Here is a 144,179-nt window from a genome sequence, read left to right on the forward strand (position 1 = left end):
ATAATTTATTTGACAGGTGTTAGTAAAATTATATGATTACAACTTTTCCATAGGTAGTAATATATATAGTTACGTAGTTATCATTATTTATTTACATGCGATATATAAATGGTTGTATTTTTCAGTGAAATACATTTTTACCAGTAGACATATATTTCTACTAGCGAATATATAATTTATCTGATAGGCGCTAGTGAAATTATATGATGTTCTAAAATGTCTATGAAACTCAATTTGACAGTTGCGAAACATAAATTTGCTGTTCAAACCCGGACCTAACCTACACAACAAATTACAATTTTAGAACTTTCATTAGGTCAATTTAAGTATTTCATCTGAATTTTCAGATCGACAATGAAAGTTCTAAAATAAATTATAGTTTTATTTAACTTTCATTAGGTCAAGTCAAAAATATAAACTAAGCCAACTGATCTTTCGTGTGGAAATAAAAGGAAGAAGAAGTACAGACATGCCACATCACACATATTTCTCCACAGTTTGTCCGCATTTCGATATTATACAATGTTTTAAAAATATGATAGCTATCCTTACTGAAATTACTATGGACTTCTAATATGAGAGTATTCAATCCGAATTTTGATAGAGGGCGCAAAAACAATTATTACTTCTGAGAAGGGATAATTGTTTTTTGCGCTCTCCTATTGGTCAAATATGCTTCAGCCTATTCTCAGTTATTGTAAGTCGTAATATTGCTATAGTCTTAATATGCTAGATAACCGAGCGTTTCCATTACGACAGCACGATTTTATTGTTTTTAATCTTGATTCTAAACAGGGATGTCATTTGGGTGGGCAGATAGAGGCATTTGCTCCTCCCTTGAATAGCCAGAAAAATGCTTATCATTTAATAAAATACTATGAATTTTATTCAAATCGAAATATTAAAAAAACGACCACTGACTGGCCAATTTTTGCCCACCTGGAAAAAGTTGAAATGCCATCCCCAATATAAGATTTCATTTGACATTGTATTTAATTTCTATTTTAGCCAAGCCGTAATGGTTGACAAGATTCGTTGAAGTTGGTGGACAGAGGCACAGCATCACAAATGAGAAAAGCCCTCAATAATTTAGGTTACGGAAATGTAGTAAAAACTACTATTATGCTGAAGAATATCGACAGTTTTCCTGATGTAAACTCAATTTATAAAGAGTGTAGTTGTAAATAAATTCATAAAACATTAATTATCAATGACGCAAATTATTTATTGCTTAATGTTGACAGTTTTCTTGAATAAATTTCCTGCACGATCAACATATCAAGTTGGAAAATTACCAATGATACTGAGGTAGAAGTCAAAACTATTGCTATAGTGGGACCAATACACGATATAGATAATTGAATATTTAAAATTTGAAATATAGTAATTATTTAAAAATAGTACTTGAATATTTTATTTAAAAAAACATTAACTTATATGAGTCGTTTCTGACGTGATACACAAAAAAAATCACAGGCTTGACCAGATTTCTTGGTTTTTAACATCGAAAAAATAATGACGAAAGCACTTTTGTTTTATCAGAACACACGTCTGTCAAACTTTCACTCACTGATATAAGTTCGAGTCACTTATGCATCCACAGTAAAAGTTTTACATCTAAGTATCTTCTCACGGAATTAAACCTCTTTCTTGATGTAGCTGTAAAAGTTGTTACTTTTTTAAGGTCAAGGGATGTAAACTCGAGAACTTTCAAAGCTTTACATAATTGTAAAGAGAAGATTAGTCTTCATTCTGCTATGCTCTTTCATGCAAGTCATTATCTGGCCATTCGATCTTAGTTCCAGATTCCAGGTTTTTTAAAATTCTATAATGTCTCAGACAAAATTTAAACTAAGTTTTAAAATAGATTTTTTGAGGTACTTTTTCAGACCTGTATTGCGAATCCAGTTAAATAAGATAACTTTGGGTAGCTAAATAATCAATCAAGAAAAAATTTAACTCAATTGAAATTTAAACCGATACTACTTTAAAAGTAAATTTACACAGCATAATAATCAATTTGTGTTGAAATTGAAAACAAATGTGTATATGCAGTTTCACACAAAGGAAAAAATTAAATATTAAACAATTATGATTAAAAAAATTATTTATTAATTACTTTATAATACAAAGATAATATTAAACATGATTTACATTATTATTATTAATAATTTTGCGATTTTTACAAAATACATTCATTTTATATATTTTAAATCTTCAGGGCGATAAACGCCCTTTTCAGTTATTATTCCAGTGATCAACGAAGCAGGAGTGACATCGAATGAAGGGTTCCAACATTTTATACCTATTAAATTTAATCATTTGTATAAGTTCACCGCATATGTTTTATTTATTATTACTATTTATGCAGACCTTCCGCAGCGATTCTGTAACCACCAATATGAGTCATCTCATTTTCGGGTCTTTCTTCAATTTTGATAGCGTTTCCTGATGGAATAGATAAATCAATGGAAGTGAACGGTGCAGCTATGTAAAACGGAACTGAATGATAGCGAGCCACTACCGCAATCTGATATGTACCGATTTTATTCGCCGTATCACCGTTGGAAGCAATCTAAAATTGAATATAATTGTATAAATATTTTAAGCTTTTAAAAGCCGTGCCATTATTCTCTCAGTACTGAAAATATCTAGGTGCAATTTAACAGGGACTTATTTTAAGAGATATGTGCATTTGAATAAATACTTTATTCCATAAAACGAATTGTTTGTGCGTTTATGTAATTTATTTTTTCTTTTGAAAATGATTTATTGCAGAGTTATTCACAAGGTATTCACTGCTCTGACTAATGTTCGCCCGCTCGTACCTAATCTGTCCAACGGTAATGCACAAACAATTCATTTTATGGAACAATTATTTTATATATTGCTCATTTTAATATTCCCAAAATACCTCACCCTATCTGCTCCTACTACCACAGCTGATATGTTTTGATGTTTCATCAAAGCCGCTACCATGCTATCGACTATTAAAGTTGCTGGAATGTTTTCATGCACCAGCTCGTAAGCTGTTAGTCGAGCTCCTTGGTTGTAAGGTCTTGTTTCAGTGCAATAACAGTGATCTAAAAATTAGCAGCAAACTTAACTGACAATGTTCATCTATTTAAATATAATAAATTAAATGTACAACTAAAATGTTCAAATTTTATGTTGTATTTTATAAATCACAGATGTTTGAATATGGATAATAAATCGATAAATTGGTAAAAGTCTTCAAAAGTTATTAATAGAATATAACTAAAATGCAAAATAATATATTTTTTGGTGTATAATTTGATAATGATTTATGATTGAAATTACGCTGTGAGATGTATCTAAATCTCTAGCCTACTGAATTTTTTTTTATAATGCAGCAAAATGTATAATAAAAACTGGAAGTAACACAAATCAAAATATTATTTTTTAACAATAACCTCAATTGTAGTTTCAAAAATGAAAGCAAATAAGATTTATTAGTTCTATTACCCATAGGCATCAAAACCCCCATGTCTTTTATCTAAATAAAACATATCTCTTGGGGCAATTAAGTCGATTTTGTTATTTTCTGACCGCTGTAAGAATGTTAATATAATGTGATAAAATGTAGGATTGGTTTACAGGGATAATTATTTATGAAGATTAAAAATTACAGATTACCTAGTCTATTTTCAGCATGTAATGATCTCACTACACCCAAAGCAGTTCCATATCCTGAAGTGGCCAGAGATCCAGTGTTACAATGAGTCAAAATTTTTACGTTTCGACCCGGAGAAGCGTTTAAAATTACTTCAGATCCAAATTTTCCAATCGCTTTATTGTCGTTCAAGTCTTTTGTGAGCATATTTTCTATTTTTTTAATAAATTCCTCTTTCATATCGTCTAATTTGGTTGACTCGTCAGAATTGAGGTTTTCCAGGAAAGACTTTAAATCGTCAGCGGCTTGTTTGAGGTTCACCGCAGTCGGTCTAGACGTAATTAGATAGTCCAATTTGGAGTTTACCTATGCGAATAATATAAATACATAAAGATCACATACTACACGATACATAAAAAATGTTGAAAATAATCTTAACCTCAATCGTCATATTGTTTTTATCGGTGATATTTCTATTGTGTAGTTCTACAGCCAACGAAAGACATCCGACTATCGCTATTGCAGGTGCACCTCTAACCTTTGAGATAAAAATGCAATATTATAAAAAAGTAGGTCATAGATATATTAAAAGTACTCTTATCAGAATACATACCTGCATTTTACTAATAGCATTCCAAGCTTCTTCTACATTGCATATTGACATATAAACGGTCTTTTCGGGCAATCTAAGCTGATCTAACATCGAAAGAGAGCCTCGAGAGTACTTTACAGCAGACAGCGTCATTTTTAAAGCCAAAATATGTCAGAACTGAGATGAGTAATAAGCTCGAGTAAATATTACTGATAAGAAACTAGGGATGTTTCTTTATAACTTTACAGAGCGTGGTTACTATTTATAAAAATATATCATTAAACTTGCAACAACTTAGTAAAATAAATTGTAAAATTATTTTAAGTTTTTTTAAGCTCCTTTAAAATTATACAGAAAAAGGTTTGTTTGTATTCTAATTTAATTTATATTGAAATATAACATACATTATTTGTCGATAATAACTTTTTAAATGGATAAACTGTACAACCAGACCTTACCGACCAGGCTTGCATATAACTAAAAAATTGTTTTGTAGGGGGCCTATTTATATATATTTTCATTTAGATTTTATTACGGCCAAAACTTGGCGGTACTCCGGTAACACTGGCGCAATGGACACACTTTTCTCTTGTCGACCCTGGTGGGCTTATTAGATATATTAAAAAAACTGCAGTGAGAAAACAACTTTTGGTGTAAAAATACACCTACCTATTATGTAGGTAAATAAATATGATTTTATTATACTAATGCTGGAAATATAAATTTTAAAAGTATGACGAATATTTCCAAAAAATCATTGGTAGTTTTAAAATTTTGTTTAATAGATTATTGATTCAAATATATTTCGAGGGGATGGGGGAGGGCGAAATTTTTTCTTTATTCATAATATTTTCAATGGAATGGATATTTTTTTGACTGGTTACAAGAGAAAATCCGATAATGAAGATATTGGTGCTGATACAAAATAGTGGGATTAGAACAAAAAATGTTATCATTAGGATTTAAAAATACAATAAGCGGTTTTGAAAACACAGAGCGTTTGCTTTGTACGAACGTTTTGACTGGAGGTATATTAAAACGGCACATTGCAACAATTCATTCGTAATACATTGGTAAATCCATAGAATTTTAAAAGAAAATTAGATGAGTATGTGTAAAAAATAATATCTGTTCTATTAATGCATTGCTACCACCGTACCTTGAGTTTAAGATGAAAGACCATATTATGAAATAATACTCGCTGATAAATAAAAATATATAATTTGCCTTAAAAAAATACAAATATTTTTACTAATTAAAAGTAGAACAACAATAATTGATAATATATTACTATATAAAATTAAGTACATCAAATAATATCATTTCCAAGAAAATAATCTCAACTCTTCTGAAAACATGTTTATAAAACACAACTATAAGATATAGAACCAAATAAGAGTATGTATATATACATCTGTATTTCATAGGTATAAAATCTATGTACTTTTTTGTAAAGTTTTAGATATAAAACATTAAGTATACATATATCTTTAGTATTTATTTATATTTCAATGGAGCAAAAATAAAAAAATAGTTTTTCACTCTCCTTTATAATTACCTTCATACAACTCCAAAATACCAATATATTTTAAATTATAACTTATTGCTATGATGAGTATGTACACTGTGAACACATTCTTTTTATATCTAAATGTAATAAAACTATTACTTTTTATGAAGAATAAAATCCCACGTATCTCTCCATCTCAAGTTCACAAGATCGTGTTCGCTTAAATCTATCGCTCCATAGTTTAAAACAGAAAACTTATAAAAAGTGTGAATTACAAAAGCTAACCAAGAGAGTACTCCCACAGTAAACAAGAAAGTCATCCACTTTTTACGAACTTTCATTTCCAACAATACGTATACATGGTCGATCGTAGCCGTAAGTAGAAGCGATTTAAACACAAACGCTGATAAATAATGATGAAGAAACAATGTTCTATCGACGAAGAAATAAGGCAAATAGTGTATGAGGTATCCAACGAAGAATATTTCACCAGTCGTCAAAAATTGCTCCCAGACGTGAGCGGGTAAATCCAAGCACAATCTTCTTCGTCGCAACAAGTAAAACGTCAACAGGCTAAGATAGAGAAATATTCCAAAGGAAGCTGTATACCAAATTACTAGATTACCTATCAGATGTACTTGAGCCTGAAAATAGAAAACATACAGTTAGACATAAAAATTAGGTTATAAATATATATATACACCGTATTTTAAAAGGACGATATACATTTGAATCGGCAGACACCCAATAAGCTATTCCTCTGGTGAGCAAAGGCCACTCCAACGGTTCACTCGAAAACATGTGATTTTGTACATATTCTTGACCGGTAAATAACATTTTATATTGTAGTTCTAAAAACTTTTCCATGAAAGTGAGACGAGTAGGTGTAGTCGGAATCATTTCAGCGTGAACGAGCTGCCTTTCTCGTTCTCTTTTATCATCAGCTAAAAAAATCTTATTAGTATCTAAGTTCTGTTTGAAGTTCGGGTGGTATAAAATATATTACTTTTAGTGTAACGGTGCTCTTCGACGTTCCATATCGTATCGTCTTGATTGATTACTTTGTCCGCGACTACTTCGTGTTGATTGAAACCCCAATCTGGCAACTGTCTACCGCTGAATTTTAAGGCTAGACCCGTCTGAACGTGTATGAGATGAACTAAGGACTGAATCGTGCTCCACATAGCGCCGTCTTGATCCCGGTTGATTATTTCGACTCGCCACAAGTTTTGAGCGGACATAGAGACATTGTAATCAATATAGCATGAAACTTCCTGACACTGCGGCGACATGGGAGCGGCTACGTCGTGCGAATTGAGAGCCCTACTCGTTATCCCGTGGACCAGTTGTACGACATCGCCGTGTTTGATCGGATCTATCGGGTATTCAACAGTAAGGTCGTTTTTATCGGGACGTTTTACAATCCACCAATTATTTACGTCCTTGAAACTGTAACAGGTGACTTGCTGCTGATGAGACGATCCTCTTTTATCAGTATAGCGTATCGGATATACGTGCGCGTGGGAATGTAACCAACAAGTGCGCCCATGAGTATGTCTATAAAAAATGATCGAATTGAACGCGTAAAAAATAAAGACAATAAATAAATTTTATACCTTAATGTTATTTGAGAACCATGCGCTACGTGTAAAGGTTGGCCTCGAGTGATGCTAGCAAGGCCGCCTTCCAGAGAAGCCTGAAAGGCGCTCGTCATTACGCTGTCGTGAGGACCGGCTTTATTGAGAAAACTAAGATGCACTCCAAATATCGATACGTACACGATCATCGGAATTAATGAAACTATAAAAATTAGAATGAAGAAATACACAATCAGCGTTCTAATGTTGATGGAACGGTTTCCCAAAGACGCCCAAAACTTCCTTCCGACTATGAAAAGTCCCAGTAAACAGGAATAAAAACCTGAGTATTTTACACTGCAAAAAAATAAACAATCAAGATTACTTAAAAATTATTTATTATAGCCAAATATTAGATACCTCATTGATGCAGTGAGAAATATGCATCCAAATATTAGATAACTCCATCCGAATAAAGAAGTGAAGTTCACCGATGCGAATTTAAATTTCAAAAGATAAAATATTCCAAGAAAGGCGTACATTAACAGTATAGATTCCATGAGCATGAATCTGGACTGCGTAAGTAGAGCATTATCTGTAGAAAAATCATCATTATAACACACATTAATTCTTGATAAAATTCAAGTACAGAACGTAGACAGGAACAGCATTTCAGATTTTAAGTTTCATTGTATTTCATTAAATGACATGCATTTTTCTGGCAAAATTCAAAAGGTAACAAACGCCCCCCCCCCTCAAATGACATCCCTGCTTGGAATCTGCATCAAAAGCAATAAAATCGTGCCGTCGCTATTGCAGTAGAATCACTCGGTTATCTAGTGTTCATAATAAGACTTTTTATAACAATATTACGACTTTTTAGTGTAGTCGCTCATTACCGAGCGTTTCCACTGCAACGGCGCCGACACGATTTTATTGCTTTTGAAGTGAATTTTTCACTTCTGAGAAGTGACAATTGTTTTTGCGCCCTCCTACTGACCAAAATTCAATTTGAATTAATTTTAATTCATACAAAAATGTATTCCGATATGATTTCACTGAAGTGACATATTTTATATTTTTTATAATTTCATTGAGGGATAACCCGATAAAATAATATTTCCGGTTTAGAATAGAGTATTAAAGGATCAGATGGAAAATATTACATTATTTAGTAAATAAATCACTCTCTTTAGGAGAAACTGTAGTACTTTAAGAGCTGATTGGTATGGGAAAAAGAATATGGCTAATGAAATAATGTGCGAATATAACATACCGCATATAATTAAAAGTCCAGCAATCGTTGCCGTCCATTCTGAATATTTTAAAATAATCATTATTTTATATATAAGCGGAACTAAAATACTTCCGCATAGAGCAGGCACTAATCTCATCGCAAATATAGGCACGGATTCGTCATATCGACTTCCGATCTTATCGAACGTGAAGTTTCCCGAGTATCCGGCTAAATGTGCAGCCGCAGAGAGCATTTGCTTGCCGAGAGGCGGATGGGAATCGAAGAAGAACACTCCTTTCATGTATAAAGAGATATATCTTCCGTAATGAAGTTCGTCAAATCTGTAATAATCAAAATATATACGTTTATATGTTATCAAATTCCACGATAGTTATTAACTCACACTATATTCTTCGGTTCTTGCAACTTATAAAATCTCGTAATTAAGGCAACTGTGAATAGTCCTAGAGCTAACGTGTCAATTTCGAATCGAACGACAAATCGTTTCCTATCGTCGAGAGCCCTAGAAGGCGGATCTTCATCGTCCTGTAATTTCGACAGATGTAGGTTAAATTATAGTATGACACAAATCAATAGTACGTATCAATATCATACTCACTCGTTTTACTGAATTTTCTTGGGTTTTGACGTCACTTTTTGTTTTCGTTTCAAGTGTTTGGATGTGCGATTTTTCTTTATTTTTCAATGCCGTCTTAGACGGAAGCTTCTCCATGTTATAACTTACGACCGATGCAAAATGTCCGTTTAAGTGTATATATAAAAAATAATCTGTCGGCTTTCTATCGGAAACATGTTGAACGTAAACAGACACAGGGGCGAAAGTACCTAACTGTACTTTCGTATCTGCCACATTTTACTTTTTCATAATGATGCGCTCTTAGGGCGCGTATTATCGACCATTACCAATATATATGGTTGCTTAAAAAAAATATTTTTTTATAACTGCTCTCCATTTCGTGATGACAAATAATTACGAGTAAATACATTTTTGTTTTTTTTTTGTATTTGCTAAAAAGTATTTATTTGCAATTTTAAAATCACTAATCAACAATGGTAAAAGTTTATTGACACAATCTGTAGAAGCAAACGATGATATGCAAAACATAGTTCTGATGCAAAACATTTTTTTTCTTATGAAGTGTCTAATTTTGTAAAAAACTTAATTTTAAACTTAATCTTAATTAATTTTATAATATTTTCATACCTACTTGGGTTGCAACGGACGATTAATGATTTTTACTATTTATGTAATCGTTTATGTTATTAATTCTACCGTGAATTATGCATATGCATTTGTTACAATGTTTACATAAAGCTTTAGTGATTTTTTCTTTTTATTATGAATGAAAATTGTTTAGTATATTTATCTAAGAAATAAAATTTTAATTTAGAGAAAAATTACAATTTTAGAGTTAAAATATAAAATTTATCAAAAAATCCAATTAAATATAACTGTTCAACTCACAACGACACGTCCGCGCGCAAAAAGTATCAACAACAATAAACTAAGAAACAAGTGGCAATGATGGGATAAGATGACTAGAAGACGGATAATTATAACTAACTCACTTACACGATGAGCGAATGAGATGATCCGCATGTGGGAATTCAGTATTTCTTAGCAAAGAGAGGTGTTATGATCAGTAAGCAGTTTTTTTTTGAAACCAGGATTTATGGTTGTCAATTTTGCGGCCTGATTTCATTCTTTAATTTTGGAGGCAAGAAGATTACATTTTTCGAAGATTATAGGCTGCATGAACAATGGATGGTATTTTTGTAATCTTGTCCCAATATTGCTTGCTTTTTATAATAATTTAAAAAAAATTGTATTCCTACTCATAGCGCAAACGTTGAAAGGTTTTTTTAAATGATAAACTATCAATAGACCAATAAATGGAATAGACTAAATTTTGAGTTACACATAATACAGTCTCAAAGAATATGGCATGAACGGATTTTCATAATTATTTATTGAGAAACGAAGAACTTTTGTCAAAAATATGTAGCTCTGAAAAGTATGTTTAAATTACTATTAGTATTATGGGGGCCTATTTAGATTTGTTATGGCCAAAACTGGTCGGCACTTGAGTAGCATTAGCGTGACAAATTCTCTACACTGGCAGCCTTCCTGGCGTTCGGACGCATCTTCTCGCGTCCGCCCTTTTAAAATGTTAACAAGTATAATTCAATAAAATACTACTGCAGCTACTCAATCTGTGTATAATTGTTATAAAAAGTATTTTAATGATGAAGTTATCGCTTTTCTTACAATAAAGGATTATATTTTGCCGACGGGAGGTGGCGGGTGGCAATTAGACACAGTTAGAGCCGCTGCAGTAGTATTTTATTGACGATTTACTGTTACAATAAATGAGAAAGCAGGTGAGACTCGTTGCGAGCCTGTCAAAGTTTGCCAGTTGAAAGATTCCGCCACGCCAGTGTTACCAGAGTGCCGCCAAGTTAAACCTAAGTAATTACATATAAATAGGCCCCCATAATATACTTAATAAACCTAAATAATTACATATAAATTGGCCCTCTACAATATCTTAAATTTAGTTTTATTTTGAAATGTCCTATTATCAAAGATAATGTCATCACTTATCACTTTACATATGGTAACACTATACATACATATACCGTATATGCTGTTTATGTAAATTAAGCAAAAATATGTTGAAGTTGTATATTACAACGGTGTATTGTGTGGGTTGTAATGGAGGTAAAAAGTTGGGTTTGGGTTAAATCGGAATTTTAGGCACTTACATTATAGTAGTTGAACCGGTAAACATAGACTTACCATAAATATGCAACTCAGCTAAAAACAGGGATAGCTAAAAAAATGTTCGGAAATTTTTGTTCATTTTGCGATGCTAATATGTGCTAAATTAAATGACGGGATGCTGGTGAGAGCTAAGAAATAGTCAACTCAGAAATTTTGTGAAACTGGGACCGATAGTATGAAATCGAGACATTCCTTATTAAACCGAGATCGATTACAATACGTGGCGTACGACTGCACATTCATTTGGTGGACGGAAAACAACGGCCGGTGCTGCCACATTAATCGTTTATTCGTATATATTTAAATAACATATTAACTATATCCTTTTAATAAAATAATACTGCAGCGGCTCAATCTGTGCGTAATTGCTACCCGTCACTATCCGGCCGCCAAAGTACATGCATGTATCAGGGGTTATTTTTTGTATGAATAAAACAATTTTTAATCATGTAGTTTTTACAAGAAATTTTACAAAGATACAAAAGTTTTTTGATCACATTATCATGGAATTGACGGAACTTAGCTTGTTGAAGTTGTGGGGGCCAAAAATTTGGCGACACTCTGGTAATACTGGCATCCTTCTCTTGGCGACTAATAAATAACACGTAACTTTAAATCGTCAATAAAATATTATTGCAGCTGCTTAATCTGTGTTTAATTGCCACCCATCACCCCCCGTCGCCAAAAGAGTCTTAGAAAAAAATGATTGTTAAGAATGTTTATTGATATATTTTCGATTGTTAATTATTTTTAAGAATCCACCTCGACGGTGTATTGTGATATTATATACCTTATAATTTTAGAGAATGGCGTTATACAATTAAGGTATAAAAAAATTCATCTCTTCTATCTTGAGTCGATAAGCTCTATTTATTAAAACGACGCTTTGTTTTGGTTCCTGTACAACCTGAATATTTTATGTGGTGACTTTAAATCTATAATTTAGAAATTTAGACAAATAATATTAAAATAATAGAAATTATAGGCGGCGCTTATGGCCCTGGCCCTGAGTAGAAAAAGTGGTTGAATTGAATAGCTGAAGAAAACATGCCGCCGAGATCAAAGGCAGCCTTTCGTGTGAAAATTAAGATAGGAATTGCAAGCAACAAACGGAAAACATGAGACAATTGTTGCTATAGCTTCACTATCTAAAATTAGTTGGAAAGCATTGTCATAAATGTTAGCTTTATATCTTGTTTATCTGGCTTTACGTTTAGATACTATAAATTGAACACATTAAAAGTAATTGCAGAGCGGCAACATCGGAGTCGAAGAAAAGTAGATGGCCGGCGATCCGCTCGATTTGGACGAGTGTTGTCAGTCGGTCGCTCGCGGCAGCGTTTGCGGTCGCCCGCTGCGAGTGTATCGTTGGTCGATTGCCGATTGCCTATTGCCGATCGACGATCGTTCTCCGTTCTTCGTCCGCCTCTCGCGAGTGAAGTGCGTCAGTCGGTGCGTGCGACAGTGCGATTGTAGTGCGCGCGCGTCAGCGCAGATGAGAAGGTGAAGCGCCGGCCTCAGGGGCTGGGCCCCGCCAGGATGCCCCCCGAGGCGCCCTACGTCGTCTTCCTGCTGCTGCTGCTGCCCTGCACCGAGAGCGGTGAGCGTCGAAATCTGTTTCGTTTCGCTTCGTGGCCTGATCCGTTTTATGGCAAGCGGACGTGAGAGTAAAGAGTGCGACGACGAGTAGGACGATCCGACCGTGCTCTCGCCCGCGTCTCAAAATGGGTCTCGCAGTATCGCAGTATCGCAGTCTCCCGATACTGTGTCGGTATGCCGAGAGACGCGCCCCGACGGAAACAAAGAAACGTCATCCGCGCGGGGTGGGACCGAAGCGAACGCTCGGTGCTTCGGTCCTCGGTTCGTCTTTCGATTCGAATCGAGTCATGGTCGTCACTTTTCGTCCCAAACCCAAACCCAAAATTAAAAACAACAATCGAACGGTCGAAACAAATTTGTTGTTTTTTTTCAAATTTTATTGTTTTTTAATTATTAATATTGAATAATAATATCACTTTTGCTTTGATTATTTTGATAATGTAATAATTTATTCTTTACGATCTGCGATCACAAAAATATTTATCAACATTTCAATTGCTGAAAATCGCTGGAACATTAAATAAGTTGCCGATTAAACGATCAAACATTGACTTATTATATACTTTCACTAGTGAGTGTGTGAACTCTCCTACGTGAGTTAGTTACATCGTGAACGAACAAGATGAAATATCTATTTATTCGATTATTAGATAAATTCGAGGTGGGTTTTATTATCGATGGCATTTTATAGAACAACTTTTTCAGTTGTTGATTGTTTGAAAACGAATCTATTTCAAAAGGATACTTATTAAGCAACATTTTATCTAATGTAAGGTAAATCTTGTTGCCAATTTGTATAGTCTTCTTTTTAAATTGATTCGCTCGTACTTAACTTTTCCAACAATTAGATGAAAATAATGTTATAGACGACATTCTTTATTGAACATATAATAGATATATTTATTTAATGCTTATTTTTTATTAAAACAATTACACGTGTTTAAAAATGATGTTTTTCTATTTTAGATTTTTCCATTAAAGATTTTGTGAACGTTAGGTGAACATTTTGAATACTTTGACCAACTAGTTACATGTTCATAAATTATTTTGTGTCTTCTGTAACTGAAGATTATCGAAATTAACCTGTTGTTGACGTGCTAAAGTATTTTAAATATATAATTATTCTACAGAGTAGTTGCGAATTATGGCGAGAGTTAAAAAACATATTTTTTGTATAATAATAATAAATAAATACTTTTATTTATTTATTAAACTTAGTTTATATAGTACAATATATCACTGTTCATTGATATATTTAGTTTAACAAATCAGCTGCTTTCATAATTAAAATTATCCATATGCTTTCGATTTTTAAATCAAAATTCCCACATTATTATTTAACCGCAAAAAATAGTGTATTAATATATTATTTCAATCAATTGATTTTTTTTCACTTTTCAAAATTATTATCTTGATATGTTTTCATTTTGTGTCTTGTTAATTTTGCGATCTATTTGTGACCAATTTTCGTGCGAGCAATGATCACCACCAAACCAAGCAATTTCAATCGCACGGTTTTTTACCTACGCGTTTTATTGTCACCAATCTTAAGACGTTTACTAAAGAGATGATAAAATCTCCCGAAATTAATTCCCAACTAGCAGTTATATGAATGTACATTTTGTATATAAGGCAAAGTTTTGTTTTTGAAGTGAACGTTCAATCTTGATTCACTTTGGTTCTCCGATGACCCAACAAGGTTCTTTCGTAACTGCTTCGTCGAATAATAAAATTAGTATTTAACACGCCCTGGAGTGTTTATGCTGTTTACAAATGGCTAAAAAAACGATCTATGTTATTCCTAAATGCAATTCTTGCTTCATCACTGTTTGGACCAAGTTCTAGAAATTCCTCTACAAATCCTCTTCAAATTATTTTTACCGCGGGTAGACAAAAAATAATTTAGAACGTACCCTTAAATGTGGTTGCATACGTTGTCAAATTTATCTAAAAGATTTGTGGTCAACTATTTTACGAGTATCCTAATGCATCGAGGCTGTCAATTTCTCGTTTAATTGTTATTTACGATAGATTTTACTCTTTCGCATTAAGTTTTGTTTGAAAATATGCAACTTCGGCTTTATTACCAATTTATTTTCTTTTTTCACCCATTTGGGGGTATTTTTTCCTGAACACTGATATAAATTATCTTAGAATCAGTAATTGCTTTAATGGATTTAATTTTTTTTAAATCCTAGTAATTTATAGTCTATAAATACTTAGTATGGGTGTAGTGACTACACCCATACCTCGATTTACGCGGCTTCGCTTTAACGCGGTAAAGAAAAAAACATTTTTTAATATATATTGTAATCGTGTGTATTTGAGTTTTAACCATGCGAGTTGATAATTCTGACAAACCAAATTAATTCACTTCGAAAAATATTGCCGAAGTTCTAAAATTGGCAAGTAAATTAGAAAATATGGTTTTAAATATCGACCGTGCTATTAAATTTCAGCGAGATTTAAAAATCATTTGCGGGCAGTATCAATAAATTTACAAGGAAAAAAATAAGAGCAAAAATTTGAACAAATTATTTAATAAGGGTAAATCCAAAAGAATCTGTCGCTATTTAGCACTATGAGACTGATAATAATGATTTTGAACCAATTCTAAGGAAACACCAGGTTAGATTGAGGTTTGAATACAGCGACGAAGAGGAATATTAAAATTATTATCCTGTTGTTAAGTAATATTTTTATTTTATTCATAGCCTTATTGGTCAGTATAAATATTATGTCAAAAATCGAATTAATTCAATGGAAGTACAAAAACTATAATTAGTTTTAGGACTTTTATTGTGTTAGGTTTGGGTTTTAACAGCAAATAGACGTTTCGCAACTGTAACAATGAACGTCGCTTTTTACGCGTATCACGCCAGTCAAATGACGGTTTAGAGCAGCATATAATTTAAAAACCAATCATTTATTGTAATTATCGATCAATTATATATTAAATGCTGATCGTTTTGTTTTAATTACTAGCTATTTATTTGTTGGTTGGTTGGCCCTAAAACACGTTGATAATGATCATATAATATAAATACCGGCTATTCTTTATAAATACTGACCAGATCAATTACGCGATTTATTGTGACCAATTTTGTATGGATTTCCAAGTCCCGATTTTTGCGGATTTTTATTTTTTGTAACTTATCTTCCAAATTAATACGTGTTCTATGCCTCGATGTATGCGAATTCAATTTACGCTAAATTTCGCGAATCCTATCAGAGGTATGACTATACATATATAAATATTGTTATAAACTCAGTTTATTTTATCAATACAGCCATTAGCTATGGTATTAGCTTGTTTAAGATTAAATAAATTACTCACGTTACCTAATGAGCTAAAATTAATTTCAATGCATACATATCACCCTTTATTACCTATAGTCGTTGACACTATTTCTGTTACCTATGTAGAGGCATTTTAAACGCTGCGATGAATGTATCATAAATGAGTCGCACACATGAGGCACTTGTGACAGGCATATCGGAATATACATGTCTGATTCAATATACAAAGTCCGATATATTTTTATTTTGTCACAAGTGGGCAGAATGCGGCTCGCTTTTGACACTAAATAGAACTACAGTTTTTGTATGTATTTGAGCAAATGACTAAATATTACAAATCTGACCATAATAGCTTGACAGGTTTCCCCAATGCGTCATGATGGTTTATGTTATATTCAATTAGCAGTGCGATATTTATACCAACACAGGCGACTGAAGTTGGCGAAACAATATTTTGCAAAACGTATGCAACAGCAACTCATTTTTTAAAGGGTGTAATTTAACAGGGAATTATTATAAAATATATGTGCATTTATGTGCTTTGTTCCATAAAATTAAGTGATTTTGCATTTAGTTAAGGTAAATCTTCGGAAGAGTAATGCTTGCTCGCACCTAATGTGTCCAGCAGTATTGCGCAAACAATTCGTTTTATGGAACGATTGTTTTATATATTGCTCATATAAATTGTACTTAAATTTATGAATTAATGGCCGTATGCTTCGAAAAAATATTTTAATACATATTATATACCAAAATAAAAAAGTAACCTTGCTGATCAATCCGCAACGAAATACGAAAGTGTTCTGAATACTGGATAATATTTTGATACATATCTAACATTCTCCCGATGATAACGATTTTCAGCTTTCTATACATATTTTATTCGTGGTATAAATCTTAGTAGAAAAGTTGCCAACCAATGTGTAGTCTGTCGTAAGCAGTCGTAAATGAACATCACCACTGCATATCTTTACAAGTTATTCTTTTATTTCTTTCGATCATAGTTATTGGATAAAATTTAGGAGTGTGTAAAACAGATGGTCGATTTAATCCATCATAGAAAATCTTTATTTATTCTATTATTATTTACATCTGCTATTCATATAAAATGCAAGTGTTTATTTCTTTAATTATATAAATGTACAGTTAGTTATTGTTACGTTTTTGAGTAAACTATATGACTGGCAAAAATCTCATATTTTGTACATTTAGTATATTTAAGAAGGTTAGAAATTTATCACGACAATGAAGATCCAATTAACAGCTGAATGTGCTTTTTTGTTTTCGATTTGTGACTTTCTTTTCAGTATTTTCAGTATTAAAATCCCTTTGTTTGATTTAATATGCTTTTACTATTTTATATTTATAGTTATCTTATTAAAATATATACAACAACGCAAGTTTTACTGTTATATATAATGGTAACTACCATCCAAAAATTCTTATTTCTCTTCTTTAAAAAAATGTTGAGAATGAAATTTTTACCAACCATCGAGCCACATCTGAGCATGAAACGTGATTTTCTTATATCTGCATACATATTTACCAGTGCTCTGATAAAATAATTTTAATTTATATTTTTGAAAGTAAATTTGATTTGTGACTAAAGTGAAGCAGTACTGATAACAGTTACAATAACCTTTCTGGAGTAAACGGAATTATAAAACTGTTTTTGTTGTTGACGTTTTCTTATTTTTAGATTTCTGATTATTTTAATTAAATTTACCCCAAATAAATATTATAAACAATTAATATTTTCCGTTGTTGTCAGGTGCGATAGATATATTTTGATGGGGCATCCACCCCTCTTCGGGGTCGTCGCTTCCAGTGCTTCGAAGCTCCCTTCCTTTGTGTGTCGTTAACCCTGCGGTTATGTACCGTCTGAGAAGCTGAGGTTGTCGGGAGACAAACCGCACGCCCGTCCGGGGATGATACGAGTTATCTCTACGGTTGTCGACGGGGACGTTTTGATTCCAGCAGCTTCCAAACTCGAAAAATTACGTAAAGCATCAGAAGAGTAGATACATTAACCTAAATTATTATTATCTTTAATGAAGGAACGATGAGGAAGAATGTGTGCTGTAAGAGGGTTAGCATGCTTTTTGCTTGTCTAATGATAATATCATATTTCCAAAGAAAGCTGAAACCCATCAAAAATGCTAACTGTGATCGCGTCATCGTATGTTACGAGCTGAAAACGATGCAATATCAATTACATGTGACATAATAACGATGTGAAAACGACGGCTAATCTCTTTCTAATTTAAGTTTTAACAAGTTAAAAATTAACCGACCGTCACGATCGTGCCGGTTATCACTGGAAAGAGGCTTGAAACGATCTCTTCTGCGCGTGTTTCGCTTTATATTTCGACTTACCGTGTGAACTAGGTTTAAATTGGCAATGACTTCATACAGTATACGCATTATTTCAATCTGCATCTTTGCTGCTATTTAAATATAATAGCGTCGTTTATAAACCCGTCGTCGAATGTGGCATAACTTCGCGGTCGTATGCGGGCTCATCGAAAAGAAAGTTTGCTCCGGTTTTCCACTAACGATGTCCACTCGTACTCGTTCCATCTTACTGAAGCTGCAAGGTTCGAAACGCTGGCAATTTCGCATATCATTCGTGTCCGTTGTCTCTTTTCTTAATTATCGGTTTGTGTTAGAACAATCGAGCTCTATTCGCTTTCAATTGACATACGCTCGGTTGTTTGTACAGTATGCGTTCGATTCCCGGAGCGAAAGCTGCACATCGACTCTCAAACGATCCGGAAACTTTTTAAATGTGTCACGGAGCGTAGCTAGCGATCTATCCGAGTTAAGAGATCTTAAAGTCAAATGCGAAAATATTAATATAATAATGATTTTCATAGTTAGCGAACCGATCTGAGACGAAGGTCGAAATTTATAGGTGAAGGATTGTTGTTTGCTTGTAAATAAAAATATGTAAACTGTTCCGATTCTAGCGGAATAAATTGCCATTTAGCAACAACGGATGAATCAGTCGAGTGTAATTTGTTACAATAGTTATGCGCGTCGTTTCCACTCTTTGTTGGATTTTAGCTGGTTTTTGTAATAATTAAGATTGTACATGTTTTATTTGTTTTCCTCAGACTTGAAGGTAGTCTGAGAAAATAACTAAACGATGACTCATTGTAGCGCATTGTATTGAAAATTAAAAAAAGAGTTAGTTTCCCATTTCCGTCTACACACGTCTTTAATTATTCTATACCGTAGATTTTTTTGTCACAATGATATGATAAAAAATACAAGCGTATTTATTTTTTCCTTGTACGCTTTCGATTTTAAATTTGTAAAATTTACACGTTTTTTTAGATTAAATATTGAAAATTAATTTATATTATAGATAGAATGGTTACATTAGGAATAAATAAAATTTGTTTTGAAAATACTACTTTTTAAATATTTTACATATAAATAAAGTTATTAAATCTCATGGCAAAAAAAATGAGTTCAATCCCAGCGAAATAATGCAAATTTGTACACAAAAGTTATATTTAAATACATACCAATTATTTCACTTTACGATATCAAAACCATAATTATAATGTATAAGTTAATTAAAATATATTATAACAATATTTAAACGCATCATTTTCAAAAGACGACCCTGTCTAATATTAATCTTATCTTTGACAAATATATTTTTGTAGTGTAACAATTTATGGAAATCAGGCATGTGGCAGATGGACTTTTTATTGCAGAACTGTTTTTTAATTAATTGATGTCTCAATTATTCTATTCATAAAATCTTATAAGAATAATAATAACATATTTTACATTTACAGACTAAATTTGCCTCATCGGTAACTATTGTATAATTTTCATTTACCTCGTATAGTTATTGTCGATTGTCTGTAGTCAGATTTGTTCCGATTTCCTGATTGCCAAATGAGACGATCCCATTGTTTCAGTCGAAGCTCGCAAATTATTCTATTATTTCAATCCCACACAATTATATTACCTATATACTATATAAAATACTGATATAATGTTTTATTACAAGTTCTTAAATATTTTATAATAAATTAACTTATAGAAGCTTATTTTGATTTAACCGATAATATACCTTATATTATTAACCCTTTGCACTCAAATGCCGTAGTAGTACTTGAGCGCCACTGCTACGGCGGCAAAACAAGTAAGTGTCTTTTTTTGATACTTGTAATACATTAAGTTATTCAGTTTAAAATATATTTTTTACTGCAAGTATTTAAAAATAAAAAAAACTAATGACCAATTAGTAGAAGATTTTTAGCAAAGTGTAAATTTCGAAGATATTCACACTTTGCTATTTTTTTTACAGTAGATCGCGTTATAATTAAGTTACATGTCCTTTGTTTTGAGACTGCAGTGTGTTCCAATAGAAAACTTCTGTGTAAAATAAATAAAACACGGCTATATTGCGAAACCTGCGACACTAAACCTGAATTTCACTTTGGGAGCTCTTGTATCATAAAATACCATATAATAAAAAACTTTTAGTATAATTTTTTCCATTGTCCATGTCCATTATATTCATTACATATCTATATTATCAAAACAAAAAAAGGCTTTTAAAAAAGAAATTTATTTCTTTTTATATATTCATTAAATTGTATTATAATGTAAATATATTTTTTTCTTGAAATATAACCGAGTTGGTGGTATACACATACAAAAAATGTCAAGAGCAATAGGTTAATAACTGATTTCAATATTTTACAATACATATGTTTGCGGCCCGTCGTAGTAGTAAAAATTGTAGTATATATTTATGTATTTAGCTAGAGCTGTTTTTATATTTTTATTTCACTATAATATATAAATTTACAAACATACGTTTAGATCAGACGTGTGGTACTGGTTTTTAAACTTTCGGGTTTTGAGGCCGAATGGGTGTGTATGACTTTGTAACTAAAATCTGTTGACATTTTATTGTTATTAAGTACAATTTACCACAGAGAAGTAGTGTCGAGTTGAATTTCGTGAGTGGTAATGTCTCTTTTGGTTTGCCTCGGATATCTGCTGTCTGAGCTCTTCTGGTTGTCTGCCTTCTCGAATCGTTTGATCGTCTCTCCCCTCGTGTCGGTTGATCCTCTGGCGATGTGACAATGTGTTTATTATTTGCCGAATCACAGATGCGGATCTTGGTGGGCCAGTTGCATATTCACACACAAACCAATTTTAATTATGATATTTTTATTACTAAATAATACAAATAATTGGAAATAATTAGCGGCTATAATTTAAGGGAAAATTTAAAAACTAATAATTTTAATGATTAAAAACTAATAGAGATATAAATCTGAAACCATTGAAAAGTGTGTTTCAATGGTTCCAGATCGTTATTGTGATATTTACATTAATTTGTATCGTTGTCTCCTAAACTTAAGGTTAGTAGGTTTGTGTGGTTATTTAAAATAAGTTTCTGGTTTAAAATAAGTTTAAAAACAATATTTTTAAAGTTTGCTAGTTTAAAATAAGTTTAAAAACAATATTTTTTAATCGTCGAAAAAGTGTTGATGTATTTATTTTGGGTAACTTATGTTGAACTAGGTTTGATTAGTTGTATGTACAGTTTTATTATTATTTAACGTTTTGTATTAAATATCGCTTTAAAATCCACGATGGCGGCAAGTTTAAGGCATTTAACGCTCCATTTCCATTTTATACTACTACTCTGTTCGCCTTGGAAAAGCGGTGGTAAACGTTGTCTTCGTTTCGTTAATATAATTGCCTTTGTTCTATTTTGGTTTCTTTTGCTTTTCCACTTCCCGAAATATTTGTTAAAATCTTAAAAAGTTATCTGTAGTTATCTTAATAGCGATAATTGGCTCAAGAGTGTTGTCCGCATATTTTTTTTAATATTTAGATATTATTATTAGTACATACTTATATAATGAAGCGTACCGACCTAAGAAAACTTCCCTGAAGCTGTGATTTAACCGCTGAAAAACAGTAACGAAAAATAGTACTTTTACACACGTATATCTAGAATATTATATCCATTTAAAATATTGTAATGGCGAGGTATTTGACACACTGTTTGAATTGTTGAATATATTTTCATAGAGATATTTTATGTTTGTAACAATTCATGCATAATTCGAATCATTATATCGTGTGATAGAAAAATAAATAACACCAGATGTAACACGCTGAATGGAGATTTTCTATGCGGAGCATAAAATATAGCTTATAGTTTTCATACAAATTGCATTATACAAATGGGATTTGGTCAGGCTCAACACATTACGAGAAAAACCTTCAGATTCCATAAATATAACGGCAGGGAATTAGGTACGTACCGACATATTATGCGGATCATTTAAATCGAATTAGGTAAAAAAAAATAACACAATAAATTATATTAATTGGGATGTTGATAATGTGGAATTTTAAATATCGTTTCTTACCGGAAAGTTAATCAAGGGCTAATGTAATACGAAAGTAATAAATGCACAAAGCGTTTTCTTATTCGTTCTTGCGATAATGATTCACCATTATTTCCAGTATCGAACGCTTCAATGTCCGCGTCTATTGCTTTTCCCAGAACCGTATTCAGCCGATAGTTTTGTTTTGATTCGTCATCGAAAATGACTTTATTGTGCGATCGTTATAGCGCCGTCTGAATTATAATAATAAGTTCCCCTCTCGGGTGGTGGCTCTCTCCGAGTGCGGAAACATCCGTTCATTACGACCGGATGCTGTTACGGTTTGCGGTGTTTGCTTCACAATCGCTTCAACGGACCCTCGTTGTAGCGATACTATTGATGATACTTGGAGGGGGGGGGGGGGGTGCACTGGTTGCAAGGCTGGTTAACCGAACCCAGGACGAAAATAACGTATTTTCGGTAATACAAAAATAAAATTATGATTAAGTCAGTGCATATGAACTGGCGTAAAACATAACGTTTATTATGAATAATAATATATACTTTTTACTTTACTGATTATTTACATGCTATACATAGTTTTCACTGTTATCGCTTCATGAAACTACGTGGCGCAAGTCGCCCACCAAGGGAGTCCGTTTTTAAACTTATGTATATAGTTATATTTAAAAAATATCTTGTAGCTTATCAAAGCACATGTTAAAGATTACCTAAATGCATCTACTAGCAAAGCTTACTAAAACAGCAAATAACAAACAATTAACGTAAATAAAAACAATTATATTATGGAATAATGCCATGCAATACATAGGGGAATTGGAACGTTTGCCTAAATTTATAGAAAATATTATAAATTTAATTATTTATTAAATGAAAAAAAAAATTTTAGTATGTCGCTATGGAGAGCCGCCACCACCGGAGCTTTACTGACAGTGTCAAAAAGTTAATGCCATTTATAATTATTAACCAAGGGTACTTATTTTTTCATCCAAACTTAAAAGTACGCATAAAAGTTATATATAATATGTTATAAATCTAAGTATACAGGCGGCCCTCGACTTTCGCACATAATTAGTTCCTGAAAATGTGTGCGAATGTTGAATGTTCGAAAGTAGAGTATCTTAAAATATTTATTTATCAAGTAAATATAAGATGTTTAAGAGGCGTTTAAGTGGGGTTTGCGGGTGTTACATTTGAAAAGTTATCAAGAGCTAACTGTTTTCCACTATTCTTTTTCTTTTCTTCATATAGTATTTTATAACATGCTATGTCTTTATTGATCGCCCTACGCACTATAGATATGCGTTCTTCATTGGGATCACAATCTTCCATAATATTTAAAAATTTGTTAAGATGCGTGAAGGCTTCATTCATATTTTTCATTGTTAAAGAGTTTTCCAAAATAAACCTGTCTCATCTACATTAAATATTTGGCTAGAGGAATATTCTCCATCTTCAATAATTTTGGATAACAAAGATTTTTCCATTTCATCCATGTTTTTTTTTCCGTATTGTTTTGGAAACATATCCTTAAAGATTGTGGAAATATATATTTAATTACAACAATTTTGAACGTATTCCTTCATTAAATTTTTATTTTGCAAAATTGAACATATCGTAGACCTGTTTGTGTCATACGAACGTCCGATTGAAGCAAAAGATTCACCGCTATCAGAACGTCTAATAATTTTCATCTTTGTCTCAAATCTTGTGAAGTTTATAAGTCCTTGATTTCTTTTTGTTCGTATCAACACTGAAGTTTTTCTGTTTCTCACTCATGTTTATAATTTTTTTTAAAAAAAATTTAATTAAAAAAAATGTTTTTTTTTTTAAATGTGCGAATTGTGCGAAAGTCGAGGTCCGCCTATATACCACAATAGTTATATAACTATCTGTGTTAAACTCTTGAACATGTATGTATATATGCTCCCACTATAATTATTTTATCCAGTTTCTACTTTACTTTTGAGATGTTGTAAAAAATATATCCTTTTAAAATTCTCCAGCCGTTTTTTACTTCCTAATTTTTTTTTGATTTATCGACGACTGATTTGTGTTCTTGGTGTAATTAAAGTTTTTACTATCGTCGATGAATATTCTGTTTTGTTATTTTCTTTCGAAATCATAAATGATTTCTCAATAGTTGGCATAGTGTATTTTAAATTTAAAAACTTACGGACCATGCTGCCGTATGTCGCTAATTTTTCTCATTATTGATTCTCATTTCGTTCTGATTGTAACTAAAAAGTATTTGGCAACTGTCGAATTAAAAAATCTTATCCAGAGGAATCTTGGTCCTCTTCGAAACATTTTGCTTAGATTAATATATTATGTCAGATTCAATAAATATAAAAACATGATTTTTGTTAACCTTAACCAATCTTCACTAATTAATTTACGAAAATTTTACGAAGGCACTGGTTAGTTACGCAACGAAAACCAAACTGAGGTTAAATGTGTGTGATTTTTTTTCTCGGAAAGAGGATGCTTTTTATTCACTTTATGCTGTGAATACGTTATCGCGCTTGTTCATGATCATGATCAAACAAACGGACAAAATATTGCGATTGCATTTAACATAATAGTTGCTATCGAAATTGAAAAACAAAGTTGATTAACTGATCAACATTTATTCAAAGGTTCGTCGTATACTTCAACGGTCTCTTCAAAAGACTTGAACGCAACCACCCGAAAGAAGTAAACAACTCTATTGATTTGCTATTGGATCGACAAAACAACATCACAAATAATTTTATTTGTCTGAAACGACGTGCGATTTGTGTCCGACCCCCTGTTAACTTTTCGCATCTTTATTTTATTTAGTCTTTGTGCGTGGATAGCTTCGAGTATATTGTGGATTTATGAATGTTATGTTGTATTGTTATTTTTGTTTTATGTTCAAGCAATATTGTTTTATAAAATATTTGTTGTTCTTCAGATCATGCTTGCTTTGTAAATTAAAATATCGAATTATCAACGTATTCGCCGCGTTTGCGGAAATATTATTCGAATCGCAGAATCTCGACAGTATTACGAACGTCTGAAGTTTCATCGTTAACAATAAGATAAAACGACAATGGCTCGCTAGCTTTGAACTGGTGGATTGTTAATTATTTGTATTGATTTAATTCTAATTTTAAAACCGTAACTGTACGAACTATCAGCGTAATCTGAGCACTAACTGTCACATTATTTACACTTTATCGAGTTTCGTCGAGGAGTATAGTACTGACAGCTGATTGTTGGAATCTTCTTTCACCTGATCATTGCGGGTTTCGGGTCGCGTGCCGAATAACGATCGAATCGTGCGGGTGACAGTTTGACGTTGCAGGCGAATTGGCGCACTAGATATAGGCCGATGAAATAGGTCAAGTGTAGAAAGGTAAATGTTCATGGCGCTGCTGAAAAACTGCTGAAAAAGCCGGTATGATAATGTAGAAAACCTTTCTAGTTTTGAGGAAATGCAAACTATGCGATTAACTTTAAGAATTTTTGTCACACTATACTTGCATCCATGTCTGAATGAAGAAAAAAAAAACAGTATCTGTTAAGTATGTTAGAGGTGACCGTTAGATTTACGAAGTCGATGTGAATCCAAATCAAGGAAACGTTGAGCGAATAATAAATACATACATAAATAAATTAATATTATATATCCACACTGAATCGACACGTGTAGCTTTTAGTAGATTGTGTATCTACATATATACATATGTATAACGCTTGGTACAGGCGGCCCCCGACTTTCGCACATAATTGGTTCCTGAAAATGTGTGCGAATGTTGAATGTTCGACAGTAGAGGGAAGTTAAAAAAAAATTTAAATTGTGTTTATTTTAAAATATTTATTTATCAAGTAAATATAAGATGTTTAAGAGACACGTTTAAGTTGGGTTTGCGGGTGTTTCCTTTGAAAAGTTATCAAGAGCTAACTATTGGCCACTATTCTTTTCTTTTCTTCAGATAGTATTTTATAACATGCTATGTCTTTATTGATCGCCCTACGCACTTGAGATACGCGTTCTCGATTGGGATCACAATCTATAATATTTAAAAATTTGTCAAGATGCGTGAAGGCTTCATTAATATTTTTCATTGTTAAAGAGTTTTCCAAAATAAACCTGTCTCATCTACATTAAATATTTGGCTAGATGAATATTCTCCTTCTTCAATAATTTTGGATAATTAGGAAATAAATTCTTTTGCAGCATCTTTATCCGCATCAACCGATTCTCCAGTAAATTTAATATTATGAAAAGAATACCTCATTTTAAAATTGTAAAACCAACCTTTACTTGCTTGAAAAATCGTGTTAAAATCTTTTTTTGAATCTATCCTTCCAACCTTTGTGCAAACTAAGAGCTTTTGCTTGAATAATTGAAATACTCAGAGGGACATATTTTTGATGTTTGTCATCGATCCATGATGACAAAGATTTTTCCATTTCATCCATGTTTTTTTTTCCGTGTTTTTTCGGAAACATATCTTTAAAGATTGCGGAAATATTTCTTTAATTTCCACAATTTTGAACGTATTCCTTAATTATATTTTTATTTTGCAAAATTGAACATATCGTAGACCTGTTTGAATCATACGAACGTCCGATTGAAGCAAAAGATTCACCGTTATCAGAACGTCTAATAATTTCTCGAATCGTGTGCAAGTTTATGAGTCCTTGATTTATTTTTGTTTGTATCAACACTGAAGTTTTTCCGTTTCTCACTCATGTTTAAATTTTTTTTTTAAATCAAATAAAAAAAAAAGTTTTTTTTTTAAATGTGCGAAATAGCGAATTGTGCGAAAGTCGAACGTTTGAAAGTCGAGGGCCGCCTGTATATTAGGGAACAAATCGATAAATACATGTTTCGTAATAATCGGCTTAAAAATCATTAATTGTTTGCGAATAAGGCTCAATTAAATACATAGGTCTAGTCACCGTCAAGGTACTGAGTGATGGATAGTCATTTTATTGAAAAATAAAAAAAACATTATTTATTTACTATTATACATTGGACAAAAACAAATACATTTTTATCATAAAAAACGCTGCCAGTGTAATTATGACATACTCTATTTGTGACAAATCGTACGTGTACAACAAATATAGTATCGGCCCTAGGACAGTTCCTTGTGGAACTTATTTATTATCCAACTCTTATTTCTTTTAATTTAGATTATTCTACATATTGCTTCGGTAATATAATGTTTAGTTTTTGAATTAAGCTGTACTTTATCAAAACTTTGAGCAACATCCAAGAAAATAGCTGAACAAATATATTTTTCTTCTAGTGATTTTTTCTATTAGATCAGTGATGCACCTGATCGATTGTAGAATGTGAAATTCGGAACCCAAACTGATTTCTTTTTTTAACAAGAGATTTTCAAACACTAGATATTATTGGTAGCAATGATATAGGTCTGTACCATTTTACTTATTACTTCTGATATTTTCCAGGCACTGGGCACACGTTTCAATCTAAACAATGCGTTAATTAAATATGTTAATTTGATTTTTATTGCCTTTTTTGGAAGCTTCTTCATAATTTAGGGTGTTTTATTTATTCATTTTCTTGGTTTTCTATTTCACTTCCTGTGTCGTTGTCCTGTATTTCAATTGCATTGGGTTTTGAAAACTTGCTCAAGATCTTGGTTAGTAAAAGTGTTGGATTTTTGTTTGTTATCTCTAGCCCAGACTCCGTTTATCGTATTGATTGGCGGCATATGTGTTATAGGTATTTTTAACCGTTTTTGGCTTTTCATAAAGAATATTCTGAATTTTTATCTGCTATTAAATTATTCAGATAATTTTTAATTGATTCTTCCTTTAGTTTCTGAATTTTTCGCTTTAATAGTTGCGTTTTATTATTTACAATATTTTTATCATTAGGGTTTTTGGTTTGATGCCATCTTCTCCTTGGCTATTGTACAATTATGTGCAATTATTACTTACTGCCTTATGGGTGAGTTCTTTAGTACTGTTCCAAGCTGCTTTTTATATGTCCTTAAAGTAGTAATCAGCTTCTTCCTCGAGTTATTTCTATGTTTTTAATTGTACCACTAGTGATCACAGTTTTTTGTGTTAAGTTTGCATTCTAAAACAAACTTTCAACTTCATTATGTTACTCTTTAATAATAATATATTACTATGAATATTATATTTATATTATTATGAGTTAAAAAATCTGTATTTAATATTCTCAACGCTTTATATATAACCAATATAATTAACGTTTTACCGTATTTCACAAAGTTTAACTCGATCATTTGTTTATAAATATATTTGCTTATTAAATTTTCAGTAAAGTATCTTCACACATAATTGACTTTTAAGAGATTGTCGATTTATAATCCATTTTTATATTTAGAAGCACTACATATAATTATAGTATATAGTCGCTGTATTTGTTACTATTTCATAATTACGAATTTCATACACTTTAAAAACACACATTACATATTTGAAACACTTTTTTATGCTCTTCTCAGTTATCGTGAGAGAGTACAGAAACAGATTATATTGTTACCCCGACGCCAGAAAAAAATATTTTGCATAATAGGCTTCCGTCGAGCCGGCTTAATTGAAGCTAATTACATCGGGTCGTTTCGAGGAACATTGCGATTTTCAATAAAAGCATAAAAATAAGAATACAAATCCTACGCGGAGGAAGTGTTCCACGTTTTGTATTATTTGTCGAGTAATCCCGGAGCTCTTCGGCGGCCAGTGCCCGCGACTGAAACTCAATTGTTGGCGACAGGGGTCATTGCTTTCTCCGTAGCCACTGGCGTATAATAGATAGTAACTTCCTTCGTGTGTGTAGGTAGCAGCAAGGCTTTTACGTTTTCACGTCGGATGCAACGGGATGATCGTTTGTTACGTAACCGCGATAAATCGCTCGCTGATCTAATTAGCGTGCACGCTGTCTACACTTTCGGTCTCGTCTCGTTTCAAAAACGTCATCTTCTTGCTTTGTAAAGAGCGAGAGTAGCTTGGCGCACGTCTCGCCGAAATTAATTTATTAAACCATCTCTTAGTCACTTTATGGGTGTATGTGTGTACACTCGCCGTTCTTCAGAAAATAGCATTGAAATAAAGGACTCAGTGGACGCGCATACGTTATGTAACGTTTCCAGAAATATTTAATCCATTGCTTTTCCCATTTTGATTCTTGATTTTCGCATCTATAAATTTCAAATAACTTAACAATTTCAATACATTTAAGACAAGTTCAACTCTTTCATAAATACGTTACTCACTAAACTATTTCTATGTGCCCAGCACTGAAAATGTAACATATCTTTACCCATCGAACTACTGTAAAAGGAAGTCATATAAGGAGCTGAAACAGAAACAAACCCGACTATGTTATTTTATGAAATATCATAATCTTTCGTGTAGTGGCATTTGCAGAGTTCAAAAAATTACAAGATGCTTGAACAATACTCTGTTGATTTGATGGTTAAGACTGTTTTGAATAACACTACAAAGGCAGCGTCCTATTTTATCGGTGGTTTCATCAATCGATATCACAATTATTGGATTGTGATATTGTCATTTTTTAACTTAATTTTTCAATTCAGCTCCACAGGCACAGGTACATACACTCTTCGTAAACGATCAGCACATGATAAATCACCGAACCCTTCCATATATTTAGTAAGGTACGCACTGTTCGTCCAATTTCTCCAGTGGAATGTTGGCTTTGAGGCACATTTCAGTTTCTTTAATGAATTCTGTCTTATCTATAGATTTCTTCGTTTTCGCTTTTATAATGCTTGGGATTGTAGGCTGGTACTTTTAGAAGCTTTGAAAATTGCTTTGTTATGATTTTCCGATTTCAGATGTTTTTCAATGTTGTCCTCTTTGGATCACTTCACTCGACGATTACAATGTCTACATATCATAAAATTTAAATCATTTATGTAAATTCCGTGAGATTATACGCGTTTGTTCTTGCAGAAATACAAATATTATTTCCCCCATTGTATTTTAGACTAAAAAAATATTAACGTATATTACATAAGCGGCCGCCAACTGGTGGTCCCTGGACCACTGATTTTGGTGGTCTGCGGAGAAATATTAATATATTTACAATTTTAGTGTTAGTCTAAATGTTTTTATTTTTTTTAATTTTCGCCTTATACAATAAAATAAATATAATGTTGTTAGCGATGCAATTATTATTTCAAGTTATTACTCCAGCTGCAAAATAATTTAACGTTTCAGAATCTATAATCTGACGATGATTACAGATACACATTTTTTAATTGTTAATTATATTTTAATCAAATTGTCGGGTACACAGTGATCACTAGTAAATATCTGTGTATAGTCCATTCAAGATGTTGACGCTCATCATTGTTGTGTTGGAAATAAAGGTGCGTGTACGCATGTATGCGTACATATACAGTTTTCAGTGAATTTTTTCACACCGATATGCGAACGTTACCAATACTAAATCAGGGCTGTTTTAAGAGTACGGTGACCATACGTTGGAAATTGAACTAAAAATTATATTTTTATTATACATTATTATCACGTTGTGTAATTTTGTGCTAATTTGTAATCAGTAAAACAATTCCTGTAATATTCTATTGGTATTTTTATTCAATGAAACATGATATCAAAACTGCTATCATGTTTTTGAGTTAAATATGTATATACATAAATAAACAAAATAAGTAAGGTCACCCTATTATATTTCTCATCAATACTGTGTCGATGAGCGTCCACGTCTTGGACGGACTGTACATCGGCAAATCTAAATTAGAGCAGTTTTAAAATATTTTATTGAAATTGACGCACTAATCCTAAAAATAAAAACTCATGCATTAAGAGCGCTATAAACCCATTTATCATTTTTTTTATGTCGGCCAGTGCGGACCGTATGTGTTATTATTATAAAATAAATTACAGCATTTACCTCCCTTAGGCTGGTTATGTGTATAAAATCAGATACACAGCGCTCAAATCAACAACTATCGTTTGAGGCCGTCAACACAGCAATAACTTCCTTATTGCTTATCTTAATTAATTTGTAGATATTATTTTATTTTAGAATATTTTTATATTGGATGTCCAGCGTGAATTTGAAATATTTAACAATTATTGTTTTCAATATTTAATTATAATGTTATTAAAAGTAAGGCGAGTTAATTATTTATGCCAATAAGTCTTGTTTAAATTTTATATAATGTTTTGTAGTATTTATCTGTTGCTAAATGTTAATATATATGTAAATTGTAAATGGATTTGCCATATTTTCTGTGTGTTGTATTATAAATTAAATTGTAATATTTATATATCTACTATTATACATTGCTTGGGGAAACTGCACAACATTGTGAATATAGATTAAAATGTACTTTAGACCAAAGTAGGACCATACTTACTGTTTGTTTTAGTTTGTGTTTCGTAAAATTGAATGCATCCGTTAGTTTGGATCGTCGGTTATTACTTTTATAGGGTCATAAACTGTGTTGATGGCATTAACTTTCAAATATCATACATTGTAAATATATGAACGACGAAATGAAGAATCTATAGTTTCAAGCGTTACAATAAACGTCTTGTAGAACGTAAAGGCCGTGTTTACTCTTATAATGATCCAAATTCGTTCGTTTGATACTTTCTCCTTAAACCAGCCACTCATGCGATGTATGAAAAGCTTCAGCGTTCTGTAGAACGCTTGAATATCACGCCTCGCTGGTAACGGATACGTACATACTACATAACATGTGCCTTCTGAGACCGGATCTTGTATACGTTTTCGTCCAAACCTCGCGTCGCCAAAAATCCTAATTAATTTTCGCCTTTGTGCGATGCGAAGGATCCCGCGAAAGCTAGCGCTTCTACAAAAACTAAAAACGCCCATTATCGCGTAATTAGATCTGTGCGCCGAGTGCGCTGCTATGCTGCGACACGGTATTAAGTTTTTTGCGTGAAAATTACCATTTAGACGCTATCTAAACTGCTGTTTTTCGCGCGTGTTTGCGTGTGTGTGAGGGCGGTACTGAGTCAGGGCTTCCATAATATTTTCAACACCACCGTTTGTTTACCTGACTCGAAACCCACGGTTTAAGCGGTGCCTACGATGCATTGACAATTCACACATTAGCTTCTTTGAACGATATTTTTATTTCTTAATCATTGTCTTATAATTTATTAAAATCAATGTAAAAAATGATAATATATAATTTGCAAATAATAATCATGTGTTGTATACACATTTATTGAATTCACAAATTAATCTATAATACATATGTTGCAAATTGTTACCCCAGCCGTAAAAGTTTTGGTGCAATATATATTGGATCGTTCGTGCTGCAGTTGAGCGTCGAGGAGTAACAAGGTTGTCTTGAGTCTTGAGATTACTTCTGGTACTACAGCTAAACTTTGTACCAATCCGACGATTGAAGTTGAGAGACTGGTGGTCTCCATGTCTGATCTGAAGTCCTAAGCCTCATACTGTCTTTCTGATCGTAGGAGAGAAAAACCCTGCATACCCTCTTCTCTCGTCGTCTAAGGACTAATTACGGCTGATCAATTGAAAATATTCTGTACATATATTGCATTTTATAAAAACTGTTCCAGTAAGTCCAGTTAAGCAATACAAACAGTATTATGCCAGCCAACGGATGGTTTCGCCAATGGATGATTTCTGACTTGACTTTTGCATTTGCTCGGCACCTATTTTAAAGGATGCCTTAGCTGACTAGATTTGCGATTTGAGATTTGCTAGTTAATTGCCCACTAAAAGCACCAGTGAATTTTTTTTTGTAATGATGAACTATGCCAGCGATCTTTTTAAAGTCGTACGCGATTGTGTTTCAAACATCTGGGCCATTCAACATAAACTTCTTTATATATATATACATAAATATTTTATTGATCTATTGAAAATATGCACACTGTAGTTTTCTCTACAACTGCTTATTAAAGAAAATATGTTTAAATCTTTTTCGGATTTTTAACAGCTCAAAACCGCTTCCGACTCCACAGCCCTGGTACCTGAGTTTCTGAGCGTACGAGCGACATGATTTAATAGTCTGTAACTTTCAGACAGTTTTTAACCCGACGACAGTTAAGTACTCCAGGGGAGCGACGCTGATGTTGAGGATGTAAACTATGCGCAATTTACATATTCTGATGTGTAATGCGTTCAAAGCGCAATTTTAAAATGGATCATTACTTAGCCTATTTTATATACATTTATTTTTTATTCAAGGTTGTAAGAAATATTTTAACGTACTCGTAAACGCTAACTTATGTTGTTAATTAGGTATTATTAAGGTTATTTTTATATTTAATTGCTAATACATGTTAGAAAAAAATAGGATTTATTATTAAATAATAAAAGTTAAATGCACATCACGTAATCGTTATGGTAGTCTATTTGGCCTTCAATTATACTGACTCTTAGAACAATTATAGCATACTATGTATATTTAATGCATTTTCAAAAGTATTTTATTGTATCGTATGAGGTTATTTTGGGTGAAACGATGTGATTAGTTACCAGATAAGAAAAGAGTCATGTACTTAAATTCCTTGGAAAGTATTGATTGTAGTTATCGCTACCAACAAAGTGGTGAAAAAAATATCTGTACCAAAGAGTTCAAATGCGGTTTTGTTAATTAACATGTTTATATAAATTTGCATCAAATACATTTCATAATAATATTGTATATTTTTTCGTGTGGTTACCATAACCGTTACGCTTCAGTTCATTGTTATTTTCTTAATCGTAAAATTACTCGATTTTATGATGATTAAGATTTCGACAAAACAAATTACTATTATGCAGTTTAAGTCGCAATATCATATTATCTCAACAAAACAATTATAATCTTAGTATCTTTTTACTTACCCCATAAGTAGGTATTGAATTCGATTAAACACATGACTATTTTATCGCTATAATACGACTTTTTGGTAATTGTGCTTTTTAGCACAACTCTCGGTTTGCGAAATCTTATAACACTTGTCGTTTTCATTTCTCAGCTCCAACTTTTACACGTATAACGTATCACAATACGAACATCGCCTGTCTTCGTTACTCAATTTAGTGTCACGGTTTGCTCGGTTTGTCGGCTGGCGGTTTCGCTGGAAATTACACCGAGAAAAAAATGGCGATTTACCTTCGTTGTCATTGGATAGACATGCGTGTGTTGTGCGAGATATTCGTCAAACATAAATTTAATGTAGAAAGTTCTGCAATTGGTCCGCGATTGTCGTTTCTGTAAATCGAAAGTTTTCCATGCCAAGATTATCTCGATATATTGAGTAACATGTCTGTGGACGATGATTGACATTCGAATTATAAGATATATGTATCATCGCAACTTCGATTTAAATAATAATATAATTTACTTTCTCATGTGAGTAACAACAGCTCTTCCGAGCGTATTTGAGGTTCAATACAATCGCATCGTGATCTGCTGTCGTGCTATACTCGATTGTAATATCTACAAGCACGCGTTTTATTTTATAATAAAAATAATCTACATATCGGATATGCGTCGTATACTGTGTGCGGGTCGTTGGTGCTTTAGGGGCCGAACCTCGTCAAAGTTCTACCCAAATGAGTCACAAACCACCCGAGCGGAAAGCCCCATGACATCTGCTCTGTTATAGTGAAATCACGCAAAGACCTTCGACTGAGCGAATCGCCCGAATCTTATCGCAAAGTTTGCACACTGCAGTGCCGTTTTTTCTGTACAACAATACAAATGGTTTGCGCAAACTTTAGTCGTACTACCATTACTGTGTAAAACACGCCACCGAGAATTTTTGCAAATTGTGAAAATCGCCAAACTGCCACGGGCGCTTTTCTCTTCGTTTCTCCCCTTATTTTTTATTTATTTTTGAAAACGGTCGCTTTTCTGCGAACGGCCACTAACCGACAACGCCCAGCCAACGACCCGTGGAATCAATTTAATCCTTTAGACGCGTCCCGAAACGTTCTACCTCTGAATAGTGTCTTAATATTTATTTGCTCGCTTTCGATCTTTAGTTGTTTGCATTTCAAATATAAGATTATTGAAACGTAACTAGCGAAAACTTACCGGAAGTATAAATATTTGTTTTAATTGCCAATCAAAACGATACTTATGTTTTGTTTTCAAGGATGATAACAATACAGATGCGGACTCTTTCAAAAAGAGCCGTGAACATTTACGTTCGATAACTACTTAATCAATTCAATATGCGACGCGAATAACGTTGTAAGTCTGATTTGAGATGTTGATTGAATAATGTTATATGAGTGATACTGCGATTTCAACCAAGTTCTTCAAAATATAAAAAAAATAGAGTTGGCAAAATATCTACCGGCAAATGAAATTTTTTTTATTGTTTTTAAATATTTTTGTCAATTTTTTTTATTAAATCATTTTAAAAGACCACTATTATATTTAATTTAAAAAATATGTATTAGTAGACGAGTTTTCGACAAAGGTATTTGCTGTCATACAGTGGAACAACGTTATATCATAACTTACGTTATTCCACAATTGAAAATGTTAATTCTTGACAAAATCCAATACTGTGTTATTTGTGTTACTTTCTGATAATCCATTTAACATGTTGTCATAAGTTTCATCGCAGTTCATTATTGTTTCTTTTTTTCAATTTTATTTGCTCAACTAAATTCGAAGCATGATAAAACGCCCCTCTGAGTAAACGACAGTCACACTTCAGTGCACTTTTGATATAATATTAATGTAACTTTATACTACGTATATACTTTCTAACGTACAATTATTATTGTAAAAACACAAATCTATTTACTCGTATATACAGCACACACGCTACGCCCCCCACACCGTCGGATTTTTATCTCCCGCTTTCAGGCAGATGCATATGCTTTTATTTTTAAACTATATTCCTACAGCATCCCGCTATTGCGATTGATTCGTCCGAATCGTCCGCCATTCACAATCGACTTTTGCCCCCAACATAATCACGATCACTATTATTACTCTTAACCCTTTGAGTAGTAGTTAATTTATATACATTTGTTAATTTGTTAGTATACACATGGGAGTGAGTTAATTATATGTATTTTTCGATAATTGTTATATAGTTAATATTATTTTTATTGCATTTATAGCTAGTTATAGAAAATAAACAGTGTTTATTTTACATTTTTTTTTATATTAGTATGTTTTAATAAATTATTTTAAATTTCAATTTATTTTACATATTTTTTATATAATATTCGGTATCAGTATTTTTTTTATAAAATTAATTTAAAATATGTTTATTTATTTCGTACTCTTTAATTTACTGTTATTATTTACTATATAAATCATATACAAATTTAAAAGAATATTATATAAATATAATGTTTTTTATTTATTATTTCCTCGGTTATATATGGACTTCGTTATAGAAATACTACGTTATAGGGGGGACTAGGCGCCCATACAAAATTTGAGGTTAGGTTCCTTCAATTGTATTACGTGAATTTAACGAAATCAGCAAATCAAACTTTTTTCCATTTTTATGTTATAAATAAAATTGTATTTAGTTTGTAAACAAGAGCACGTGCCCTATGTTCTTATTGCGACACGCGTGCGAAGAATGTCCTTGATAATTATGCATTTAATTACTGTCAGTGTCATCTAATAGCACATTCCATCGAGACATTTTTAATACCTTAATTTCATCACCACTTTCATTAATAACAGGATAATTTTCTTTATTATCTTCTGTCTGCATTTCTTCTCGAATTTTATAATATGGTGCTTGACATTTTTCTAATTGTTTTTTTAATTCAGCAGAAAAAAAAACCTGCCGCATAGGAAACTTCGCTATTGAGGGGCTTACATTTAATATGTTTTTTATTAGTAAATATATAACTATTTGGGGTACCTCAAAACTGAATGATCGACCACCGTATATGTACGGCGATATCGCGATATAGGGTTAATAGTGAACATGTCTAATAAATTTAGGGTCATCTGAGCGCAATAATTGAGGATGCAACAACTGGCTATAATACATTATTTTCGCCAATCGGATAGAACATATTTTTTGTCTTATAGGATTATTTTTCTGTAAATCATTTATACTTGTTTGAAAATCTTGTGTTTTCGTATCCAACACGGTAAACCAATGGTATACGTCCCAAAATATTAGAGATTGAATATCATTTTTGATTTTCCTAGATTTTCCTAATCTCACGGATAATTTTTTTTTGATAATTAATTGAAATAAAATCGCGCTATGTCTTGCATAATAACATATATTCATTGTTAGCTGTATTAATAGTTTATAATCACTGATTTACATACTTTGATTTCAGTCTGGTTATTCACTACTTAGTACACAGTTCATTGTTTTTATCCCATTGTAACGCGAACGCCGTTCGTGTTGTAACTGAAGATTATTTTATTTTTATTCCAAATCTGACAATCATGACTTGACAGATTTCCCAATGCTTTCAGTTTTTACGTCCAATTTATACAATAAGTCGAAACAGTAAGCATATTTTCTTATATTTGTGCGACGTTTTTTCAATTTTTCACAATTTTTTTCATCATTATGGAATATTGAAAAATGTAATATTTATTTTAATTTAATCACTGCTGGTAATCCGCAGCTGTCCCTTGGTACTCAATTATAAGATATACACACAACATTTTACAAAATAATATAATACATGTTAAATATAGATATAGTATATAGTATAACACATGTTAAGTATAGATATTATAATAAAATACAGTAGTCTCGTTATCCGAGGGGGTTAAATTTCGCCAAAATACCGCAGACTAAAAGAGACGAACCTAATAGACAATATTAGTAAAAGGAGACGACGGATCTGTCGCAAAGCATCGATTGAATTATATGTGTAACAAATTAAATACTGATTAAGGTTACTGTTTATAATTCAATACTGATATCATTGTACAGTGGCGTAGCGAAGAGGGGGGGGGTCTGGACCCCCCCTTGGCGGAGCGCAGCCGGTGATTTTATGTTAATTAAATATAAATTTCAAAAATTATCTTTTTATTAGCCCTTTTTCTTGACACAACCCCGCCCTTACAAAATCCTGGCTACGCCACTGTTATTGTACATAACTGTCAATAACATATAACGCATACCACTGTTTGATAATAACTAGCTTAAAAATATGACAAATATGGAGCACAAACATGATTATTGTTTTTTTTTATTATTAGTGACTAAAATATAATATATGTATGTATATATTAAAAGTATAAAAACATTTTGAATGAGAAGAATTTGAGCTAATTGGATTTTATGAAAAAAAATACAATTAGTAGTATCAAATACTCTGATAGATTTGGCAATGGAATGTATTGAAGGGTATTGAAATCATTTACGAATATCGGAAGTGAGCAATATGGTTAATACTGGTTAACCGATAATATTGATGGTATTATTATTCGATTAAAGTATAAGACAAGAAATGCTATTTATTAAGAACAAAAATTTATTACACAAAAACTTTTTAATTAATTCTCTTTCAGAAAAATAATTAAAGCAAGTCTAGGGACTTGAAACATAACATGTTTAACGTGTCATCATTAGGGCTGTGTAATTTGAGTGCAGATCACTTGTTGAAGAGAATGCTCTCTGATTCTACACTAGTAGGCTGACTTTTTACAAATACTTAAATGCTAACTGTAAATATTTAATTTATTTTTGTATTAAAGTATCATTTCTCTTCCTACTTTTCCAAATAGATTGTTATGTTTTTAGTGGCTTTTTGTTTATAATTTGAAATTAACAATTTTTTTGTCAGACTTATTTGTTAAAGTAGTTATTGATATCGAAATTAAAAGTATCTGTTTTTAGCTGGAGAAAAGTCTACGAATTACTAGGTAAAAATAAGATCTTGTCCCCTTCAAATATCGTTACATAATATCGAAATAATAATTCAAAATAAAATCACACTAAAAATATTTTTTAATTTACCGAAATACAGCTGTTTAGAAATACAATTTTCGGTAAATCGGTAATGAAATTTAGCCGCATTTACAGATAATATCAGTAATGTATGCTCTAGTCGGAAAAATAATTTGAAGAATTGATAATAAAAATAAAATAAATAAAATTACAGATAGGCTTAAGATATTTGGCAACAGGAGGTTTACTTTATTTGTTTTTTAAGACGATAATGGCTTTGGTTTCCGTAAACTGAAACATCGTTTCCTCTAAAACTTTTTGATTGAAGAAGCCATACTGTCAACAACACGACAGCGAATTAAATAATCGCATTCAAGTCGAAGCAGGTTTTGCATACGCGTCGATCTGGTGTCGATTGAATGATGACTCATGATTGAATCGACCAAAGTAGAAAGGATCTCAAATTCATTCAATTCAACTTATATATTGATCAATATTGTTGAATAATTGTTTCCACTTATCATTTTTGATTAAACAAGCAGTTGATCAACTGTGGGAGCTCAATAGTTATAGATCAATATGTTTTTTTAGAGCCTCAGTGTTATTTTTCGCTTTACTCTAACCTATTTTTTAATTTAGCACATGTGTGGCAAATGAATACAAAAATTCATCACTTGACGAGATGGTTACCCATACTACACAAGGCTTTACATTTGATTGTGTAAAGCGAGAACAGCCTAGTAATTTGTCATGTTATCTAAAACTAAGGTACACAGATGACTTTTACGACGTGTTGGTATGAGGGCATGTGCGTCATACAACAAACCTGTGTTGCGGAAGTACACATGAACGTACGTATACACACTCGGTAGCAGCAGTGTGGTCTAGGTGCAAAAGCTATACCAGTCGTGCTTTGTCATTAGTGCTTATTTGACCCGGTTTCTCCGGCGACCGCGGGGCGGTAAGCAGCGCGAATCTTGCTAAAAACCTCTTTAGAAGAGAGGTACGCCTTACTGTAGCACCCTACACCTACACGTGCGCGTGTAGGTTGCTACAGTACAGACTCTATTCTTTATCCCTGTTTATCGGATCGGAAGTGAAAAATGCTCGTAAGGTTCTGATAGTTTTTTTTATTGCAAAGCTTCAAAGAACAGCTGGAAATGTAGAAACACTGCTCGGGTGTTAACTCGCGAGGTTTTCACGTCGGATTCTTTATTTACGGTGGCCGAGATCCGTTTGGCTATAAATCGTCGACAGGAAACTTTTCGCATTTGAACTGCGATTAATTTGCGCCTTCGACTAGACAACGGCATTTCTGGTTTCGTGGTATACCTCACTACGAACTAAATATCGACACTGTTATCTCTGACCTGATATTTACATTTAAGCTAATATTTTGTTAAAACGAGAGTGGCTAATATGCATCCTAGTTACTAGTATCTCATGCACGGCGTTGTTTTTAAATAGCGTATATACACAACAGTGCCCTCTTGACCTAATTTAGCGCCTCGCCAAGTCTCGTATTCCCTCAGCAGCTTGCACGTCCACTTTCATCCTTATCGTTGTAGCAAATTAATGCACTTTTTTATCTCTGAGCGGAAAAAAGTATTGTGCCAGTGTCTCGTATAAACAAAATATCAAGATATAACATCCGTCGACTTCTACTTGTATTTGATTCCTAATAAAAGTATCCTAGCGAAAGCCTTCTCGTTGACTGAGCGTGCTATACTGCTACTGCTGCCGTGCGACGACGGCGTATTTATCGAGATGTGTTTTGGGTCACTAGGTCACCCGCTTCGCTAAAGGTTCACTCTTACTTTGACCTCTGCTCTTGTATTGAAAAATAAAGAATAAAACTTATTCGTTATTTGTATACCTATGACGCCACGAGCAATATTTACTTTCTTTGATTGTTAACGATTCGAATAAAATATTATGAAGAATTAATTGATCATTTTTTTGTCTTAAAAATCTACAAAATGTTATGATTTTTGTTCCCATTCATATTAATTAATCTAGATTTGCTAGTTTTATTTTTAATAACAACGTTGACATGCATTTCCCTCCCTTGAATTTGGTTAGAAAAATGCATGACATTTAATGAAATACAGGCGGCCCTCGACTTTCGCACATAATTGGTTCCTGAAAATGTGTGCGAATGTTGAACGTACGAAAGTCGAGGGAAGTAAAAAAAAATTAAAATTGTGTGTATTTTAAAATATTTATTTATCAAGTAAATATAAGATGTTTAAGAGGCGTTTAAGAGACACGTTTAAGTGGGGTTTGCGGGTGTTTCCTTTGAAGAGTTATCAAGAGTTAACGGTTTTCCACTATTCTTTTTCTTTTCTTCTTATAGTATTTTAACGCACTTGAGATATGCGTTCTCTATTGGGATCACAATCTTCCATAATATTTAAAAATTTGTTAAAATGCGTGAAGGCTTCATTCATATTTTTCATTGTTTTCCAAAGAGTTTTCCAAAATAAACTTGTCTCATCTACATTAAATATTTGGCTAGAGGAATATTATACATCTTCAATAATTTTGGATAATTAGGAAATAAATTCTTTTGCAGCATCTTTATACGCATCAGCCGATTCTCTAGTAAATTTAATATTATGAAGAGAATACCTCATTTTAAAATTGTAAAACCAACCGTTACTTGCTTGAAAAACCGTGTTAAAATATTTTTTTAATCTATCCTTCCAATCTTTGTGCAAACTAAGAGCTTTTGCTTGAATAATTGAAATACTCAGAGAGACATCTGTTTGATGTTGATCATCGATCTACGATGACAAAGATTTTCCATTTCATCTATGTTTTTTTTTGCTGTGTTTTTTTGGAAACATATCATTAAAGATTGTGGAAATATATCTTTATTTTCCACAATTTTGAACGTATTCGTAAATTTTATTTTTCTTTTGAAAAATTGCACATATCGTAGACCTGTTTGTATCATACGAATGTCCGATTGAAGCAAAAAATTCACCGCTATCAGAACGTTTTTTTTTTAAAAAAAAAATTAAAAAAAAGTTTTTTTTTTAAATGTGCGAAATAGCGAATTGTGCGAAAGTCGAGGGCCGCCTGTACTATGAATCATAATGAAATCGGAATAATTAAAAAAAACGACCACTGACTGATGAACATTTACCCCCCCCCCCCATAGAAAAAGCTGAAATTACGTCCTTGATTCTAAACCAGAAAATCTCTGGTTATTATTTTGATATGATAGTATTGGTCAAAGTGTATTCAAACCGAATTTTAGTCAATAGGGGGGCGCAAAAACAATCATCGCAAAAGTAAAATATTTGCGTCAAAAGCAATAAAATCGCAATGGCGCTGACACGATTTCATTGCTTTTGACGTGAATTTTTGACTTCTGAGAAGAGATAATTATTTTATGCGCTTTCCCATTAGTCAAAATTCGGTTTAGTTATACTTAATTAAATTCTGACTTACTGTAAGTAAGTTAGAATTATTAAGTTATAAAAAGTTTTAATATGAATTATTGTTATTGTTATAAAAAGTTTTAATATGAATTTCCACTGCGACTGTACGTTTTTATTGCTTTGACGTGGATTTTAAATAGGACCTCTTTGAATTTGGCCAGAAAAATGCATGCCATTTAATGGAATATTATGAATCAATGAAATGGAAATATTAATTAAAAACGACCATTAACTGGCCAACTTTTACCCCCCCCACCCCTTGTAAAAAACTGAACTTGTTAAAACTGTAAAAGTTAAAAAACGATAGTTTCGACGAATGAAGCTGTAGTATAGACTTCCTTAGTCGTATGGGATACACTAACAACAGCAACAGGTTTTTATTTGTCGTATCCATGATAGCTATCAAAATGAATTTAGATTTTAATTCGTTGATATATTAGGAATTTATGTTGGACGCTTGATTGAAATCAAACGCATCGATCGATCGGGTTCGCGTGAGAGCGGTTTTAGTGCATGCATGACCTTCCTTATAGTTTAGTTACCGCTCTCTTAAAAATCGTAGGTATGCGATGTATTCGGTTGTCCTCAAATCGCAGCCTTTGAAATAAAAATCCATTCGCTTATGTTGACAAATGCGTTTTAGCAAACATTCGACTTCTGGGCAGCGTCTTGCTTCCTAGCTCGCGAAATAAAGTTCCGCCGTTTTTTAAATAACTCTTTTGGAGTCGCTTCATTACGTTCGCGTCGCTGCGGTCACAGCAGTGACTAACCACCGTTTTCCTGTTGGCAGGTCACCGAACCAAAAGTATAATATAAACGCACGAAAGAGTTAGCAACGGCAGCGCGTCACTCGTACTCGCATTCGAGACAATCATAAACGCTTCTTTCCGCCGAAGCGCTAATTTGCAGAATGTCTTAACGCCTTTGCTGATAATCGACGCACCACCGAGTAAAACAAATTAATTAGCCTAATATCCACCGACATAGCATAGTTTCGTTTATGGCCATGTTTGCGCTGCGATGCGACAGCTGCTCTCTGTCCACCCTGTGTTGGTGCGGGCAATTATCCAAAGTGCTTTATGTCGTTTCAACCTATTTCGTCGCCTCTAGAAAACCACCCGCTGCCTCCCGACCTTGCACTTAGTCCCCCAGGGTCTTCGGAAATAAGCCCACCGACGTTAAATCGGAGCCGGTTGCATTATTACCCAGTTAAAAATACGAGTCAAGGCTTCCACGCTCTGGTGCCTGCGGATTGGAGGTTTTTATTGAGGGACGAAAAAACGAACACTGCCACTAACTATTAAAAATCGTAATTGAACGCGTCAAACGCGATGGAGGTTTTTCTTCTATGATAATCGTCGCGGTTTCTCACCATCATCGCCTTACTGTTAAACAATTATTATAAAAAGGGGTCCATTCTGCACTCTGGTTGTAAATTGAATTATACTTTTATGTAGTTATGTCATTTAAATGCTTTGCCACTATAAAGATATAATACGTACAGTAGCGTCCTCATAATCATAATTTTTCGTACGCAGTTTTAAATGCTAAGGGGAGTGCAACAAAATAATATTTTTCGAAATTACTGTTGATTAGTGGTAATGTACGGTTTTAAAATAATTTTCAACCACGTGTTTTAAAATTTAACTATAATTTTTTTATATTGACCAAATTACTTAAACTTATTTGTATATTGTAGGATTTTATTTAATTAATAAATGTGTAATACTTATGTAAACATTAAAAGGAAGAAATATAAATTTATTATAAATATAACATATCATATGTTATATTTTTAATAAATTTATACCTTTTTCTTTTGATGTTTAATGAAGTATTACACATTTATCAATTAAATAAAAACCCACAATTTACAAATAAGTTTAAATAAACAATAAAAAATTAAAGCTTTGTCAAAATTATTATTTTGGTGCACCTCTTTAGCCTTAACTGCTAAATCACAGAAAAGCATTGAATTAATCAACGATTTAACAAGTTCGTGGTCTACCTCGTCGTGGCAAACTATTTTGATCACTTCTAAAAGCTTTTGTTTTCTCTTCGAGTTCAATCGAATTTATCTGTTATGACTCAAACATATTATATCGGTATAATAAGGGACTATTCCAGGCCGGCCCAAGATTCAGTTCTGAGCTTTAAAATAATACAACAAATTAAAGGATATTTTCGGATTTTTTTATTAATCGAATATATGTTGTATTTTATTAATTATGGAAAATAATATAAATTAAATGGCCGCCTCTGCACCTTTTGCAGCAGCTGATAACTTTTTCGTACATTTCTGGCGGTATCTCGGCTATAACTTGGCGGATGTTGGTTTTTAGGTGCTCAAAAGTTACGGGTTTGTTGGCGTCGACATGGATTTTGAGTAACCCTGTATAAAAATCCAACGGCGTTAAATCGCATGGTCTCGGCGGCCAGGAAAAACGTAGAATAATGCGACCTGGAAACTTTTCATGTAGCACTCGATGTGTGGCAAGTAGCGCACTCGTCGTTACACATAGTTACACTCGTCGTTTTCAAAAAATTAAGGCCCAATGACGCCGCCTGACCACAATGCACACCAAACAGTCACTTTTTTAGCATGTAACGTGAATTTCATGAGGATTTCTTCGCCCCATATTTGGCAATTTTGCTTATTAACATACGCAAGGAGGTGGGAATGTGCCTCATAATAGAAGAAGATTTTCATTTAAAAATCAGCATCAACCTCCTGCTGCTCTAACACCCAACTTTCATAAATTCATCGCTGTCACTGGGCTTCAATTATTTTTATAACTGAATTTTATAGATACACAAGTTTATATATTTTATATATTTGTAGATACACAAGTCCAGATGCAAAATGCACCAAAGGGAGCCATAAGAAAGCCCTACACTATCTCCAACGCTTCCAGTCTCTTAATTTTTTTTCACTATGTTGCGCTCAGTAGGACAATGAAATTTACCATAATTTTCTCACAAATTTCGAAACACTCGTACAGAATTGTTATTTCTGTATAACAATTGAATAATTTTAATGCGTTGAACAGTAGTTTAGCGATCTATTTCGTAAATATGTTGTTGCAAACTAACATTTGACACTTTGAACCCGTGATTATTGACATCTGTCTGATTTACAGTGCCGCGAACAGGAAATTCGAATTGTTTTCACTGTTTAAATTTGCGTCTGCCCGCTTTTAAAGAAGGGTTGAAAAAATAATCCAGGTCAGTTTTATAATCAATCGTATTTTCTATACCGTCGATGTGGTTTCCTTCCATTCCGGAATAAAATAAGGTCCCCCAAATTATTTGGCTCTCTGGATTTCGCACAGTTGCCTGGAGACATTTTTCGTGTCACCTTGACGACAAACGTAATGCCACCCCATCTAACCCGTAAAAAAATATCTAATTGATACGTCACTTTTATTCAATTTAAAACAATTCAGCTTGTCAATTGGCCCGTTTCATGTGTGTAGATTTATTCGATTAAAAACGTCTTTTTGGCAGGTATACGACTGCATACATCACTTTACTAATAAGCATATTTCGAGATTTGTCAAACTTATGTTTGTTTATAACTGACATATATTGTAACTTTAGTCTTGTCGATAACCTAATTGATGAATATACAATAATATCGATTTTTACTGTAACTAAATTGTAGACGATTTAGCATTATAATTTTTGTAAACATTCTAACCACGAAAGATATAAATTTGCTAGGTAACCACTTAAAAGGATATGTATGTACATATCCCTAAATGAGTGATAAAAAATCCTAGAAATCCAACAAATGATTATTGTATTATTTTTTCTGCGAAATACAGCAATAATCGCAATCGGTTTTAATATAAATCGGATCAGTGTTTATATGCCGTTTTTATCTTAGCTTAGCGGACGAATGGTGACGAGTGGCAATTAGGCACAGATTGGGCCGTTGCAGTAGTATTTATTGAAGTTTATAGGTAGTTACATGTTATTACAAACGATATGAACGATCTGCGCACAAGGTCGTCGTACTCCCGCCGCGCCGTCGTGATCGCCAGAGGAATCATGTTGCTCTCGTCGCGCCACGTCAGTGTTTCCAGTGTGCCAAACAAATCGGCCTTCCACATTAGTCATTTAAAAATACCTAATTTGTAGATTAAAACGTATTGTGAGACAAACTATATACGGCAAAGTCTTTTTAAACACTACATATGCGTATGTAATATACATATATAATACTCGAATAAAATGTTTGACGACTTTTTGGATAATAAACTTAAAATCTGCAAACAATATATTTCAACAAAATAACAGGTTGTGAGAAAGGCAATATAAAATGTCTCGATGAGCGGCTAAATAAACCGGATTATTTTATTTAAGTAAAGTGAAATTATTAATAATAAAACAGACCTTTTAAAAATTAATACTATATACATATATAAATAATACTATTATATATAATTTTTTTTAATTAATTCAGAACAAAACTATCGCAATTGACCATTGACGTTTTCGGTTAATGCGAAAGGGGTTTAACGTCTAAGACGTGTTGGTTACTCCATAATTATTGCTAAAATACGACGCGCTAAACTCTCGAGTTGAAAGTTAGTCTTGACTGGGTCGCCGTTCGTTCGCGGGAAATTTCTCGGTAATAGCGCGATCCTTCAAAGTTACATCGTTCGCCGGTTATCTGTTAACTTTCGTCCTTTATCTGCGACAAAATCATACACCAGACACGCATAATTTACCCCGCATAATTTTCTTCTCTCGGCGAAAGTACATTTCGTCGCTTCAGGACCAAGCCAGTACCAAATAGGAATTCTATCCCGGGGTTTGTCGATCCAGATTTTCCCGGAAATCAAAAAAAATCATGTTCATTTTTAAAGTATTGTTTCGAATTAATCGCGCTCTGCCGGGTTCGCTTGGCTGCTTTAATTTATTGTTTTTATTTCGGGAAAACGTGGTTCTTCTGAAATTAAAAATGTATAAAATCGCTTCCATGAATTTGTTTTATATAAAACACAATATGAAGCAATTCGGTCGAAAAGTATACAGTATAACATGAACTAGGTATGTTTCAATCACGTAATTCACATAGCTGTCATTGATACTGATGACTGATGATAATTAATGGCCAATTAATATTAGATTATTGGATTTTTTGATATTCGTAATGTTGATAATAAGTGTAAAATATGTAGCAGCGAAATACATCATTAAGAAGCATAAATACTATTGGTTCGATTCAACGTCGTTTCATATTTTTTTATATTAAAGTATACGGAAATCCCGTTACTAATGATTTATTAAGGACATTATGATCAATTCTTCACGTGGACGCGAAATATGATTGGTAACTTGTTGGATGACGCGCACCTTTTTTGAACGAAATGATGTCTCTATTGTTAAACCCTTTTGATTTGAACTCGTGTGAACTGGGCTCGAATTGTTCGTCTGATAGTTAGTATTGCGTTATCAATTTTTTGTTGATTGAAAATCGCTAGTTTTACGACGGACACGGACAAATGGACCATGGTCTTCATGCATGCATACATATATAGTTTTCCGCGAATTTGTTTACATCGATAGGAGAACGTTACAAATGCTAAATCAGTGCTGTTTTAAAGGTAGGGTGATCATACGTTGGAAATTGAATTAAAAATTATAATGTGTTATATTTTTATTATAAACTATTGTTATGTTGTGGTATTTTGTAATCAATAAAACAATTCCTGTAATATTCTATTGGTATTTTAAAAAATATTATATTGAACAGATATTTAACCTGAAGAGTGATGACAAAACTGCTCTCATGTTTTTGTGTTAAATATGTATATAAATAAACAAAAAAAGTAAGAAAGTGATATTTTACACTTTCGTCAACAAATTAAATTAAAAAAGTAAAAATGAATTGCACTTGTATTTTCACATGGTCACCCTATTATATTCTCTCACCAATACTATGACGATGAGCGTTCATATCTTGGGCGGACTAGTCATTTTGTCCAGTTTTATCTACCTACTGCTCTTCAGTCATTATGATTTTCTTGTGCTCCAGTATGATTCAAATGATTTTTTGCAAGAAAATAACGCTTTTCGCTCGCCAGATCCGTATAACCTGCTTGTGTGCTCACTTCTTGGCTTAACTCGGTCAGTGTGTGTGTCCATTTGTATGGCTCGAATCCTTACTTGTGTTAGCACGTCTGCGTGCGAGACAACACCGCATTTTATTATTATAAAGACCCATTGTTCGGGATTCTCAATTTTTTATTTTTACACTTTGGACTCGCTTACGATCGGAGCTCCAAAAGAGCTTCCGACTATCGAAATTTGTGATTAAGATTGCAATTCTGTACAATAACGTAACTGTATTTGATACATTCATTAATTGGACGCAAACTGGCGTAATTTAACTTTTAATATTGCGGTTCACGACAGTGATGTATGTAACCACAAGTAGACGTGATTTGTATATATTTTTTATATTGTATTGAATGTAGAAGACGCGTCGTTTTTAAATCATTATGTTATTTCTGGAAGTAAAATATAATATTTAATTTGTATGTTGCAGTTACTCGGCGGAGGCTGAACGAGTACATCGAGCATTACGAACCTCTGCACTACGAACTCCAGCCAATTCGGGATGCCCACGTTCGTGCCAAGCGCTCTCTTCCGATAGAACCTCACCATCCGGTCAACTTGCACTTCAGGGCTCACGGACATCACTTTCATTTGAGGCTTAAGAGGGATGCGTCGTCGCTCAGCGATAACCTCAAGGTTTTATATATTATTTTCTAATCAAACGCCTCTGATTTTCATACCTAAATTTAAATATAATACATATCACATTGCCTGCTGTTCAATTTAGACAAATGGTAAATTAATTGGTTCTCATAGTGTACATTATAACGATGACGAGTGTATTTTCGAACGAATAGGTTGTGGGCGCGGGTGGCGAGACTCACAATGTCGACACTTCGCACATATACCAAGGCGAATTGCTGGGCAAGTATTTAAAACGTCGTTTATTTAACGATTTACTCTGAACGCTGTTATTATTTCGTTGTTTTTCCTTAGGCGACCGCAGCAGCAACGTGTTCGGTTCCATCATGGACGGAGTTTTCGAAGGCAAGATAATGTCTCGCCACGGTTCCTATTACGTAGAGAGGACGAAGCACTATTTCCCGCGAGACACCAACGTCACCTTCCATTCCGTTATATACAAGGAACAACACGTGAACGATCCGTACGAACATCGCAGGGAAGGTGCGTGCTTTGATTGATTTCATTTATTTATTTTTAGTTTTAGAGATTATTCAAAGAATATCTATAGAGTGAGACTCGTCGCCATAAAGGGTTTGTTCGGATCGGTAATCGGGATCGGGTCAGTTAACTCCCTCGGTTATCGGACATCGGTCGTTGAACACAATTAGAGGCACCAAAGCCTGCTTTGATCTCGGCTGTTGTGTACATGCCCAGCTACATGTGTACGTATAATATAGGGCGATGGCAAAATCTCTTTATGCTAGTTATTCGTGAGCCTCGAACAGTTGATTAATCGCTATGGTTCACGCACGATCGCACAGGGGACGATGTCGTGCGATCGAATTCTAGGCGAGAGAAGTATTATTGTTGATTTTTACATTTCGCTGACGGAAAGCATATAACGTTTTATTGTCTATTCGCGCGTCTACTTTATGCAAATTGACACGAACAGTTAAAAGACAGCCAGGGGCAGGCAGTACAGGCGATCGCCTGGGGCGCTTGACTTGTGTATAATATTGTTAACCCTTTGGATGCCGGGCATTTTTGGAAAAATGTTCCAGAACTGCCGGGACTTTTTATTAAATAATTAAAAAGTCAAAATGTGTATTTTAGTTTGTAAACATACGGTCGCACGTGCGACGCTGTCTGCAGCGAACTTGACCTAATTAATGATGAATATGCGATTGTGTGTTATTTTAGTTCGTATTTACGCTGTAATAAGAGTCATTATCGCATGACGTATTAAAAATTACGAGATGTGAGCGGCGGCGCTCCGACAGGAATCGATAACAATGGTATATAATATGTTATTTATTTTTAAAATGTAAATAAAACTTTTCGTAAATTAATAAAATATGATATTTTTAAATAATGGTTCAAGTAAAAATACCCTACAGACGGTTAAATTTATATATATATATATATATATATATATATATATATATATATATATATATATATATATATATATTATATACATATATATATATAAATATATATATATATATATATATATATACATATACATCTATATATATATACATACATATATATATATATATATTTATATATATATACATATATACATATATATATATATATATATATATATATATATATATATACTTAAATATATATTTATATATATATATATATATACTTAAATATATATTTATATATATATATATATATATATATATATATATATATATATATACACATAAATATATATATATACATAAATATATATATATACACATAAATATATATATATACATAAATATATATATATACACATAAATATATATATATATATATATATATATATATACATAAATATATATTTATATATATATATATATATATATATATATATATATATATATATATATATATATATATATATATATACATAAATATATATATATATATATATATATATATATATATATATACACATAAATATATATATAAATATATATATATATATATATATATATATATATATATATATATATATATATATACATAAATATATATATATATATATATATATATATATATATATATACATAAATATATATATATATATATATATATATACATAAATATATATATATATATATATATATATATATATATATATATATATATATACATACATACATACATACATACATATACACATAAACATATACATATATATATATATATATATATATATATATATATATATATATATATATATATATATATATATAAATAAAAATAATAATGAAAAAAAAAAAATAATGATTATAATATATTTATAACATTTATTTGAAAAAATGTTATATACCCCTGAAGCAATTACCCTACAGACGGTTGAAAATGTATTGGATACTTCGATTTCGGAGCCGTCGGATCCGGCAGTTCTCGCTAGTGTAGCCAAAGCCGATATATCGGATTTCGGTAGCCAAAGGGTTAAATAATATAATCTGATATTATTTGTCGCGCTGAATCGCTGTAAAGCAATAAAAACATGCATATATTATTTTTATTTGATGCGAATTCAAGAGGGTGGGAGCCGCGAAGTCTGGATGTTGAAAGATTAACAATATGGAGAGGAGAACACCGACGGCGAATATACGACTAAACTTCATATATACCGGTCATTGATTGGCTAGGTATACTGTTCTATATTTTTTAACTTAATATGAATCGAGCATCATCAACCGTTCGCCAGTTCAAAATTCCTTTAAAATTGATTTTTTAGGGTTTACTGTATAAAATTATTTAAGGATATTAAAGCTGCTGATTTGTCACTAATTTCACTAATTATTTTATCTTAGACATTTTTAGAATCTTCTAAATTTAGTGTTTGCCTGGGGGGCCAAATAGCCTAGGGCCGGCCCTGAAGACAGCGAATATTAAAAATAAAATTCCGAATTTATGGGACTGTTGTAATTTGTTGGTTTTATAAGATCTGTTTTTTTTTCGCGAAATTTTAAAACCGGTTTTAGTTTAAAATTACGGTTTTAAACACTAAAATTAATTAATTTATCAACACAAATCAACATTATTACTTAAAACCGCTTCAGGTATTTGATATAAGACGAATTTAAGTCATGAGCGAATATTTTATAGTATTGGACCGGCGAATGTTTGACATGAAAACCCTCGTACATATTATGATTTGGTGATTATTGCTACACAGATGCACTTGATCATAAAAAAATACAATAGTACAAGTTTTAAGGAAATAATAGATTTTAATAATAGAATTCGTGATATATTGCCTATGAAACTTTCAATTGACCACATCTTGGTCAATTGAATTATACACAATTTATTTGGTTTTACAAGAAAAATATCGTGGTAATTAGGTATTTTGATTTAAAAATCGAAAGCATATGAATAATTTTAATTATGAAAACGTTATTAAAGCTGTTAATTTGTTAAGCTAAATATATCAATGAACGGTGATAGATATAAACATAATTATGTATATACTAGCTGATCGTTTAAAAAATAAATAAAAGCAAATTAATGTAATGTATTTAACCCTTTCCGGTCCACAAAAAAAAATTAAATTTTCTACCAGGTCCACAAAAGATTTAGAGAATTACAGGGTAAAACAATACATCTAGTTTTTTTTTTTTTAATAAAACTATATTTATGTTTACAATTTTTTTTTTTGAAGGTAAGTATAATGCTCTAATTATTACATTTTATACACATCCAAAGTATGATATCGGTGAAAACATTCACCGATGCAAAGGCCGGGCTTTCTCTCACAAGTTACACAAATGTATTGCGTTTCTTTCCTACTCCCAGGATTTTTTTTGTTGGAGCATACCAGGCAATCTTTATGCTTCCCTTGAAGGTTGAGGTATAAGAAATGACCCTTTTTGTCCAGTCTTTGCTCCCTATCGCCTAAATATAAAAACAGGAAGTAATAATTTTGATCGAAATTCGGAATCGTTATCACTGCTGCTCAAGGCTCTGTAGACTCGTGGTATTGTACGACTATTTATTTCTTTACTAGAATTAGAACTCTAAGCACTCGGGGGGAACAGATGGTCCAGGATCAGTTATAGATAATCTTCTTCTTCGGTTTTGTTTGTTTTATTACCACAGAAACGTCTTCATTTTCACTTTCAACAAATAGTTCAGTCACTGTTCACTTCATTCATATATTCTTCATCACTTCTTTCAAACTCGATGTTATCGCGTATTTTTTTGTAATTCTAGGCATTTTTGAGGGGTTCGAACTATTAGAATAATAGTACAATTATAAGTATCGGTAATAATAATTATCAAATTGTTTTCACGTGGATGGGTCGAGCGTAACTGATCCGAGTTACAAGTATAATCTAGCCACTAAAACAAACCTTTTGTATCCTTCTCAGGTAGAAAGTTATACATTCAAATGCTCATAAAAACCATTCAATCCTCATCCCAGTATACCGCTACACTAAATACAAGTGAGAAAAAAATATGTGCTTGTATTTTGACAATAAACTGATGAAGAAAAAATGTCGAATGACATTTTTTCACTGGAATAAAGTCGATGTCGAATGACATTCGACATAGGACCGGAAAGGGTTAATTAATATACAGAAAATATGTTTTTTTAACTCTCGCCATAATTCGCTATTCTGAAAAGAGTCTTGTGAGCATTCGATTTGTGCTCAATTTCGTACGAGCAAGTTGCTTTGTGACCAATATTCGTGTGAGCAATAATCCATTTACCATGTATTATAATAAGCTATTCTAAACCCATTTAGAAAATTAAATGTTTGTTCCTAAGAAGAATATATCGGAGAAATTATTAATCAGGACCATAAAAAAATCAATTAATAGGTTGCTCAAGAAATTTTAAGTGCCACAAATAAATATTTGTCTTCAACATTTTACAATATTATTCCTGGTAATATAAATAGGTCATGTTGGTGGTTGTGGTATCAACGATGATGTGATTCAATGGATGGAGAAAATACAAAATTCTGCAGTTGAAGACAAACCAGATGGACAGAGCCATAATCGAGAAAAGCACACGTCTTCCAAATACAATAGTGTCAAAGATGATGCATCACACTGGAAATCAAATTTGCACAATCATAAGTAATATATCATATTTTCATAGCTTTAGTATACTTATAAAAACAGTTTGAGTCATGCTAATTTGCACGTTTTAGGATGGATTCGTCGTCTGATTATGCAAACCTTCATGGTAAATACAAGTATTCCAGAGAGGCAAATGAGGGAAGTATCCGTTCGGAACGTCGACAGAAACGAGCGACAAGGCCCAAAGAAGACAACCGCAACACTTGCTCTTTGTACATTCAAACGGATCCGTTGATTTGGCGACACATCAGGGAAGGGTTTCCAGACGTGAGTTTTAACCGCACGCAACAATGCAATTTGGATAATGTGACGTTAATATTACGCTCTCGTTGACAGCATCGCGACTATAAAAAAAATGAAATCGACGAGAAAACGCGAGAGGAAATCCTTTCGTTGATTGCGCATCATGTCACTGCTGTGAATTACATTTACAGAGATACCAAATTCGACGGGAGGACCGAACATCGTAATATAAAATTTGAAGTTCAAAGAATCAAGGTATCGAACGACGATAACTTTTTGATTACATCTATTAGTATATACTACATTTATGCTTTATATTTAGATCGATGACGATTCAGCGTGTAATTCGCATCACTTTGCCGGTGAACTCAATCAATTCTGTTTGGAAAACATAGACGTGTCCAACTTTTTAAATCTTCATTCTCTAGGAAACCACGAAGATTTTTGTCTTGCATATGTTTTTACATATCGAGATTTCACCGGTGGCACTTTAGGTCGGAGTCGTATTTATCTTGTGGGTTTTTTATTTTTAACTTTATCGTATAATGTGATTTTATTTATAGGCTTAGCATGGGTCGCTTCGGCAAGCGGTGCTTCTGGAGGCATATGCGAAAAATATAAGACTTATACTGAAACAATCGGCGGGATGTATCAAAGCACAAAACGGTCTTTAAACACTGGTATTATAACGTTCGTTAATTATAATAGTCGAGTACCTCCGAAAGTCAGTCAGTTGACACTGGCTCACGAAATCGGGCATAATTTTGGTTCACCGGTAATTAATAATTTATTTTCTGTATTATATTTAATACTCGAATGATATAACATATATTTTTAAATATTTCAGCATGATTATCCGAATGAATGTCGACCCGGTGGACCCGGCGGCAATTTCATTATGTTTGCGTCTGCGACCAGCGGAGATAGACCCAACAACAGCAAATTTTCTTCCTGTTCTGTTGGCAACATATCGAACGTTTTAGATGCGATGGTCGACAACAAAAAGAGAAATTGCTTCACTGCTAGCGAAGGAGCTTTCTGCGGCAATAAGATCGTCGAAGCTGGAGAAGAATGCGATTGTGGATATGACGACGAAGAATGTACGGATAGGTGCTGCTACCCCAGAGTAGTTAACGAGTTAGACAAATTGAAAAACGAATCTGCTAAAGGTTGCCATAGAAGATATGGAACTCAATGCAGGTCAGTTGTGCTATAAATATATGTATTTAATTTATTATTACGGTGAACATTGATTGATATACTTTTTTATTTCAGCCCTTCGCAAGGACCTTGTTGTCAATCGGATACGTGTCGTTTTGTACCGTCGACTACGAAAACAGTTTGCCGTGCAGAAAGCGACTGCGCTTTGTCCTCTATTTGCGGCGGGCACAGTCCTGAGTGTCCAAATCCGAAACCAATGTCAGATAAAACTAGATGCAATAATGGTAATTTATTTTTTGATAGTACATACGTGTATATTCTCTGTTGATTTTTTATTTATTAGTTATTAAATAAATGTGATCATTTTCAGGCACTCAATTATGCATTAACGGTGAATGTTCTGGATCGATATGCTTAGAGTGGAATCTAAATGAATGTTTCCTCACCTCGCACATTATACCTAATATCAATAAAAGAAAATTATGCGAACTGGCATGTCAAAATGGCACAGATGCCTCTACGTGCAGAAGCACGAGTGAATTTGCGCAGGCAGTGGGACTTCCGCCAGGCGGTATTAGTCTACGTCCCGGTTCACCCTGCGACAATTTTCAAGTGAGTATATTGTAAAAAATCATTTAGAAGTTGAGAGTTACTATATTAATATAATTTAACGTTTTAAGGGTTATTGCGATGTGTTCCTCAAGTGCCGAGCTGTTGATGCAGAGGGTCCTCTAGTTCGACTGAAAAACCTCCTGCTAAACAGACAAACTCTCCAATCAGTCGCTCAATGGGTTACCGAGCATTGGTGGGCGGTTTTACTTTTAGGAGTGGCATTTGTCATTTGTATGGGGTTATTTATAAAATGCTGTGCTGTACACACGCCCAGCAGTAACCCAAAACAACCGCCGGCGAGGTAACTATTAACTAATATGGTCTCTGGCCTACTCGATAATCGATTAATATACTTTTTCTTTTATTAGACGGTTGTCGGAAACATTACGTAGACCCATGAATACGCTGAGACGTATGCGAAGAACGCAATATAGTCACCCAGGTCCCAACGCAAACGCGTCTCGAGAGCCACAAAGGCCGAGGCAACCTCCGCCTGCTTCGCGGCGTTCGCAAAACGTTCCCCGCGGGTATCAAGAAGGGCGAGGTCGTTATCAACCACCAAAAGGTTCTTCGTATTCCAATTGAAATTATGGTTTCGAAAATTACATTATTTATAAATTTTAAATTATCAAATATCGTCACTGAAGGTATGGTCAGTTCTTATTATTGGAAAAGTGAAGTGAAGTGATTTGTAAGTTAAGTCTTTGCGATGACGGTACTAGCTTTTGTTCAGGTGGAAGAATAATATTGCTGGCGGTTTGAAGAAACTTTACTTTCTAAACCTATTGAGAGCTTGCTATATTTCTTTCTTAGTTTTTATATAGAATATATTAAAATCAATTCAGAAATAACTATCAAAATGAAACAATTCGTCTCGATGGTAACTAATGTAATTAATGAAATCGTAGGTTCAATTGTAATAACGACGACGCATAAATAGGTTACTAACGAGATAATTATTGTTTTTAGCTTCAGCTCCTGTTCCGAGCAGCGGTAGAGGCAGTAGCAGCGCTCGAGGAGAGCTGTACGCGGGGGCGTATTCCGGGCCACCCAATAGCTACGAATTACGTTCCAATAAAGTCTGACAGTGTTGCTCGCAGCACGATTCGCAGTCGTATTTGCTGCGATCCTACCAGGGTGCCCCCGTCGTCGTTCATCAGCCTCCCGATCGTTATCAAAACGCTCCCTGTGCACCGAACGATTATCCCAATCGACAATTGCAAGTTAACGACGAGTACTCATCTGAGAGATTTTATTCCAGAGAAAATCAGCAAAATTATAACGCTTACATGAGAATGAATGGCCAGAGAGAAGGGTTTTTGTTACAGAGAAGAGTGCAAAATGGCGGTATTCCCGTAAGCGACAGTCCGAAAGAAACGGCTTCGAGTTCGTCGAACGTGACGGTTTACGCCAGAGAAGAAATGCTGTATCAGTTGAGCGACGAGTCGATTCATTGGCAGTTTCCGAAGATCATCGTCGGCTATCAACCGATGAGACCGTACAACAGCGGAGTTCACGGCGTCATGTTGCAACCGACGATGGTTTATCAAGCTGACAATATGATTTACCACTTAAGGAACGAAGATCTGACTAAACCGGCAGTGCCTCGACAGTCTTCTTCGGATACAGTACCCGAGGAAAAGAACAATCTCGTCAAAGTGCAAAATAGCACCGGCAATCGAAAAGACAACTTCGACGAAACGAACTTTGTGAAAAACGTTATTGATTTTAAAGTGAAACAGTCGTCGCAGAAATACGATTGCGCCAAATCGAATTTGTATACAAAAAGTTTAGAGTCGTTATCGCACGACACTTCCAGTGACAAAAACGAGTTTTCAGAAGACGAAGTGTCAAAGCCGCAGTTGAAAATGCTAGTAGTGAAGACGGTCGCATCGCAAACCAACATTACCCTCCAATCTCCCGATTCTCTCAGTGTTAAGAAATCCAGTGAACCGCCACCATCTGACGCGTCCTCTCAACAATCTACAAAATCTATGTCCGAAACTGTTATTTAAATTTTTATCGTTAAGCGTTGTCTATAGTCGTTTTCCGTCACATTACGAATTTATTATTTTGTTATATAGATTGACTGAATATTATGTATATATTGCATTCCAAGCTCTTTTATATTATTGATCTTTCAAAAATGATTAAAGTCTGATGTCATGTGTTTTATAATAAATTGTGAAAGTTTACATTTTATTTCATTTAAGACGTTGATCTCATTTTCTACAAAATTCGAATATTTTTACCAATCTACTTTGAATCTTCCAATATATACAAGTTGTTTAGTGTTACAGGTTTATATCGACGTTGAACAGTTATGCCATTTTGATTTCGATTAAAGCTTAGCTATAAACATAGTTTAAGGAATAATTTTACTACGGTCGCTCTCTCGTATCGTATCGAAGAATATGTTCACAGATCATTTATGTATTGTTGCTTGCTTTTATTTTAATATACAATCTAGCCTGATTACTTTGCCAAAGAAGTATTAAAAAGTAATCCAATAAACGGTAATTATAGACATATATATTTTTAAACGATTAATTATTTTCTTTGAACTAACATTATAATTTTTTCATATTATTTTGAACAGTTAATATCGTGATATAGTTGTGTATAATATAGGTATGTAACGTTTAAATTGTACAGGGATTGAGAAATTTCATAATGTGTAAATAAAAAAAGTACATATGTGACGAATCTGAGGTGTGCAATATAATATATATTTAATCATTAAATCAAATTGAAGAATATTATTAGCGAATCGCCAATGAAGATATCATTTTCATATTAAATATATTCGTTACTGACAATGTCATACCAAAATATGTATAATGTATAATTAACAATAAAATAAGATGACAGAATCATACGTTTAATTGTATAATTTTTAGAATACTCATAAGACCGGTGGACTGATCGAGATGCGAATAAAATCAATAAATTAATAAAGCGTGGCAACAGTCGACTAATTTAAAATTGTAAAAATATTTGTAATCAATCAAACCGTTATCGTCGGGTATTGTATACTTATATATGAATTTCGTCTCACCGTTGTTTTATTTTATCGGTTCTTAACGACAGATAGCGACTTGTTTAGTTTAGTGTTATTGGAATAACGTTTTTAACAATAAATATATAACCTTCAGAGTAAATATTTTTCAAAAAAAATTTATAAGAGAATTCTTCCTATATTTATTGACTGTCCAAATTTTTTAAATATTTTCAAATAAGTCATCTGTTCCGTTAGAAACGAGTGAAAGTTTTACAATCGAAAGGTTTTGCGTGTATGAATGAAAAACAACATAAATTCTTACATAAAACGCATACCTTTTATTAATAACGTACGTTAGATGCTCTGTAAATGTAAACATGTAGATCATACGAAAGGAAATATTATCATTTATGCTCTTGTGCTGCTAGACAATAAGGCAATGTGTTGATTTGTGCTTGAAAATTATTTTCTCACAAATGTATCGATAACGTCGCGTATATGAAAATTCCGTTCTTCTTGTATATTGTTTATATGTAATATTGAATAAGCTTTGTACACATACTTATGTAAGTATATATGTCTGTGGAAATATTTTTAAGCATGATAAATATATATATATATATATTCACTGCCGCCGCGTTCGTACGTCGGAGTTTTACATACACATACATGTCTTCCTGAGTTTGAAATACCAGATTTGCATTTAGTGAAACTGTGATGCAGCATAGTTGGTAATATTTTCTTATTAAAATGACCAATCGGTGTTGTACGGATTAAACGGAGCCTCCGAATAGTAGGGGGCGTTTATTTCTCAACAATTATGGAAAAGAAAAAACATATGTATATTACGTATAAAAATGTGATTATTTTAATTATATAATGAATGTTGATAAAATAATCAATGTGATTTCAAAAATGTAAAAAGCAAATAAATTTTACATTTAAACTAGTTTTGTTATTATTTTCGAATTCTCGAGTTTACGATTTCATCGACAGTGTCGCCCCTCGCTCTCGCTAACTTCGATTCGTATATCTGATTTAGATTTTAAAAATGAAAGACGGGCGTAATGTTCATAATTTATTTCTCAACGTATGATGCGAACAAGTTTTGTAGACAAGAATATAGATTAGGTCTAAAAATAAATACAGGTTACAAAAAACGATAGATCAGCCTTGATTATATTCACTATCGTCCTAAAATACGGCTGCGAATTAATACGCCTACAACATAATTTATACCATAAATATGTACATAATTTATATCATATATATACATTGTTTTAAATAAGATTAAAAATTGAAGACCTTATATGAAAAAGTGCCAATGTCCACATTTACGAAATTGATAGTGCTGGGCATTCTCTACTAAAAATCTTAAAACCACTTGTCACAAGAAAATGAAGGCAAGTCCAAACATTTTGTATGAAGAACTACCAAAGTAAACATTGGTGGTTCTTCACATTAAACCGAATAAACAATGTATGTTTAAATTTAAAACTTTGAATATAGGCATGTCTTTTTCCAAAAAATTTAAAAAGGTTAAAATAATCAATAAAATATTTTTCTAAAATAATATTTGTTAAATGCGAGTTAGGCACATACACGAATGGAATTAAGAAGAAAATAAAATGTGATGATATATGTATGTATAATTCTAGAAACTCGACCCTTTTTTACAAAGGAGGATTGAGCAGCTAATATTACAAAAACGCCACAAAAACACAAGAGCAACATCACGTGCATATACAGTAAAGATATTCTCTAGTCTGTGCGTGCATATTTCTGTTACATAAACAAAATTTTGTTTCCTTAAATGTCGAAGGAATACTAATATATTAAATTACATACTCAAAAAATGTGCAACATGTACAAATAATCTCTGACCAGATGAATTTTAAATTTGAAAAATACATCAATTGCAGTTCGTCATTTGAGTAATTCGATTGTGATTTTTAAGCACCTTACATTTTATAATGGAAAGTTATATTTATTATTAAATACAATTATTTATTTTTACAACTAAAAGTCAAAGAACCTACAGGACAGTTCATAGATCAGGAATGATCACGGTGAAACCAATAGCTAGAAGTCGGATCTTGAAAAAAATGAGCATTAAATAACTTCTATGCATAATGCAACTTTTAAATATAACGTATGTATTTATTTTATTAAATGTACTTTCTAATATCACTTTGACTTAACGAAGGTAGATCATTACAAATTTGTATGAAGGCATTCCTTTCTATATTTGCTATCAATAATGTGAGACGGATTCAGCAACGAATAGCGTCATCAGGTGTAGTTTCAGAAGATAAACGTAGAATTGATTTTAATCGACCCAATGCAATAGATTAATTCATGATCATATATCATCATTTAAGGCACGGGAAAGCCATTATTTGTTTTAAAAAAATGCAAATGTAAGATAACTTCTTCCAATTTAAATGTTTAAGAAATGCATTGCAAATTTTAAAATCAATATCATATACGGGTTTCTTGAAAAATATTTATTACCAAACATAATCTTTATTTTGTGCACCACCTCGAAGTGGCATATGCTCGTACTGCGATAATGTATCAACTAAATTGAAACTCTCCAAATTCCAAAAATGAAAGAAGTAAATCGAGCATTGAACACAATTACATCTTCTTAAAGCTAGAAAATTTACAGCAATTAAAAGGAAGTGAAAATATACAGCTACTACTTCTACAGATTTTACATTTCATTTGACTTTATACACAAGTTTTATGGGCCTTGGAATGGATTTAAAATTACTAAAAATATTAACCTTCCAATTGAAATAAAATTTTTGCGAGCATACGACGAAAGCGCAAAAAATCGGAATTATTTGGGTTTACAAAATATTTTCAAGATCCTGCCAATCCATTTTTTTATGAAAATTTACCATCAGACAATAATACTAAATATATAGTGAATTTATAAAATTGTTATTGTATTATTTTTTTTTATTATTTTTAATGTATGCATATATTTAATAATGTTATGCTTAAGCTGTAAATATGAGCAAATAGTATATAAAAATATTATAAAAAGTTTTATCGAAAAAAACAGCCAATATAAAAAATGTCCGAAAAACCACTAATGTTCAAGTTGGTTTTTATTTTTTATCTTTTTTATGTCTATTATTTTATTTCTAATATAAATTTATTGTTTCAATATTAAAAACGTATTAAATATTGTATAATAAATAAAGTAATACGTTTTAAATATTGTAATCAAAGAAGAAAATTAGTGTTTACTCTCTCCTGTAAAAAATTATTTTTGTGACAATGGTTGTTCTTCAAATAAGGTCTTCGATTGAGTTCGCTCGAATCTTTATATAATAAAAATTCATTTTCATTGCAAGTATAAAAGTATAAATTTACTTTTTCGTAGATATGTAATACAAAGAAAACTTGGAATCGAATCGATTAAAAATATTCATTAATATCCACTAGCATAATTTAACAAAATAACAATAGAAATAGCAAATATAATCTATATATTATACGTTTGGTTTATATCAGTCAAAATAAAGCGTTATTTTTATGTTCATAAATAACTTGCAGTTTTTAAATTGAACCTCTTAGAAATGTCAAGGAATGTTTTTATAATAATATAAACGTATCGTAAAATCCATTATTGACGATTTGTACTTAAATTATATCGATATAAAAAAAACAAATACATATAACGTTATTAAACACTATATAATAAAAATATGCAATAAATATTATCGTGATTACGGATGAACTAATGCATGTTCTTGTTTGTAAACAGTGTTGTACGCGTTTCTAATCAACGCGTAAGGGAAGCACGACTCCAACAGGTCCATAGTGAGGAACGGAGACTCTTGAACGATTAAATCTAGAAGCAAATAAACGGATTCGCGATTCTTGATGGCCTCTTTATCTGCCTCCTGTCCTAACCTCAACAAAGAAGACGAAGTCAGCGCCAAGAATTCCTTCATCCTATCCTCTATGTCTCCTTGCTCGCATATCGTAAACAAAGCACCGAATATATTATTAATCGCCAACGCCATGCAGTGACTGTTGTTCGCGTGGCCTTCCAGCGAAGCTTTATAGAAAGACGTGTCTATTCTGGCTAATCTCGGAATGGAAACGGCGACGAACACCATTAAAAGGCACACTAAGAGATGTTCCTCTTCGTCGGATTCGGCTTTATGCTGACGCAGAGCCGTAGCGAGCGTCGGGTCTACTTTGCATGGCAATCCGGCGGCGGATGACATTTCCGAGACGACTTCGGACGGATCGCCGCTAGGGAAATGATGTTGAAAGTCTTTGATGGAGCTTATCAAAAACGGAATACGCTGCTCTAAAACGTCCAGCAGAGCTTCTTGTGCGACTTCGCGGAAACTCAAAATGACACCGACGATGGTCATCCTTTGCAATACGTTATCAACAAACTGCAGTCTCTTGAATTGCTCTTTCATCACTTCGGGCTTGTCGAAGCTGGTTCTCAACATCTGAAGCACGTCTTTGTTGCTCGTGACCAATTTCTTCAACTCTAAAACTTGATTCGCAATGTGCCACATCAGAGTTTCGTTCAAGTGCTTCATTCCGTACGGGCCGATCAGTTCAGCCAAAGCTCGCAGCTCGTTGAGGTCCGAAAACTCTTCGGCGTTGAAAGGAATAGCTCCCTCGGCCGTCAGACTCACGAATGCCTTTTGATTCATCGAGAAACATATATTTCCGGCGCTGACTCTCCTCAGCAATATTTCAGAATACCAAGTCGTGTATAATGCGGTGATGGTCTTTTCGCCGTGGCTGTCTACGCTCTGCGTCTGTTGGAGTAGCGAATTATTGAACACTCTGGTTATGTCGATGTGCACGTAGTTCTCCACCGTTTGCAAGACGTTCATATACGCTCGCACGCTGACTAACAGTTCGGTCGGTTTGGCTATTTCGCTGGTGTCTTGCTTGAACATGACCATGCCGACTAGAGCTTTCAGAAACCGAGACTCTAAATGCAGATGTAGATACTCTCGAGGCGCGAACGTGTACTCCCAGACGCTCACCGTCGTGCAGTAGTTGATGGCGAAGCACAGTTCCGTGAGAGCCATGTGCAGTTTGTCCATCGTAGTTAGTTCTTCGCGGGTCTTTCTATAGCTCTCGGAGCCCGGTTTCATTATTTCTATGGTGTTTTTCTTATTTTTCTCCTTTTTCTTTCGCTTGACGTGTTCGACGATAGTTTGCGCACAATGCTTCGGAAGTAATTTATCGCTCATGGTGCATTGCCCTTCGCATATGGTCGTGATTATGTTCTTCGCTTCCTTTGCCATCTCTTCCAAGAACATGTTGACTACGGACAGACTGCGCTCTCTGATGTGGTGTCGCTCTTCGGGACACAGTTCGTGCGTGCAATTTTGGAAGTGGCTGCATATGAGCGGAAAAGCAATTATGTACCGATTCTGAGCCGGAAATTCCAAGCACATGTGGAATTGATCCTCAAAGATCTTGCTGTAAAAGCAAAATATGGACAGATCGGACGTCTCCACCATGATCTCGTCGAGATTATCGACCATTTTGGTATGGAACACCATTTTATCGATCAGTTGCGCCATTTCCCGATGGTTAGCGACGCTCATGGGAGTTTTAGCGATAGACATGTACGCTTGCAGTCTGAACCAGTCGAGTCTGAAAGCTCTGAAGTCGAATATTTCGCCTTCTTCGATCTGTTTGACGCTGAGCGTCGCCGCCGTGTTGCACAGCGACGATAAAATCACGCTCTCGTCTTCTGGACACACTTGGAAATTTTGAATGGAAAGATTCAAAGCGATGGCGTCGAATCCCGCTAAGTATTGAACGTAGTATCGCTGGATGACTTGACTGTATTTTCTGACTAGCGCTCTCAGTTCCTCCATGTGAAACAGCAACTCGGGCAGTTGCCTGTCGACTAGGTCTTCGGTGGTTTTGCCTTTAGTTTTCTGCAGCGGCGGATTATCGTTATGCCTCAAAAGCCAGAACACTTCGTCTCTCGCGTAGCACAGACCGATGAATATCAACAAAGCTTTAGGGCCCAAAAGACCGGGTTGATCGGTGAGGATGAGTCCGAGTTCTTTGAGCGCAGTGCGGAGGAATTTCCTACGCTCCCTGTGCTTATATCCGGCTTCTTGGTTAGCTCGATTGTAGCAATCTTTGACTTCGGATATTCTCTTACTGTATCCTTTGATGCTGTCGAAGAATCCTTGTATGTAAGAATGTATGTATATGACTTCGTCGCGAAACAGCGCCACCACCCACAGCGACTCGAGAGCGCCGACCCACATCTTGTTGGCCTGCTCCGTCTGCAGTTTTTGGTGGCACAGCACGAAGCCGAATATTATCCATCTCTCCATGGATTCTAGCGAAAGATATTCGCAAGACATGGTGTTAGTTTCGGTGGCTTTTAATATCATAGCGGGATTCCCGACCAAGCCGAGTTTCTGCTCCGATCTCCAATTGTCGGCGGTCAGATTTCTAGAAGGAAAGACGTGATAGAGAGACATCAAAGCGTTGACCAATAAACCTTGGTGGACTGCAAACTCCTCAGAGAGCTTCTTCAAAGGCACGTCGTAATCCATGATCAACTGACCGAGCCTGACGAAACTGGGATCGCTCTGACTGTGCACCATCTCGTGCGCGGCGTTGAACAGACCCAGCACGGGCTTGCGGTCCTCCACCCTCGACAGCAAAATCATGAGGGACACATACGTGGTGACTAAATCTAGATAATTCTTGGTCAGCTCGAAGTTGAGCGTTATATCCAAGTGTACGTGACACGCGTCCATTATACTGAGCAATTCGCAAACGTTATCTTTGAAATCGAGCAAGTCTACGAAAGTATAATAATATAAAGAGAGAGATTTTATAATTTCGTTCTTTATATTGGTTATAGCTTGTAAGCCTTTGACGTCGATGTTGGGAAACCTTCTGATGATGAACTTGATGGAAGACTCGAGCGTCTTGTCGGACAGGAACGCGGGCTTCGACTTGGCGTCGCCGCAGGCCTTCTTGATGTTGTATATCCTGGTGAGCATTCCGACGCCCCGGTCGTTCAGGATCACCAACTTCTCCGCCAGCTTCTGCTGGGCGGGACTCATCGGCCGGGCCATTTCGAATTAGCGAATTAGCCTACCGGCCGACTGAAACCAAAGGGGACATTTCGATTAGGGACACGCAACACGATAATAAATGCGCAATTATCTACTAAATAGGATGCGACTGACCGATTTATATTCGCGTCGTGCGTCGTTGTTGTGTCGTTCCAATTAGAACGACTGACAGCGGTCTGCGGGTGACAAGATATAATGCCTCGCCCCGGCCGGCCCAGTGCACGCTTCGGTGTTACCATACCCTAAAATATCTAAAACTAGGTACTCGCTAAAACCGTTAAAATAAAATACTCAGTCTCTCCTCTGAACAATATTGCGATATACGTATTCACGTATTCACTGACCTCGACTCCAAATTTAAAAATATACATATTGAAATGTTGTCGAGTTCTGATTTTTTATGACATAATGTGAATTAGGTGTGAAAGTAATTAGTAAATACATACTATTTCTAATATGTAATATGTAAAGATGACCAGTGAAAAACATGACACTCGATGTCATTCGCTTGGATTAGTGCCGACCACGACGGGTTGTTGACAATTTAATTAAGTGCATAATAACTTTTGCTTACTTCATATTATGTACTGACTTAAAACGCATGCCGCACGACGAACTGCTCCTAATTCGTCATCTACCTATCGCCCCCTTGGAAATCTACCTTCTTTAATTTTTAATCGAGCGTAGAACGAGACCACGCTATACCTTTTTGTCATTGTTTATACACGCGCACAAACACGTTTCCTACTTAGAGACGATGACGTCAAGCACGTCTTAAACGTTCGCAACAATACACAATATATTTTTTCCATACAAATAATAATATACAAAAATAAATTAAGTAACTTAAAATAAAACATATGTACATCTATAAACATATAATATACAAAAAATAATAAATTAAAAATTATAAATGCCTAGCCATCGAGCCGTTTTATTGCTTTATGCATTTGACACACAGCTATGTGACAAAAAAATATGCGGCAAACTTGCTTAATATTTATGCTCACATTCAGAGAGGTGAGAATCTGCCTCATTAGAAAATATTTTCTTTCAAAAATCAGAATTAAGTTTATGCTGCTCTAACACACAACCTGAGAAAATTCTTCGCTGTTCATGGTCTCTGAGCTTCTTTTCTTGTATTATTCGAATTTTATAGGTATGTGGGTGGGTCACTTATATATGTATAGGTTTTATTATTAACAAAACTTGGCAGCACTCTGGTAGCACCAACGTGACGGGGGGCACATTTTGTGGGTGGACTTTGAAAGATAGGCAGCGGTCTCGTTCATCGTTCATTCATTACAATATTAATAGCATATAAACTAAATTTTAATCCTTAACAAAATGCAACTGTAGTGGCTCAATTTATTACCACCCGTCCGCCAAAAGTACAAGTCCAGATGCGAAATGCGCCAAAGGGAGCCATAAGAAAAGCCCGGAAGCTACTTTAGCGGTGTGTTGGTGACGGGTGGCAATGAGACACAGATTGAGCCGCTGCAGTAATATTTATTTAAGGTTACAGTGATTACATTACAAAAATGGGGCGGAAGCGTGACGGCACGCGTCCGAACCCTTACAAGCTTGCCGGTCGAGAGAGCGAAAACCGTCACAACAATGCTACTTCTGCGCCGACCAGTTTTGGCCATAACAAATCTATATTGGCCCCCATACTACGAACGCCGACGAATCGGCAATTCCTGGTCTTTATTTAGATTCTTATTTACAGTATATTCTCGGCTAAACGGGCGCCACGATGGTGCACAGATGCACCACGATGTTTTTCTAAATTTGTTCACTACGTTGCGAATTGTTAACTCTGTAAGACGATGAAATTGGCCATAATCTTCACATACATTTTGATAGACAGTTCGTACAGAATTGTTATTTCTGTAGAACTATTAAACAATTTTAACGCGTTGAGCGCTGGTTAAGCAATCCATTTCGTAAATGTGTCGTTGAAACTAACATTTGACACTTTAAACACGCGTGTTTATTAACAACTGTCTGATTTACAATGCTGCCAACATAGGAAACTCAAATTGGATCAGTCTGTACAAGAAAACTGCGAGTCATTTAATAATATATTTTTGATGTCCCCTAAATGTATGGGGAGGGGGAGAGAGAGAGGACGCCGCAACAATAAGCACTGAGACCCGATTTTTCTCTTGCAGCCCTGCGTTATTGTATTTGCAGATAGCTACAATTTAATTTTAGTAGTATGATTAATTATTATATATGCTGAGAGTTTGATAAAAATATTATATGAGATATATACAAATGATATAATGAAATAATTGTATTTATTTTTTATAAATACAAATACATGAAAAACTTGTAGCAATATTGCGAGGTAGTCGCAACGATATTAATATATTTATAGTTTATCGTAATTAATTAATAATAATACTTTATATTTAATTATATGTGAAATTTTTTTATCCTATTAAGATAATTTAATTTTTATTTTTGTTGTAAGGACAATATTTAAGGTGTTAAGACATCTGTCTAAGAGGCGGCTTCTGCGTTTAGGATCTCGCGTGGGGCTCAGCCTCAAAGTCGGCCTCGCCATGCCGCGTATTATGATTAAAGGGGGCGTTTGGCGCAACACGGAGGTACGTCAGCTATATATCTACAAAATTGGGATCTACTTGCCGTTGAAATTCGCCTCTAAAAAAGTTGTAACTGTTTACAGGATGAGATACTTAAAGCGGCTGTTATGAAATATGGTAAAAACCAATGGTCTCGAATCGCGTCTCTCCTTCATAGGAAATCGGCGAAACAGTGCAAAGCGCGTTGGTACGAGTGGTTAGATCCGAGCATAAAAAAGACAGAATGGTCGCGCGAAGAGGACGAAAAACTGCTGCATCTAGCCAAGCTTATGCCGACGCAATGGAGGACCATCGCTCCTATAATCGGAAGGACAGCCGCACAATGTTTGGAGCGCTACGAATATTTATTGTACGTATATTCATTTACTTTACTATAGAAAAGTATGTTGTATTTTTTATACGAGCTTTGCAATTAATATAGAGATCAAGCTCAGAAAAAGGAAGAAGGCGACGACATGAACGATGATCCTCGGAAGCTAAAACCGGGTGAAATTGATCCAAATCCTGAAACTAAACCGGCGAGACCGGATCCTAAGGATATGGACGAAGACGGTAATATATTACTCATTTAGTGGATGATTCGTTTTATTTATATCTGGGGTGCATTTTTTTAGAATTGGAAATGTTGTCCGAGGCTCGCGCTAGGCTTGCCAACACTCAAGGTAAAAAAGCCAAACGTAAAGCTCGAGAAAAGCAATTGGAAGAGGCGAGACGTCTAGCTGCGTTACAAAAGAGACGAGAACTCAGCGCAGCCGGTATACGGGTCTCCATGAGGTTTGTATTGTTATGTATACAGTTATCCTCCAAAGTTAACTTGTTTGTTGTTATATATAAATTCATAAAATTCTTGTGAGCTGTAGATAGAAATTGTAAGTAACATTATTTAAACAGACACATGATAAAAGTTTAAGCAGTGTAGTTGTTTATCTATGCAGAATTTAAATCAAGAGGCTTCAAAGAAAATTTTTAATACTTATTTATTTTATGTACTTATAAAATTTTTAATTCAAAGCTAATGAGTCATGTACAAGCCTGCTTCTCTTTTCAAACTATTGCCAACCATTTATTATAGTTTATACATATTTTTTGATAATATACAATATAATATTACATATTATATATTCTATTTGAATTTATTTCTGTTCTTATCAGTTGGCCAATCATTAAATTATAATCTACCAAATAATTGGGTCAGATCTTTAAAATTACTGGCAAAAAATTAAATTATCAGAATTTAAATCGACTTTGGGTCAGAATAAAATTCAAATCTGTAAATAAAAATAGCATACGGTCAAAATAAAAATATAGTATTGTCTGCACTTTGATATTGCACAATGTTTAAAAAATATGATAGCTATCCTTATCGATATTACTACAGACTTCTGATATGAGAGTATTGGTTAAAGTATATTCAAACCGAATTTTGGTCAATAGTAGGGAGCAAAAACAATTATCCCTTCTCAGAAGTCAAAAATCCATGTCAAAAGCAATAAAATCGTGTCGGCGCCGTCGCAGTGGGATCGCTTGTTTTCGAACATTTTTTGTGTTATATTTTATTTTATAATAATGGCAGAAGCACAGAGGAGCTACAAATCTTGTTCATGTTTTAATTGCTATATTTCACTAATAATAATATAACAATTTTTTGCATAAACTTATTTTAATTGAGTCATGAGAACGAGTTATAAAAAAAAAACAAAGAATATTACCATTATAAAAATTCCACTAAAAACTGCTAATTTTCCATTATGGGCAACGTTCCCTCTAATTTTTCTATTGTGTGTGCGGATCTTCGATGCATCTGTGCAGTGGCGGTGCGATAAATTTACACCCCCCCCCCCCCCCATAAATACATACAATTTTTCATTAAAATGTATATTTATTAGTTACAGTGATTTTATATAATAACAACACTAACAAAGATAATTTTTGAAATAAATAAAAAAGAAAAAAAAATATTTGTTGATATAATATAATAAATACTAAACTTTTAGAATTTTTTTTTTATTTATATTGAATCTATATATTTGTATGTTGTGTTTTTTTTTCAAAATAAACATTTATAAAAATGTAGTTTTTTCACTTTTATTCAAAATTATTCTTATTAAATTTTCAACTACGTAAAAAAATCTTTCTCCGAATTTTGTCGATTTCTATTGTACCTACTTTTTTAAACGGAATAAATATACTAATGGACCGACCCTAGGAGATTCAATGCTCCAAAGCAAAAACACTAGAAAGTAGGTAATTAATTTTATGAAAATTGCATAATATTCTTACCCAATCGCTTGGCACTATATCACATTGGGGTTCAGCCACTCAACCAATTTGTTGCACAATTTAGAACACAATATATATTTTATGAATTAGTGTATTGAAAAGATTATATTATTATTACAAGTGTTTATTATTAATATTATTATTAGTGTATTGAAAATATTATATTATTATACAATGAACATATAAATTATTTATTATTTTTTTTCAATAATTATTTTTTCTCTCTTCTGTCCGTTCTATCGACCCAATATTTATAAACCACATTTAAATCAACATTTTCCCCGGATGAAATGTATGACTTTATTCGTAGTAAACATTCTAAATGTTCTACTTCCATTCTATTTCTTGATCTTGATTTAATTGCATTCATTAAACTAAATCCTCGTTCACATTCAGCGCTTGATGCCTGAAAGGTTCCACAAATATCTAGTAAAACTGATATACAATCAAATTGATCTGGATCACTATGTGCAAAGGTTAATAAATCGGCAAATGTTTGAATCGAACCAGTCTTCACTTTCTCGGCAACTATAAATTTAAGATTACAATATTGTTTATGCATATTTTCGATTGTATCTTTGTCAGTAATTTGTAATAATTGAGTATATTTAAATATAAGTCTGTCTAATTGATACTTTCCGTATTCAAACTCTTTAGCTCTTCCTATTGCGGCCTGATCGAAAGCACGCCACTCCAATAATTCTTCTTCTGGAAATCGCATTTCTAGATGTTCACAGAGCAATTGGATGAATCTCAAAATCGCGGTTAAATTTATATCGCTGCTATTTAATGATAATATATTTTTCACATCTTTGCTCCAATGAACTACTTCACTTAAATATTGAGCTCTTAGTTGATTAATTTTAGCTTTTGCAAATTGAGTGGCCTCTATACTTGTTATATTGCTCCTTTGAAAATATTTGCACATTGATGATAGTTCACCCAAAACATCGTTCAAAATCATTATCGAGACGTGAATTTGAGGATCTTTCAGCATTTTCAAGCAATATTTGTTGATTGGGTCATTATACTTGTCCACTTGTTCTATGCAATAATCTATTAAGACATTATAATTACGCACAAAAGCACTAACTGCGAAATGCCTCGATAGACACCTAACTTCATTAATTGGTCGAAATGAAACAACATCACTTTCCATAAATTTAGATAATTCTTCAAATTGGCCTTTTTTAACAGATGACCTGCTGAACATTGTATAGGTTGTTTTTAATAAAGTTTCAATATCCTGCATTATTGAAACTTGTTTCCAGGCATCATCGATTCCTAAATCCTCTCTGTGAGCTACGCAATGTTGTTCTGTTAAGTGGTTTATTTCCCGCTTCAACATAGCTGCTACTCCATTCTTTTTTCCAAGCATTACTGCAGCTCCGTCTGATGTAAACATAACCATATTTTGTATATTTATTTCATTGTCACTATAAAATTTCTTTAGGGCTGTAAAAATGCTATTGCTATCACAAGAACACAATTTTATTATTCCCGCAAAAATAGTCTTGTAATTCATCCCATATCGATATTTGACGTACAAAATTAGTATTTTTTGTACAGATATATCCGTACTTTCACCAACAATTAATGTATGAAACCGAGACTTTCGAAATTCGTCAAAATATTCCTTTTTAATGACTGCATTAATGCATTCGACAAATTCAAACCCATAAGTTTTACTTCGCCAGCTTTCGGGAATATCTGTGTATTTAGATACATGATTATGAATGTCTTGTACAGAGCACATAGAAGCGTTTATTTTTATTGCCAAAAGAACATTATCGATTAAAACTTTGACTAGATCGCAACTAGATTTTTTGCGCTCAGTGATCTCAATCCTATTCTTCCGTTCTTCAGGTGTTTCAGTCATTATTTTCAAAAGTCCACCTGTTTTCAAATTGTTCAATTTTGTAATAGCATCCCGGTGTGCTTTATGACTTAGATGTCTTTTTAAAAGAAACAGCCTCCATTCAGTCCACTTCTTTCCAGACGTGAATTCTCCTGGCATATTGGCTTCGGAACATATGATGCATTTGACACAATCATACGTCTCGGAATAAACAAATATTTCACCAATTCTTACTTTTTGTAAATGCATTGAAGATGGCATTTTTGTTTCGACGATTTCAGAGAGCCATTCCAGTTTAAATTTATCGCAGGATTTCTTCTTAATGGTCGTATTAGAAATATCACATCCACTCCTTTTCGACATTTTAAGGGGATAAGTTTTATATAATTAATAGGTAAAATTGTACTGTAACTCTGTAAGTAATTTTTCACTTGAATTGTTTGTTACGTAAACTGAACACACCTGTTGTTGTTTATTACAAAAGTTGATTATTAGTTTTGTATTATTTATAATTTAAGTAAAAAATCACTACTTTTTAGCACGGACACTTTTACCGTTTAATTAAAAAAATATTAAAAGAATTGCGTTGTTTTCACAATAAGGACTGCTATGAGACTTAACTCATTACCGAGTGTAATGTTTCTTGCAAGTTTAAGCATGTCAAAGACTATGAAATGTAGAGGACCTAAACACTAAAATACGATCTTCTTTTCCTATACTTTGGCATGCGATAGAACGGGATGGAATAGTGATCCCGCTCGACTTAAAATTTTGCTTGACCCTCGCAATCCTTCTGAGAAATGATTCGACTCATTTCTCCGAAAGCGTGCGAAAGAATTGTGCCTGTATTGTTTCATGCATTCGAACAAAACTAAAATCTGGCAAAGGAAACTTTCTTTTATAATATTGACTGTGCGGAGGGTAAAACATGTGTGCGGAGACATTTCAGTAGGTGTGCGCGCGCACACGCGCACACCTTACAGGGAACATTGATTATGGGCTGTCACTATTCTACTTAGAACTAATTTTTCTAAGAGGAATCTTTTAGTATAATTGAGACGGTAACTAGATTATAGCGCAAAGGAAAGTTACGCACACGAAAATTTCTCACAGCGAAAATTCTGAACATAGATGATTGTTTGATTATCAAATATATTTTATTTTTGATTCCAATTGCTTTATATTTTACTCTATTTTTTAAGTCGATATTTGTGTAATTATAGGAAATATAAGTGTATCATACCAATGTAAATTACTATAATTGTAAAATATTATTAAATTAAAATCATATTGACATCTTTGATATATACAGACATTATTTTTTGTATATATTGCCGTATTTTTAAATATACATATGTGTGAATATCGATTATTTATGATCGGAATTTTCACTGTACGTTGTATTCGTTTGCGCAATTATCACAAAACCAACTATGACAGCCTCACCTGCCAAAAGAAACTGAAAGATCTGCCTTGGTCTAGTACTTGGAACTTTAGAGTTCTCAGTTCAGAAAAAAACAGAAGTGGCTTAAATTTGGAATAACTGGTTACTTCAAAATCTTTTACCGCTTTTATTAAAAACTAATACATAAACTATACATGATCTTCTAGACATCTATTTCTAAAACAGTCCCAATTTATCAGCATAAAAAATGATCTTGATTCATCTTCTGTAAGTCTCCATTTCAAAAGAACATTTTATACCTCTGGGAAAATTTGCCCTTTTGATAATAGCTTGAACAAGGTTAATTTTCATACCCATATAGCAAGCTTTTAATTGGCCAATTTTAATTTAAAACAATTAATAACAAAGTAATAATTTAAACTTCAACAGATAACATAAGTCAGGGGATTACTGTACTTATATAAAAATTATAACTCATTGCATAGTTTCAAAATTATCATTATACATTTATTATAGACATAAGAGAAAAAGAGGATTGGACTATAATTCAGAGATTCCTTTTGAAAAACGCCCAGCTTTGGGTTTTTACGATACAACCGATGAAATCGTCGATCCCATGTCCGCTGATTTTTCAAAATTGCGACAACAGCATCTCGATGGAGAATTGAAGTCAGAAAAAGAAGAGGTATAATTAAATTCTTACGATTTAACGGCATAAAATTAATGTTAAAAAAACAAATTTCAGAGAGAACGGCGGAAAGACAAATTGAAACTAAAGCAACGCAAAGAAAACGATATTCCGGAGTCTATGTTGGCTGGTGATCAACCGGCTAAAAAAAGAAGTAAGCTAGTTCTCCCCGAACCGCAGATATCCGATCAAGTAAGTGTTTTAATGCGACATATAATAAGAGGTGTTTCTAAATATATTTTTTACAAAATAGGAATTACAACAAGTCGTAAAGTTGGGACGCGCTAGCGAAGTTGCTAGAGAAGTTGCCGCCGAAGGCGCCGGTAGTGATAATGCTGCGACGGATAGTTTGTTAGCTGATTACGCTATCACTCCTCAACACGCCACAGCAGCAAGGACGCCGGCACCCCAGACCGATAGGTTTGTTATTCATCATTCTATTGCCTATGCTTATTAAAATAAATATGCACATTTAACTCTCAGGGTACTGCAAGAAGCTCAAAATATGATGGCATTGACGCACGTTGATACGCCTTTGAAAGGCGGATTGAACACTCCCTTATATAACCCAGATTTTGGCGGCTCTTTGCCGCAAACTCAAACAGTTGCAACTCCGAACACTGTACTCGCAACACCGTTTCGGTAAGAAATTTAAGTTTTTACAATATATAAAATTTGATGCAACGTACTAATATATAGTAAAATTTTAGTTCAGCGAGGAGTGAAATTTCAACTCCTGGAAGTTTCGGTACACCGGGACAAGGCCAAGCGGGAGCCGTAAGTTTGATTTATATTCTTTTGTCAGTACCCTATTTTGTATTAATTTTTAATTAAATTTTAGGGCGCAACTCCCAGTTTGAGGGATAAACTCAATATCAATCCGGAAGAAAGATTGTCTTTGGGAGACACTCCTCAGCAAGTGCATCATTATCAAAAACAAGTAAGAGTATTAATTTAATATTTTATTCATAAATTGTTTCTTATCGATTGCGTTTTATAGTTAAAAGCATCTTTGAGAGCCGGATTGATGTCTCTACCCACTCCACGCAACGATTATGAAATTGTAGTTCCCGATAACGAAACTGAAGAAGTTGTGGATGAAAACAAGACGAATACGATTGAAGATCAGGCCGATTTGGATACTAAAAGGGAGAAAGAATTGGAAGAGAAACGTAAATAAATAAATTATATTTTATCATAATATTCTTGGTAAAATATGTAATAATTATATTTTTTCAAGGTGCCGCTGCTTTCGCCTTAAGATCTAAAGTTGTACAACGATCTCTTCCTAGACCCGCAGATATTAATATGTCTGTATTACGATCCAGAGCAGATACTGGTCCTTTAACCGATTTACAAAGAGCCGAAGAACTCATAAAACGTGAAATGATCACTATGCTACACTATGATTCATCGAAGAATCCACTGCCGAGTAAATATTTTATTTTAAGCTCAAAGACAAGCTATTCAAACAAATTAAATAATTCATTACCTATTTTAAGCATATTTCGATAGAAATGCTCTTAGAGAAAATCTCGTGTCGTAACAGTTTTTTCTTTAACTAAACCATTGTCAGTCAGTGTTTATCAATGTATCTATATTAGATCTAACGGTTTTTGAAAGCACAATAACTACCCATAGTATTAAATTATTCTTAAGAATTGCCACTGTAAATAAAAACCAAGTTTTCAGTCTTTGAGCTTATCATATGTTGTATTGTATATTTTATAACCGTATTTTTTATTTAGATATTGATAAGAAAAGACAAACAGCGCAGCAAAATTTGCATTTACAATATTTAGAACAGAACACATATGAAGAATACAATCCGGAACAATTACGGGAAGCTGAAAATCTTTTAAATAAAGAAATGGAGGTCGTCAGGCAAGGAATGGCTCACGGTGAATTGAGCATTGACGCTTATTCGCAAGTGTGGGAAGAATGTTTGGCACAGGTTCGTTCATTTGCTATATGTTAAATGATTTCAGTTTTGATTGGACGTGTTTTTCCAGGTATTGTTTCTACCGAATCAAAATCGGTATACAAGAGCAAATTTAGCTAGTAAAAAGGACAGGTTAGAGTCTGCCGAAAAAAGATTGGAGCAAAATCGCAGTCATATGGCGAAGGAAGCTAAGCGATGTTCGAAAATGGAAAAGAAGTTGCGCGTTTTGACCGGAGGATATCAGAGCAGGGTGCAGGCTTTAATAAAACAATTCCAGGAGCTCAACGATCAGCACGAATCATCATTTTTGGAGTTGAGTACGTTTAAATTTTTAGACGAACAAGAGAAAGCTGCCATTCCGAGAAGAATAGAGGTAGATTTTTTTTTTAGTTAATGAATTAATTAATTAAACTATGAGCTATAACTGTAATTTATTTCAGTCTCTCACTGAGGACGTAGCGAGACAAACGGAACGCGAAAAACAACTTCAGAAACGATATGCTGAACTTCAGGCGGAACTAGAAATTTTTAAAAAAAAATAATAAAATCCAATTCGTGTATTGTAGCAGTTCATTAAAATATCTCGCTTGTAAATTTCTTCTTTGAAATAAATCTTGACGTATCATATTGTAAAGAGTTTTTTTTATATATATATATATATATATATATATATATATATATATGTAACTTATTCATTTCTAATCAAATAATACTTTGATAACTAAGTTTGATTTTATATAATATTAATTTACAAAAATACATATACGCTTTTAATTTTTTTTTTATAAATAGGTAACAAATTTATATACAATTTCATCAAATTCATAATAAATAGTTATATGAATTCATCCGAACTAGATCCACTACCGATTCTCAAACAAACTCTTCTTTTCTTGGTAGCTATTGGACTGCTATCGTCACTCGTTCTTTCTTGGACCAATTTATTCTTTTCTTCACTCTTCGTTTTTGCTTTATTTGATTTATTTTTATTACGCTTTGTACTTCTTCGCTGCTTCAGAATCTGTTCGGCAATCTCTAACTTTGACATACCGGGATGCTGTGTCAAACCGTGATCGTCGTCAACACAAAACGAATCCTGAAAAAAATAAGCGACTAAATAACGCTACAATCACTACATAACGCAAAAGAAAGACTTACTAGTTCGTAAGACGTATCTTGTTCGACACACGCTTGAGAAAAAACATTCGTAGTCCTCTTGGGCTGTATAGGTATTTTAAATTTACCAGCATTTCTAATTGGGCTCCTTTAAAATGTTTCAATTGTAATTATTTAGTTATAATATTTTAATTAAACATGAATAATTACTTGACTGATTGTAAATATTTTGCTTCCATGTCGACAGATTGATCGGCTTCTTCGCTGTGTTCGTCACATATAAAACTACCTAAATTGGCATTTGAATCATTTTCCACGTCTTCATCGCTGGATGCTTCATAAGAATCTTCAGATAAAATCGCTTCGTAATCGATGAATTCGCAAAATGGTTTAGCTTTTTTCTATAACAAGTTTTTTTATATTATTATTGAAGTTTAAGAGATGAAATAATAAGACGATTAAGTAAGAATGAAGTGAGAAATCTTACAACTAGTTACGAAACTATGAAGATTTTTAAGGAACATAATCCCGAATAATTCAGATGGAACGTTCAAGAGACTCGATACATCTGAGATTTGTATATATAGGAATCGAATACGAAAATAAATTCTAAGCTAAATTAATTTACATCCTTCAATGTTTTTTAGTTACGAGCAAATTGATTACCTTTTCTTTTTTCTCTCGTTTTCTCGCTGGGAACGTAATTCGTTTCAAAGGTTTTCTGTTGAAATCTTCATCACTATCGGAATTACTATTGACATGCACGTTATCCAATTTCAATCGTTTCGTCGTCTTCTGACATGAAAACATTTGATTAAATTGATTGATTGAAATATTTTCTTGATTCACTTCCTCAAACTTGTTTAACTCTACTAAATCTTTATCTGATTCTATCGTAGAATCAAAAAACGATATTACTTTTTTAGAACTAGAAGCTGGACGATTCACATTATTCAACGAAGTTCTTAATTTATCTGTTAGAGATAGTTTATTGTTTTTATTTCCTTTTAACAACGTTGGACTTTCTGTTCTTGCTATTTTATGAAAAAATGGCGAACTCTCATCGCTTGAGCTCAATCTTCGTTTTTCAACAGCGGTTTCGCTGATTTTATTAGTTGAGTTGTCAAGTTTCGTTTTATACAGATCCATAATATCATCCGATTGATCATAATCTGTATCACTTTCAGAACTAGCGGCAATTACGACGTTGTGTCTCGGAGGATTATTATTTTTTAAGCGATACTTAGTTTTGTTAGTAATCTTCTTCGGTCTTTGCGAACACAAAATGATTGACTTTTCACTGTCGTCGCTGTGATCAGCCTCATTTAAAAAATCTAGACAAATACTGTCATTATTAATCGGCTGTTCGACGACACTTTTTTCTTTTTGAAACATATCAAGTAATTGTGTCACTGAAAATAAAGTACAATTTGCATCAGTAGGTGGTGTTTTATCACCCTTTAACTCCACTTTATCTTTCACTGATGAATTCAATTTATTTTTGGCTTTAAACTGCATTGATAATATAGGCGAAGTAGATTTTTCATTCGCGTTTTCTATGTCAGTGCTGATTTGAGAATTACTTATCACGGCGTCCGGTAATTTGGATATCGACTCATCGAAAAAATCGTCGGCAAATATGTCTTCGATGCTATTCAAACCGAAGAAATTTGTTAGTTGCTTTGAAACTTCTTGAGATGTCTCATTTTTATCTCGATTATTACATACTTCTGATTCTTTTTCTGAATTCTGAGTATTTGATGAAAGACTGTCTTCAAATATTGTATCAAGATCGATCAAATCTAAATTATTGACTCGAGCATCACACTTTTCCTTCTCATTTACATATTCCACATTCTCATTCATTACTTTATCATTAGCAAATTGAATTGGGGATATATCAATCTTTTCCGTACGTAATCTGTTCATCTGATTTAAAAATGGAAGCGTAAGACTTTCAATGCAAGATTCGTCAGGTATTTGGGGATCAGTTAACACGTTATTATTAAATAATATTTTATCACAGATTGAATGTGTGTTACATTGATTTTCTTTTTCCTCATTTATTAAAATATTCTGCTCTTCTATATTGAGCTTTACGGTCAAATCGAGCAAAGATGAAGCAACGTTTAATTTGTTTAGTTGAGTTTCGATAATATCCTGATTTGAAATATCAATTCCAGATTTAAATAAAAATTCTTTATATTTATCTTCAAATAGACATAACTCTTTATTTTTCATTCTATTTAATTTATTGAATAAATCTCGGATATTATTTTTTCCTTTAGTTTGATCGTTTATAGACTTTTTCTCAGTTTTTTTATTGTTTATAGGTTTAGCCAATTGTGGTAAGACAATCTTAACATCGGGAACACTTTGCGGTATAACTAAAACAATATTAACTAGTTAAAACAGTATAAGATTTGATTATAATTCTAATAAAAATAATATTTACTATCATGTTGAGTTAGGCACGCTTTTAAATCTGCATACTTTAATAAATCAACGAGCATTTGAGTATCTGTGGAATGTGCGACTACACTATTGTATTGCAAATTTCTTTGCCATTCGAGCCATCTAAATAAATTTACTTTTTCTGTATCGTCTTCAGTATGGCATGTGTTGAGAAACTCTTCTATAAAAATAAAATAAAAATAATACAACAGAAACATTTAATCCCATTCATATAAATTTACTTTTAGAAAGTGTACACTGCATCGGAGTTTCGACGAAAAAATCAGTTCTTTGAGTAGACTTTGAGAAACACGAAACATATTCTTCTTTACTCAAATGTGGAGATGTACTAGATTTTTCAGCGCATTTTGCAAACAAATCTTTTAACTTGGTTTGACCCTGAAATTTGTATATATATATATTGAACATATATATCGTTATAGCATTAAATGATTTATAACCTTAGAAGTGCTCGGGTTTTCAGTCTGATTTTTTTTTACTGTAATGAACATTTTCTGGCATTGCGGTTTTATATTTTGAGGAATCATTCTCGGATTAGCCGTATACAAGTTGTTCTTCAACTGTTTACTACCTTGGAGACGTTTGTTTAAATTATCCCTTTGAAAAATACATTCTCGGAGAATCTATAGCAACACATAACATGTATTTTGTTTATTTATTTGTAAATTTGATATAAAAACCATCTATCGTCACCTGATGTTCTCTTCCTTCCGTTACAAGAATAACGACACGACCGCCTCTCTCTCGTCCGGTTCTACCACATCTATACAACGCAACGATTACTTAAGCAAATAAAGAAATATTTCATGTAATCATACTATTGAAAATTACCTTTGAACTAATCTAATCGGCGATTTGTTTGATATGTCGAAGCATATAATTAAATCTACATTTCCGACGTCCAAGCCCTCCTCACCTACACATGTTGAAACCAAAACATTGCATTCCCCGTCTCTGAAAGCCTTCATCACTCGAAGCTGTTGTTTCTGAGAAAACGCCTTCATATTTAATCCAGATCCTAAAGCATATATTCAATAGATATTTTATATAATTACGTAATATATTATCCTCAATATTAAAAGAATGATGAATTACCCGAACCCTGACCGATGAACATCTGAGGCTTAACTAAAGGTCTGCATTGTAAAAGTAAACAGTGGACTAAATTTACGCTCTCTCTATATTCACAAAATACTGGATAAAAGCAAATTTTAATAAAAAAACAAAATGCGTATGTTATTATAATGAAGTATATTTTACCGATCGCTTTGGTTTCATTTCCGATATATACAGCGTTTTGAAAGTGTTGTAGTATGATCTTTTTGAGATGATCGAATTTCGGATGTCCGTATCTCAAATCTTCTTTAATCTATAATACATAAATCGTAATAAAATAAAACGATTATTATAATTAAAGCATTAAAAAAATACATACCGCTGGAATCGAGCCATCTGGCAGTGTACTTCTATCGATCATCAAGGGATTGGTTCCTAAATCGTCTCTCAATCTTTCTAACAAACACGTCAGTTTATCATCTTTTCCGACCCACGTTTTCTCATTGTGTTCGTCGAAAAAATTTAAAAACACTCTAGTGCCGTGTTTCGTTAACAGCTCCATGGCATGATATAGTGTGATAACCATTGTGAAATCTTTCATGATTTGGTTATGTTGAGGATGTCTAAAGTTTATAAAAAATGTTAAGGTATTTATAACGTAAAATATTATATTAGTATGTATAATGGGTTTATAATACTGATAATACCGATATTGGGGCAAAAATCGACCTTCGATACTACCAGTATTATAAAATGAAATACCGGTAGTACCCAGAAAAATCTTTTTATCAAATCCATATATTTTATTTGTAAAAAATGGTATCTTCTTGTATATATATAAAAGGTCAGAAATTTCTACAGATTATGCTGGATTTAAACATTAAAAAGAATAATGATATAATTAAAATATTTAATACATCGAAACAGTAATTTCCGGGGTATTTAAATGCATTGGTTTTGCTAATTAATAAACATGGAAAAATATGTGAGCAATACTTAAATTACTTTTTCGGTTTTTTTATTACTAAATAATTAAAATAATGTCAATATCGGTATTGACTGTTTTTTTATCTCGGTAATACCAGTATTAAAAAACTCTAGTAAGTACCTTGCCGATCCTTGTTTCGCTTGATATTCTTTAAAGAGCAACACAATCCTGCCTTTGGAAAGAGTACCGACGTTACCGGTTAAGATTTTATATTGTACCAATCGACGAGTGTATACGTCCAGAATCTAAGACAAAACGAATATAAAAAAGCAAACGCAACAACAGTAAATAAATATATAACACATACCCGAATAAATTGATCCATAACAGCGGTGAGTTCTACGCCTAGTTGTATTACAATAGTTTGAATACTCCTGGAGTGACTATATTGCGCAACGTCCATACATTCTTCGCTACGCAGTTCTAGATGCGCAATTTTTAGATTTTTTACAACCTACAATGTCATTAATATTTAAAAAATTATATTGACTTTTGTTTGAATTGTTTTAGATTCTCAGACATTTAGTTTTGACTTAAAAAATATGCTTTCAGTATGAGTAATACTTATTGTTATTGTTTACAGAAACAATGGTAACAAATCATTTGCTATTTTATTTTGTGTAATACACATAGTATTACATTATTCAACTTTATTATTTAATGGAACACTGGAGTTTTTAACAGATTAACGATATGTTAAATGCTTTGAAAATTTGCGAAAATAACTGAGGAGCTCAATATGTACTTTAGTTAAAAAAGAAAGAAATCAGAATTAACAACTTACACTTATAACGTCTTCGACTTTACTACCGGGAGTGGCAGATAAAGCCAAAATTCTAAATAAAGTATGGCCTTTCAATATCAGACATTCTATCAATTGACAATACGAGTGGCGTCCGCGAGCCCGATGAGCTTCGTCAATGACAAGACATCTCACAAGGTGTCCCGGACAAGTTCCGGATTCTAAGTCGTTTTGTACAACTTGGGGCGTTGCAAAAAACACTCGCTTTTGTTGCCATGCTAATTTTCTCGATGCGATTGGAGTGTTTCCTGAATAATATAACAATATGTATTACATTATTGAGAAATAAATATAAAAAAAATTATACCTGTCATTTCAATGGTGTCTTCGGGCGGAATAGCCGTGATATTATAGCAAGCGTCGATCTGTTGAGCTACCAACGGTCGCGTAGGAGCTACGAATATAATTTTACCCATCGGATACCATCGATAAAAGTTATACATCACGACCGCTGCTATAAACGTCTTCCCGAGGCCGGTAGGTAAGCTGACCTTAGATAAAATAATTCACATTTCAACTAAATAAAAATTTCTAAAATAAATATTTGTAAAATAAAGATACCAAAGTATTTTTGAACAGAGCTGATTGGACAATGTTAAATTGGTAATCTCGCACTGAGTAGTTAGTAGGGTAAATCCATGTGGTTCCGCTGTTTTTATCGTAGCCTAATAAATCTTCGTCGCAGCATAAAGCACTAAAACAATAACAAATCTCAACAATGACTTCAAGACAGCAAAGTAATGTAAATTCTTTAAACCTCAGTTCTAATACGGATAAGTCTTCAAAAAATGAGTTAGGAAATTGAAAATCCTCATCCAGGGCGGAGCTTCCAGCTCCGCCCTCGTGAAAGTTCTCTTCGTCGGCCATCCATTCGCCGCCTAAGCGTATGAAAGTATTTGACGTTATTGGCCTAAAGCTTAGTATTTTCGAGTAGTAAAAAATAAACATGTGGGCAAAAATAAACAAATCAGATTTTATAACTAAAAATAAATAAATATAAATATATTTAAAAATAACCGACTCACAGTAACAAAAAAATAAACAAATCAGATGTTTTTAAATTTTATTTAATATTTTATTGATATTTATATAACCTATGGTTAATATTATATATTTATCAATAATACCTATCGGCGTTCGATTTTTAAAGTTAACTACAATATATTTTCCGTGCAATCATTCCTTAGACTTATAAATTAGTTAAATAGTTATATTAATATTAACAGACCTCACATCTCATCATATGTTATATATAACATGATTCAATAATGGCTCTCGATTTTTTTCTAGCGAGCTACAATCAACCAAATAATAACATTCCCAGTTTATAGGTATGAAATCAATCTACAGCTTCAAGATGCCACTATAACCCTTATCAGTTGCAAAAATATTGTCTTTATTTATTGAAAAATTTGATCTTCTCCGTCGTAATGGGGCCCATGTTTTCTCTCGGCGGCCCTGTGACTGAAGATAAAACGGAACTGAAATGGAGGTAGAGGATTATGACATTTGTTGCCTGCACATACGGAGCTCGTATCAGTATATGTAATGTTTTGACAACAAAGTTGTCAATAACGATTGAGGAACTTTCCAATTAGTGGATTGGAAGATTCGACAAGCTCAAAAATGTATAATATTGACCTAGATACTAGATTGTAGAGATATCATAGAATAATCAAATAAGCATGTAAGTGTTTTTTTGGTGAATTAGCTTAAACTATTATTTATAATTTTAAAAGTAGTTAACAATTACTTTTACATATATGCGTATTAATAAATTATATAGTTAGTTTATGTAATTTATTATTAAATTAATTTTATATGAATACTTTAAAAATACATTGTGGGGTACCTATTTACTCACTAAGGGCAAAATTAGGCGGCACTCTATTGGCACTGATGTGACGGCGGCGTAGGGCACTTCTTGGCGGATCTTGACGAGAAGATGACGACCGGTGGCGCCTCATCCGCCGATCTCTAGTATCTTATAATTTCGAACATGTATCTAAATCTATAATATAAAACTTCAATAAAATACTACTGAAGCGGCCTATTCTGTGTCTAATTGCCACCTTACACCACGCGTCCGCCAAAACATGATACAAAAAACGAAGATTTTTCAATAATTTGATTATTATAACATCTTTTATTAAAAAAATAATTAAATAAATATATAATAACGATATATAATATTTTTTTCACTTAATTAAATTAGATTTTTTAATTTATAGTATATATGTAAAATATTAGACAAAGGATTTATGTACAAGTTAGTATTTTATTTTATTTTATTTATAGCCTAGTATAGATTAAAAAAATGCTGCTTGTAAAATATCGCTTTATGGCCAAAAATGTCAAACAGCAGATTGCTCTGCAGATTATTTGTATAGAAATGGACGACGAATTTGATGAACTTTTTGCTACTATAGATGAATCAGGTTTTCAAGATGCCGTCGAAAATTCCAAGGTACCGCCGTTATCAGTAAGCGAATCCTCAGATGCGGCAGGTAGGCTTTACCATTTTTAATGTAAAATATTGCCCTAAATAATTTATTAAATGAGTCGAATTCGTTCATCTGCAGCCCAGACAAATTCAAAACTCAAAGCATCAAATCCTTATGCAGTTCGTGTGAATCAAAAACAGGTATTATTTTGTAGATTTGTTGAATTATTGATATAATAGTAATCATATATTAATGAATTATTAGAAAGGCAATCCCTTATTAAAATCCATAACGAATGTTCCATGGGAATTTGACGATATAGTCCCCGACTACGTAATGGGAGCGACGACTTGCGCTTTGTTTTTATCGTTGCGTTATCACAATATGAACCCGGACTATATACACGAAAGAATAAAGGCATTGGGTAAAGCTTATGTACTGAGAGTGCTGCTAGTGCAAGTAAGTAGTTAACTAATTTTATATAATTTATTCTTTCGAGATATAATATTTGTTTGTACAGATCGATCTGAGCGATCCACACGTCCCTTTAAAAGAATTGACTAAAATATGTCTATTAGCGGATTTAACAATAATGCTGGCTTGGAATTCCGATGAAGCTGGAAAGACGATTGAAACTTATAAAATTTACGAAAATAAGCCGCCGGATAAAATAATGAAAAAAATAGAGAATGATCCACATCAAAAGGTATTATTTGATGTAATATTTCATTATCGAAATAAAATTAATCATGTTTTATTTTATATCTAGCTGGTAAATGCATTATCCTCAATTAAGCCTGTCAATAAAACTGACGCAATGACTTTAATATCGACTTTTGGCACTCTAAAAAATATTATCGAGGCACCTGAGAAGAAATTGAGAGACTGTCCTGGTTTTGGTGCTCGGAAAGCCTCTAAATTGTATCAAGTATTGCACCAACCATTTCTAAGAAGCAGTGGGATTATTGAAAAAGACTGATATTTAATTTATTTTGTATATTTTTATGTATTTTGTTACTATATTATAACTTATCTTCATATCCATTAATATTTTGTTTTATTTAATTGTGGAATATTTTGATAAAAGTAAAAATTTAATATTTCAAAATAATAAAAAAACAACCTCTCAATATTAAATAACTTATTTTGTTTTAAATATGATTTTACGTTACTGCTAAAAACGTTGAAACATGTATGTATGTAATACACCTCATTAAAAACTTATACAAGAACAATTCTAACTGATTGAAATTTAAGTCCAAAATAGTGAATGAAATGCACAACTGATATTAACTAACATTATTATGGTTAAGAATATTAAATTATTTAATACAAATGCTTAAATTTATCATAAATTGCTTAAAAAGTTTATTTTGTATGTTGAGAAATCATTGGAGAGTATTATTAATATATGTATATACTGATAGTCTTAACAATTATATTAATTAAAAAGTTTATAATATTTGATTATTATTGTTATATTTAGTAATAATAATAATGAATATAAGAACAATGCTCCCATAAACTTGATTCACCTTTCTGAATGATCTAAAGAACGGCAGTTGATGTTGATGCAGTTAAAACATTTATCAAAAAGTAAGGTATTTTTCATAAAATTAAATTCCATTTATAATACTAATATTAAATTATATAAATTGGATCAGCTATTCAGAGCTGATTTTGACTGAAGCAATTGAATAAAACACTGATTGGACAACTTTTACCCTCCTCTCGAAAAGGCTGAAATGCCGTCCCTGATTCCAAACCAGATATTCTCGGGTTATCCCTCAAAGAAATCTAAAAAAACCAGTCTCGAATCTATCCCGAAAATATTTTTAAAAATATATCAATTCAGTGAAATCACATCGTTATACATTTTTACCAGTTGATATGTATTTTTACTAGTAAAAATATAGTTTATCTGGCAGGTGCTAATAAAGTTATAAGATTTAAATTTTTCTATACATAGTAATATAAACATTTACATACTTATTATTATTTATTTACATGCGATGTATAAATGGATGTATTTTTCAGTGAAGTTATATTTTCACTAGTGAAGTCCAAATACATTTTAACCAGTATATATATTTCTACTAGCGAAAATATAATTCAACTGATAGGCGCTAGTGAAATTATATGCTTTTCTAAAATGTCTCTAAAACTTAATTTGATAGTTGCGAAACGTAAATGTACTGTACAAATTCAAACTTAGCGTCTACGAATTAGCCAAACTCAACTTGGCCTAATGAAAGTTCTAAAACTAATAAAATTTAAAAAAAATCATTAGGTCAAGTCTAAAATACAAACTTAGCCAACTCAACTCTTAGGGGGAAATAGGCGGAAGAAGAAGTACAGACTGACGTTGCATCTCACATATTGCATTATTGGTCGAAGTGATTCAAACCTAATTTTTATCAATAGGAGGGCGCAAAAACAATTATCACTTCTCAGAAGTCAAAAATCCACATCAAAAGCAATAAAATCGTGCCGGCGCCGTCGTAGTGGGAATGCTCGGTAACGAGCGTCGTCTACGTCATCGTCGTTAACGAGTTTTCTATCGTCGTTTCTTTTATTATTTTGGAATTTTTTTAGTGGAACCGGCGGTTGAGAAGTAACTGGAAATTTTGTTCATTTTTAATCTTTTACACTAAAAAATAAAGAAAATGAACATAATTTAGTAACAATGACGTCATATTTTAGTAAGAATAAAGAAATAAAATGTTCCATACATTGTCAATCGCTACGCACATTCATTCAGTAACAAATGATTTTGAAACATTAAATATACCGTAAAAAAAGGTGCCGGAACGCCGTTCCACCGCGTTACATAACAAAAAACCCTGTGTATATGACTATTAAAATATTTCACCACTTTTTATATGTAACTAAGGCGGTTTCAAATCAAAATATTTAGCGTTTAATTAAAGTATTAATTCTAATATTAAAAATCGAGTTACAAATTTTAAAAATTCGGTTTTCAAATTATGCAAATTTAAAGAAAAAAATGTTTTTTCAGACCCGGTTTTATAAAACCGCCATGCCCTAATTATATATATTTATGCTTGTATTATATATAAATATGTTTTTTTTAGAGGTATAGAACATTAAAATAAAATAAAACACATAAAGCCATGGTTTTATTGGAAAGATAATTTTTTGCCATTTGTGTTTAAATATGATTTAAGTTCAATTTTCGAGCAGCTGAGGCCGTATATCGGCAATAACGCGGCGAATCTTGGCTTGCAAATCGTCCATCGTCTCTGGTTTATCGACGTAGACTAGCGACTTCACATATACCTACAGAAAATAATCCGAAGGTGTTAAATCACACGATTTTGGAGGTCAATTCACAAGTCCATTACGCGAAATTATGCGTTTATCAAATGTTTCCTTAAATAGAGTGATTGTGGCGCGCGCTGAGTGGCATGTTCCACATTAATGCCATTCAATTGAGGAACGAAAAAGTCAGTAATCATGGATCTATAGCGCTCTCCATTGACTAACGTTCTGTCCTATCATTTTTGAAGAAATATGGACCAATGATTCCACCAGCTCATAAGTGACTTTTTGTAGATGTAACGGCGTCTCAATAATGGCTTGTGGATTTTCTTCACTCCAATTTTGCTTGTTGACGTAGCCATTCAACCAAAAATGAGGCTCAACGAGGAACAAAATTTTTTGGTGAAAATGAGGATCAAGAGCAATTTAGTTTTCGGCCCATTCACCGAACGTACGACACATGCGATGGTCAAACGACTTCAATTCTGGATCTTGTAAGCTCGTAAACCAAAATCTTTCTATAAAATCTTCCATAAAGTGGATGGACACAGCTCCAATTGCTATGCACGATGGCGAATCGACTCATTCAGGTCCTCCTCAATACTACGCTCCACAGAAACAACTTTTTCGGTGCCCAGTGTACGACGTCTCTACGGATGCGTATTATCAATTAGGGTATGCGTGGCTATTCAAATTAATTGCTCGGATGGATGCTTATGTCGACCGTAAAATAGACATAGCGCACGGTAAATATCGCGAATAGAACCATGATTTTCGAAATAAAATTGCACAATTTGCAAGCGTTATTCTGGCGTAAGTCTATTCATGGTGAAATGGCAAACCAAACTGAGCGCAAATCAGCTGTCAATTTGACTATCGCTGGAAAAAGAGTTGCCAATTTGAAAAACAAACCTTTAAAAAACGCCCTTTACATATATATTTATGCATGTACATAAATATATAGATTAACATTTTGACTGAGGGTGGTTTTGGGGTTGTCTTCTGATAGTCGATGATACTGCATTGAATTTTCCCGTCCGATCCCGCTATTACGCTCTCTGCAATAGGTATATTTATTAAAAAATATACCTAATATTTTTTATGAAATCTAACTAAAACCGACAAACAAATATATAATAAAAATTTAAATAATTAGACATACATAGCAACCTACTATTATATATGCTGTTGCTATGTCTTTTGTTTTTTTATTTTCTTTCTTCACAGTAATACATTTATATTCAAGATGTCACCACGCATTAGATTCTTATTAGATTATTCGGGTCCCTAGTAGTTTCCAGCCTCTCGACGCGTAGAAATCGAGGCGGGAAGAAGCCGTGGAAACCGAAGAGCGAGGAGCGAGAACCGGCCGCGCGCCTATTCGTCTTCGAGCTCGTTCGCGCGACGGTCGTGCGTCTCGTCGCGCCTTCGTCTGCGTTGACACCGAATATCTACCGCGACGTTCTCGTGCGAAAGTGCAACGAATCCCGCATCCCGGAACCGGTAAAAACCGGTGCGTGCACGCGTTCCACCGTCTCTCTCGCCTCGGACTGTCACCAAATTTAGAAAGCCATTTCGCCTAAAGAACAATGCCCCTAAAGAACATATGCGAAACTTTCTAAATTAATATCGCGCGTGCATGTGTGTTTGTGTGCTATTTTATTGACAGTGATAAAAAACAACGCTCCGGTTCATATTGGATTCCGACTGGATGCAAGGTAATGTTTATATTATGTACCTAGTATATATAAACGTGAAAAACACGCCGACGTAGCAAAACAACACGTGCGATTGACGATTGACCGACCGACTAACAAAACACTCCAATGTTAACGCACCCTTTTTGAAATACAATACGAATCTTATTGCCATTGCTGACATAATTCAAAAGGTAGTAAATAAAAGAGGCTTCCTGTTTTTTCATGTTTTATAAACTCAAAAAAATATTTTGATGTTGTATATATTATATACGTAAATGTCACATGTTGTACATACATACATATATATGATTCCATTACTCTGCGTTTTTTAAGGTGCGCTTTAAATGCGTTAAAAATTAAAACGTGTCATACTTTTACTTAATTATATAGTCTCCATCTTTTTCTACAATTATTATTCATATGTTAGTCAATTTTTTAATATTTGATTCGAAAAATAATGTATTTTTTGAATCAATAAATTCAATAATGTCATTTTTTATATCCATTTTTGTAAAATATTTTTTTAACCTAAAAACTGTTGCAGTGATCCAAATATATTATAGTCGTTTGAAGCAATGTTTGAAGAATACGGTGGTTGAGAAAGGAGTTTCCAATAAAATCCATTCTTCTTGGACACGTGAAGGAGAGCGCTATCTTGGTGTAAAATTACCCTTCTTTAATTTATAAAGCAGTCTTTTTTTATGCTCCGAGTCGATTTTAAACGAATTACCTGAGCACACTATATGTCTGTCGTAATTTTCTGCCTATAATCCAATAACTCATAATGAATTATACCGTTCATATCCCACCAAATGCATTACATTATCTTATTGGGGCGTTGAAACTGGGGGTTGATTGTCATTCAACCGCTGCTTTTTACGTCGCGTGTTAAAGTAAAAGATCCACTTCTCATTTTCATTAATTATTGGCATATTGAAATTCGTGACGCGACGTTTTCCTCAGACAATTTATGAGATATCTATATTCTGCAAATTAACATATTTTCTAATTTTCAAATGTCTGTGAACTGATGTAGGCGACACATAGAGCTTTTGTGATAGCTTCTGTAACATTAATCTCGTACCTGCTTTAATGGTAGCCCTAATATCCTCACTAACAACCCTCCATTGCGTAGATATTCTATGGAAAAATTACCGCAACGAAATTCTAAATTTAATGCATCATTACAGATATTTTTAACCGCTATTTGTCACATTATGAGCGAGTTGAAACTCTTATAGTTCAATATAGTTTAATTGATATTACATCGAAACAAAAATATACCATTATTAAATAGCATAATTGATACGAATACTATTAACAAACACCGATAGAATAATGAAATTATCGTTAATTTATAAAAAAATATAATTTTCGTATATGTACAAAATAAAACGCGAAGACGGGACAGCATGATGGTTCTACACCGTTTCATATGGACTATTTTTTATTATATTTTATTTCATACGTTAACGTGTTAACGTTATTTTAGCAACAAAACTGTGCTAAAGACGAATATGTTTTCATTCCTCTCACTCCGTCAATACATATCGACCTGTCTTTTAACTTTAAAATATTGAAATTAAAAGCTGGAGTAAATTAAAAATCATTTTGCTTTTCCCATGATCAGCTATGTATGGATACCGAAGGATTATTCATTTTTACGATACACAACAAAGCTAAAAATGTTGTTTATGTTAAAGCATAAATTATGGAATGGACTAATATATACAATAAAAGCTTTATATGTATTAATTAAAAATCACACTTATCATAATCGTGTTAGATTTTTCGAATAACTAATATCTCGTATAACTTCTCTGGTTCATCACCGTTAAGTTTTTACGTAAATTATTATTGACTTTTGTGTATAATCATTAGGTACAAGATAGTAGCATTAGATAATTGATTTACCTGAAATATCTCTAATTCGAGTTTGAATTTGTCAAAATTGTTAATTGTTAATCTTTCAGCGTCTATGAAAGATTGTCATTAACTAATCACATGAAACATAATTGCTTTAGCTATACAAAAGTAGATTCAGATACACATTGGGCAACAATTTATGTACAATTATTTTTGTAGGTTTTGTGAACTAGCAATGGTGTTTGCAAAATTTTACTTTTTTTTAAAGCAATATAAAATATTTTTTATTATGTTCATTTATTTCTTACTCTTCAAATTATTGGTATTATTTTCTTTAATAATAATTTACATTCAATCAAATTTAAAAAAATATTATATAAATAAAATGTTTTTTATTTATTATTTATCTCAAAACAGCGAAAGTTCGACCACCGTACATGTACGGCGAAACCGCTCAGAGGGCTAGGAAAAAATGTTTCTTATATAATAAACCATTTTTTGTAATTAAAAATGAACGCAATAATCTTTTCTATAAGGAAAGTTATTAATCAAATTTAAGAACAATGTCCATTACCATTATTATAATATTGCTTGTTAAACAAGTATAGACTTTTGATAGTTTTCTCTATGTAATTTGCTCTTTTACATATTTAAGCTACAATTTAAATAAAAAAGAGAATTATATAATAATATAAGAATAAGTCACATTGCACAATATATATTTTTTTTGATATAAGATTATTATTTTTAATCAAATTATACGTTGTAAATATAGTAACGTGAGCATTTGTGCAAAAATTGTATTGTAATCGTAATTTCGGTCACGGGCGTTCGAATGCCTATTTATAGGGAACTAAAAGTCACGTTTCTTATATCGTTATTATACGTTTTCGAATCGCCATAATTTTTAATTCGATGTCCAATTATCTTTGCTTGGTGTTTACGTAAAAAAATAATAAAAACCTGGCGCTGCTAAGACTATAAAATTATCTAAGAAATAACCATTTCAAACGCTTTGATCGTATTGATAGTAGACGTAGTGATAATGTGTTGCTTTTCTCAAAACATATTCTCGATCTCATTCGTCTCCAATTAATGCACAATACACAATTTAGTCTGAATACAAGTTACGTTGAACTCAATTATGTTAATAGTGCACGTTGTAATTATAGCAAAGTTTCTCACGGAGGTAATTAAAACGAAGCAAATTTGAGATAAAAAAAGATACTAAATATATTCTAAGAAAATCAAGTGCTTCGATTCGAATTTTAGAGATTAGAATCGGTCTTTGAAATGTCCTCTGAATTGGTAGCTTGGGATTATCTTTCGTTTCTGTAGTATTATATTTATTCTCGTAGCAGTAGCTTTTAATAAAATAAGCAAAAGTCCAATTGACCTGTCAGATTTTACGTCTCCTGTGTTCTTTCCTAGTTTTGGAATAAGGCTAACCTGTACCATCTTCCATTGTGTTGGAATGGCTATGTGACACAATTTTTATGCCAAAAATATTCAACGATCTTAATGCAGGACCACCAAACCCGGGCCCTGGGAAAACAATGATTCCGGGCCTCATGACAAAAATGACATTTTATTTGTATTTATAAATGGCATTCAATAAATAATAATAGGTACGAGTTAACCTTTTCTATGCTACAAATAAATATAAAAATTAGCCGGCGTTGCGATTTATTTACTGAAATCATATTTTATGCGTATTATTTTAATTAGACATTAAAAATATCTGCTCATAATGATTATTGGATAATTAGTCTCGTTTTCTTTGCTGCTCAGCGATAAAATCGCGCCATCGCGGTGAAAACGCTCGATTATCAAGCGTACTTTTATAACAATATTATGAGTGCGCATCAAATAAAGTACATATAAACCGAATTTTGACCAATAGGAGAGCGCAAAAAACAATTATCGCTTCTCAGAAGGCAAAAATTCACGTCAAAAGCAATAAAATCATGTCAGCGCCGTCGCAGTGGGAACGCTCGTTACCGAGCGTTCCCACTGCGACGGCGCCAACACGATTTTATTACTTTTGACGTGAATTTTTGCCTTCTGAGAAGTGATAATTGTTTTTACGCTCCCCTATTGACCAAAGTTCGGTTTGAATATACTTTAATCAACCCTCTTATATTAGAAGTTCATAGTAAAATTGGTAAGGATAGCTATGATGTTCTTAAAACATAGTGTAATGTCGAAATGCACATAAACTATGCAGCAATATGTGAGGTGCGATGTATGTCTGTATTATTATTATTCTTATTCTTCCACTTATTAATAAAAGTTCTAAATCTTTAATAAGTTTTAGAACTTTCATTGGGTTAGGTTTGGGTTTGAACAGAAAATGGACGTTTCGCAACTATCAAACTGAGCTTTATAGACATTTTAGAGCAGCATATTAGCGCCTATCAGTTAAATTATATTTTCGCTAGTAGAAATATATATCTATGGTGAAAATGTATTAGGACTTAACTAGTGAAAATATAACTTTACCAAAAAATACACATTCACTGTAACATTTATACATCGGATGCAAATTAATAATATATGTATATATATTATTAATAAATATATGTATATATTACTACATATAGAAAAGTTGAAATCATATAATTTTACTAGTACCTGCCAAATAATTTATATGTTCACTGGTAAAAATATTTATCTACTAGAGAAAATATGTTCCGTTATGATTTTACTGAAATTACATATTTAAAAAAATATTTTCGTGATAGATTCGAGACTATTTTTTCTAGATTTTTTCTAGAAATAACCACATGAAACTGAATGTATTATTTATTTATTTTGCTGCAATAAATCTAGTTGACAAATTATCGATAATACAATCTATAAAACATTAAATTTATGTAATTCAGCTGGTGCTGTTGTTGATTTTTTATTTCTTTGCTTCTTTCTTAGGTATTCGATCTGAAAATTCAGATCAAATACCTAAATTTACTGCTACTAATTTATATTCGTTGAATATTTTCTCTCAGGTATAATATTTTTTAAACGTTCAAAAAGCAGTAGAGTCAACAGTTATTTGCAAACAAATTTTAACACAAACGGAGCCGCGTCATAAAACTACAATCTGTCCCTTAGAATAATAATGATTATTCTGAAAGTACTACCTAGAAAGTGGGTGCTTTTGAAGGCAATGTTCCGCTTCTTATATTTCTTGTATGTATAAAGAGAGCTGAAGGAACTTATACCTTAAATAAATCAGTACATATATATCTCAAACAAGTTTAGTTCAGACTCATTATTTGTGGTCGATTTTTACTTTTTTAATACATATATTCATGCTATGATTTCGGGCCCCTCAAAAGCGGGCTCCGGGAATTTGTCCCCTCTCCCCCCTCTCGACAGGCCTGATTACGAGGAAAGACACGAAATGCTTTTGTAATTCGAACGTAACAATAGGGCTTTTTAGAGGTTGTGTAATTTTAAGACACATTGTGTATGCATGCGCATAGCTATATCTAGTTATGATAATTGTGCGTTCCATCGTAAATTACATCCAGTAGCACTTTTGTTAGTTGGACCGATTGATTCTTAGACGACGCAATTTAGATTAGATTACTTGGGAATATATCACTATTTTAACGACCTACACCTCAGGAATTTGTATCCACGCGCAGTGAAGATAATTTTAATTACATCAGATAATGAAGGGCTAGTCCGCTCAAGGCGACAGTGCTCCTTTTGGTCCGAAAAAAGTTATTCCATATTTGTAGCCTTCAAACTATCTTCATATGGCTCTTCCGTCCAACTTCTTTGGAGTTTTTTCTACGTAACAAATGTGATGGTTGACGTCATTTTAACCGTTACACCTCGAGTGTTTATACCACAATGCGACTAATTACATAAAAGTGTCGGTGTAAATTTACAATATTGTTTTTAAGTTTAAAGCCAATGTCATGTATGTAAATATGTTAATATGTGTCTTTATAACATTGGTTAAATCAAATACAATATCGATCAAAATTATACTGTTGGATAGAAATATATTTAAGAATAAGATGAGCAAAACTTCTATATTATTGTTACAAAGTTATTTCCAAAGTATCAGTTGTGAAATTGAGGCAGTTTCGCTCGATTTGCTTCTTTTCGTTTCTTTTATTTTTAGCATGGGAACAATCGCGTAAAAAAATAGTGTATTGAAATGTGAAAGTGCATGAAATAGACGCTCAGTTCCCATGAGATTGGAGCTAACGAATGTGGACATTGTAACAAAAGGAACGGCTTTTTTTCGTAATTATCTCATTACTTCGATCGCTGTTTTTAGTCCGATTCTAGATTCGATCCGAAAAACGCATTCTAATCACACTGACACCCTAAATGTAATATTCATGTCACAATTTGTAAATTCTTTCTGTACGAGGAGTGAATGCTTAATAGTGTTTATTTTTATTACATATTTATTGATGGGCTTTATTTCAAGTCAACGCATGTCTTAAAATTTGTGTATGTTATGCTTTTTGAATACTGATTTTGTATGAGAAATAATCTTTAACTATATTGTAGTTTACACAAAAATTATTATACACGTGTTTGTAATATGTGTAATAGTAACCTCCCTGTAGTAAAAAGACGTCAACTCACGTACACATCACAAAAATCACGTGAAAAACCGGTTTTAGGTCGGGAAGAAACATCGTATTTTGACCGATAAGGTTTCTTTAATGTTTTCTATGTGTTCGTGTCAGAATGCTTAAAAATACTATTATATAATATTATTTGCTTTTTCAATGTACAGTTAATTTACGAAATGTTTAGTTATTGCCCCAAAACATAGTTGTATAATTTAGATTTATGTAGATAATTTAAATAAATATAAAATAATAATAATATTCCTCAACACAAACTTTAGAAAGCAACTACAAATATTTTACATAATAATATCATTACTATGGAATATTTTTATACTTTTGCCGGATTTTTTTGGGCGTTGTACTGCATATTTTACATTTTAAATATGTAATTACCCATGCAACGTTAATATTTGAGAATTTTAAATCAAAAACTACTATTTTCAACAGTAATAAAAAAATCTGTAATTGTCGCAAAGCTGTTTTGTCATAAATGCGCTTTTTTATTTTCAATTAAAAAAGTATTATAAGTCATGGGAAATAAATCAATATTAAGGTTTTTTCTGTCAGATCAATTCGGATTCAATTGCTCCTTTGGGTGCAACTGATTTCTGCACTATTAAATTCATAAGTGACACAAAATCCTTATATTATGCCTGCTTCATTGTTGGAGCGAAGTGCAAAATGGTCAAAAAAAATATAAACTTAATAATTGTTTCGCTTTTTTATATTATTTTTGTGCAATGTTTTTAGAGCCTTTATTACTCCCATGCATTTTCATTATAACCTGTTTTTATCTAGCAATTTACTATAATTCCTTCGTCTCTTGTATAGAAAATCCATAAAAGCTTCGTCGACAATTAAGCTTGTATCAAATATATACATACATGCACAAATACAATTAAAGTTTAATAAGTAAAAGTAATTAATAAAGAAATTATTAATATATACATACATATGTATATGTATGTACATACATATAGACAATACGAACGTGTGTAGTTAATTTTTATTAATGTACATAAAAACAATTCTACTTGCTAACAAACGTCATGATTTATTATTATGTAGTGTTTCCCATTTCTTGATGTTTTTCATTTCCCGGAAAATAAAAAATTGCTCCAATTTTCTCAAGAATTCTCGATAAATTTCGACATATGAAAAATATACATATATATATATAATATACGGCTTGTATTTATATTATTGCAGCATATACATTTGTATATAAAAAATATTTTGACTGATTTCATTTACAACGATTTGGGTCAATATATATGCATGTAAATTATATTAGAATTAATATTTAACTTATTATTAATAATTAACATATTGAATACATACAATATATTTTTTATGAGCTAAAGTAACTCATTGTTAGAGAATTTTACATATCTGATATGTACGACCCAGCTCAATTTTAATTTATCATCACGATCATCAGATTAGTAAAATCTAGGTAAACCTTATCTGTGATCATCGATCAGAATTATAATTATATAACAATCACTAATTCCAATCTCCCAGGAAAGTCAGAAATTAAAAAAACACCCATATTGGATTTGAGCTCAGATCTTATACCACTCGTCTATCGTGTTGGATTATATTCTTATATGATATATTATTATAATAGTGACTAAAATATTTAATGCGTGTTTAATTAACTGTGACTTTTAAAAATGCCAATAACTTAACGTATGATTTATTGACACAATAGCGTAGTCCGTAACGTCTCAGACTAGTAACTCTGAGGTTGCGGATTCGAATTTTTATTTATAAAAATGCGCCATTATTAAAAAAACAGTGACATCTATTGATTAAAAATTGTAAAGCACTTAATAATTTATAATTAATAATATAGATGTCACCGATTCCCATACTTTCAGTCTGGTGGTTAATACTTACTTGTAGGTATTCATTATGTCTGATTGGCTTTCTCAGTTGGTACAGATTTACCGGTTGTAACGCATTGTTGTCAGTTTACAACGGAAGATTTAATAAAAATAAATAGACAAATATAACATTTACATAAAACCACTGAGTTTAATTTAGCCAGCGTACGAATCCTTACCATATACTTGATAATATAATTATTTTTGCATTCTTAATGTTTTTTTGATTGGCAAATGTTTGAGGAAAGCGGAACGAAATGACTATAGTCGGACATAAAACATATTGTCAATGTTTTCGAAATTCGTGTTCCTTTTTTCACTACCTGCTGTGAATGCAGCTGTGAATTTAACATGTTTCAATCACTACTTGTTCTTAAAATTGCAGCAGATAAAAATTTTATGAGAATTTTCGTAAAATGAAGTCTCAAGTTACTGCCAGTATTTTAGACAGTCAATTTAATAAATTACATGTAGTGCAAAATAACTGAATCTTTATTTTAATTTTTTTTTTTGTATAACTTAAGATTGCATTAGAATCAATTCCATCAGCAAAATAACCCCAGTTACCATAGTTTTTATTATTTTTTTAAATTTTATCTCATTAAAAAGTGGCATATTTATGCAATAAGCGTTAACGCTACATGCAAAATATTTATACGAATTCGTAAAGCGCGTGCTGGCATTTAATCAGTTGTCATGCACGAGCGGCGAATACTGATTTTATGTTTAGAAATTTGCCATACAGCATTATTGCACTTTTTATGTACCGAAAATATAAAACGTTAATTGGATAGCTATAATAAATTATTTTATTGCGAGTTATCATTAAACCGAGTAATAAAAAAAATTATATGGCAAAATATTATTTGTTTCGACGTACACGATCGTTAACAAGTTAAGATTGATTGCGAGCAGTACCTTTTTGATTCTAAAAAATTATGTTCAGGATTTAATAGTCTTGTACGAATAAAAGAAAAACTAAAGCATATGTATATGTATGATAGTTATATTGTTTGCAAATTTTAACCATACGTAGTCTGCCATATTTCGTGTCCTGGGTTCAGATAGGTAGATGATCAGGATCATATATGTATGTATGTAATAAAATATTTAGTAAAAAAAATCCTATATGTATGAATTTATACAAAAAATGCATGTGAATAGCAAATAATATGTATGACGTGCTATAAATTTAAAATAAAATAAAAAAATCCTGATATTTTATTTTCTTTATAAATAAGTGCAGTACCAAAATTTTAGTTACGCAGAAAAATCTATTTTTTTAATAGCCAGGAAACTTTGAACCGCGTTTGTGTTTTGTAGTTTTAAGTAAAATGGCAAACTATGAGTGAACTTAAAGAAAAGATTTATTTTATTATATGTTTATGTATATTTAGATTATAATTATTTTTGTATGAAGATACCGATTATTGCATATTATTTATAATTATTTTATTAAATTGATTCGTTTGTGTAGGAATATACTTACTTTTTTATTTATATTAGTAAATGACTTATACCACTGATCTAGTGGTTATCTTATAATATTAAAAATATATTCAAAAATCATTTTAAATTTAATTTGTATGATAAATTATAATCATTTATAAACATTTATTTCAAAGCTTGTGCATAACTTGATGGCGTACGCGATAAAAGGTTTTCCCTGGGTCGTATCAGTCGATTCGGCGTAGCTCTGCTAGGCGACACACGTTGCATTATGAATTTACTTGAAGATATACATAATCTAGTAATATCATATGGTAGGTGACTTATTTTTGTCATAGTAATAGTCACAATTTTTTTCTTTGAAACATTGAATCGACTCCTTTCGAAGGCCTCATTCGGCGACATGTCGCGGATAATCGATTATCCACTAAGACGGAGCAATAAATTTACCGCTTATCCGCCGAATAAAGTACTCGTATCATTAGTTACACAATAGGCTGAAATGACAGCAGTAGTAGTAAAACCCACGGCTGGTCCATTGTCTGCTGATTACATTTACGACACGACACAATTATTTCGTTGTTGTTCCGCTCGAAACCTCCGAGACGTTGCGACCACGTGTGGCCAGGTTTACAGTTACCTACCAGACTTTATATAACCGATTTAGATCTAGTTTACCAGACGCGCGTTTTGCGTAATTCGTAAGTTCAACTTTGTTTGCTATTACGGTCGTGATCTGAAAGCTGTCAAGAGCCGCCGCAAAACGGGCGCCCGTCTAGTCTGGCCGTTAACGTGGGCAAAAGTCGTGACCCGACTCGTATTACACGAGCCGTATTCTTTTCCCTAAGAGTTTGTATATTCATATTTCTATGGCTAAAGTCAATCGCCTCGTAAATATTGACAAAAAGCTTCTGCGAATTGCCAAAATCGAATAGGCAATTATCACCGACGAGAACCAGTCTTTCCATAATATTAACGCTTATTTATGATCTGAGAGCTCACGCATATTTTTCGTACAATATGCTTATCTCCTCGGAATCGAACCGATTTTAATAAATTTACATGTGAACTTGCTACGTGTAACACATGTTGAGAGATCGTGATTGACCGCCGAGAAACGTGAGCGGTTTAACAACGAATTAATTCTAAATTTAATTGGAAAATTTAGTACTTTATTTTTAGGTACATCGCGCATGACACAAGTTGAATTATAAAAAATAGAATATTATAAAAAATATATTAACTAAAATACAAATCGTTGACTTAGTGCAATATTATCGCAAACTAGGCGGTCGTCTAATTTACCTTATTTAAAAGGCGCTTATGCTAATAGAACATATTTTATTATATATTAAATGTATGTAATAGACACATTGTCTATATTTTCACAATTTTTACAGTCGCAATTAATCCATAAAATATTTTATCAACTGAAAATAATAAGTATTTTAAATGACGCGATGTAATCTAATCTAACCCACCTAGTTTATTGTCGTTTTATGATTAAGACTTTATTGCTCTAAACTACTTATATTTAAATTAAAAGAATGAGCTTATGAAATACTTGCTTCGAAATTTTTAATAACTTTATCGGAATATATAATAAAATATATTTTATGATTTATTTTGTGCTACTTAATTACGTCCGGTATCCGCACACTCGCTAGCTTCGGTACCTCACTGTCGTGAGGTACCGAAGCTCAAAAAATTATGAATTTTAAAAATCTTAATATTTAATCTAGACTATAGTAAAAAAATAATGATACAGAATTTACACATCTTTGTTTCGAAAATGTTGTTGAATTGAAAAAATAATATTTTAAAAAGATGCGCTGTGACATATAATGTCGATGACAAGGCATCATCTATGCTGAATTTAAAAATAAACACCAGATTAAATATATATGATATTTATAATTTTACTGTAGGTTTTACTAATGTAGTTTAGTTGCTGTGTGCGTGTATAATACGTAATTATTTGGTAAGTTTATTTTAGTCAAGGCCGAAGACCTCGTGTGTTGTGTTCCAGCGATCGCTGGCCTCGAGTACAATGTTTGCGAGCTTTTATTTTTCGTCAAGAACTGAACCAGTTCCATTACTTCTGCACGACCAGAAACGCGTTATGTGTGTATGTGCAGTTTGCTTACATTTCTTGCACATATTACTGGCGCCGCGCCGGCACAAAGAAATGGATAAACTTTCTCTTGTAGATTAAATTCTGAGTTCGATATCACTGTTTCAGTGGAATATTTCAGTCATTAATAAAAAACACTATCGATATTTAATCTATGGAAAATAATTGCGTTTGTCAATATTGACAATGACTTCATTACAAACTAGCCAGTAGTATTAGCATTTGAAGAAAAGTTAAATATAAATATTTTTGCGACCCGCGAGTAGCAAATCTCTGGCGAAATCAGTCGGCCCAAACAAAGAATCGCAGCACGCGCCAAGCCTCGGGCTACTCGGGTCGACTGTTCATTTCTGCTTTTTGTTATTATTACTTTGGTTTGTTTACAATTATAGACCGGTTTTGTAAACATTCAATAAAACAAATCTAGATCAAATTTAAACTTAAACCGTAAACCATTCTGTGTTTACATGGAACGGAAAAATTTCGTAAACCACTTGAAATTTTAGGGGATTTTTTTCTACGTTTATCTGTTTAATGCGATTCATCTGCGAGCTCACACGTAGGATTCTGTGTGAATGTGGGGTTTTATCTAGAATTTGAAACGTGCATGATACCGTTTTCAATAGAGTGTATCGCGTTTCGGGCACGATTGACACGAAACACGTTGCCATTAGTAGAAAAAATGCTTTGAAGCGTGACTATAAATGGGCAGATGAAAAACATATCGATATGACTAATTCACATGTGGTTCATATTTTATTTTCTAAGGTGATTCTTATATTAAATATTATATCTACTTAAGTTTGAACTCTCTCGCGGTTTTTAAAGTTTAATTTATCGAAGTGTTCAAGTAAGGTATCTATTTTTAAATCACAGTGTAATAGGGACACGGTCAATTGGGCGACGGTGATTGGGCGACGGTCAAATGGGCGATTTAAAATGGGCGACGGACAAATGGGCGATGGTCTTTTGGGCGACGGTCTTTTGGGAGATAGAATAATAATGCATTACAAATAAATGTGATGTAAATCATGATCTTATAATTAATTAAATAATTAACATAATTTAATACATATTAAATACATAATTTACGTACATACGAAAATATAAGTAATATTTTTTAGAATAGAATTAAAAGATGAAAACATTATTTGGTCTAAACAAAATATAATATACCTACATAAGATATAGTATGTATATATTTACTTATCATTTGTGCTTATTTAATCATAAAAAATTAAACAGTGATTTTTTTTATTCAAGAATTTTAGAGAGTTATCCGATATCATAAAACACTTAAAACACACGGCTTAAGTCGGTAATTTTATTATAAGTATACTACCTGATAAATGTTTATAGTGGGCCCTTACGCGACTTTTTTTTTATGTTTTGAGCCTTGGAAACTACTCTGAGAACAAACCTTTGGAATTTCCAAAAATCGCATATTTTACAGTTATCTATTTTAAATTAGATAGGATAGTTATATATAAATATAATAACACAGAACTAACGCTGATAAGTGTTTATCGTGGATTTTGCCCTTTACGCGATTTTTTTATGTTTTGAGACTTATAGATTACTGTGAGAACAATCTTTTTGAATTTCCAAAAATCGCATATTTTACCGTTATCTATTTTAAACTGAATAGGGTAGTTATATATATAAATATAATAACCTAGAACTAGCGATGATAAATGTTTATCGTGGGTTTTGCCCTTAACGTGAATTTTTTTTATGTTTTGCGCCTTGGAAATTAGTGTGAGAATAAACTTTGCGAATTCACAAAAATCGCATATTTTACAGTTATCTATTTAAAACTAGATAGGGTAGTTATATATATAAATATAAAAACCCATAACTAGCGCTCAGTATACTTTTGAATTTTGACTGAAAATGTTCGCAAAAAGTTTCGTTACGTCTTTGAAAATTATTTTTGTCGTGGTTTTAAAACACTTTGTCACAGTGTCATTGTGTTTTTGGTAAAAAATTCAGTACAGCAAGAAAATAATGTGTCTTTTTATTCACATGTGGGTTATATTTTATGTGCTATTTATAGATAATTGGTTTTTATAGATCATTGTCGAGAACGACTAATTTGAGTTACCACAGTTTATATTCTTCATAAATGGATAATTCAGGCATATTAAGTCAAAAAGACAAGGAAAAATATGTTTGGAATGGATATCTTTATAAAAAGAACAGACCAAAGAATTTTTATAAAAGTTTTGAGGTACAATAGAAAAAATATCATAGAATATTTACATGGTATTGTATATAATTATAATATGAGTTAATAATTTGAAAATAAAATTGTTTTTAGCATTTAATATACTTTTTCATTTTAATGTATGTTTTATTAATATTTACAATAAAGCAAAGCGTGCAATTTTTTTCTGTCGCCCATATGACCGTCGCCCAAATAACCATCGCCCAATTGACCGTCGCCCAATTGACCGGAATCGCCCATTTGTCCGTCGCCCAATTGTCGCGTGTAATATGGAGTTGCGGACAAACCATGGAACATTTGATGCGATTCTTTACGAAGTATTTTGTTGTGATTGAAGTTTTATTGGGCACTATTATGTTTCCTCAACCCGTACAAAATTGCAGATCTTAATATAGATTTAAAGATAGGTAATAGTTTTTGATATTTTATCTACTTTTGCGGCAAAAGAGTGGGTATAGTTTTTTAGAATTAGTTTACTATATGAAATTTCTAGGTAAGTTTATAATTTAAGCCGAGACTAAAAAAATGTTATACATTTTAATTCGCAGTGACTAGCCATTTGTCGAACCATTTTTATTATGTTTTGAAGCTTATTTACTGCTAGATAAGAACATAAAATGGCGGTGTCGTCATCGAATCAAGCGGTGATATCATTTCTGTGAGGTTTAGTTCGATAATCGCTCGTAAATATTGTGAATAGGAAAGGTCTTAAAATTTAACCTTGAGGGTCTGAAAGTTGACATATAATTTTTAATTTAAAGTTAATCTTATTAATTTAACTAAAGATTGTGAAAAAAATAATTCAGTTAGTTTATATACAGTGCCTGCTTGTCAAACGCGATCGAAAGTTTTTTTAAAGAATATACAAAAACACCGCTCTTGTAGTAATTTTTCTGTCAAAGCCCTTTTGGATATAATTTACGGCTCAATGTAATTGATCCATGGCGAAATAAATATATACGTAGATGTATTTGGAGCTTCTAAGTTTATATTATCTTTTATTATAAATTCGCGTAAGTTTCTACCAATTTAATTGTCGCTCTTCAGTCGCCATCGCGGTGTTTTGAGTTAAAGTCTCCCGCCGCGAAAATACATGTTCATTATTTTGTATATATTTTATTTTATTGGATCAAGATTGGATTATATGTTAAACGTTATAGGCATAAACTTGTTTTATTCGTACCCTAAGATAAGATTCTCGTACACATGAACGTTTTTAATCCAATTAATCTGTATCTTATCGACACTCATTTACATGGAGGCAATCTACAAAAAATCATTTTTAAATTACCCGAACAAAACCGGTCTAATTGCTACTTGGTATCAATTGTATATTATCTGCGTATTTACTGGGCCGATATATGCTTCAATATATAATATAAATGATTTTATTGCGATCGCATTTAAGTTCCATTGAAATACACAGTGAGCAATTACTATTACACATTCGCTCTACTTTTACAGTAGTGAAGCGTGAGTGAAGCCCAAGCACGTGACTCGAGAAATTCGGACAAAATGCCAGACTTAACTGTCAATATGGCCGGAAGCTTTACAGCCGAGAAGAACACGTTTGTTATAATTGAAAGTCGGCTTCTTGGCCAGCCGAGGCGTGATTGAAAAATAAGACTCCGTGGGAGATTCGAGAGAAGAACGAATCTTGGTCACTCGGATCGAAGGCGGATTAACCACCTTATGTCCCTACATTCGATACAAATGCTTTTTAGTTGGTCACGTTTTCTATTTCTTTCATAAGCAAGCTTCACGCAATGCCTGAATTTTAAAATCAATAAAGAAAATATCATAGAAACGGATCAACTATCAACGTTCCTAAGGAAACGGTAATAATATTGAAATTAACCACCCTAAGAAACACACATCAACTAGACCCAAACTTACCAATCTCTCTTTGATTTATTTATTTATATTAAATTAAGATCATCGAAATATAATCTGTTACTCCAATGCGTCACGATGGTTGATATATACGATTTAAAAAAAATACTATGATAAATGATCCGTTGTACTAAATAATATTTTACATATTCGAGTATTTGCGATCGGCTTCTATTAATTTAGGCCGTGTAGCGAAAATTTTAGCAGATGCTTATCTATATTTTGATAATATAAAACAAATAATAATTGCGCAAATAATATACTATATAATGAAATATTTGTATCATTGTTTTTTGTACGATTATATCAAATATTTCCCAAATTGAGTAATATATGTATAGAAAAATTGCAGTATGAGATATTTTAATTTGTGTTAGTGTTTTTAAATATGGCAATGGATTTACTGTCATTAACGAAAATACTAAAATTAATTAGTGTAATTTCTTCCTTCTGCAATTTTTGCTCTGTAATTTTGTAGCTTGTGATTTTTCCTTGTGTAATTCTTGCCATTTGTATTTTTTTTCTATATTTTTATCACATGGTTTTTTGACTGACTTTTTGTCTTAGCTTGTTAGCTCCGGGAAACGCATATATGTGTCGTTTGTTGTTCTGAACCTTGATTGAAAATGTGATATTTATCGATTTAGTTTATTTAAATAAAACATTTTGACTGTTCTCAAATTATGTTTCTCATATTGCTATTGCAAAAATGTTTTTTTACAATAATGGTTATAACATTCAAACTAGTGAGAATTTCACGTATAGTTTTTTTCCTGTGTATTTTAATTCTAACACCGTTGAGAACAGTTTTTTTTATTATTGATTTTTCATCTTAACTCGTTAGCACCTGGAAACGCATATATGTGTCATTTGTTGTTTTGAACTTTGATTAAAAAATGTGTTATTTTCCAATTTAGTTTATTTAAATAAAACATTTTGATGGATCTTAAACTATGTTTCTCATATTGCTGTTGCAAAAATGTTGAATTTTGAAATAAATTATTGAGGTAGTGTATCTTTTTAATTTAATTTATATAAATAATTTATCTTTTCAACGATTCTGTTTTAACTATGTAAACTCATGCAGTAGTGTTACTACTATTTATACCCATAGCTTAAGTGTTAATTATTAAAAAATACATTTTAGTTTTATTTTTATTAATATTGCATATAATCAATAATTACTATTTTGCCATGTTTTTTATTGCCTTTTATTCAATTAAGGAAAGTGAAAAATAAATATATACTTTTTTTTAAATGTGATGTCTTTATATGTAGAAATTTAAATTATATTTATTAGTGTTTTTTAATAAAAGTTTCCATTGATCCCAGAATTGACACATTGTTTAGATGAATAGATTATTTATTAAATATTTTTATATCAGAAAATATATTATTTATTAGTAGAGAATAGGAATTATACTTGTATTTGATTTTTGAGTGTTCAAAAGAATTGGCCAACGTGATATAATATTTTCTTGTTGTGTCTTTTAGACAGCTATTTCTTTACAATTAACTATTCGTCCTACTCGAATATTTTTTTTTTAATTCATAAGATTATTAATATATTGCACGATGACCGACTATAAGTTCTTGAAAAACACGTTTAGAACATTGCTGTGTATTAATATACAATGCAAAAATATTGCTTTAGGCGTTTTAAATATGCTAATTTGTATGGACAGTGATCGAACCATAAATTGCATGTGCTGCTGGATGAAAACTTGTATTTTGATGACTCAAAAATAGCTTGCAGAATAGCTACGAGTTTGAATTAGATAGAATAAGTCCAAAAAACATTTTTTTAGCATTATATTTAAAATTAATTTTTTTTTTAGAAAAGCAGTAGTTGGCGGCTTGGATTATTGACCTTAGATCGAAACTTTGCGTTGGATATTATTTTTTGGACATCCAGGTTCAAGTGAGTTTGTTGGCGTAGGTTGGTCTGTTCCGGTCTGACGGTGTCCATCCGCCGACCTTGGTAGCCTCTGCCTGATTTCGCCGACTTCAAGTGGCAACGAAACATCTTGAAACTTAAGAGCCATATCTCCGTTAATTGATTCTTATTTTTAAACAAGAAAAGTGCATCACTCCTCTTGAACAAAGTGTTCGCTCGCTCGCTCGCTGCGTTCTTTTTCTCTACGTTGTACATTTGTTTATTGTCTTTTAATGAAGTGTAAACTCAAATTATTTTACAAACCGTAATCGCGGACGCGCGTCTCTTGAGAATTTCCCAAAAAAATTGCCTCATCACCCACTAGCATAGTTCAAGCTGAAACGCTTGTGAGAAAGAAAACTCGATTCACAGCGAAATTAGCCCGTCCGATGAAACAATGACTAACGTGATTAGACGATGCGATTAACTGAAATTTTAATTATTAGCGTTTGCGCGCGTTGAGCTCTGGCAGCAAATTAAGATTTAAAAATCATCATAGATGATAATTTAGATAGCTAGAATCTGTTGTTCTGACGAAAGAAGAGGTCAATTTACCAATAACCATAGTGTCGAATCGTGCTAGCAAATTGATTTACAACTATAATTATAAATATATTTTAAATTAATTTAGTATTCAGTGGTATCGCGAATCGACGTCATTCACCTGCCTTTGTTGCAAGGTGCATCGTTTTCGGTATCCAGGTGTGCTTTTGCACATTTGCAACTTTTTAGATCGCTACTAATTCGAAGAAGAAGGCTCTTTTCCTATCGAAAATCTGGTTTATATTGTTTCTTTTTTACAACCACCCATACACGCTACCACCGACTGGATACATAAGATTATAGGGTTAAATCGTTTCAAGGACAGGCCAAGTTTGGGTTTGTGTAGCTGTGTGTGTTAGTAAGACACGCACGAGCGTACACGTTTATAATCGCCAGAGGTTTAACATCTTTTTTCGTGGGTTTTTATTATATTTTTAATATTAAATATAGTATGCTTAGAATTAAATGAGATCGAAAAACGTTACAGAAAAATACATAGTACATTAAAATCAAGTAAAAGTTATTCGCTTGTTTAGTTTAATATATTACTTAATTTTTTTATTATTGTTTACATTAAAATTTAACAGGAAATTACATATTTAAAAATTATGTACTAGTTGTTGGTTTATTGTCATTTTATATTTTACAAAGGGAAGTTAAAACGATTAAATAAATTACTAATCATTCAGGGAGTTGGAGGTACTAAATATTTAATTAATTCCTTTAAAGCACATTGTGCTCAGGCATTTTATGTTTATACTTAAATTTAAGTTTGATCTTCTAGTGAGCACCTATTCTGAATATTTGTGTAATATTATTATGGCAATATATTAAATTTCTACTATAAAATTAAAAAAAAAAGTTATGCATTAATATTAATAGTCATCTTATGTAACGTTTATTTTGTTATTAAAAACAACGCAATGGTAATGATAATGATTAAATAAACTTTATCTGTTAGGAAAAGGAACTAAAGCCCAAGTGTGGCATATGGGATTAAAATATAAAATCAAAAAGGCACTCCTCACCATCTATATAAAATTATAAATGCATATCTAAGCGATTGATATTTTATTGTAAAGTATCAAGTATTAGTCCAATAAAATCTGGAGTACCTCAGAGCAGTGTACTAAGGCCAGTACTGTATTAATATATACAAACAGGACTACTTGCGCAACCTCTTCTGACGAGACAGTTATTATAGCTTCTCATGATCAAATCTAAATAAAATACAAAAATGACTGCATATTTGGAGAATAATGGCAAACGAGCTAAAATATGTTCATGTTACGGTTACCATGAGAAAGAAAACGTGTCCTCTCGTCCGATTAAATAACGCAATAATTTCATAATCGGATGGTGCAAAATATTTGGGGATTCGCCTCGATAGAATGCTTATCTGTAAAACCGATATTTGGAGTAAAAGAAAGCACCTAGGACTGTGAGAAAATTCTACTTGTATGCGAATCCATTCTTGCGCCAATTTAGATGTGCGATATTCAACTCTAGCATAAAAATAATTCAGAGTTATATTTGTACTCCGTGGTATGTTCCAAATTTTTTATTCATAAAAACTTAAAAATGAAAATTGTCAAAGAAGACGTGGAATTGCAAAACGGAAATACAAGGAAAGACTGGAGAAATATCCCAACAAATTAATTACGGAAAGATCGACTGGAACATTATAGAGAACAGATATTGATTATTAGTTGATCGCTTATGGGTGATTCACCCACGTGAGATTTAATGGTAGAAATTTTGTTGAATGTCAACATGAAAAGACTACTAAAATTATTTTTTAGTGAATATAAAATAATTTCAAACTTTATTTTCAAAGCATCTATAAATATTAATCAGCGTGTAATTAAAAATCAAAAGCAAGTTATTCGCAATATCATTTTTTAATTTGCTAAATCATCTTATTCTGAATATTTAATATGCCTGATCATGTTTTATATTATATATTTAATAAAAGCAATCGATATTTTTAAATATCCCTGGCACTGATCTTCTACGGCTTACGTTTTGGTGAACACCTGCACCCACTCTGTATTACCTGTACAAAAAAAGTCCAAGACTCTTCGACGGCGGAGGGAGGGCTAAGCTCTTTCGAACACGGAATAGGCCATGCTTTTTTTCTTGCTCTGTGTTTTTTCTTCTTATTCTTTTGAATTGAGCCATCGGCCACTTGCGTCATTTATCCGCGGGCCCGATAAGAATATTTTAACACGTCACTTGAGCACACGAATGCATAATTCCAGTTGATACTATCCAATTTATTACCGACCGGTATTTGTACGAGCCGACAAGATGACAGCTCGTGCATCTTGTATCTACGCTTGTAATGCGCTTATGTATGATAATTAGGAAAGAATTGGGCAATACGAAACCGGCATGGGTGAGCCAACTAGTGACGCTAACTAAAACTAGTTCATCTATCAATTCAAGAAACAATATAACTGAAATTTAATATGTTCAGAGAGATTAAGTTGCTTTTTGTATAAGAATCACAACCGAATTAATACTGAATTAAACATGTTCACCGGAGGCTGTTTTCGTTCGCTTCACATTCAAAACATACATGATCGAATTTTGATGAGCACTGATAATTATATTTCGATCGAGCGACTTCGTGACCAGTGTCTTAGATAGTAGTAATGTCATCCCAGAGATAATAGTTGAAAACTCTGTAACAAAAAGTAGTCTTTCTTTTACCATAATCGCTCATTACCCTCAGGAGTCTACGCATGTACTCGATGCAATCATCGCATTCCTGGTTTACTCAGGGTCGGTTATTACGACCTATCTGACTGTCGTAGAGTTATTCAGTAATCGTCCTTTATACGGTTACTGACAAAACTAGTTACGCACACGTAAGAGCGGGCGTTCGAATCATACGAATTATAAAGCTTGTAAAAAATCAGAAGCTATACTTAATAATGTGTGTAGAAATTGGTATGTTGTTTTTCATATAAAAAATAAATATATAATAAAAAAACAGCATCATTACTGTAATCGATCTATTGTTAGACAGGTTTGGAATATTGGCCGTCTGACGTTTCGAAACGCATATAATGATTTTAGTAATCAATGTTCAATCATATGTACCTTTTTTTTATAGTATCGTAAAAATCATGGTTATATTTATTTATTTTAAATATATAGAGATACTGTAATTAATCGAAATTTATTATCAAATCACTCAACTAATGATTCAAGTTATTAAAACTATTTTGATGCATTCAAATGTACCCAAAACATATTCTATTGGACATTAAAATGTTATAAACATTTTTTTTATTATAATTTCTATAGTAAAACCAGTTTTGATTCATATAAATATATTTGGATACGCACAATGCACTTATACAATATATTATATAAAATTCTCTACTCCATTTTATACAATAAATTTCCTTGTTTTTTTATGCATACGCGCATTTTTATTATTATTACAACATACCGCTACAAATCAAATTGTCAAATGACTATAAATTACTGTAGTTCTTTATAAATATAAGGCTATCAAATGATAGTATAATTTTGTATTGTAAAGAATTAAAAGAACCTTAAGAATCCGTTATGACGTTTTCAAACGATATGCAATTTCACAACGCGTAATTGCAATAAACGAGTAAATAAAACATAACGACCGGTAGAGATATTTCCTTTGTTGTATCTTATACTATATTATATGATAAAATAAATATTATTTAGTTAAGAGATTTTTAAGAATACGTTAACTTCCGTATGCTCATACATGTTCAGTTAGTTCCACAAGACGAACCGGACGCAAAGTAGCACAGTGCGTTCTTCGGCATTTTAGGCATGTTAATTTGTCTCAAAAAATTCAAGTTATTCTTCTATGGATCCATTTGTTTATCAGATTTCATATAAAGTTCAATGTTAAACTTCCTTCCAGGGCTTCGCGGATGTTGCGTGCATACTAGCCCTCAAAAAGAAAAAAATGTGTCGGACCTTCGACACAAAATAATTAGACCCTTCCTACTGTATAGGGAGGAGTTTCTACATTGGATGCGATCAAATTTTAATCTTAAAGGCTGAACCCTATTATTTCATTTAAATTTATTCCAAATTAACACAGATTTTATGGTTGTATATCGATTATAAAAATATATGCACGCACAGACGTTATAAGATAATATGAAAACAATTATAAAATAAATGTTATTCCTATGCACATATTTATAATAATTGCTGTGTAATACAGTATAGTAATACTCTTTTATTATCGTTTTATGCAATGGAATTCGTTTTATGCATTGAAAAAAAAACAACAATCAAGTACGTGACTTTGTGGCAGCGATTTTCCAAAGAATGTAGCCCTAATTCTGGGCGCACTTGAAAAGGTCGAATCGCTCATCAGTCAAGAGAGACAACAGTAAATATGACTATGATGCATAGTGTGTAATTTATCTGAATTCCAAATCGACCACTCAAATGTCCCTGAGTTATTTTTTCTTAACATAACGAGCGGTGAAAGTTTAAAACTCAATCTATAATATATTCATCCGACACTGCCCATAAGGAAGCGTAGAAGAGCGGCTCGGTAATTCCAAATCTACATATAAATGTCGAGTGGTACCTAGAGAGGGTTCGAAATCTCGTTCTAATATATATTTGACATTTCGTCACAAATTTTTGCTGTGGGAACGCGTCAAAAACGAATCAAGAGTGTAGCGCCTTGACATTTAGTAGCCATTATTCGGACACCATTATGCTTATGGTCTATCGGCGTTGACATTTCAACTGGATCGATTATAAAAAAAATAGGAAATTGTGTGAGAAAGAATGTGGGTTGCTCAAGAGGCGTTGCTACTATATTTAGCTCATCAGTCGTGTCATGTGAACGATATTCGAAGACAATGATTGAGAATACTTTCTCCCCGGCATCGAGATAATGATAATTAAAATGACGTATGAACATGACGATTGTTTTCTTATTATTATATATGTTCGATAAACTGAGTCATAATACTCTGGAAAATGCCTTTGTTGTTTGAATGTTGACTGGAAAATAAGCGGAAGTTTTCTTTTCTCTTAATAATTAGCACTATTTTTGAACTAGTTATATTTTTATGCACTCTGAGACATTTATTTGCTTCCAAATAAACTACGCTATTTTATTATGGAAAGTGAATATATTTATTATAATATATTGTAGAGAAACAAGATGGTGGGAAAATGTAGTAAGCAAATAAAATTTACTATTCATTATCAAGTTCTGTTCCTGATACCGTTGAAAAAAAAATCAGCCATTTAAACAGTAGCGGAATTTAAATGATAAATTTAGGCTTTGTTACGTTTTTTCGGAAGATTTTATATAAAAACAGATTTTTTTGTGTATTAAACTGTCAATTATAGTAAAAAATATTAAGACACACACATTGCTCGCTTTCCGTTGATGTTGGCTTAATTGTGAAAATAGAGGATTCAGATTTTGAGTTTGTAGCATCTATCCGATTCGTTGCAGAACTTCATTTCGTCACATCTATTATTTTAAATGAAGAAATGTTTGTTCAATTTTGCTTTGATTGTCAACAAATTATTTCAGTATCCGATTAAATAAATTATAAAAAAAACGTTCTAATAAATCTTCCCCATTATTCAAATATCTTTTTTGGGAGCAACGTATTAAACCAATGAGCTGCTTATTTATTTTTTCTGTAATTTTTAGTGATAAGTCGTGCTGATTTCAAACAAGTATAAAATCAGAACGTTGCGAGTTTTGGGCTATTTATTTATTAAATTCCTGGGGAACAAAACATCACAAAAGCCAATAATTCTCAAGAATAAACTACCGGGTTATCTTGACACAGAATCACTAGGGAAAAAAGCACGCGTTGATCCTCAATATTTTGTTGTGATCTGAGATGCAAAACCCTTTTTTTATTATCTCAGAAGTACGGATCTTATTAAATAATTTATCAATGGTTTTCACCAGATATGTTTATACTTCAGCTAACTATTTTAGAGAACTATGTCAAAGGAACGCTTTGTGTTTTATATATTTTTCATGATTTCTAAAAGACCTCCGCGTATGTTTCAATTTGATAGCTAACACTAAAACATTATATCGTCTAGTTTAGCATATTAAATTGAACTATTCGCCACAATTATTTGCTAATAGATGGGTTTGTGTAATCTTCTTAATAAAATTATGGTGAATAAGTATTTACATTTAAAAATAGAACTCTTTATTGCATATATCAAATTCATCTCATATTTATGTATCATATTAAATAAGTGGGAAAATCTGGATGAATGTTTCCAAGCATCTAGATTTTCCCAGTAAAGTCCTCTAAGAAAAAACTAATGCTACGTAAAGATTTTTATATATTTAAAGACAATCAACATACATGACTTTTCATGTAAATACAAAAAAAAACAATTTTATTATTTTATCACAATTTTTTCATAAGAGTAGTTGATCAGAGGGCCAAAGGTTAAATATGCTCGTCTAAAATTTTTGTTTTAATTTTACTTTTTGTATGCTTCATACGTGAAAAATAAATTTACTCTTCAAAATAGATTGATTTCCATAATCATGTCAATTATATTTAATCATTGTTATGTATTTCAGACTTTGAAATCACACCACGATGGACAGTGGTAAACACGGAAGGGATTCAGCAACGACCATGACAGTGATATGATGATGACTCCGACCATGGTGACCAGCAGCGGTCAGCAACTGGTCGGTCCAGATTCGGAACCGAACCACGCCAGGCACGCTTCCAGAGACTCCGGAACCTTCACAAACACCAAAGGCCTTCTGAACGCGCCCGGCCAAAACAACTGTTTCCTGAACAGCGCAGTACAGGTTAGTCAACAAAGTGATTATGACTGATCGATTGTGGGGAACGTTACATTTTATACGCGTTTGTTTTGCATCAAGCACACGATGAGTATGCAAATGGGCCACTGCGTTTATGTACTCAAGTGTTCGTTGCAAGTAGAGTTGTGATATTTTTAAATACATGTGCTACTTTGGATCAGTGGTTTTTAAAGTTTTTTGATCGATAAGACAGAATTAAGCTTGCTAGCTGGTTGTTTTTACCGTGTAATAAATCGACAGTTTCAATTATAATAATAATATATGCTTTTTATTAGCCCTAGGAAAACAATGATTCCGGGCCTCATGACCAAAATGGCATTTTATATTTTTTTAACATAGTAATATGATAGTATAATAGTTACGAGTTAACCCTTTCTATGCTACAAATAAATATAAAAATTAGCAACCGTTGCGACATATTTTTTGCAATCATATTTTTGTGAAATATTTTAATTAGGCATTAAAATTAATAAAAAACTACTCATAATATATGATAATTAGTCGTGTTTTCTTTGCTGCTCAGTGTTGCCATATAGTGAATTCCCAGTCCAGTTCAAAAGCAATACTATTGTGCCATCGCGGTGAAAACGCTCGATTAACAAGCGTTTATATCAATACATTATCAAATAAAGCTCATCTAAACCGAATTTTGACCAAAAGAAGAACGCAAAAAACAATTATCACTTCTCAGAAGGCAAAAATTCACGTCAAAAGCAATAAAATCGTGTCGGCGCCGTCGCAGTGGGAACGCTCGTTACCGAGCGTTCCCACTGCGACGGCGCCGACACGATTTTATTGCTTTTGACGTGAATTTTTGCCTTCTGGGAAGTGATAATTGTTTTTGTGCTCTTCTATTGACCAAAATTCGCTTTGAATATATTTTGATTTGCCCTCTTAAATTAAAAGTCCATAATAATATCGGTAAGGATAGCTATCATATTTTTAAAACATTGTGTAATATCGAAATGCACACAAACTATAGAGCAATATGTGAGATGCGATGTATGTCTGTACTTATTCTTCCGCTTATTAATAAAACTAATCATTGTTTTAGAACTTTCATTAGGTTTGGTTTGGGTTTGAACAGAAAATGGATGTTTCGCAACTATCAAATTGAGCTTTATAGACATTTTAGAGCAGCATATTAGCGCTTATCAGTTAAATTATATTTTCGCTAGTAGAAATATATATCTTATGTGAAAATGTATTAGGACTTAACTAGTGAAAATATAACTTTACCAAAAAATACACATTCACTGTAACATTTTTACATCGGATGCAAATTAATAATGATAAGTATGTAAATATATATATTAGTACATATAGAAAAATTTAAATCATATAATTGTACTAGCACCTGCCAGATAATTTATATTTTCACTTGTAAAAATATATATCTACTGGTGAAAATGTATTCCGATATGATTTTACTGAAATGACTTATTTTAAAAAATATTTTCGGAATAGATTCGACTATTTTTTCTAAATTTTTTTTTATGAATAATCACATGAAACTGAATGTATTATTTATTTATTTATTTTGCTGCATTAAATCCAGTTCTCAAATTACCGATAATAGAATATATAAAAACGTTAAATTTATATAATTCAGCTAGTGCTATTGTTGATTTTTCATTATTTCTTTGTTTCTTCCTTCTGTATTCGATCTGAAAATTAGAGATCAAACACCTAAATTTACTGCTACTAATTTACATTCGTTGAAAATTTTCTCTCATGTTTAATATTTTTTAAACGTTCAAAAAGCAATAAAGTCAACAGTTATTTGCAAACAAATTTTAACACAAACGGAGCCGTGTCAAAAAACTACAATCTGTATTTCTACAATCTACAATTACATATAAAGTGAGTGCTTTTGAAGGCAATGTTCCGCCTCTTTTATTTATTTTATGTATAAAAAAGCTGAAGGAACTTATACCTTTAATACATCTGTGCATACATCTCAAACTACTGTAGTTTAGTACAGATTCATTATTTGAGGTCGGTTTTTACTTTTTTATACATATATTCTTGCTATAATTTTATCCCCTCCCTCTCTCGGAAAGCCTGCACATTACCATTTGTTTATAATTACATATGCATTTTTTAATAATAACCTATGACAAAGCTTATCGAAGGCCTTCTCAAGTTCCGTATATTAGAATTCCCGCATCGAGAGATTTTATCACCGTTTTGATGAAATATTTGTATCAGCAAGGTCTTGATAGTATATAATTAGTACATACAATATTTAGAATACATATGTATGATTTATTTAATGTATTATTTTTATTGTATATAAACTTTTTATTGTATTTAAAAATATTATATACGTAAATGTAAACATTCGCATTATTTTTGGTAAAGCGTTTTGGTCTGTTGCATTTTTTATGTAAAGCATAAAATATTATATTAATCATTATAATAGTGATTATTATTTCATGTTTGATCTTTGCCATTAAACAGCGTTCGTTTTCGTACTTGAACGAAAACAATACAACAATATTCCGCATTTTTTACGCTCCGATCAAAAATTTGCTAATAAATCTACACACTACAAAACATTTAATTATCCACGGTCATAACGTTCAATAGGTTGAATATAACATTTACCAAAAAATACCGTTATGTGTGATAAAATTGAAAATTAACGACGTCGACAAGGCTGTGCGTTAAAAAAATGGTTATTATCTAACAAACAATGGGTATATTGTGAAAACGGCTTTATAATGTCAATCCTTTGATTTTTTGCATTTATTATTTTATATCGACACTCGTAGGTGTTTCACAATAATTCATTAGAAGTGGCGGTGTGTTAATCCGTTAGACGATCCGTGAAAATGTTATGTAAAAAAATAACTAATCGAATAGCAGCGGGTAACGATCGTTAAATATGAGACTAATGATATGCATGGAAATGTTTAACTGTGATTCCTTTTACGTATTTTAAATCAATCGCGTGCTGTTTTACGACATATCGAAACTATTTTTCGTTACCCCCTGCGTGATTGTAATAAGCTCAGATGGAATCCAAAAAGAGAAATAGTAAATTAATATATATATTTTAGTAATAAAAAATATTCTTTATGGATGGTGTAATAATTAAATGTATCATCACAATATATAGAATGTCTCATTAAATATATACTACTTTTAAATAATAGTTTATTACAGTTTGATGCATTATTGGTTCATAAGCAATCACGTTTTTACATTTATAAACCTTGTTTGTTGTTAACACAGCATTCCTTTCAACGTCATGCTATTTACACGATTTTAACACTATTGTATTAACACCTTCCGAGCCCGTAATCGTCCCGTAATAATATACCATTGTGTTTTTGGGAGCGTGATCTGAATCCTGAACATCCTGATTAGCCCTATATACTTATCGTCAGTTATACCAACTTCACGACTCGAACGAGCCGCGGCCCCGCCCCCGTACAATACTTTTATCCGCACCTTATCAAATTATATTCCCTCAGCCCACGGGAGATAAATCGAAGGGCATAGTTGAACTATGCCTCAAGTACCTGTTATATGTGTGATCTATGATCGGGTGTCGGGATGGAACGCATAAGCCTCGTTAGTGTAATATAATAATTTATATCTGACGCATACCGCGTCGAAAAAGGGCGCTGACGTGCTAGAAAAATAGTTCGTGCTATTGAAATATTTTGATTGTATGCATGAGTGACGTATGGCAGCGATTCAACGCGCTCCCGTTGAAGAATGAGATATTCTTTGGATTTGGTCTTTTGTTGTATCAAAATAAAGCGAGAGTGACTCATGATATGGATACGTTATCTTATATCAAATTTGTCAGTGCATTGAAATAATCATTCTAAGATATAAATTACACATAGCCCAAAGAAACGATTGATCATGAATCTTTGATGGTAGATAAAAATATAAACAATAAAGTAATTCTAATGTTGATAGTTCAGATCTTTTCTTTATTATCATTTTAATTATTCATTAAAGTATGATTGAAGTTTCTATAGAACCTTGTCTAATTGGAAAATCAGTATTTGCATAAAGTCTTCGCACAATGAGATTAATTTTATTTTGGAGGATTTGACTTGAAATTGCGTTATATAACTTTTTTCAATCATTATTTCTGCTTCTCAGAATTATCAACATTAATTTCAAAAATTTCTAAAAAAAACTCCATTGAATTAGAAAATTTGTAGCATCTATGCTATGTTGTATTAATATGTATTAATAAATAAATAATGAATGAAAACATTCCCTTTATTTAATTTTAATATTCATGTAATTATTTACCACAAAATTGCATTCTGTATCAGATTTTCAATCATTATATTTTTCATTGTTCGATACCATCTTCATTATTAATATTGTATTATTTCTGTAGAAATTCGTTTAATAGAAAAATCATCAAGTCTTTGTACAATGAAATTAAGTATATTTCGGAACATTTGCTTCATAATGGCAGTCTATAGCTTTTCCAATAGTTATATTTTCTTTATCAGAATTTTAATTATTAATTGTTGAATTATTGTCTGAACTTTCTAAAACAATAATTCAATGTAAAGTTTTTAATATACCATTTAAAAAGTTGCTTCTAAATTATAGTATATTTATTGCAAAAAATAAATCTTTAAATTTCTTAAAAAATAAATGCCTCAAAATTGCATTATATAACGTTTTTGCAATCAATATAATTTCTTTATCAGATTTTTAATCTTTATAATGAATTTTTGTCTGAACATAAAACAGATACGAACATTTCCAGCATCTCTTCTATGTTGCATATATTATTAATATGTATAAATAAACGTGAAATAAAATATAAATAAAAGTTAAAAACAAGTTTGCCTCAAAATTATATGTATTCCATAACTATGTTTTTCAACTTATAATGAAAACGCTGAATTGTGAACTTATATTATCATAGCATGTCTGCAATTTTATTCTTCGTAAAATAATCTAAAAGTAAAGTACGCTTGGGATAAGGATGCCGGTTTGTTATTGTGTACGTGCACATGTATATGAGAGGGAGAAGCGATGTAGCGTGTACTTCGTTGTCTCGCTTTCTCTTTTAAGGACAGTCGCTGATTCGTCAACGCTGGTATTCGTCATTAAAGTGCAGTGTGGCACAGAAGTTCGATCTTCTCTAGTGATTTAATTTAAATAATTTTGTGTTGATATTGGTTTAACCCAGATGTGCCCACTGTCCCATGGGTAGGTCACTAAACTCGTGCCACTGTTTTTTATTTGTAAATGAAAATTTAAGAGAACAAAATTTCTTGGGCATATCTGGGTTAATTGATATCAAGGCTTCAAATATACACTGTAAGCTATTCGTTCTCTTACCCGTGGATTAAAATATTTTAATTATTTTTCCATTAATCCGTACGTTGTTGGTTTTTTTACACTATTCTCTGTAAGGCTTAAAAAAGTTATTATTCTTATCGTTGCGCCAATGATAAATTTTTAATTTATTCAATAGATTCTAATGATTTAATAGAGTCGTCGACCCATTAAACAATCTGCGAATAATTTCTTTCCCCATTTTATATCTTTTTGCTTTCGAACAATAGCTAAAGACTTCATTATTTTTTTGACTAGTGAATGATTTTGAATTTTGCAAATATTTAATTAATGACATCAATGTCTGGTTTCTTCGATTATATAATATATTTTTAATTGTCCGTTGAAATTTCCAACTAAGCTCAGATGTATGTATGTTAAATAAACATATATTTTCTTTTAAAATAAAAAGAATAAATATTCTGAGCGAAATTGTTTTGAGCCACGCAGTTCACGCACACAATAACAAACCGGAATCCTTATCCCGAGCGTACTCTAGATTTAATTAAATTTGCCAAATTTAATATTTCATTGGACTTTGTATTGATCTTTTAGTAAAATGTCTTCAAATTTGATATATTTTTATTTATAAAAGTTCTTCATCATTACAATTTGCAATCGATCTTGTTATAATTTTAAAATTGTAATTCGTGTGGTTTTAAAACTTTGTGAAACTTTTTATTTAACTCCAAAAGTACCTTTTATCAATAAAAACTATTAACGTAGATTTGCTACAAAGTCCTATTTTTAATAACATATTCCCAGAGATTCAAGAGTAATTTTTTATCATGACTTTAATATTTTTTTGCGCGATAAAGGAAATACTATAAACTAAAGACTAAAGTTTACATATTGATTTTGTATAATGATTTATTAAACTTGTCACAGATGGTATAATGTAATTAGTATTCAACTTGTTTAATTCAATTTAAAAAATGGAGGTCACGTGATGCGCTATACGTTTGTTACACACGAAAAAGTCTAATTTATGCTGCATTAGATTTCTATTAAAATTCCTAGCGACATGTGCGCAAGGGTCCAGCATCCCAGGTAACAAATGCACAGGTGCGAGGGAGTGTATAGTGTACGTCTTCCCGGGATGGGATCAGTGAAACAAAACCCTATTGATGATGAAGTTTTTTTCTATTCACGAACCAAACCAATCATCGGATCCCCGCATGATGCCCTACAAAATGAAGGGTCTCGGAATAAAACCAGTTTAATACACTAGATTAATACGTCCATTGCTTTTTTTGTTCTTATTTTTTTTCTATAAGAAAAAAAAACATATAATTGTACTATGTATAATACAATGTGATGTTAAAGTATGGCACCGACTTATAAAAAATAATGCTCACGTATGGACATATCGGTGTCGATTAATTTGTGCTTAATTCGTGTATGAGGCCATAAACAATTTTGTTAACAATGAAGAAGGACGTGAAACAATGTGGCGGCTTTTGAACAATGAATTGGTTTTTGTGTCAATTTCTCGAATAATTTGTTAAAATATTGTTATGATTGATAATTATCATATTTATAGGCAATGGGCGTGTAAGTTTCATTGTATGTTTATTCAGAAGAGAATGCGTGTTTGTAATTCATTTTATTGAAAAGGGTAGGAAGTTGTGCGTGAAAGTGTTGTAAATTATATGTAATAAATTATGACGTGATTAAGTATTTATTGCATGTTTTTCATGTGACATTATATTTCTCATTAGATAGCTGCTTGTATGAAACAGTCTTATAGGTTCATCAATAATCTAATAATAAACGGCGAAGACGAATTGAGGACAGTTGCTCGGTCAAGAGATGGCTATATTCCCATTTGTGGTTAGTAAACTGTTAAGTGAACTTTTATCATTTAGCACAAGCCGCATGGGTTGAGAGAAAATTGGATTATTATTCTATGGACCATTTCCTAATAAGATTTTTTGTTCAATCTAAAAACACTCGCATGATTCGCACTTTTCATCGAATTAATAATATATAATAATAATTTGTTGGTCATTATCCCATACATCAAACGTCCAGTTTATCTCGTATGAAGAGATCGAGGGTCCAATTATCGTGCTCATTTCAGTTTTAAAATTTCGAGGTGTAATAAAATCGATAACTCATAAAGACCTGGACTTTATTGATGTTATCGTTTCGTATGGTATTTTTTTCGTAACGTTTTATACAATATAATCACGGACGATGCCTGTCGTGGTTAATAACGGTAATGGCCGGTTATTTTACTCTCGGTAGCTCGGACATCATCAGTATTCATCATCATCCACAGCGTTCTATCTCGCGACATTTTTATACGCCTTGGGTATTGTCGATAGGCTGTGGCGCAAATGGCCTAAAATAGTTAGGCAAGAACACGAGAGCGATGGAAGGTTAATTAATCGATTCACATGGACCAGTTTGGACGATGTGTTTTTTTTTTATTATTACATCGATGTGTTTGATTAACAATTAAATTTTATTGAGAATTCCTTAACGCGTGTATAGCAACGATGCGTCCGATTTTTATTTATAAAGAATTTCTGTTTCTCAATAATATGAGTGTATAATGAGCGAAACAGCGAAGAAATCCGATAATAATGTTAATTTATTCTATAGTGTTCACGCTTGTATAAACGCAGACGTGAAAATCTTAATGTTGTATAATGTGACGGGGTCTTGAACTTGATCTTTGGGTATAATCTTTGGCGCGCCGTTATTAGTTTAGTCAAATAAATTTTCATATTGTCTGCGGATTTCTTAGACATAATTAAATTGTATAGAATAGCGGTTTCAACATAGAAGTATTAAAAAAGTTTATACTTTATTTTATTCATATATATACAATATATGTATATAAATCTAGAAATATCTATCATCACTGAATAATTTGTAGTGGTGATATAAAAAATTAAAGGTTGAGAAACCATCATATAATAACAAATTTATTATAGTGTTCACTATTTATAGTATTTATTATTCTTAATTTAAGTTAACCATCTCATTGTTTCATATTCATAAGTCGAAAAAGAGTTATTGCTATTTATTGAAATTTTATTGTAGTGTTATATTTTATTTAATTAGTTTTTTGATAAACATTTAATTTTTTTTCTGGTCAGATACTTCCAGTTACATATACTTCAATCACATAAATGATGAATTTACAGTTCAGCACTCATTCTTCATTTAATTGTAATATAATCACGGCCGCAAAACCGCATAATTTGTATTTCCTTGCATTAAACGCGCATTTCCCGTAGCGGCGTATCCAATTAGGGTTTCCGCCATCGTCTCCATTAGTCCTTAGAAACAAAAGCCTCCTGATTAGACGTCTTTATGGCCATCACCTTGTAGGTCTCGAGGACAGCCAGGGATGCATTTTCCCGCGGTCGGTTCCGGTTCACCTGCGCCGGAAGGAAACATCTCTTCTTGGCGTATTTCTAAACGTGCGAACCCATTATGCAACTTGTGTATCTTACAATTAGTGCAATTACAGCGATAAATCATGTTAAACCATAATAAATGAGAGCATCGCCATTTGTAAACATGCTGCGAAGGGAGATTGAATTACTTCTCGTCTATATTATGCGGAATTGTATAAATTTCCCCATGAGTAGAAAATTACGTGAAGTTTTTTTGGAAAAAAATATTTATTTATTTAATAATATTATTTTAAGCACCTTATCATGAATATGTTTTTTGCAATCTGATTTTTCATCCCTATGTTTAGCAAAAGTTCTATTATTAAATTTCACTTTTGTGAATCACACATTAACAATTCATCAGGAAAACCATAAATCAATAATCTTTTACGTGACCACTCCGTAATGAATTTGCTGGGATCTGCAGTATTTTCTTGTATTTCCATTTTACAATTTTCAGTTCTTTCTTGTCAATTTTAATTTTCAAGTCTTGGGACATACCACAGGCCATCCAATATTATTTAAAAAATATATTTTGGAACCTCTGAATCAATTCTATGTTAAAGATTCTTGCTGATCGCCAGAGTTAAATATAGGAAATATTATTTAAATTATTAGCTGGAAGGCTTTTTTCGTTTATTTGTATCCCTGCAGTTTTTAGGTGGAAATAAATATTTTACAAGAACGGATATAAAAAAACGATACTACAGATTTTATTGCTTCCAAAACTAATTTTTTTAATTAAACATTCCGTTGTAACCTGACAGGCGTAAGCCTAATGCGTTACAATGGGCAAATCTGTACCAACTGCGATTTTATTGCTTTTGACGTGAATTCTTGCCTCCTGAGAAATGATTTTTGTGCTCTCCTATTGAACAAAATTCGGTTTGAATATACTTTGATCAGTCTTTTTATATTATAAGTCTATAGTAATATCGGTAAAGATAGCTATCATATTTTTAGAACATAGTGTAATATCGAAATTCAGACAAACTATGAATCAATATGTGAGATGCGATGTATGTCTGTACTTATTTTTCCCATTATTTTACCTTGAGAGATAATTTTGCTTAAATTGTATTGTGGACTTGACCTAATGAAAGTTATTAAACTATAATTAGTTTTAAAATTTTCTTTAGCTTATGTTTAGGTTTAAACAGCAAATGGACGTTTCGCAACTGTCAAATTGAGTTTCATAGACATTTTAGAGCAGAATATTAGCGCCTTTCAGTTAAATTATGAATATTATTTTTTACTTATAATAATAAATAATATATTATTTATAATAATATATTAATTTAAATTTATTATTTATAATAATATACTATTTATAACAATATATTAAACGTAAGATTATACCCGTTAAAATATGAACGGAATAGTGACTCCTATTTTAAGAATTTTTTGATATGTTCTCTATAAATATTCCATTTGCTCATAAGATAAGTCCTTTGAAGTTTAAAATAGATAAAGAAACACGTGTCATATCGGACAATATTAATACCACTAAGATTCAAAGTATGTTTCTTAATTATAATTATAGGTCAATATATTATTATCTTAATTTAGACTATATAAAAAATATTTGTTTTACTTTAAAAATCTATAATTATAAGTTACGTCCCAAAACTTGTTTTTATATCATCAAAAATACAGAGAAATACTTACTTTATAATTAAATATAAGTTACTGATTTATAACTATTTTCTAGCTTTTTATTAATATTAGCAAGATAAATTAAAAGAAATAGTAAATAATGGATTACAAATAATATCATATTTATAGTTACTTATTCCTCTAAAGAAAAATTTATTGATTGTTGAAGTGTTCTATAATTTATGAGATTTTTTTATCGCTTTATTTTGAATGACTTGTAGTTTAGGAACAAATATTATTACTGGTGTTACTCCATATATAATATTATCGCTTATAAAGGGTGTTATAAAATTGACGCAAGATTTGAATTTATGAATATTATAATCTATCTAAAAAACTTTGCCTTTTACGCTTAAGAATTTCCTATTCAATAAATTATCATTAGCTTAAATTAAAAAATACATGAAACATTTAAAATTGAAAATTATGTTAATCTATAATGATTTTACAAAAGGTAAATATGGAGTATTAAAGTCTTTACAAATAAAACAATTCGTCGAGCCAACCTTTATTTACCTGAAAATTTGTAGCACCAACTATTTTATTTAATTCTTTCAGTCTTCATGCAAACTTAGAGCTTTAGCTAGAATATTTAAAAACTCAGAGGAATAATAAAAACGGTCCTTACACCAATCACTAAATCGTGTATTTTTGAAACAATCTACGAAGAAATACGTTTTATGTTTTTAATGTATGAATAGCTAATTGTTCGAAAGTAAATGTTGGCAAATAAAATTTACTCAATTTAAATAAAATTAATTTAAATCTAAATTATGAATATTATATTGGAATATTATGTGTATTAGTTTATAAAGATGATAAAAAATAGAAGAAAAATCAAACGTATCGGCGTGTAATTTTGCATATATTTTGATTAATCTTTGTGACGAAAAATTGTTATACATTTCAATGATACATATTTATATATCTCCTTAATTTTATATTTAGTAAATTATTTCTAGTGCACCTGAAAATAAATTGTTAGAAAACCTTAATCAATGATTGAGTTATTGATTATATCAAGCTATATAAAAAAAGAGTAATTTTGTTTATAACATTTATGAAGTCATTAAACATTTTTTTTGTAATGTACATCTTGCTGAGCCCTCAAAAAAATCAGGACGCCATTAGAGCAATTTCTCATGATTATGGGACATTAACGTCCATGTCCTGTTTTTTTCTGTCTCTGCAGGATAATAGCATCTCAGTCGCTGACCCGTGAACAAATAAGCGTTTGTTCTTGTGCACTATATTCGTTTTAATTGCCGGCCGGCGAGCATGCAACTTCATATTACAGACTTATGAAGTGGCCGTGTTTAATTGGAGCTTTCTCAGACTCATTAATGAAGTGCACTTTTCTTAGCTTTCCCACGGACCATATAGCCTCCTAACCCATTACTGTCAACTCTTTCCTTCCATGGCGAAAGATTTTGTCCGATCTTTTTTATTTTCACACTCATTGTCTTCGTGCTGTGCAAAATCTAAATACAAATACCAATATCTATTTTTTTAAACATATTTTATTTAAATTCTAATTAAAATATTCCTTTTTACATTTTTTGTAATAAAGTCAAATTAGTTTGTAAATCCCTATTTAAATGACTCTACCGACAATTTACTCTATATTTGAACAATCAAATTGAATCACTCGACACGTTTGAATTTTCGCTCCAACGAACACAATAGACTATCCTTGAGTCGATGAATCACACCAAAATGCTCCGTATAACTACTTTGACTCAGGTCGTTTTCCTTCGATGCACCGCGTAAGTAATTACTTAATCCGGAAACGTTTGCTTCCTTTCGGTGGCAAGATTAAAACTTTGTAACACCAAAGACAACAGACTGCTACAGACTGGTTGTAAAGTTGTTGAAACATCGATGTAGTGTTAGCGAATTTTCACATTTTTCCACTCATCGTCAACTTAATTTATGTATTAAAATTGTCAGAAATGTTTTGAACTCCCAGTTATTACGAATGTGTAACGTGACTCATCCGCACCTGTTGACTCGTTGTCTTGACGAATTTCACGGTTCAGGTCCTTCGGTTAAAACGTCGGTTAAAGTACTCGACGCGAAACCAATTCAATGAATGCATTTAAGCTTAGATTTAATCTATATATAGTCGCACACCTGCGATGGTCATCCATTTTTTTAACGATCCAAGTCACCGTGGGCTATCCAAATTCGCCATTGATATATTGGAGATCGTTTAACGGCAATGGGTTTCGAACAATGGCCTCTTGATCTATTCATATCGAAGGCATTACGCCTGCTACGACTAAAAGTATTAATTACCCCCGAGGGACTGATTAACTCTCGTCGTTTTGTTCGGCATGATTGACGATCCCTGATTTATCACGTTCAAGGACCAACGTAAATGTTAAGCGTTTCTATAGATGAGGTCAAACGCAAATGACCTCACATTCGGAATGTGTCCTTACGCGCTAGTAACGCGTCTTGAGAGATAACAACGCTCACTACTTGAACGTTGATTGATTTTCTTGTGCTTAGAAAGTGTAAAGTTTTCGTCGATATTTATTGAGAAAGCGCCCGAAGCTCAACAGTAAAACGCACGATATTTAGAAATTTATTAATATACTCAAAGGCAATATGCTAATACGGCATTATAACGATTTAATATATTCACGCATAATGGCCGGTTATGGTTTTAAAACTAATCATTATTATCTACCGTGTTTTTGGATACGCTCAAGAGATAATTGCGCCTAATAAATTACGTTTATGTGCGCGTTGTATTATTTTATTGATTTAAATACGATTTATTACGTTAAGATTGACATAATCGAACTTTATGACCGCCAATTTAAAACAATGAAAGACTATATATTTTTTATGTTTCAATTGCATAAATAAAAATCCCAAGCTGACAACATCTCTGTTTTAAATTATGTACCAAAAAATTCAGGGTATGCCAAGTTATTAATTAAAGGATCTCCTGTGAGATTAAATAACGCACTAACTTCATACGCTTCGTTATAATTTAATCCGTTGACCGTGAAGAATTATTGTATAATGAAATTAAATTTCGGATGCTCCAATGCGTCTCCTTTATCACAGTTGAATGGAAGCACGAGTCGACTTTCTATTTCATAATGGAAGCTCAGATTCGTTATCTTATTTTTTTGACGTGGAATTTATCGAACGGCGCGTAAAGTATCGAATTTCAACGCTATCTTTCTCAAATGTTAAAAGCGTATGACATGTCCATTTTTCTATCAAAAACGTTTAGTATATCTACTCAGAAATTATAAAAAAAAGACTGTAACATTTTTTGATTAATAATCATAATTTAAATATTTTAAAATTATAATTTATTTCAAATAATTAGAGTTATAGTTATGATCAAAACATAATATGAAAATTCTATTTAATAATTGTCAAGGATAACTTTTTAACTTTGAAATAATTTCAGTTAAAAAGTTATCTTTGACAATTTTTTAACGATCGAATTCATTAATATTAATATTGTCTCCAAAAAAAGCTTATTTTTTTTCAATCTGACGATTATTGTTATTCAGAAATCATGGCTTTTAAAAAGACTGAAATTTCTAATATTCATAGGTAATATGTGTGTGGCCAGCTATTAGTTGGCCACACACATACGAATCTGTCCGCCAACATTATTACCGTTGAAAATGTATTTTTTGAATTTTTTTGAATAAAAGACATCATATATTGTAAACTAAATTCGTGTGTTGAAAATAATTTTAAACCGTATAATTGATTATTGTTGTGACGTCAATCACCATTAGTTATTCTTCTAGTACTTCAGAATCACCAAAAAGCACGTAAACTGATTTCCGAGTTCGGACAGTTTGCGTTTGAGGCGAACCTTGGACAGATCTGTCCGGGTGTTCAGCGGACAGATCCGTGCGTGTGTGCTTAGCTGTTCTGCCGTTGAGAATATTCACTCGCTTTCCGTTGATGTTGGCTTAATTTTAAGCAAAAATTTAGATTATTTTTTATATTGTAAGTCCGTTCTCCGATTGGATGCAAAATCTTTAATTCATCTCGTCGACTATATTTATTATTTTTACCGTAGAAATATTCTGGTGGTTTATTAGTTGTTTCTTCTTCGATTGTCAACGTCATAGTATTCTCTTCATTAATTATTTCAGTATCCAATCTCGAATTGATAAAATTAAAAAAAAGTCGCCCTGATAAATTTTTTGGGAGCAATTTCGAAAATAGTTTTCATTAGCAATATAGTCGAGCTTTTGTAAAAAATGTATTGAACTTATGAGCTTCTCGATACTCTATTTTATTTTCATTTTTGATTTAAGCTCTACTAACTAGTTTTAAAGTAATGCTAATCTCAGACAATATTTCAGTATTTTTAAAAGACACAAAAGCACAGATTCCTAAATGGTAATAATAAATCTTACTAAAGAAACTGGAAAGTTTTCAATTATATGCTTTTGAATAAACTACTAAAATACTAATTTCGTAGATTAGACTTATATAATTTTGCATGTAAACATGTTTTATATTTAATATACAAAGCAAATTAATACGTGTATGTACCTATCTCTGACTTATTTTTATAATTATCCAATTTATTAAGAATTATTTAATATATAAAGTTTTTTTTTAATTAATTCAGTGCAAAAATTACACTACATAAGTGTATTTAATTCGTTTTAAGGGATTCAAAAATTTAAGGAATCATGAATAATGCTCAATTAAACTAAGAACAAGACGAAGATTCCACTGGGTACCTTCCAACGTGTTTTTCTCTTTTTCTTGTTATTAACCACGGGACGAAGAAAAAATAGTTTATTGTCAAAAGACAAATTATGAAATAAAATAGGGAAAAAATCTTTTTCAAATAACTTAAATGTCTTAAATTGCATTTTTTTGACTTAAATGTCTTAAATTGCATTTCAGTTTAAGTAGTTATTTATTATAGAATTTCAGTTCAAGTAGTTATATATTTAACACTTAACTTACGTGGAACAAATATATTACATTTTCACTTAAAATATGTAAAATAATAAGCAGCAACATATTAAGCAAACACATTTACAAATACGTAACATGGTACCTTTAATGATGTCATATTATACGGTTTCTTTAAATATAAAAGTGATTTATAACATTGAAAATCTTTATTGAAATGCTTACATAAAAAGATTTTCACATCTTAAACCTTCTCAATTATTGCTATAATGATATGGAAATAAAATACATTTATCAAATCCTAACTACTCTATTTTTTTAAAATCAACTTGAATTTTCTTATATCGAAGTTGTAATGTGCTTATATTTAAAGAATAATATTTTTTATGTATACGTTTTACTGCATTAAATTGGAACATATCTTCTTAAATCTCTTAAATTAATAGCATAATTTAAAGCAGCATGGTATGGTTCTTTTTTACATCTTTTTAAATTTTTCAAAGACGTCGTTTGATAGAACTATGACCAATTTATATAAATCTTGGCTTCTGAAAGTCAATTTCAATAAGATTTTTGAACTAGTTTTGCAACACAAGCAATAAAAATACATGTTTTGAATTCCAACTAAAGTTATATTTTGTATTTAAAAATACATGATATTTTTTGTATATATTGCTTATATAATATTTTCGGAATAGATGTTAACCGAATTATTAGCTTTAAGAAATGTTGATTAAACATGTTGTGAAATATTGATTACTTAATTACCTGTCCCAAGACCTCTAATCCAAGGGCGCAATGATCCATGACAGACCCTCCGGCCCGAGGCTTTTCCCAGGTGCTAAGGTCCGCAGCCACCGTCCGATGGAGCTGATAGTGTCTGGGAAGAGCCACGAGACCAGAAACAATAGTGTGGGAACGTGCTACGGAGCGTGTCCGAGTTACGTATACTACATGTACGCGACTTACATATCTTATCTGGTGGTTGGCTGGGGGTTACTTGAACTTCTTAATTTTTATTCCATTCGAGTGGCGCCCCATGTGAACCGACACACTTGCCTGAACACTGGCGCAGGTGTCGACAACGCTTCCATTATCATAATACGCAGAAAAAGAAAAGATCTGTCTCTGATCAGCGTGATTCAAAATTAAATTAAGAAGCTCTTATTGAACAAAATGGATTTAGATGATATTTTGTTATGTAAGGTTAAGAAATCAAAGCAGTGTTATATGATCCTATATTCAGCAATTCTATATGAATGACCAAAAGAGGATTATCTATTTAATACGAGCTATATCAAGGAAAACTGCTTCACTAGATATACTCTTGTTAATACTGAGATAAGCTCAGGGCCACCGAGAGCGAACATGGGCCCTGGGAAAACAATGATTTCGGGCCTCATGACTTTAAACAATTTTAACATCGTAATATAATTTCTTGAATAAATAATAAAAGGTACGAATTAATCTTTGCGATATATCTTCTAAAATCATATTTTATGTGAAATTAGGCATTAAAAAATATTAAAAATATCTACTCATAATATTTACATGATTTTGCTGCTCAGTGTGAATTTCCAGTCCAAGTCAAAAGCAATTAAATCATGCCAACGAGGTGAAAACAGTTTCCTTTCTTTTCTTGTACATATGAATAAAAAGGGCTGAAGGAACTTATACCGAAAATACATCAATCAGTACATACATCTCAAACAACTGTAATTTTGTTCAGATTCATTATTTGAGATCGGTTTTTACATTTTTTATACATATATCCTTGCTATGATTTTTCCAGAGTCGGCCCCTCAAGGAGAATGGGCCCCGGAATTTGTCCTTCCCCCTCTCGACAGGCCTGTCTACAATGTTATCAAACGTTTTGGGCGGTATAAATATAAATTTCACTATTAATTGCTCCCCACCATGGATGTCCATGTTCAAAATGTAATTGCGTAACGCAGTGGCCTACCGTCCATCACAAATTAATTGTTACGTTTATAATTACACGCCTCGGCACCGGCCACCATACGATAAGTAATAGCCAGCATTGCCATAAACAGTTTATTCAAATCTCTCCTATCTGTTGGAGATTATCGAATCCCGATGAAGATTTATGGTATGTAGTACCGATTCGGCGAAGCAGTTTTGATAAGTTCGCCATTTACGTAAATGTCAGTGCGTGTTGCGTGTTTGTATACGTGTGTGCATATATTTATTTTAAACGCGTTTCAGGCCTACGTATTGCCCTTATACGACCCGCACAAATGTTGCAATAATTCCATTAACAATATGTATTTTTTTAATGGGACATTGCAAAGCGAATCCCACGTATTAGCCGCCGGAAGTGACTCCTTAAATTTTACCTAACGCGAAGATCTCCCAGTCGATATTGTCTGCAGCTTGATTTCGTTTCGAATCAAATTTTAAGAAATAATGTATGTGAACGTTTACTTTACACTACTCGCACACAGCATTTTCAATCGTAAAAGGTTTATGAATATTGTTCGCGTTCAATGGCAATAAAGTGTTTGCGGTCTGTGAATGAAGTCGCGTGGGAAACTCACTTCCGTCCATCCGTACTTTTATGATTTTTTCGACCGCTGAACCATTTCCATAGCTCACTTTCGCGTTTAAATAATAAAAATGTTGACCACTTTATGCGACGCCAGTGCCATTTTCGTCTGCTTGTATTTCAAATATAATTAAGATGGAAAAGCCTAATTGACGTTTTGGATAAAGCCTTAATTTTGAATAGCCATATTTTCAACCTACGGTAATATCTGTGATCAAGTTGAAGTCTACTAAATTTGTATAGTTGTATAACTAAAATTTATGGAAATAATATTATTTAAAAGGTTTTGCTGGTTTGATGGTAAACCGTTAAAGAGCGGTATGTTTAAATTTAATAAATTCATATTGAAAAAAAATGAGCCAATAAACTGAATAATCGTTACTAACACTTGTGCTAATTATTAAAAAAATGTTATTCTATAAACAATTAGCTTCATTTTAACATATGCCTGCCTGATGTGGAGTAACAGCAGGGATACTATTTTTTTCTGAATTGCAAGTTATTCAAAATAAAGCTATAGAAATAATATATAATACACATGTTTATACTAATATTATAAATTTAAATACAAGCACATATGGCTAAAGACAAGATTACAAAGGTTTTAGATCTTTAGTAAAATAATCTCAAATTATCACTTAATTTTTTATTTTTTTTTTATATTTTGTATTTCAGATTTTTTCCCTAAATAATAACACTTTATTTTAAATTATTATTATTTTATCAAATTAGAGTTAGTAACAAATTGTTAATATGAAAATTGGTATATACTAGTAATATTGCATAGTATGTTTGTAAAATAATTTATTAAAAAAATACGCTATTGGTCAGAAGTTTTTAACAGCGAAGACAATAAAGATAGAGCTAGGAACCAGTTTATTTATATTATTTTTTATATATGTACCTAGTTTTCTTAGATTTATTTTAATTATTAAAAATTTAATTTCATACAGATTTTATACTTGAGAAATATTCGATATTCGAAGAGTCTCTGATGTTAAATAATTGAAATTTCTATTAATATTCCATTTAAACGCTATTTATATTTCCCACATTTATATATCTAAGCATCTAATATTGAAATTAATATTTTTTGAGATTTTTATCAATATTTTTTTTAATAATTTTGCATGAAAATATTAATTATCTTAAATTTTAAAAGCATTGTGACTTGCTATTTTACGGATTTCTAGACATATTCTTAATACTCGAATACGCACAGAAATAATAGCTGTGACTTGTTAAAATAAGTAGATTTTTTAATTAGTTAATAAAGGTTGAAGTAGACTTTTTACAACTAATTTGTCTACATTTACATTTCCAAATTGCTTTTATTTTAATTTTAGTAATAAAGCTTTTATTTATTAAAGTGAAATCCGATTTTGATATTTTTTAAGAATCTTGATTTTTTAATTATCTTTTCAAGAAATTGATTAAAACAGCCTTAAAGAAAACGGTTCTTAAACTTTTATTTTTATTAATAATTTAAACTGTACTAATCCAATAAAATAGTTGATTGATTTTTTTTTTTTTAATATTTTACACATTTTTACACTACATGGTAGATTTAAACGGTAAAAACTTCATTTTAAATAGTATGAAGAATAATTATATAAATTGTAAATTCAGTATGAATAAATTTGTTTACATTTTAAATTATAAAAAATAATTTCGAGAATAGTTAAGTTACATTTTTTTGATTTTGTAATAATATTATATATTTTTTTTAATATGTTAATTAATTTTACAGACATACTATTATAATAAACAATATATGCTTCTGATTTAAAACTATAATCGTCTTAAAATTTTTGTTATTTGTTACAATATAATAATATAAAAATTATACGCTTGTAGTTAAAATTTAAGTGAAAAAACTAAATCCTTGAAACTGTGTATTAGATGCTGATTTAATTATATTTACATTAAAATGTTCTAAACCAATATGTGCTTATATTTAAATCAACTAATAATATGCAGTCTTAAATATATTATTTTATCACAACCGGTTTATGTGATTATATAATCTTTATTTTGCCATGTATTTGTTTATAAATTTGCCTTAAGCTGGCGTGAATGAACTGTGCATTTTATTAAATGTATAAAATATACAATTTATTATGTAAAACATAAATAAAAGCAAAAAGTCGTACACCATCTGTCGACAAAGCGTTCAACTGCCGAGCGCTAGGTTTGTGTCTTTGCTGAGCGTTTATATCTATTCGCCCGGTAAAATTTTTGTGTTCGCCGAATCGTATCTGTTATAGGTACTATAAATTTAACATTAATTTCAGATCGCACTTAATAAATCATACACATGTATTTAATTACAATATAATTTATTTCGTAATGCTTTTTCGAGGTCATCGTCATTTTTGATTCGTGCTCGTATTGAAAACACACGCCGTGACCTTTTATAACCCGTTCCATCACTTGTGAACTATGCTCGATTACTGCACACGGCATTGTGCCTTTTAACAACAATAATCTTCTTCTAAATTGTAATATATAACCCATTGTAAACGTTTCGGAATTCACTTCTTAGAGCGACTTTCTCACCTTAATGCACACCACAATACACGGGGCCTATCGAATAAATATTTTTTCATATACCATAATCAAGAAACATCAATCAGAATCACGGCTGCGTTGTTGGTTTTTCTTTCTGCCTTTTGCTTCATTGTTTGTTTATCGACGTTTTCGGTCATAGGACGATAAAACATTTAACTGCGGCTTAAACGGATTTTCATAGACGGATGCGCACAGTCACGGTAATTTACTGTTTAATTGAAAGACTAGATTTACGATGAAGTATCAGCGCGTGCTATGATGTATTTTTTAATGTGTAATTGTACGCTCGATTAGTTCATACAAGTGTAAAATTTTGGCCAATTTTCGATTTACACACAGAAGTTTTTTCATGTCGATGTGAGTTTATTTATCGACGGATGGCACGAGAGCTTATTCTGGCTATATATAGAATTTAATATCTATCGGCTTGGACACCATCTTGTTCTTCAAGTTCAAGAAACCCGTTTTGCCCGGAGCGAGCGCGCTCCTTGTCAGCATCAAGGCTCCAGCGCCACCCGAACATACGTTATAAACTACGCATCTCAAACTCTTAGTCCTTTTTAAGCTTTGAATATGTTATATTTAATATTATTATTTAACAGCCAATTCTTAGATTAAAACCTTAAGCTGATATATTAACCGCATAATTTATTTAATATAAATTTGATATAAATGGACTTCAATGTAAATTTGGGGGGAAACTTAGTCATTGTTTTAAAAAGCATACATATGCTTATAAATTAACATGTATATGATATAGTAATATTACATGTATTGGTGTATGTACAAACATATTAAATCATACAAAATAATTTATGTTGTTGTAAACAAAGCGCATTTAATGTCGACTTTTAGTTACAAAATCATATTTATTCTAATAAATCTGCTTGATTTTTACTAATTGTTTCAGATACAGAAAACTCTTTAGTTGAAGCATGATATTTATATCATAAATATAATTTTTTTAAGCTTTCTCATATAAACCATTCTTGCTCTGCAAAATAAATATCATTTTCTACATGAAATATTATTTGTTATGTCATTGTCTTCTATAGAGTAATAAATATTTTTATTGCTTCCAACTAGTGTTTCATCTCAAGAAATTCTCGTGAAAAATGCAAACTAATGAATTTATATGTTAATTTTTATTTGCTTTATAACCGCTGCAATTTTCAAAACAAATATTAATTGTAAATCTGTTATATTCACAGCTGCTTTCATAAAAGTGAGATGAGTCTTAGATTAACACATCAAAAACATTGTTTACTAATATAAGTTTTATGACTGACTAGTAATTACAAATAGCAAATAATTGGTTTCGACTTCCTTAAACGTTTGCCGACTAAATGAAATCAATATTTTCATGCTACTGCTATATAAGTCATTCACGATGTCTTTAATTTTAAGATTCGATGCGAAAAATCATGTTGTGGAATGTTAATTAAACATGCATTAACTATTTTAGTCAGAATTATAAATTTGGAATAAATTAATGTAATGTTTATGTACTCGTATGTGTTAATAAATGTTTTACGCGTTCATTTATATCTTAATTATTAACTACATTAAAATTTACATTCATAAATCGATGTAAATTAAATCAATAGAAATTCTTTTCATATATAATGTAATAATATAAATACATACCGTATATATTCAATATATTTTTAGTCTAAATTTCTGAAAAATTCTCAACAAATTTGTATATGTTTCTCATTTCTCATATCATAAAGATAAACACTACTGCCAACATTTCATATATCAGTTCTAAAATTATATTTGCTTGATATTATTGTACTAATTGATTTATTGGAAACATAGAATAGTCTAGATTTTTTGTTATAAAATAGTAAAAGAGATTTATATGATAATTCTTTATAATACACACTAAATTTAGTTGGTGTTTTTAGTGGAAAAATAATATAATTTGATCTTGTTTTGAATTCCAAAATTAGTGATAATTACTTTTGTTACTTTTGTGTATATTTTTTAATACACATTTTCTAACTGCAGATGTTTTTAATGCTTTTACTATAATTGATTATTTATGGTCATCTTACTTTCAATATCAGAGTGATAAACCATCTTTAGCAAATATTTTAATTATTATATAATGTTATTTATACATACTTGCTTAAATATATTTAGAGCCGAGACAACGAATCTAAAATGTTATAACAAAGTTGATACAGCACGATTATATTATTAACACATTACAATAAAAAAAATATATATATATTTTTTTCCCCGAGGATTTTTGTAAGAAACTGGTGGATCTATATTTAAAAAATTTTAGCAATACAAAACTAAATTTATAAAAAATATCTATGCATATGTATATGAATTCTTAATTTTTACAATAATTGTCGCTCTCCGTCTAATTTATGACGCTTTAATTATATATTTTATTATTATATCTAATATTAAAAAAACACTATATCTTATGTTAAGAAAAAATATGCATGAAAAAATACTTATTTTTTGAGAGGCTGTATCTGAAAACTTGTTTTACTGACTTTGCAATAACCCCCACGACCCGAATCTCCAATTCAATACGGGTCAGTTTGGCTTGTGTGGTTAAATTTTAGCTATAAACATAACATATTTTTTACTGACCGGTCAGATTGGTTTAAAACATTTGTATGCACATTTACTGTTGTCGCAGTATTTTGTTTTATTTATTGTGTCGTTAGATATCTTTCATATGCAAAAAGCGCAAACAACTTATTTTTAAAATTAGTATAAAATATGGGCGTAGACGTTTATCAAAAATATTATTAAGTGCTCTCAAAAAATATCAAATCTCGGCGCTACCACCGAAAATAAACATTGTCCTATGTAAATAATACGTATTATCGAGCAACAGGTGTTCGTTTGTGCGCGTGCCTTATATTACCACATATCCTAGTAAATATTATGAAAAGTGTCGTAAAAATAATATTTTGTTTTGTGTAACGTTTACCTAAAATTTTAGAATATGCTATAATCACGTCCATAGTTTAAATACGAACCCAAAAGTGGACATATTCAGAGACCCTTCAATTTGGATGCACCCACCGTGAAACGCCAATCGAACTATATAATTATTTTGCTATACGCTTGAACAAATGATACATGTATAGTTAAATCGTACATCCACATATTCAATAAGTTAAACGTGTATGTATATCAAAAACAGTACAAATTGTTTTTTTTAAATAATAATACTAAACCGCAGAAGATCGCTTCTGGTAACCATTATTTTTTGTTAATATTATTTAATGGTGAACTCATTGTAATTGGTGTGCTTCTTGTGAGAAAGGACATACGCGCATTATGTAAAATTATTAATTTGATTGTCTTTTTTGAGGAGTTCCCTCGGTCTGAAACGGCGATGCAGTTCGGTCAATCCTGTTTCGGTCTGATGCTCTCCCCCTCGCTCTTCCTCTTCCAATTTAAACAAAAGCACCTGAGCTAGTCACACTGTCTATCCAACATTTTGGTACCTCAATTTTTTTTATGGGGGAGAGTACTACGCTACGAAAACGTTGCCCGCTAAAGGCGGTGCGTGAAAGTTAAATCATAATACATATTATGATACAAAAAGAGCAATTTGTAAACTGGAAGCTTTGAGCGGAAAATGAAAACGATTGATGTTAGAGGAAAAAGCGAAATGGAAAAGAATTTATAAGGTTATATAGATGCTCTTATAAATTATTTTCTTAGACAAATTTAAGTAGTTATTTTTTGATGAAATTAATATATAATAAAATTAAATTTTTAATTTGTTTAATAACACATAAATAAGCCAATTGTAATGTGTGTTTCTATAAGGGTTATACCACAAAGTTTTTGTATGTATTATATATTGAAACATAAGTTTTTATTATCTCAGCCTAAGTAAGCATTTTAAATAAACGCGTGTAACTTTTTATTTAACTTTTAAGTCATAAAAATATCATTTTCATCTTAATTATGCCCCAAAGATATTAAATTGGTTCAATTTAGAACTATTCCAGAGAATGTCTGAGAATTATTCCTCACATTTTTTAATAAATCTGTAATAAATAATGAATTTTATTTTATTTTTAATCGCATCTTCACTAATTGATATGAAAAACATTATAGACTATTTTTTCTTTGTAACAAGATGCAGGAACATCCATTCATTTGTAGCTCAAATTTAAATCCACGTGTCTTTTCATCGAAGGGAGGAAGAAAAACCAGGACATTTTTATAATGCACAGATTTCACTGTTCTGTCGATACAGTGGATACCTTCCATTTCGGAACATAAAAAGCACCCCCAGATCATTTGATCCTCTGGATTTCGAAAAGTTGCCTAGAGACATTTTTAACCGCATCTTTTGCAACATTGATAACAAACTTAGTGCACCCCATCTGTCCTACATAAATTTATTTTATTCTCATCAGAGAGTATAACTCTTATTCAATGCAAATCAGTCTAAATTTTGTGTCGATTGACTCATTAAATCCGTATTAGAATCATTTCTTTAGTCAATAACGTTTTTTGGCAGGTATACAACTGTATTCATTCCCTTCTTTTAGCCACATTTTTATCAATTTTTCGCAAATATATGTAATATGTTTTAATCAGATTTATAAAAAAAATTAATTGATTCAGTAAATATCTCGTTAATTAGCTTGATCCGCTATCTTGTTTCAAAACTCCGATAAATAACATTATTGCGAGGTCAAACATGCTTTATATTATATTTATCAACCAAAAAAATATATTACATAGATTTTGTTATTTAATACCACAAAAAATTAGTAGATAAACGATTGTAAATATGTTTTAATCAAAATCTGACGATGTAAAATGTTCGATACCCAAAGCTCGTCGATTGAAAAGCTCAGTACCTTTAGCCCTTTGCACGCACCGCCCTTGGAAAATCGTGAGCGGCCAACCGGCACACAAAATGGCGGCCATCGAAGCTTCCTTCGGCTGCCGCTAGAGAGCCGCAATAACGACACAATCGCCACCGAGCGGACATTGTGCGCACCGCGTCTAACGTTGCCATACTAAAAAGTGGGAAAACTCAATGAAAAACTGATTTTTCTCCCGGCCGGAAGTGACCAAAGTGTACAAACAACGACATGGAGCCGATTTGACGACGAAAACGAACACGAAACGAAAATGAGTAAAGGGAAAACTCCAAAACAAGAAAACAGCGCGCTCTTCCAAACCTGCAAGGTTCGTACAATAATAATAAACAATTGTTTTATTTTATAAAAAATATGTTTTTTGTTTTTTGAGAGACAAATGAATATTAAATATAATATACGTTAAATCAGAATTGTATTTTATATTACTTTAATGCTCATATCGTAAAATATTAAAAAAAAATTTTTAGTTATTGTTTCGTATCTTCTAGTACTATATGAATATTGCATAAAATAGTAAAAAGATATTATAGTAGTTTTTCGAAAAGGTCAGATTTAACTCTTGGCGGTATACGGTTTTCTAATGAGCGTCTCTCTCCGAGAGGCATCGGCCAGCGAAGCCTTGTTTTTTATCTTCTCTTTCGTTCACCTTTGCTCGATATGCGTAGAGTGAGAAAGCTGCATCTTGAACTTTGTGTGTGTTGAGAAAAAATCCAATCTGAATTGGCGGTAAAACGATTTTTTTATCGCCATCTCATAATATATTTATCCTCAATCATTAAAGTTAATTAAAATTTTGATAATAAACAATATATTGTAAGGTTAACATTTTTTTAATTGATTGTAAATAACACTGTAAAAATAAACACAATAAAATAATTATATAAATTTTGCAAGATTCTACTAATGCTTTATATTTTATGTATTACTATTTTTTTAAAATAAGCATAAATGATATTTTAGACAAATAAAAATATATTTTTATTAGCTGTAAATTATTTTATAGCATACTTTTAATTCAAATAAAATTACTTTTTGCACTGTTTAAAATAATTAGGTATATTTCTGTAACGAAATGTTTTTACAGTTATGTTATTAATAAATATTAACTTGTCCAGTAAGTCTCTGCGCTTTTTTTTCTTACATTTTCAAAAATTATTTCGGTGTTTGTATGTAATAGTTGTCGTATCAGTGCTGCTATTTAGTAATGGGATATTTTCAACCCTAAATCAACAATGGCAATAAAGATAAAATAATCTTAGTTAAGCTATATTACGATTAATGAGATTTAACTTGGTCATAATGCGACAATATCAGCTTAAAACATATGTAATGCAATGGGCAGGGATGCCATTAAATTTATAAAGTGTAAAATATGGTTCTAAAAAAATATTTCGGGAGTATAGGGGTTCTAAGTGACGATATTAGGGCTTCAGACTTGCATCAGATATAAAAAAATTGATTTACAAGTAGAGAATTTAGTAAAAGTATTACATTTTTAACTCATTTAACCCGCATTTAATAAAACGCAAAGACTTATAGGACAACCTGATAGATGTTTAAGCTTGAAATAGTTCTTTTTCATAAACGAATTTTACTTTTTTAATTAAATTTGATCGAACACTACGGCAGGTTTTGTGTCATGAAAAAATGTTATGTATGATTTATTTGCAATAAAATCTTAAGATTTCTTTGAGTTATTCAAAGATTCTGCATTGCTTTTTATATTTGTAACATGAAACTATTTATTTGTTTTTATACCGAAATTTACATACAATTTATTGATGAATTATTGTAGAAATTAA

The 144,179-nt window shown here is 32.0% G+C and overlaps 8 protein-coding genes across 14 annotated transcripts in view; 4 read left to right on the forward strand and 4 right to left on the reverse strand.

Moving 5' to 3' along the window:
- Positions 1-2,089: 2,089 nt before the first annotated feature.
- On the reverse strand, positions 2,090-4,464 carry LOC148226559 (methylthioribose-1-phosphate isomerase). Its single transcript, XM_088203301.1, has 6 exons — positions 4,248-4,464; positions 4,074-4,172; positions 3,658-4,000; positions 2,920-3,083; positions 2,374-2,575; positions 2,090-2,305 (listed from the first exon to the last, which is right to left on the reverse strand). Exons 1-6 carry the CDS (start codon positions 4,377-4,379, stop codon positions 2,196-2,198), a joined length of 1,050 nt encoding a protein of 349 aa, XP_088059427.1. The 5' UTR covers positions 4,380-4,464; the 3' UTR covers positions 2,090-2,195.
- Positions 4,465-5,760: 1,296 nt separating this feature from the next.
- On the reverse strand, positions 5,761-9,457 carry rt (Protein O-mannosyltransferase rt). The gene is made up of 8 exons (XM_088204243.1): positions 9,170-9,457; positions 8,954-9,096; positions 8,590-8,891; positions 7,734-7,908; positions 7,353-7,670; positions 6,743-7,293; positions 6,463-6,680; positions 5,761-6,380 (listed from the first exon to the last, which is right to left on the reverse strand). Exons 1-8 carry the CDS (start codon positions 9,281-9,283, stop codon positions 5,892-5,894), a joined length of 2,310 nt encoding a protein of 769 aa, XP_088060369.1. The 5' UTR covers positions 9,284-9,457; the 3' UTR covers positions 5,761-5,891.
- Positions 9,458-12,675: 3,218 nt separating this feature from the next.
- On the forward strand, positions 12,676-59,739 carry kuz (zinc-dependent metalloprotease kuz). 4 transcript variants are annotated; one of them, XM_088204305.1, is made up of 16 exons: positions 12,676-12,956; positions 49,543-49,748; positions 49,910-49,976; positions 50,049-50,754; positions 52,198-53,271; positions 54,322-54,842; positions 54,917-55,112; positions 55,182-55,343; positions 55,411-55,582; positions 55,652-55,863; positions 55,936-56,288; positions 56,364-56,533; positions 56,620-56,861; positions 56,930-57,162; positions 57,230-57,405; positions 57,831-59,739. In XM_088204305.1, exons 6-16 carry the CDS (start codon positions 54,706-54,708, stop codon positions 57,944-57,946), a joined length of 2,169 nt encoding a protein of 722 aa, XP_088060431.1. In that variant the 5' UTR covers positions 12,676-12,956; positions 49,543-49,748; positions 49,910-49,976; positions 50,049-50,754; positions 52,198-53,271; positions 54,322-54,705; the 3' UTR covers positions 57,947-59,739. The 4 variants fall into 4 exon arrangements, with proteins under 4 accessions (XP_088060431.1, XP_088060430.1, XP_088060428.1 ...); XM_088204304.1 differs by having other exon boundaries at positions 57,230-57,426; positions 57,831-59,056; XM_088204302.1 differs by lacking the exon at positions 52,198-53,271 and having other exon boundaries at positions 50,049-50,237; positions 54,662-54,842; positions 57,230-57,426.
- Positions 59,740-60,927: 1,188 nt separating this feature from the next.
- Positions 60,928-67,221, reverse strand: Hem (Nck associated protein 1 Hem). Its single transcript, XM_088204301.1, has 2 exons — positions 67,092-67,221; positions 60,928-67,007 (listed from the first exon to the last, which is right to left on the reverse strand). The coding sequence occupies exon 2, from the start codon at positions 66,975-66,977 to the stop codon at positions 63,606-63,608; it is 3,372 nt and encodes a 1,123-aa protein (XP_088060427.1). The 5' UTR covers positions 66,978-67,007; positions 67,092-67,221; the 3' UTR covers positions 60,928-63,605.
- A 2,250-nt stretch (positions 67,222-69,471) lies between these two features.
- Positions 69,472-78,389, forward strand: Cdc5 (cell division cycle protein 21). Its single transcript, XM_088204652.1, has 15 exons — positions 69,472-69,592; positions 69,673-69,938; positions 70,011-70,141; positions 70,204-70,363; positions 75,649-75,817; positions 75,878-76,012; positions 76,074-76,240; positions 76,304-76,462; positions 76,531-76,597; positions 76,662-76,760; positions 76,821-76,992; positions 77,061-77,252; positions 77,569-77,774; positions 77,833-78,135; positions 78,203-78,389. Exons 1-15 carry the CDS (start codon positions 69,548-69,550, stop codon positions 78,302-78,304), a joined length of 2,373 nt encoding a protein of 790 aa, XP_088060778.1. The 5' UTR covers positions 69,472-69,547; the 3' UTR covers positions 78,305-78,389.
- An 86-nt stretch (positions 78,390-78,475) lies between these two features.
- Fancm (FA complementation group M) lies at positions 78,476-85,131 on the reverse strand. Of its 2 annotated transcripts, XM_088204650.1 has the most exons (18): positions 84,957-85,131; positions 84,761-84,893; positions 84,507-84,690; positions 84,182-84,447; positions 83,705-83,851; positions 83,518-83,642; positions 82,789-83,032; positions 82,614-82,722; positions 82,449-82,547; positions 82,185-82,371; positions 82,047-82,116; positions 81,794-81,976; positions 81,575-81,731; positions 81,334-81,513; positions 79,545-81,265; positions 79,089-79,279; positions 78,921-79,026; positions 78,476-78,858 (listed from the first exon to the last, which is right to left on the reverse strand). In XM_088204650.1, exons 1-18 carry the CDS (start codon positions 85,064-85,066, stop codon positions 78,598-78,600), a joined length of 4,473 nt encoding a protein of 1,490 aa, XP_088060776.1. In that variant the 5' UTR covers positions 85,067-85,131; the 3' UTR covers positions 78,476-78,597. The 2 variants fall into 2 exon arrangements, with proteins under 2 accessions (XP_088060776.1, XP_088060777.1); XM_088204651.1 differs by lacking the exons at positions 82,789-83,032; positions 83,518-83,642; positions 83,705-83,851; ... (2 more) ...; positions 84,761-84,893; positions 84,957-85,131 and having other exon boundaries at positions 82,449-82,531; positions 82,614-82,678.
- A 1,391-nt stretch (positions 85,132-86,522) lies between these two features.
- Positions 86,523-87,691, forward strand: Ercc1 (DNA excision repair protein Ercc1). Its single transcript, XM_088203383.1, has 5 exons — positions 86,523-86,706; positions 86,782-86,843; positions 86,908-87,102; positions 87,164-87,349; positions 87,413-87,691. The coding sequence occupies exons 1-5, from the start codon at positions 86,541-86,543 to the stop codon at positions 87,620-87,622; spliced, it is 819 nt and encodes a 272-aa protein (XP_088059509.1). The 5' UTR covers positions 86,523-86,540; the 3' UTR covers positions 87,623-87,691.
- Positions 87,692-91,304: 3,613 nt separating this feature from the next.
- The window catches only part of ec (ubiquitin specific peptidase echinus), a 91,867-nt gene continuing 38,992 nt past the window's right edge, over positions 91,305-144,179 (forward strand). The window contains exons 1-2 of one of the 3 annotated variants that reach the window (XM_088204397.1): positions 91,305-91,643; positions 116,771-117,010. In XM_088204397.1, coding sequence (XP_088060523.1) covers positions 116,840-117,010 — 171 coding nt within the window. In that variant the 5' untranslated portion in view covers positions 91,305-91,643; positions 116,771-116,839. Of the gene's footprint in view, positions 91,644-116,608; positions 116,633-116,770; positions 117,011-142,462; positions 142,685-144,179 lie in introns of those variants that run through there. The other 2 variants (XM_088204398.1, XM_088204399.1) reach the window with 2 other exon arrangements.

This window comes from Plectrocnemia conspersa, unplaced genomic scaffold (assembly GCF_051122295.1).
Source record: "Plectrocnemia conspersa isolate PC_06_02 unplaced genomic scaffold, ASM5112229v1 ptg000014l, whole genome shotgun sequence".
NCBI classification, from domain to species: Eukaryota; Metazoa; Arthropoda; class Insecta; order Trichoptera; family Polycentropodidae; genus Plectrocnemia; species Plectrocnemia conspersa.

Coding starts and splice junctions, on each gene's coding strand:
- Fancm (XM_088204650.1), bottom strand. CDS start 85,066: ATGGCCGACGAAGAGAACTTTCACGAGGGCGGAGCTGGAAGCTCCGCC. Junction 83,852..84,181: donor AAGTCGAAGACGTTATAAGT/GTAAGTTGTTAA, acceptor ATGACATTGTAG/GTTGTAAAAAATCTAAAAAT. Junction 81,266..81,333: donor GTGCCTAACTCAACATGATA/GTAAATATTATT, acceptor ATATTGTTTTAG/TTATACCGCAAAGTGTTCCC.
- Hem (XM_088204301.1), bottom strand. CDS start 66,977: ATGGCCCGGCCGATGAGTCCCGCCCAGCAGAAGCTGGCGGAGAAGTTG.
- LOC148226559 (XM_088203301.1), bottom strand. CDS start 4,379: ATGACGCTGTCTGCTGTAAAGTACTCTCGAGGCTCTCTTTCGATGTTA. Junction 4,001..4,073: donor AAAACAATATGACGATTGAG/GTTAAGATTATT, acceptor TTATTCGCATAG/GTAAACTCCAAATTGGACTA. Junction 2,576..2,919: donor TGGTAGTAGGAGCAGATAGG/GTGAGGTATTTT, acceptor ATTCAATTTTAG/ATTGCTTCCAACGGTGATAC.
- Cdc5 (XM_088204652.1), top strand. CDS start 69,548: ATGCCGCGTATTATGATTAAAGGGGGCGTTTGGCGCAACACGGAG. Junction 69,593..69,672: donor GCGTTTGGCGCAACACGGAG/GTACGTCAGCTA, acceptor AACTGTTTACAG/GATGAGATACTTAAAGCGGC. Junction 78,136..78,202: donor CCATTCCGAGAAGAATAGAG/GTAGATTTTTTT, acceptor AATTTATTTCAG/TCTCTCACTGAGGACGTAGC.
- rt (XM_088204243.1), bottom strand. CDS start 9,283: ATGGAGAAGCTTCCGTCTAAGACGGCATTGAAAAATAAAGAAAAATCG. Junction 7,294..7,352: donor GGTTCTCAAATAACATTAAG/GTATAAAATTTA, acceptor CATTTTTTATAG/ACATACTCATGGGCGCACTT. Junction 6,381..6,462: donor GGGTGTCTGCCGATTCAAAT/GTATATCGTCCT, acceptor TTCTATTTTCAG/GCTCAAGTACATCTGATAGG.
- kuz (XM_088204302.1), top strand. CDS start 12,896: ATGCCCCCCGAGGCGCCCTACGTCGTCTTCCTGCTGCTGCTGCTGCCC. Junction 55,344..55,410: donor TTGAAGTTCAAAGAATCAAG/GTATCGAACGAC, acceptor CTTTATATTTAG/ATCGATGACGATTCAGCGTG. Junction 57,427..57,830: donor TCGTTATCAACCACCAAAAG/GTTCTTCGTATT, acceptor TATTGTTTTTAG/CTTCAGCTCCTGTTCCGAGC.
- Ercc1 (XM_088203383.1), top strand. CDS start 86,541: ATGGCCAAAAATGTCAAACAGCAGATTGCTCTGCAGATTATTTGTATA. Junction 86,707..86,781: donor CGAATCCTCAGATGCGGCAG/GTAGGCTTTACC, acceptor GTTCATCTGCAG/CCCAGACAAATTCAAAACTC. Junction 87,350..87,412: donor AGAATGATCCACATCAAAAG/GTATTATTTGAT, acceptor TTTTATATCTAG/CTGGTAAATGCATTATCCTC.